A 144179-nucleotide genomic window follows, 5' to 3' on the forward strand; every position below is an offset into this window, starting at 1 on the left:
CGAAAATGATGTAAGCAGCCTAATCCCACTTCCCAGTTCTTGGTCCAGAGAGCAGTAGGTTATGACATTTCTGGTAAATTTTGAAGTTATGTTTTTAATTTGGCAAGGGTTTATGTCTCGACCATCTAGTACGCACTAAGGTCAATGCATCATCTCTCTTTAGGGGAAAAGCTTTTCCTTAATTCTCCTCTAATCCTTCTATCAATTACGTTAAAACCGTGCCCACCGCTTAAGGGAAATAGGTTAGTCTTGAAGAGATCGAACCAACATGTAAATAAGATTGTATTTTAGATGAAATTGAATCTCTCAATTAAGATAAAAATATGAAAAGTAACACAAGGTAACAGAGCTGATAGAAATCTGGCAAAATATTTTCTTCGTCCACCAATTTATTTAATTACACTGAAGTGACAACATCTACTTTAGGATGGTGTCAATTCGCTTCAGTAACATCACATTTTACAGCTATCGCCCTATCATTTTGCGTAGGCGGGTGTATAATGGGTTCAGTTTGTTCTATATTCGTTTGTCTTACCTCACGGGCAATATTGACATTTTGTTTCATCTGCTGATTGCACTCTGAGAAATACATGTCCTTTGTTTCGCTTCTACGCGTTGCAGAACTGAAAGGCGTGAGAAATACGTAATTCCTCTTGTCTAGTTCAGTTGTTGAGCGAACCTTGTAGCAGTATGTTTCAGAGAGGGACCCGGTTCCGCGAACTTCCATAAAATTTGCGGTTGGTTGAACACTGGGGGCATTAGATTGCTTCAACACATTGTTTGCAATCTCACGTCTAGAGCAACACGTGTTCGGAAAACTGTCGACACCGTGATCATTGCTATTGTGGCACATAGTTGTAACAAGAGCAATAATTATCAACAGAAGGATTAATGAGATTGCCCCAAGTGAAATAACTATATACATGGCCAAATTCGAAGAATGTTCAATATTTTGGGGCTGATTGCTAATGCCTGACATAAGTTCAGCAGTCATTTCCATCAATGACAATGTGGCTGTGGCAGTAGTAGAGAGGGAAGGATGCCCATTGTCCTTCACCAAGATTACAAGCACTTGTGTAGTTGAATCTCTCTCTTCAAAGAGCCGTATCGTTCTGATTTCTCCTGAATTGCGCGTTACAGTGAAAAGAGTTCGATCAGTAGCTTGAATCAATTGATAAATCAGTCTGGCATTCTGCCCAGAATCTGCATCAATTGCAGTCACCTTTGTAACCAGGTAGCCTGGATGCGCAGATCGAGGTATCAATATGTGCGTTCCATTATTTGTCTGAGAAGATACAATTACAGGAGAGTTGTCATTTTGGTCGAGGATAACTACATTCACAATAACATCACTGCTGAGGGCTGGGATTCCCGCATCCTGAGCTTGAACGTAGATTTGAAAGTTCTTAAATTGCTCATAATCAAAAGAACGCTGTGAAAATATTTCACCACTTTCTGAATTGATAGATACAAAAGACATGACGGACGTACCTCGAATCTTCGAATTCGCCCCAAGGGAGTAAGAAATGACAGAGTTCTGACCGAGGTCAGAATCAAAAGCAGTCACAGAGCAGATAGGTGTACCTGGTGTATTATTTTCTGATACGTAGGCTGTATATGATGACTTCGTGAAGCGTGGCGGATTGTCATTAATATCCGAGATCTCCAGGGGAATGATTTTGTTGGCAAAGAGACGAGGAGATCCAGCGTCCGAACACGTGACGTTAATTGTGTATTGGGAAACAGTTTCCCTGTCCAATAAAGCATTAGTGACCAACATGTAAGAGTTCTTGAAAGACGATTTCAACTGGAATGGGAGGTTATTGCGAATATAACAACTAGTATTACCGTTTACTCCAGATTCGGGATCCGTTACACTTATTAGGGCTACCATAGTTCCGATCGTAGCATTTTCACTTATGAGGCTGGATAATGACATCAACGTCATCTCAGGTTCGACGTCATTCATATCCACAATCCCCACTACAACTTTGCAATATACAGGTACAGAAGTGGCACCCTGGTCCCTGGCTTGCACATTAATCTCGTAGACGTTGGCTTCTTCGTAATCCAACACTCCTTTAACAATGATTTCTCCTGTATACGGTTCTATACTAAACAGTTCACGTACTCTGCCTGGGGTGTAACTGTTGAAAGAGTAGATTATATCCGCATTAGTACCTTCATCCAAATCAGTAGCATTGAGATTAATAACCAATGTGTTGACGACTACATTTTCAATCACTTTCACCCAATAAACGGGCTGATCAAATACAGGCACATTGTCATTGACATCAAGGACGGTGATTATAATTTGGGCATTACCAGTTCGCGCTGGAATCGCGCCATCTAAGGCACTGAGAAGTAAGGTATGGACGGCTTGTTCTTCTCTGTCGAAGAATTTATTAAGCAACAAATACACACTTTTAGTTCCATCACTGCTGTTGTGAACATCCAATGCGAAATGATCATTCGGACTGAGGATGTAAGTGTGAACAGAATTTGTACCGACGTCGGGATCATGCGCGCTCTGAAGTGGAAAACGAGTTCCCGGTGGAGTTGACTCAAGAATCTCCAAAGATAGCACATCCTGCGAAAAACTGGGGGAATTGTCATTTAAATCCTGTATTTCAACCTCAGCACGGTACAGTTTTAATGGATTTTCTGTTACAATCTCGATGTTTTGTAAACACGTAGGAGTTTGACCGCAGAGCTGCTCCCTGTCAATTTTGTCATTAACAAACAAAACACCATCCTTTAAATTTACTTCAAAATACCTTTTCTTTGCAACTGACATGATCCGAAACCTACGGCTGGACAGCTCTCTTACATCTAATCCAATATCGTTAGCGATATTCCCAACAAAAGCGCCGTTTTCGAGTTCTTCTGGAATCGAATAATGAATCTGGGCAGAAGCAAAACCCCAGACATAAAGCAAGGTAATAAAAAACAACGTTTGCATTATCTGTGTGAAGGCGCCCTTTCCTTCACACTGTGATGTAAATATTAATAAAATGCAGATATCACTCGGAGCTACCTGTCTGCGTGCGAAGTCCAGAGGAAAATGATTGATAAATAACATGCCCTCCTATTGCAGAGCGACCCAAAGCAAAGGAGATCAAAGATGGCTGAGATGCAACCGCAATCTGGTTCCTGCTTTCCTTTCCCTTTCTTCTTCACCGTTGTGTACAGTGCTGCGGGAGGGTTGATGGATCTCTCTTCATTTTTCAATTCCTCATTGGTAGACAGCGACACAAAGAGTTTTATGCAATAATTACACATAGCACTTCTTAAAGTCATATCGTACATCAGTGAAAAGATTAGTTAGTACATTGTGCCTGTAATAATCTTCTGTCATAATTAACTGAAATAGCGTCAACAGTTTCGGAGAACTGAAATAATCTAGTACCGAAGTTAATGAAGTTTTAGTTGTGCAGTGACGACCACACATGCCGCCTGTACCATAATTTCTTACCTATAGTTTTTTTAACCAACAATTTTGTATAATTTGTTTTCTCTTAGAAGAATCAAATCAACTTTGCCGGAAAGCAGGATATTCCGTGCATAACGGAATACTCGCAGTAATGTGGCTGCCCCAGTGAAAACCCAAAGTCATTATACGTCACCACTTTGGAAGTCCGTCCTGAAACTTTACCTGTGTTAGAAAACTAATAATACTGGCATTCCTTGTCAATTTGATACACGAACAAAATTTGAACAAGATCACAAATTGGTTCAGACGCTTAATCGTTACACTGAGAATAGAGAACTATTTTCCTTAATCTGATTTTCCTCAATGCAGCTCATACTTCCACTCTTAAAAAATCTTTAAACAAAACAGTGTTTACTTTTTGTTTTCTAATTCTGTTTGAAAATTATAAAGCGGAATGAGACGAAGACACGTTTATTACTACTATGTAAATGCTCTGTCTCATGCAACAATTGGCTGTCCCCTTCAAACTGACTCTCAAAGAAAAAGTTAAGTTGGAAGCGTCCATATAAAATATTTGATTCTTCCCCATTGTAAGTTACACATAACTTTCATTGGCATCAACTGCGTCAATTAGATTTTCACGTAAGTAGCTTTAGGAAAGAGACATGACACCAACTCATCAAAGTACAGAATAACGGGTCAGATTATGCTAGACTACACTTCTTCAACTATGTTCCTCCTTCCTCACAAATCAGCCTCAAAACCAGTGGATGCGCATCGCATATGGAAGAAGTCAAACCCCTCCGTTAAGCAACTAAGTGTTTTGAATTACGAATAATTGCCCGGAAATAAAACATACAATAGGCTAACACTATACAGGAACTCTACCCATCAACATCAACAAGAAAAAAACTTCAATTTATATTGCGCATTTCAGGCCCTTGGAACGTTTCAACGCGCGCGTTTTAGAGCTAAAGAAGAATGGTACAATACAGACACTGTTATATTGTAGGAAACTCAACAGTATTATGCGAAATCGTGTCGGTTCCGCTGGAGCTGGAAGGGAGGAATTTCTCAGTTCAACGGGCTGACACCTTCCCGCTTCCGGCGATCCAGAGACGGATCACAAATGGCAGAGGTTGCCCACCAGTATATTCCTGGATGTAGCCTACCAGCGGTTGGTTGGGAAGGTTAAGGAGTGAGTGGTGTTGACGTAAGGCTCCTAAAATCACCATCACCGCCCCCCCTCTCACCTCACCGGATCCGCAGCTATCAGCAGGCCACAGCCTCCAGAAGCCTCCCTCCGCTTGGGTGACATCAGAGCTGTGGCAATTGCCTTCATTAAAATAAAATCTAGCCCTTTCGAAGGCGATGGAGGTGTCTCGCGTTCCTACTCCGACAATGCCTGAGCCCATCTGATTGGGTCTGCAGCCTCTGCAACCGACCCGTCCTTCTTAAATGGACAACAATTGGCCGACTCCGGGAAGATTTCCAGGTAGGTGCCCAGCAGCCAGCGCGGAGTCAGGGTCGAGTAATTACCTAACCCTCGACTCTGCCTTCAAGTGCACAAGATTTCGTCTACTATGAAGAGAGCAAAGCTCCATGAAAAGCGATGAGCTAGAAATCAGCTGATCTGTTTCATTAATGTTATTTGAGGGATACATATTAATCAGGTCGACGGGTAGAATTTCCCTCTTCTCCTTTGAATAGCCCCTTGGAATGATTTGTAACGACAAAAAAGCCATGCCTCAGTTTAGCATTTTATCTGAAAGATGACAGCTCTGATAGTGTGTACTTGCTTAGTATTGCATTAAAGAATCAGCCTGTGTCCAGGTCTCTGAGAGGATCTTGAACCCATAGTGTACTGATTTAGAGACTGAATGCTATTATTAAGCCAAGCTTGGCAGATAAAAATCAAATGTAAACACTAATTAACAGAGTTTATTGAGACTGCGTCAAACATCAGCATGGAATCCAAATGCTACATCGGGCTATCTAAAAGTTGAATAATAATTTGAAACCTTCATGCGCAGATTAAAAATAGGACATGTTGCAGACTGGTAATTTGACTCTTAGACAGAAAACAAAACATGGCGTGTTGATTTTCTCTTCTCAGCATACAATTGCTTATTTGTCCGAACTAAAAACACCATTTTCCCGAACTTTCAGGTATGACACAAATATTGAAAATGATGAGCCTGTAGCTTCAAACTTTATCTGGAATCAACTCTTGACCCTCGCAGAGTTCTAATGGAGCATTGGGTGAAACAGCTAAATGGCATTGCTTATCCTTTTGTTCAAGATGGAGAAGCAATAAACTACATTTACACCTGCCACCAACACACTGCTCATGAAATGGACAGAAAATTACTTCGAAAACGTTCAGTAAAAGGTACTTGAAAACCAATTTTAACAACATTTGTAAAGGAAATATCATTTTTCCTAATGTTTTTACTAATGTTATGGGGAATACTTTAAAGCAGGCTTGTGGGGCTCTGTTGTGTGTGTGTGTGACTAATTGAGTTAAACTAAAGACAGTCAGGCTGCAAGGTATGAATCAGGTATGAAAGGGATAGTTGTAAGCAGGCATTCTGAAAAGGAAATGGGTGAGCTAACATTTGCATTTTTGGATAAGTTGAGAGGTTGTTTGAATTTCAAAGAGAATTAGAAGGTAACAAGGAAAATGGTTGCATCTTGTAGGGGTTCATGGGTAAAGAAGCAGTGGGGATATCATGTTTTATTGACCCAAAAGCAAAGGCAAGATGTTTTACAACTGGCAAGATAAATAAGGCAAGGTTATTAAGTTTATTTTTCTTGAAAGTGCTGGTCATAAGGACAACATGAAAGGTTTTTATATTCTAGAGAAAGTAATTTCCAAAGTAATGGTTGAAACAATGGGTATTACAGATCAAGATGGAGAAAATATATTTAAAGAAAGATGGAAAGCTGAAGCAAAAACAGAAAATGCTGGAAAACTCAGCAGGTCTGACAGCATCTGTGGAGAGAGAGAGCCAGCGTTGACGTTTCAAGCCTATATGACCTTTCTTCAGAATGGAAAGTTGTAAGGGAGTTGCCCCGTGAGATCTTGAGAGGTGAACTGTGTGAAATAAACCTGCAAAACAGCAACCTCTAGCCACCTGGAGGAGTGCTGCTTTGGTTCAGAGTGCAAGGTCTTATTAAAAGCCTTCGAATTTCATTGTCAAGTGAGAGGGCGAGAGAATCTGTGAAATACTTCCATTATAGCAACAATGGGTGCTTGTGGTAGTTTTGCCAGATGTTTTATAGATTAAGAATCTATTTAGACTGATGCCTGAAAAGGGATGTGCAGTTGGGAGTCTAGTTAAGTAGAAATCTTCTGGGAACTGTTATAAGACCAAGATTAGCTGTATAACTGGAATCTGGTATGTGTTTTTTTCCCCTTTTGTTAGTAAATGTTTTGATTTTATCTTTAAAATCTCCAAAGGTGGTGGTGGAATCTTTACTTCTGACTTCAGTGTACATACCTTCTCATAATAAACACAAATTGCAAAATCGTTGTGATAGCCTGGTCAAGTTTCCCTTTGGGATTTGGTCAGCCTGGAAACTATCACCTGCTATAGTATAATGCATTTACAAACACATTATTGATGAAAGAATGAAAACAAAAGGCTGATGTTAGACAAACCTGTATCACTCCTCATTCCAGAGAAATAAACTGTTCTCTGCCCTTACAGGTACCACTGATCAGAAGTACACATCCCTGATAAGTCTAATAAGACTATGTAATCATATAGATTTTCATTTCTTCATAAAGCTTTCATAAGATGTAAGTAAAATTGATATACAATTAAGGAAATATAATTGTATTTTTCTGGAGACTTCATTGATCCTAAGACATAGCAAAAAGCCAAAATAATTAGCCCCCTCGATTCTTCACCAGAAGTAAATCCAATGTTTTTGATTACTGGAGTGGGTTCGGCTGATACTTGACGTTATCTCAAAAACCTTAACAAAATTAAATTTTGCATTATATATGATATATGAGAGGGAGAGAGAGAGAGAGAACACTGTTTACGAAATTAAACTTCCCAGCCTCCCAAGACATTTCATAGAAATGTAATTAGATAAGAAATGACACAGAGTCGAAGGGGCATTAGGAAAGATCATGGAAAACTGAGCAAATGAGTTAGATTTTAAGGAGAATCTTTGACCTGATCTTATGAGTGCACTTGAGATGCATCATCGTCACCATCATCCTTGATCGTTCTACTATTTTGCACACTCTACCACACCATCCTCTGCCATGTTGTTTTGTCTGATGCTCAGTTCAGTGAGGTTGCCCTCATTCTATTTTAATGTATGCACTTGGAGTCAGTCAATCTTTCCAGGTGTAGATTTTATTTCTGCTGTCACGGCATTATCTCTGAAATTCTTCAACTATTTATCCTTTAGTCTTCATTCTTCACCATTTGCATCTACCTCTGGCATCATCAACCATAGACATCATTGAAGTCTTGCTTCAGACATGGACAAAAGTGCTAAACCCCCGATGTGAGGTGAGAGTGATTGCCATTGATATCAACGCAGAACTTGACTGAGTGTGGCATCAAGGAGCCCTAAAAAAACTGGAGTCCATGTGGGTCAGAGGGAAAGGTCTCCGCTGGTTGGAGTCATACCTAGCCCAAAGGAAGATGGTTGTGGTTGGTGGAGATCAGTCACCTCAGCTCCAGAGCATCACTACATGTGTTCCTCAGGGTAGTGTCCTCAGCCCAACCATCTTCAGCTGTTTCGTAAATGACCTGCCTTCCATCATAAAGTGAGAAGTGGGGATGTTCGCTGATGATTGCACAATGTTCAGCACCATTTGTGACTCCTCAGATACTGAAGCAGTCCATGTCCAAATGCAACAAGACCTGGACCATATCCAGGCTTGGGCTGACTAATGGCAAGTAACATTTGTGCCACACAAGTATCAGGCAATGACCATCTCCAACAAGAGAGAATCCAAGCATCGCCCCTTGGTGTTCAATGGCATTGCCATCACTGAATCCCCCACTATCAACATCCTGGGGGTTACCATGTATCAGAAACTGAACTGGAGTAGCCATAAATATATTATGGCTGCAACAGCAGGTCAGATGCTAGGGATCGTGTGACAAATAACTCAACTTCTGACTTCTCAAATTCTGTGCATTAAACATTTCATAAGCTTTCTGTACATTCTGTACATTCTGTACAAGGCACAAGTCATGAATGTGATGGAATACTCCCCACTTGCCTGGATGACTGCAACTCCCACAACACTGACGAAGCTGGACACCATCCAGGACGAAGCAGTCTGCTTGATTGGCAACACACCAACAAACATTCAATCCCTCCACCACCGATGCACAGTAGCAGCAGTGTGTACCATCCAGAAGTTGCACTGCAGGAATTCACCAAGGGTCCTTATACAGCACCTTCTAAACCCACGACCAATACCACCTAGAAGGACAATGGCATCAGATACATGGGAACACCACCACCTGGAAGTTCCCCTCTAAGTCACTCTCCATCCTGACTTAGAAATATATCACGTTCCTTCTCTGTCGCTGAGTCAAGATCCTGGAACTCCCTTCCTAACAGCACTGTGGGCGTAGCTACACCATGTGGACTGTAGAGGTTCAAGAAGGCAGTTCACCACACCTTCTCAAGAGAACCTAGGGATGGGCAATAAATGCTAGCTCAGCCAGCGAAGCCCACATCCCGTGAATGAAGAAAAAGCAAACATGAGATCAACTTAAATTATATACTGACGACAGGAACTGCTTTTCGGCCACTTTGCTCATCATATATGCTCATTGCTGTCAGACTGACTGTCCCAGATTTACTGTTGACTGAGTCACAATTCCCCCATTAAGCATTGAGAATACTAAAGGCATGGATTCTGACTCCCGCTGCAAATTATGTACGCTTGTCACATTTTAAAAATTCGTTCTTGGGATGTGAGTATCACTGGCGTGGGCAGCAATTATTGCCCACTGCAAGTGTCCTTGAGAAGGTGATGGTGAGCTGTCTTCTTTAACCACTGCAGTTCATGTGGTGTAGGTACACCCACAGTACTGTTAGGGAGGTCATTCCAGGATTTTGACCCAGCGACAGTGAAGGAACAGTGCTATAGTTCCAAGTCAGGATAGGGTATGACCATGCAAGTGATGGCGTTCCCAATCGTCTGTTGCCCTTGTCCTTCTAGGTGGTAGTGGTGGTGGGTTTGGCAGGTGCTGTCTAAGGAGCCTTGGTGAATTCTTTCAGTGCATTTTGTAGATGGTACACACTGCTGCTACTGTGTGTCGATGGCGGAGGTAATGAATGTTTAACGTGGTTGATGGGGTGCCAATAAAGTGGGATTCTTTGTCCTGGGTGGTGTAGAGCATCTTGAGTGTTATTGGAGCTGTACTAATCCAGGCAAGTGGAGAGTGTTCCATAACACTCTTGACTTGTACCTTGCAAATGATGCACAGGATTTTGGGAGTCAGGATTTCCCAGAATTTGCAGAAATCCCAGCATCTAACTTGCTGTTGCAGCCGCAGTATTTATATTGCTGATTCTGTTCACTTTTTGGTCAATGGAAACACCGAGATGTTGATAGAGGCGAATTCAACGTTGGTAATGCCATGGAATGTCAAAGGGAGATAGTTCAATTCTCTCTTGTTGGAGATGGTCATTTCCTGACAGTTGTGTGCCATTTGCGTTACTTGCTACTTATTATACCAAGCCTGAATATTGTCCAGGTCTTGTTGCATATGGACTGGGAGTGCTTCAGCACTTGATCTCTGCCTGTCCTTGGCCACTGTCTCACCTTACACAAGACAGTTTACAACCTACCGACATGCACCTTAGCTTCTAAACTCATATCCTCTCTATCACACTTAATGGCTTATTTCCGCCTCCAGTATCACTCCATTTCCCATCTCTGCTTCTACCTCAGCCCGCTTAAACCCACGTCTGTGGCTTTGTCAATTTTAAAAAATTTAAGCCACTGGCCAAAGGAAAATCAGGTCAGCAGTTAGAAAAAAAATGGAGATACCCGTGATGTTGTCCCCTAATTGATATTTAGTTTTCCCGATGTAGACAAAACAACAATTTTGTCTGATAATAGTTTGCAAGATTGAAGAAAGTGCACGTGACGCACTGACTCAACTGAAAGAGATATTTTTTCATGCACGATGAATTAAATTAAGTCCCCCCGCCGCGCGCCCCCCCCCCCCCCCCCCCACCCCCCCCCAACCACCACCACCTCCTGGCGTCAGCGAGAAGCCACAAGAGGAAAGACAACTGAATCCAATGGTAGCGCTGGAAGAAGGAAATGCTGGTGCCGGGCTCCACAAAAGTCTAGTAAGAGCAAAATGCGCCTATGTTATGTTTCCGCCGCAGCTGTTGGAAATGGAGGACGACCAAAATGAAAACAACAGCTGGCAGTGTATATTGCAGTGCCAGAGATGGAGGTGTTTCTTATTTATTGCGCCTTTTCTGAGTACAATAAAATTAAACGAGTAATCATAAATGTTTCACTTTTACTGCGTATCCTTTCTTCTAAATGCCTGCTCTAGTCCATATCAGTTCACCCTGATTTCCCTCAGGATTTGCAATCAGAAAATTGAATATCTTTAGCAACACCCCCCCCCACCCCCCCACCACCTGGCACGAACGATGAGAAATGTGGAATATTGTGGAAATTGTTTCCACGGTGACGTCTCACGGTAAGTTATTCCAACAATTTATTGCATACCTATCCTATGCGTGTTCCGTGATCACGGAAATTATGTAAAAGTACCGTATCACAATAATAAACATGCTTTCGCTGATGTTACTCCCATTATAACTTTCCAACTTATTTTTGGCATGTTGTAGTCCCAATTATATCTTTTGAATATAAGCATGGCAGGCAATTATACCTATCTCAGTGGCTTAATTTATCGCCGTGAATATACAAACCTGAGGCACAGTTAACTGAAGAAAAAAGTTCTATTTCAAAATGAAGTAATGGTATTTTCATAACTACAGTTAACAGGGTATTCTGAAATTGGCCTTAGTCCAATGTATTTCTAAAATATATCTGTCTTTTGCTACCGAGTAATGTAATTGTTGAGCAAATGCCCAAGTTATAAGATTTATTTGGCGGTTGAAATCTATGCATATGTAAAGTGCTTGATTAATTCAGAAGTCTTAATTAGATGCTACATGTTTTAGTTTTAGAGCATACTAGAAACTTGCAGTCGCCCTGGTCCATGATTAGTTGATGAATATGTGGTATTTCTACAAGTTGGTGATTGAACTTGGTGACAGCTGCAGAATACAATGTTAGACATTGAAATAAGTAACATTTTACAGTGCTAAATATCCAATTTAAAGTCCAACGTTTTACATTGCAATCACTCATTAGGAAATTAAGCAATGTCAATGGATTGCATTTGACAAATGTAACATAAATAACGTTGGTTCACGAGCAACTTAGCATTGAAGGTTTTGGTAAAATCAAACCCGAGACAATATTGGAAGTGCAAAACAGCTGGATCAGCACCCGAACTTCAGGCTATCCGTGCCTTCCAGGTGCTGGTCCATACCCTGTGCTCTTCCAAGCTTTTTTAATTTTCTTTACTGAAACGTGTGATACTCACTTCGCTCGATATACAGGGCCAGTTGTTCGTTGTGTTTGCTGTTTGATCTGATGCAAACATTCTGATACTCTTCCTAGAATTTCCAGAGGTTGTTGGGCTGACTGGAGCGAAATACATCATTTTCATCTTGGTTGCCTCTGGTGCTGATCGAATTTTGTGGCGGTACGTATCTGAAAGGGACCCGCTTCCTCGAACCTCAAGGGCTTTGGTATTTAACTTGGAGTCTGGCACAACCTGAAGGTTAACATGTGAGTGATGCATTCTAGCTTTGGAGTCTAATTCTCTGGCACAGCAACAATTGGTAAGAAAACAGTTACCAGTGCGACCAGGCTCTACGTCCGTTGGGCAAATGACAATGACAAGTGCAACTATTATAACAAGAAGTAAGAACGATATTATTCCCAAAGAAATTATTATATAAAATGCCAAGTCGGGCGATTGCTGTAAATCTTGGTGAAGATCGCCAACCTCTGGCCGAATTTGTTCATTCTGCTCAATTAGGGTGAGTGTAACCGTGGTGCTGGCGGAGAGAGGCGGGTGCCCATTGTCCTTTACCTGGATGACTAGTCTTTGTGTGGTGGCGTCGCTATCTTTAAATCGGCGAACGCTTCTTATTTCTCCCGAGCTATGTGAAACTCGAAATAGACCCGGGTCAGTGGCTTGCACGATTTGATAGGAAATTCGCGCATTCTGTCCAGAATCAGCGTCAGAAGCAACTACTTGCGTTACCAAAAATCCTGGATCGGCAGATCGAGGCACAGCTGTCTTATTGTAGCTCACTGAGCTAGGTGTTGCAATGACAGGAGGGTTGTCATTCTGATCGAGAATAATCACATTTACAGTGGCGTCTCCGGAAAGCAATGGCAAGCCCGCGTCTTGAGCTTGAACTCGGATCTTAAAACTTTTAAGCTGCTCGTAATCAAAGGACCGCTGCGAATAGATGATGCCATTTTCTGAGTTGATAGAAACATATGAAGACACTGGACCTCCCTGAACATTACTTTCCAGAATTCTGTAAGAAATCTGGGAGTTTTGTTCAGTGTCTGGGTCGAACGCTGTCACTGATCCAATGGAATTACCAGGTGAGTTGTTCTCGGCCACATAGACGGTTTGTGAAGATTGCGTAAAGCTGGGCGCGTTGTCATTTATATCTGAAATGCGCACAATAATTGTTTTGTTTGTGGAGAGTCGAGGGCTTCCCTCGTCTTTACATGTCACAGTCACTGAGAATTCCTGGGCACGTTCCCGATCCAGTATGTCATTTATAGTCAGTCTATAGGAATTCCTAAAGGAAGGTTTCAGCTCAAACGGGACATCTGGGGAGATCTGACAAGCAGTACGGCCGTTTTTATTAGAATCCCGATCTGTGACACCGATCAGTGCTACTAATGTCCCAGTAGGAGCGTCCTCGCGGACTGTACTGGAAACTGATTTTAGAATCAAATCCGGCGCATTGTCATTAACATCCTTGATGTCCACCCGAACAGTGCAGTGCGAGGATAATGATGGTGCCCCCTTATCCTTAGCTTCGACGTGAATTTCATAAAGATGTTTTTCTTCAAAATCCAACATTCCCTTTACGCTGATTTCTCCGGATTTCGAATTAATTCGAAATACTTCCGGTATTTTTTCCTCGCTGTAGCTACTAAAAGAATAAACAATGTCACCATTGGACCCGTCATCCAAATCCGTCGCGTTAAGTTTAATCACTAAAGTGCCTGGTGGAACATCTTCCATTAAACTAGCAGCGTACAAGGACTGTTGGAAAACTGGCGCATTGTCATTAGTGTCTAAGATAATGATAGTTACCTCAGCAGTTCCTGACCTCTCGGGTACTCCGCCGTCAACAGCAGTGATCAAAACACGTTGTGATGATTCCTTTTCACGGTCAAGGGCCTGCTTCAGCACCAATTTAGGAATTTTCCATTTTCCAAGAGTCTCTACATCTAAAACGAAATGTTCATTTGGGGTGAGTTGGTAATTTTGAACAGAATTGCTTCCTACATCAGGATCCTGCGCGGCCTCCAAAATAAACCGGGTTCCAGGTGTAACAGACTCCGCAATTTCCAAACGGATTTCTCTGTTCGAGAAACTGGGAGAGTTATCGTTTATATCCACAATCTCGACCTCGATATCGTACTGTTCCACAGGATCATCAATTTCCAGTTCCAAAGGCAGTAAACAGGTAAGGCTCTGCCCGCAGAGTATTTCCCTGTCTATTCTTTTATTCACAAATAAGATTCCATTCTGGAGATTTACATCGAAATGTTGCAATGGTGCTTTAGGAACGATCCTGAGTCTGCGAGTTGACAGCTCCTCTGAATTCAATCCCAAGTCTTTTGCGATTTCCCCTACCAAAGCACCGTGCTCCAATTCTTCTGGAATGGAGTAACGAATCTGCCCCGAAACCAGGTTCCAGGCACAAAGCAGAAAAATGGACGGTACAGCTGTCTTTCTCAACAAAAAGAAGCCCTCTGTGTGTGTCACTTCCTTTGCAGGGATGTGCTTTGCTGTCCTCATCATTTCTTATCTCCGGTATTATCAATTATTCCATCCTAAGTAAATCAGACAATGCAGGAGATGCGTTGAAAAGCAAGGAGACCATCAGACCTTCTCAGGAGATAGCTCGGTATATTCGCTTGAAAGATTATAATCTGCCTGCTTTCGTCCCTCGCGGTTGGGGGATGGGTGGTGGATCTCCAGCGAAATTTCTTTCCCTTATTGGTAGACAGCGACACAAAGAGTCTTTGCCTATTACTACACTGAGGTCATATTAAAGTTAGGCATTACATAAATTGTGAAGATCTCAACTTTCTGGACATCATTAAATTAATTTCGGAGAGCACCAAGTTAAAAATCATGTAAGGGCGTTGGTAGTTTATAATTTGTTTCAGTGATAGCAAGTAAATAATCTAATAATACAATGCATTATTCCTTTATGGGATGTGGGCACCTTTGACAAGGCCAATGTTTGGTGCCCGTCCCTAATTGCCGTTGAACGGAATAGCTCAGCGTCAATCACATTACTGTTGCTTTGGAGTCATACGTAGGCCAGAACTGGTATGGAGGGCAGATTTCCTTCCCTAAAGTACATTAGTGAACCAGATGGGTTTTTACGATAATTAACAATGGTTTCATGTTCACCATTACTGGGACTAGTATTCAATCTCATATATTTTTTACATTGAATTTAAATTCCACCACTGCCATGGTTGGATTTGAACCCATACCTCCAGGTTGTTGGCCTGGTCTCTGGATTACTGGTCCTGTGACACTACCACTACATCACCATCTCGCCCTTTGCACCCACCTAAATTGCCTCCTCCATGCCACTTGGTATTTTATTTTCAAGCCAAACAGTGAACTGTACTTAAATAAAAAACAAAAAATGCTGGAAATACTCAAAAGATCTGGCAGCTTCTATGGAGAGAGAAACAGAGTTAACATTTAAGCCCTGTGACCTTTATTCAGAACTTGCAGAAGTAGGCTTTGAGCAAGGGATGGGTGCGACAAGGACAAAAGGAAGATGGAAGAGATTGAAAGACAGAAGAGTTGGTTTTCCACGGCCACAGAGAATAGTGATGTGGCAAGAAAAGAAACAAAATAAAGCAGGTTTACTGCTGACTAAAAACAAGAAGAAAAATTAAGCAAGCAATGAAATGGAAACAGAATGTGCAATAAGATACATTTTAAAATTGTTGAAATCAGTGTTAGGTTCAGAAGGCTGTAAAGTGTTTAATTGAAAGATGAGGTGCTGTTCCTTACATTTACTTTGAACTTCACTGGAACACTGCTGTAGGCCAAGCACAGAGATGTTACTGTGAGAGCAAGGTGGGAAATTAAAATGACAGGCTCTTGGAAGCTCAGGGTGATGCTTGTGCACTGTATGGAGGTGTTCTACAAAGCCGTCACCCCATTTGGTTTGGTCTCCCCAGTGTCGAGGAGGCCACACTGTGACCAATGAATACAGTAGACACTAGACCTGAAAGCTTAACTCTGTTTCTCTCCCTGCACATACAGGCTAGCCTGGTGAATATTTCCAGTATTTTTATTTCATTTTCAGATTTCTAGAATTCTGTTTTTCAAATAGTTGTGCTGTACTCTTAGTCTAAATACTTTCAAGGTAAACGGTAATGACATTACATTACATTATATGAGGTAAAAGTCATTAGTACTTACAAGAAGGTCACACCACACTATAATTTCCAATGCTGGGCGTCATGACTTCAGTTTTGTTTTCCTGATGGACTTTACTATTCATATACAAATACTGTTACTGCCATTCAGCCTACTCAACTGTCTAGATTTGTAATTGCAAGTTTGGTAGCACAGTGTTTCTAGTCTCCACGATGTCAGTTTCTCCATGTTGCACTGCTCCCTCTGGCAGATGAGGACTTGCCCTTGGCCCATTTATTTGCCAAATGGCACTCCACAGCAGCAATACAAAAATGTGGTCGCTCTTCCAATCTTGCAGTACGAGTACCAAGATTTGGTGTTCCATTTCCTTTGAAATAGGCATCCATTTCCCAATGATATCCGCAGGCTTCACTCCAAACTGTGGTTGCTGGGCCTAAAATTACGGCCAACTCCTCAAATACCACTTGCTACTTGAAAACCATACGGATGCCTACTCCTCTGTAACTATTGCCACGTCCCTCCCACAATCACTCCTCACTGATTGTTACTTGCTCCTTACATTGCCTCTACCTCTCCCACGAAAATCAAGAGACCACATTTCTCCTTTCTGATCAGTGGTACTTGTTTGTGATATTTAATAGATACATTGTGAATTCTGTGTCATGTCTGAAAGATATCCTCTAAACAAAACAGTAAATTGGCATAGAAACCAGAATATCTGTAATATTGGGTGACTTCTGCAGCTCTTTGCGAATAGTTTAGACTGTCTCCCGATTAGAGATGAAGTCTACTCAGGGTAGCCAGTTTCTGCATTGGACCTGGATATGACTGAGGTGACTGATTTTGGACTCACAGATGTTTGGGCACATGGGCATTCCATGAGGTAGTGTGATCTGGAATGAGGATTTACTTCACTTCCTTTGCTTCTCTGCCACCAGTCTACCTTTTGGACTCATGATGGACACATTGTCGCCATTTTAACGTTTGGTAGTAAATCCCTCCCAGTCATGAATGTCACTGCTGCTGCGCTTCAAAGAGAGTTTCAGAATATATTTGAAATGTTTTATTTTTCCTGCCCTGGAATGCTTGCCTTTTTAGAGTTCAGAAAACAGGACTTGGCAGGGGAGATTCTCTTTGGTGATGGGTACACGGTGTCCAGGTCAGTGAAACTGATTTTGCAAGATTGCTGCCTGAATGCTTGTGGAGCTGGCTTCAAGAAAGTCATTAGTGCTTGTTCAACTGTCCTGCCATTGAATCGGGAGGATACAGTGGAGTCAATGCTGATGGATTTTTTTCCAGTGCTCACTTGTGTCGCTGATACACAGTCCAGCTCCCACTGCAGTACAAATTGTGGTGAGCACAACTGCTCTATAAACCAGGCTTTTTATTGACTTGAGGAGGTCTTTGTTGCCAAACACTCTCTGATGTAGTTTGAGAAGGCTGAACTGACGTGGCCTATCTGGTGGATCAAGGAAGCAAAGTAAATCCTCATTCCAGATCACACTACCTCATGGAATGCCCATGTGCCCAAACATCTGTGGGTCCAAAATCAGTCACTTCAGTCATATCCAAGCCCAATGCAGAAACCGGCTACCCTGAGTAGACTTCATCCTCGAATCGGGAGACAGTCTAAGCGATTCGCAAAGAGCTCCTTTGTTTTTAATTTTGACGGCAAAAGTAACCCAATATTACAGATATTCTGGTTTCTAGGCCAATTCACTCTTTTGTTTAGATGATATCTTTCAGACCTGACACATAAATCACAATGTACCTATTAAATATTACAAACAAGTAGCACTGATCAGAAAGGAGAAATGTGGTATCTTGGTTCTCGTGGCAGAGGTAGAGGCAATGAAAGGAGCAAGTAACTATCAGTGAGCAGTGATTATGGGAGGGACATGGCCATAGTTACAGAGGAGTAGGCGTCCGTATGGTTTTCAAGTAGCAAGTGGTATTTGAAGAGTTGGCCATAATTTTAGGCCCAGCAACCACAAGTTGGAGTGAAGCCTGCAGATACCATTGGGAAATGGATGCCTATTTCAAAGGAAATGGAACAACAAATCTTGGTACTCGTGCTGCAAGTTTGGAGGAGTGACCACATTTTCATATTGCTGTTGTGGAGTGCCATTTGGCAAATAAATGGGCCGAGGGCAAGTATTCATCATGCCAGAGGGAGCACTGCAATGTGAAGAAACTGATATCGTTGGATCTCCGTGACAATGGTGGCCTTTTCAGAGAGGTGGCTGCCAATGTATGGGAGGTGCTCAATGTATTCCAGAATATCTCCGTCAACATATATGGGAGGTGGAGTATTTGGCTGACGAAGGTTAGGGTGATACATGAGTTTTGTTTTGGCAACATTCAGGACAGGCTGACTCAATTGTGCACAGAATTGAAGGGTTCGAGAGTGGTTGGCAAATATGGTGCATCCAGAAGAAATGGTGGAGCCTATTTTTAAGGCACCATATCTTGCCCCCTCCCCATTGGGAGTCAGTGAAAAGTATCCTGAAAAAAACAGTGCTCAGTCATCGACACTGCTGCTGAAAGACATCTCTGCCCTGACTCAGGTGTTCAACGACCTCCATGCATCTGTCAACTGTGTGCTGATTCCTGACTAGGGACTCCGAGGTTCACAGCCCTGTTCCCGTTGCCAATTCTCCATTGCCACAGATCTCAGCAAATGGATTGTTCAGGGATCATTGGAGCAAACAAGCACCTACGCTACATCAAGGTGATCCATGAATATTTTCGAAGGCAACATACAAAAAGGAAGACTGGTGTTATTATCTGCTACTTCAATATAAAAATATACGAAATAGGCCTCAGTGAGGCATACGAGAAGGTGGAACTTGCACTGAACATTCAGAAGATCAGATTCTTCCACCAGTAAACCCCACATGCACAGCTCATTGCCCCATTGATCAGGATTCGTGATGAGTGCCTGGAAAATGTGAACATTTCCAGTACCTTGGAGGTTATCTTTCACAGAAGGTTGACATTGTTGAAGAAATCCAGCATCATCTGAAATCACTTATGCAGCCTTTGGCCACCTGAGGAAGTGAGTTTTTGAAGATGGCTACATCAAAACTGAAACCAAGCTCATACATTACCATGAGATTGTGGTCCCTTCCTTACTGTGCGGGGCTGAAACATGGTCAGCATATAGGAGGCACTTCAAAGTATTGGTGTCATGTCATCAACACTGCCTGTGGAAGATCTTTCACATTAAGAGGGAGAACAGATGCACCGATATCAGTGTCCCCTCACAAACCGACACCACAATCATCATCTGCCATCAGCTTCATTCAGTCACATGGTTTGAACGTCAGATACTAGGCTCCCAAAAGAGGTCTTCTTCTTCCAGTTCAACCAATGTAGACTCACCAAAGGATCACAGAGATGTGTTTCAAGCTTGTGCTGAAAGCCAGCATGAAGAATTGCAACATGGGCATCAACTCCTTGGAAAACATTGTCCTGGACTGAAACAGATGGGGCAAAGTCTGTGGGAAGGATCCCTTCATTTTTAGACCAGCAACAACAAAATGAAGAGGATAAGTGAAACTGGCAGAAGGAACACACCATGATCCGAACTGATAACACACGAGGAGCTATCCCACATGATAACAAATGCCCTTATGTTCTATAAATTCTGCAGATCCTGAATCGGCCTCATCAGCATTATACATACTCATAGAAGACAATTATCCTCGTGAGCGAGGAATAGCCAATAATAATAATACTAATAAGTAGAAATAGGATCAGGAGTTGGCCATTTGTCCCATCAAGCCTTCTCCACCATTCAGTAAGAACATGGCTGATGTACCTCAACTCGACCTTCTGACACCATCACCAGATCCATTACTTCCCCGAGTACCCAAAACTATATCGATATCTGTGTTGAATATAGTCAAGTGATGAGCATCCACAGTCCTCTGGGGTACAGAATTTCAAATATTCACACCCCTTTGATGGGGGAAAAAGCTCTCATTATGACCCTTTATATTGAGACTATGATCACCAAATTAAGACCCTCAGAAGCGTCCTATCAAGCCCTTTATGATTTTCAGAATTTCAATGAGATTACCTTTCATTCTTCTAAATCCTAGGGGATGGAGCCCTAGTACACTCGATCTCTCCTCAAAGAAAATTCCTGTAACCTAAGGCAAGCATTCATTTCTTAGGTAAGGAGGCAAAAACAATGCATCATTCTCCAAATATAGACTCATCAACGTCCTATATAATTGCAATAAAACATCTTACATCTCATACTTTCCAACTATTTGTAATACTGACTAATATACCATTTGCTTTCTTAATTGTTACCTGTACCTGCATGTTAACTTTTGTGTTCTGTGCAAAATGAAATCAAAGACATTCTGAACTGCTAAATTTGGCAGCCTCTAACCTTTAAAAATTATTTTGCTTTTCCATTATTTTCTAGCAAAGCCTTCACATTTTCTACATTCCTTTCCACCATACAACTTCTTGTCTATTCACTTATCCTTCTGTATTAAGTTACATCCTCCTTCCCTTTGCATCCTTTTTAGCAACTTACTTTCCAGTATACGTTTGTATCATCAGCAAAGTTAGATATATTATATTCAGTCCCACATTTAAGTCATTGATATTTATTGTAAGTAGTGTGGCACAACCTAATCTCTGTGTTACCACTATTTACAGTCGACCGAAGGAAAAATGACCTACCTATTCTGACTCTCTGTTTTATGACCGTTAACTAATCCTCAATCCATGTCAACATTTACCCCCCCACCGCCCCCAACACCACCCATCCCCCACAAGGGATTAGGTGAGCCCTAATTTTGTGCAATGTTTGTGTGAAACTTAATGGAATTCTTTTTTGAAAATTCAAAACACTACACACACTGATTACCTTTAACTATCAACCTCAAGCTCTAATAGATTTGTCAAACAAATCTTGTCAAACCTTCGATAAATCTGTATTATCACAGTTAGACTGTGATTTTAGAACGACAGTTTAGCATTTTCCCCACTACTGATGTGCAGCTAAATGGACTATAGTCCCTTTTTTCTGTCTCCCTGCTTTCATGAATAGTATCTGTTACCTGAAAATCTGTGAGAAGCATTCTAAAATTTAGGATGATGGGGGATCAAATTCAACGCATTCACTATCTTTGCAGCCAGATTGAAAATCACATACTCCAATCACAAACTAGAATCTTAATCTTAAACTAAAGCAATTAAGTAGCTACCGGGGGAAATGGCTAAAGTTCATTAGACTAAAAGGCGTGGAAGTAAATGAACAGTGAAAAAAAACATTAACAGAAACTATTCAAAATGTTCAACAAGAATGAATTATATTGAAAAACAAAGAATCAGCAGGAAAGATCCACCTCATTCAGGAAGTTAAAGATAGTATTAAATTAAACGAATAGGCTTACAATGTTGCAAAAAAAAAATTAGCAAATCTGAGGTTTGGGAGTGTTTTAGAAAAAACAAAGGGCCATCAAACACTTGATAAAAAGGGGAAAATTGGGATAGGAGAGTAAACTAGCAACAAATACAAAAGCAGTGTGTTGGAGTTTTAATAAGTGTATAAAAAGGAAGAGAGCAGCTAAAGTTAACGTTGGTCCTTTAGAAGCAAGGGGAGGAGAGATTATCACAGGAATTAGGAAATGGCAAAGGCATTGCCTATCTTCACAGTACAAGACTTAAAGTTTCATAGCAGAAATAAAAGGCAACCTAGGCACTGAAAAGAGTGAGGAAATTAAGGAAATTAATATCAGCAGAGAAAAAGCATTGGAGGAACTTCAGGGACTAAAATCTGACAAATCCCCTAGATCAGATAGCTGCAGAGATAATGGATGCACTCTCTAAGTTTTTCAAAAATTCCTTAGATTCAAGAATGGCCCCACCAAATTGGAAGTTGGCCAATGTTATACTGTATTTCAACAAAGGAGGGAGAGTGAGAACAGGAAATTACAGGCTAATTAATCCAACATCAGTTGTTGGGAAAATACTGGAATCTATTATTAAGGAAGCCTTACCAATGCACTAGATTAGAACAAGCCACCATGGCCTTACTAAAGGGAAATCCTGTTTTAAAAGTGAATTAGAGTTTTTTTGATGGAATAACTGGTAGGGTAGCTAAAGGGGAACCAGTAGTTGTGATATACCCGGATTTCCAAAAGGCATTAGATAAGGTGCCACACAAGATTAATAGGCAAAATAAGGGCTCATGGAGTATCAGTGAGAGTTTCACATTGTTTTGAAAATAGTAGTAACCTGAGGATTGGCTGGATTGTAGGATTTAACCAAGAGTGAGCAAGACATTGCGAGAGAGAATGAAAATAGAATAACAGCGTAAACTAGCAAGAACGTAAGAACAGTAGAAATAGGAGCAGCAGTGGACAGGAGGAGCAGTCGATTTGCATTGGTAGAGGATTGGATTATGGATAGAAAACAACGAGTGAGCATACATGGGCTTCTTCGAATTGGCAGGCAGTGAATAGTGGAGTGCCACAAGGATCAGTTCTGGGGCCTCAGCTATTTACAATCTATATTAATGACCAAGATGGCGAGGCCAAGAGTAATGCATCCATGTTTGCTGCTGATAGGTGGAAAGGTGAGCTTTGTGGGGGACAACGAGTGGCTGCAAGGAGATATTGGCAGGTTAATTGAGCAACAAGATAACAGATGGGAAAAGTTTCTGGCTTTAGTGATAAGAATAGAAAAACAGAATATTTTTAAAAGGTGAGAAAGATGTAAATGTTGATGTTCAAAGAGAACTGGATGTGTCGGTACAAGGAACACATAAAGTTATCGTGCACGTGCAGCAAGCAATAATAACCTAAGGGCTGTGACTGCTTCCTGGATCAAAGAATGTTGGTAATTCTCTCCCTCCCAGATTCCCTGTGATGTCTGCACTGCTGACTCCATCAAATAGACTTGGAGTTGAACTTTCTCTTACGACAGACATTTACTACAGCTGTGTTTTATTTTGTTCATGCAAGGGGTGTGGGCTTTGATGGCTGGACCAGCATTTATTACCCATGCCTAGTTGCTCTTGTGAAGGTGGTGGTGAGCTGCCTTCTTGAACAGTTGCAGCGCATATGGTGTAGGTACACCCACGGGGATGTTAGGAATGGATATTTAGGATTTTGACCCAGTGACAATGAAGGAACGGTCATATATTTCCAAGTCAGGATGGTGAGTGGCTTGGAGGGGGTCTTCCTGGTGGTGGTGTTCCCAACTATCTGCTCCCTTTGTCCTTCTAGATGGTAGTGGTCCTGGCTTGGAAGGCGCTGTCGAAGGAGCCTTGGTGAATTCCTGCAGTCAAGGTTCACCATGGTCTCCACAAACTCCCCACAGTGCAGTTGCAGAAAATGAGCAGCAGTGCCATCCCTTTCGAAAGTTAATTTATATATTTAATTAGTTAACACTTATATATTCAATCAATTTGCTTTAATTATTTGATTTTCTTTTACAAATTACTTGATCTAATTTAATTTATAGGTACATTAAACTAAATGTTTATGAGTAACTTGCTCCCGCTCTCCCTCCTTGTGCTGTGATGACACATTGCATTTTGCCCAGCTGCACACGGACTGCTTATTACCTCAACTTTCTTTTCAATCTGTTGTTGCTCAGGGTTCCGGCTTTTTTATTTTTTTTATTTAGAGGAACTAGACACCTGGTCCAATTGTTACTTTTCAACAATTAAACTATGTATCCTTAATAGGCCATCGTTTCATAATAGTAATAAAATGATACAATTGGCATTACAGTGTAATATGGACATTTTGCAAGCAATTTATCTTTTAGATGGTGATGGCTAGCTGCTTACATATTCTGCCCCTATAAGGGCATTGTTATCGTGTGCGTTGTGGTGAAAATTATTTACATAGACAATCTGGACCTAATAGATTGTTATCCATGAGAGGACACTCTCATGTGCTTGTAAATTGAAGCATTCACTTCTCTGACTAACTTTAAAAAAAGATTGCTTTGCACCTGCAACAAAATATGGCATGTAACCTCCAGGATGCACGTGTTTGGTACAAATTTACATGGTTTTACATATATGCAGCAACTCAAAATCAGGAGAAAAGCAACGGTAACCATTATAACATATCTCGTCTCACTTCTGCTCAAGAATAAAAGTTATTAAAGTGTTCTTAAAATTGGGATATTGCTTCATTGCACATCAAATGCAAATATGTCTATATTCGTATTTTCAGTGAAAATCTACACCCATTCCTCATGTAACACATACCGTTTTGGATTTTTGTGGACTCAGTTATAAGTTCTTTCTGGTAACTGAATATGTCATTATAAACTTGAGCCCTAAAATTTTGGCAACAATTTGAAAATTAAATTTCCAATATTTCACCTTACTTCAAGCATTATAAACCATCCATCACAAATGTGGTTCTGAAATATATGCCTAGACCGGTAAAGCGTTTCAGAGTTGGGATTTCATAGATGCATAAGCCAAATCTCATTGGAGAGGGAAAATAAAATTGGAACTGAACTTTTATCACGGCAGCAGAATAAGAAAACACAGGTTCTCAGCTTTTCAGTCAAATTTCAGATATATATGTAAGGCAACATTTATTTAACAGAAGCTGTAAACGCTGCTGGGCAGAGTGGCTGACATGGAAATCATAGAAGGAAACAAAATATACATTCTACAACAGAGAAGTACTAGGAATGAAATTCTCAACAGATAAGATCAAATCGGTTGAAGATACACACCCCTTCATCTCAGACAAAACTCTAGCCTTGTGCCTTTCTGTTAACTTGGTTCCTGCAAGAGTGAATTTAGAATTTCCAGGTCAGAGTAACTTAATAAGTAGGAAAAGTTGCTGAATATGGAGAAGACAAAATATTTCATTTTTTGGTCAGGCAAATATTTGAGAAGTGAGTATAGATAGCTCACATTTAACAGTCTGAAAGTTAAGTTCCTGAGAAATCTAAACAGTCGAAAGTCCTCTTTTCCCAATATTGAATAAGGTTTATTCTGTAATGGAAAAAAACCCTGCCACAGCAGGTTTACTTGAATCAACAAAATTGCCAGCTTTGAGTTACATTGACACCAAATATATCAGATCATCTTTTCAATAACGATGGTCACTTATTTGTCATTAGACAGCTAATGAGTATAGGGTTTAGCCATCGTTAGTTGAGATACAGGTACCAGAAACTCCTGCTTAGTCGTACAATGTTGCTACCATATTCCTAATCAGAGAACTGACACAATGTACGCAACATCGAACCAATTTCCAAATAGTTCAAATGAGGAGTGTCAGCATTAACTGTTTGTCCCTCTGCTGTCTAATCAGAGGAAGCAACATACTACAGCGAGATCTAAGCGACCCCACAAGCAATACTTTAGATGGAAGCTCTGCATTCCTGCCAAATGAAGTCATGCACGTTGGCAGAAAATCAAGCAACTAACAGTAGCGGGATGCTGCATGGGAATCCCCATTTTCAATGATGGAGAGTGCAGTACTTGAGTGCTGAAGCGCTTGCAAAGATCTTTAGCCATAAATGCCGAATGGGTGATCCATTACGGCCTCGTCCTGAAGTCAGCAACGTCAGCAGGAAATAGATAAAATGCTATAGACCCTGACAACCTCCGAGCTGTAGCTGGACAACTTTGCTTCGAAACTATTCTCGCCCCTTGTCAAGCAGTTTCAGTGCCACTACAACTCTGGCATCCATGCCACAAAGTGGAAAAGTACCCAGGTATGCGCTGTCCACAAAAAGGACAAATCAAATTCGGCCAAGTACTGACCCATCAGTCTGCCCACAATGACCAGAAAAATAATGGAAAGTGAGGTTGAGTGTGCTTAAGTTAAGCAGCACATATTCATTAGTAATTTGCGCAATGATGCTCAAGTTGAGATCTTCCAGAAGCACATGACTCTCATCCTCAGTGCAGCTTTGTTTCAAACATTGAAAAATGAGCTGAATTCCAGAGGGTAGGAAACGTGACTATCCTTGCCATCAAGGTAGCATTTGATCAACTATGATATCAATGAACATTTGTAAAATTGAAATCAATAGATATCAGGCAGCGGTTGTTGGCCATCAATTATCTCAGCCTCAGGGCATTGGTTCAGTAGGTCATCAGGGCAGCATATTATGTCCTCGAACTTTAGCTAATTCATCAATAGATTTTTGTCCAACAGAAGGTTAAAGAACGTGGACGATCACTGTTGAATGCACAGTGTTCAGTTGCATTCTGAAGTCCCTAGTTATTGAAACAGGGCATCTCTACTCATAGCAAAGCCTGAAAAACATCCAAATGTGGGTTGACAAGTGGCAGGTAACATGCGCGGCACACAAATGCCAGACATTGGCCATTTCCAATAAGTGGGACTCTCCCCATCGCAACTCGACATTAGAAGACTTCAACTTTGCTGAATGCCTCAGCATCAACATCTTGTGCTTCACCGTTGACCAGAAACTTAACTGGGCATACAATACTGTAGTCAGAAGTTGGATATTCATTCATGCACAATACGCCTCTTCACTTCACAAAGGTTTTTCATCGTCTACAAGGAAAAGTCAGGTGTGGGATGGAATACTCCCCAGTTGTCTGGAAGAATGCAAATGCCAGCAGCACCATCTTGGACAAAACCGCCTTCTTGATTGGCACCCCACCCACCACGTTAAACATTCACTCCCTCAACCATCAACACACTGTGACTGCAGTGCGTATCAAACGGGAGGTGCACTGCAACAGCTCGCCAAGGCTTCTTCACAGTAACTTCCAAACTCACAACATCTACCACGGCACGGGCAGTAAGCGCCATCTGCAAGACTTGCATCATCCTAACTTGGAAATACATAGGCTTTCCTTCATCGTCGCTCGCTGAAAACCCTGCAAATTTCGACCTAAAAGCATCGAGGCTGCACCGATACAACACCGACTGCAGCGGTTCAAAAAAACTGATCACCACCATCTTTTCGAGGACATTTAGCGATGGGCATAAAATGTCAGTCTTGCCAGCGACGCCCACGCCCTACGAACGAACTAAAGATCAATCGTTCTCTAAACCCTCGAGATATGTGTTTTTCTGCGTATTTAATAACACTCATATATTTAAGCAGGGGCTGTTCCACGTTTTATAAATAACTTTAACCTTAATATTTGCGTTCAGCATTGCGAAAGGGTTGCAAGATCACATCTCATAATGTGCAGGCTACAATATCGCACTAGGCACAATGTATATGTTGGATTTCCTAATCAGCACCAATATAATCCAGAACTTCATTTGGATGGCCTGTAAAAAAGCCATTCCGACTCTTAGTCTGACTCATGCATCTATCAGGCTACATTATGTTAATATGTATCTGTAAAGAATATGAAAACAACCTTGTTATGTACGAACAGTTGGATAAATTGTACAGCTAACGGTCTGGAGATGTAAAAAATGTGACGCATTTCACATTTCAATTATATAGGACTACACAGTCATACATGTTTACAGCACAAGAAGAAGGACATTCGCACAAACGTTCCCACATCCTTCTACATTTCACCTCATGAAGATATTCCATTCTCCTTAATGAATTCTTTACCGTCCCACCAAATGCATATATTGTTGTTATTTTCTTTTATTCATTCATGGGATGTGGGTGTCGCTGGCAAGGCCAGGTTTATTGCCCATCCCTAATTACCCTTGAGAAGGCGGTGAGCTGCCTTCTTGAATCCCTGCAGTCCATGTGGTGTAGGTGCACTCAAAGTTCTGTTCAGGAGGGAGTTCCAGGATTTTGAACCAACGACATTAAAGGAACGGCGATATATTTACAAATCAGGATGTTGTGCATTCCTGGTGGCGGTGTTCCCATGCATCTATTACCTTTGTCCTTCTAGATGGTAGCAATTGTGGGTTTGGATGATGCTGCCTAAGGATTCTTGGTGAGTTCCTGCAGTGCATCTTGTAAATGGTACACTGTGTTGACATTGTGCATCGGTGGTGGAGGGAGTGAATGTTTGTGGATGGGGTGCTTTGTTTTGGAAGGTGTCGAGCTTCTTGAGTGTTGTTGGAACTCCACTCATTCCAGGACACTCATGACTTGTGACTTGTGGTTGATGGACAGGCTTTGGGGAGTCAGGAGGTGAGTTACTTGTTGCAGGATTCCGAGCCTCTGACCTGCTCTTGTAGACACATATGACTAGACAAATTAAGTTTCTGGTCAATAGTAGATCTCTGGATGTGGATAGTGGGGGATTCAATTATGGTAACGCCATTGAATGTCAAGGGATGATGGTTAGATTCTCTCTTGTCAGATGTGGTCATTGCCTGGCACTTGTGTGGCGTGAATGTTACTTGTCACTTGTCAGCCCAAGTCTGGATATTGTTCAGGTCTTGCTGTATTTGGACATGAACTGCTTCAGTATCTGAGGAGAGGCAAATGATGCTGAACATTGCACAATCATCACTGAATATCCCCACTTCTGACCTTATGATGCAAGGAAATACATTGATGAGGCAGCTGAAGATGGTTCAGCCGAGGACATTACCTTGAGGAATTCCTGCAGTGATGTCCTGAAACTGAAATAATGAACTTCCAATAACCACTAACGTCCTCCTTTGTGCTATGTGTGACTCCAACTGGCAGAGAGTTTTCCCTCTGACTTCCGCTGACTCCAGTTCTGCTAGGGCTCCTTGATACCACACTCGGTCAAATGCTGCTTTGATGTCAATGGCATTCACTCTCGCCTCACCTCTGGAGTTCAGCTCTTTTGTCCATGTTTGAATCACGGCTGTAATGAGGTCAGGAGCTGAGTGATCCTGGCGGGACAAACTGAGCAGGTTATTGCTAAGCAAGTGCCGCTTGATAGCACAATTAAGTGCTATCCCGATGATCGAGAGTAAACTGATGGAGTACTAACCTACCTTTTCTGGACAGTACATACTTGTGATAGCAAATTCCATATTCCAGCCACTCTTGGGGTATAAAAAAATATTGTCTCCGGAATTATTGACTACCTTATATAATCTTAAAGCCCTCCATCAGGTCACTCCTGAGTTTTAAATTTTCTAGAGAAGTGAGGCCCAAAGTGTTCAATCTTTGCTAACAACTATAATCTCTCAGTTCTGATCGCATTCTATTCAGCGTGTTTTTTCATCTTTCACAGCGCCTTTTTTATAATATGTGGACTTGAACTGTACATAGCACTTCAAGTGTGATCTAACCAACGTTACACATGCAATATACGTAAATTCTCTGCTTTTCAATTCCATCCCTGTGAAAATTAATCTCTGTTTAAAAGCCTTATTAACCAACATCGCCTTCTTAGTTATTTGTGTGTCTGCACCCCCGGATCTCTCTGCTCCTCAGCTTCATTTAGACGGTTATGCGGACTCGAAACATTACCTCTGTTTCGCCCTCCACAGATGCTGAATTTGTCCAGCATTTTCTGTTTTTATTTCAGATTTCAAGCATCTGCTGTATTTTGATTTTATGGTACAATAAGATTGTTCATCCTTGACCTTTCCTATTGAAAATCATGCTGACAGCTTATTGTTGTATGTTTAGTTTCTCGATTCCTTTCTAGACTTCCTTTGACTAAAGATTTCATTGTCTCGCAATCACCCCCCCACCCCCAGCACCCCTCACCCCCCCACTCCCGCCCCTGCCGGCATATAGCTAATTGGTCTCTAGTTCCTCGGAATTGTATTGCTTCACTTTAATATAGCAACATCAGATAAGATGTCTCTCAGTCCACTGACAGCATTCTAGTTAATAATGACTTTTTATGTATATATTACCGTGCCTCTGCTGACCCTTCAGCAACTTTTAATTTCCGTGGATAAACTCCCTCCGGATTAGGGGTTTCAACTCTGAGTTTTATTAGTTCATCAATTTTCTCCCCTTGATACCTTAAATGGCTTCATATACTTTTCATCTCTTCCTCTAATATACATCCACCATTTTTTGACTCCTGGTAAATGCTGAGGCAACATAATGATTTATATTTCTGCTATTTTTCTGCCCTTAAGTGTACGTTTACCATGTCTACCCCTTAGTGCTCCTGTACCCACCCTGCTTTATTTCTTCTTTGGGTATTTGTGTCTGTGGAATAGTTTGCCATTTAGTTGTTTGTTAGTACAGGACTTGAATGTTGCTGTAAAAAAGAGACATGTTATCAACGCTTTTCATCTTGCATTCATCAGGACAGATCACAAGATAAACAATGGGAACAACAATTTATCCTGCATGAGAGGAGAGTGCTGATTGGTTGGCAAGTGGACTCTGATTAGTAGAATAGCGAATGAACAAGCTGTCTCCCAAGCTTTTATTTAGTTGGAAAGAGCACAATATTTGGACATGTCCCTTCTGCCTGCCAAATACAGGGCCCTGTCTGTGAATATATGTGGCTTCTAGCATGAATAAGTGAGCCACACTCTGATCCCAACCAATAACCTTAAATTACTTTTCAGTAAAGTTCTTAGCACAAACAAGATTGTTTAGGGAGTGCTGTCCAATTGCAGAATCATGTCTAGTGTTCGACATTCTGGTCTGAGATTTGCAAGCATGGGCATGGGCCCAAGGTATTTGCTCACTGTGCAAGCTTGATGCTGAAGTAGGGCACATCAAAGCCATATTTTGGGATAATGGCTACCCTGATCAGATCATCACTCGCTGTATATTGTGCAAACTCATAAATGGGTCTAAGACCATTGCTTTCAGCCCTGAAAAGTGCCCAGTGTACGTCAGTGTACCCTGGAAGTGTAACGTTTCTCAACAGTTGAGCAACAGGTGAAGCTAGTCATTGAACCCTATTACTATGCACTAATAATAGGAGTGGTATTCTTCACTAATACAATGCTGCCATGAAGCCAAAAAGATGTTCCACCTATCACATGAATAAGTAATACGATATACCATATGGGGAGGGCGAACAAGGCATGGGATTACACTATGAATGGTAGGACCCTGGCCAGTACTGAAGATCAGAGGGACCTTGGTGTGCATGTCCACAAATCCCTGAATGTAGCAGGACAGGTAGATAAGGTGGTTAGGAAGCCATATGGGGTACTTGCCTTTATTAGCCGAGGCATAGAGTACAAGAGCAGGGAGATTATGCTGGAACTTTATAAAAGGCTGGTTAGGCCACAATTGGAGTACTGCGTGCAGTTTTGGTCACCACAGTATAGAAAGGATGTGATTGCACTGGAGAGGGTGCAGAGGAGATTTACCAGGATGCTGCTTGGACTGGAGGGTCTGATCTGTAAAGACAGATTGGATAGGCTGGGGCTGTTTTCCATGGAGCAGTGAAGGTTGAGAGGGGACCTGATAGAGGTGTATGAGTTTATGAAGGGCATAGATAGGGTGGGTAGGAGGACGCTCTTTCCATTATTTGAGGTGCCAATAACCAGGGGGCATTGACTTAAGTCAAGAGGCAGAAGCCTACTACAGTAGGGGGAAAAAATATTTTCACCCAGAAGGTGGTGGGAGTCTGGAACTCACCGTCTGAAAGGGTGGTTGAGTTGCAAACTCCTGTAACATTTAAGAAGTATTTAGACATTCACTTGCATTGCCATAGCCTCCAGGGCTATGGGCCAAGCGCTGGATAATGGGATTAGTGTAGTTAGACCTTTGTTGACCAGCGTGGACACGATGGGCCGAATGGCCTCCTTATGTACTGTAAACGTCTGTGAGTCTATGAGCCTATACGAGTTTCTGTGCTGGTGTGATGCTAGGTATGTAGGCCATACAAGCCAGTGATTGGTGGGTCACATCAAACAGCACGTCCCTGCAGCTGTTCACAACAGGCAAAATACTGATTATACACAATCAGCTCATGCTTGCAAAACTGAAAACATAGTGTCCAACATTACATGTGATTCTGTGATAGGCCAACACTTGCTCAACTCTCCAGGTTGTGCTGAGAATTTTGCTGAAAACCAATTTAAGTCAGTCAGGCTTGTAGTGCGGCTCAATAATGCCTGCAAGAAGCCACATATATTCACACACAGGGCCCTGTCTTTTTTCAGACAGAAAGAACATGTCCATACATTGCACATCTTCCAAATAAGAGAACACATTGGGGTCAGCCAGCTCCAGGTTCATTCTCCATGGCAATACTTTGATCAATCAGAGTCGACCTGTGTGGTTTGAATTTGAACAAAAGCTTGGCAGTTAACTGTTCCCTGGTGCATTCCCCATGGCAACCACTCTACCAACCAGAGTCCACTTGTCAACCAATCAGCCCTCTCTTCTCATGCAGTAAAAATTGTTCTTCCCTTTACTGTTGGCTTATCTTGTGATCTGCCCTGATGAGTGCAAGATGAAGAGCTTCAAAAGAATGTCTCTTTTCTTCAGCAATACCTTGCTATTTCGTTTAATGTTTCTTGATCGTGTAACTTTGCAGGTTCTCTTTGCTCTCTTAATTTTTCTGACTTATTTTCAAATCTTTTCATATTCCCCTTTGTAATCATCCCAATTGTTGTGTGTGCATTCAGAGTTCACCTTTCTTTAGTTGCAATTTTTCCCTTATACTTTATTCATCCATGGTGTTTGCTGGCTAATTTTTCTTAGGTTTTAGTTGGGGGCATTTCTGCACTCTATCGACCACCATTTAAAACGTTTCCCAAAGCTGTTCTATTTAAAGGAGATGGGGTGATCACTTTGTGAAGCATCTCCATCCTGTCGCCAAATGCGACCCTGAAATTTTGGTTGCCTGCCATTTAATTCTTCATGTCATTCGGACTCCCCTGAACATGATCTCCTACATTTTTCTAATAAATTTGAATGGAAGTTCGAGGAACAGCACATCATCTCTTTACTAGGCACTTTACAGCCTTATGGACTTTGCACTGAGTTCAACAATTTCTGATCATAAGGACAGCTTCCTTTTTTTAGGACAGCAGTAATGTTAACATATATTTCTGTAGTTTGCACCAACTGAAATGATCACATTTAGTAAATAAATGAAGCAGACATTTGACAGAAACTATTATGCTATTTTGGGGGGATTGTTTGAAAAAAGAAGCCTCAATTTCTGTATATATGGAATAAATGCTGTAAAATGTTGTAAGGTCATAAAGATTCCCCTGTATGTGGAAGTTAAACAGTGTGTCTGTCTATCTCACCGGAGTAACTTCCTTTTCCTGCTTTTATATTCCACCGTTACGGCTGTAACTTCTGTGTGAGTTGCTCACCTCATGAAGTGCATCGGACCAGTTGTTCTTCAAATTTCCACCCTGCTGTGAAACGTACAGCGCGTTCCTTCCAATACTTCCTGGCGTTTGCGGAGTGAAATACATTTTAGCTGGTTCTGGTGCTGAACGAATTTTATAACGGTAGGTTTCTGAAAGGGATCCATTTCCACGAACCTCGAGTATATTTGGAGTTAGATTGGAATCCGGTACAATTTGAGCATTGGCATTTGAATTCTGATATTCCAATTCTCTGGTGCAGCAGCAGTTAGTGAGAGAACAAACCTGCCCATAAGCAGGGCCCCTGCCCGTCGGGCATATAGCGACAACAAGCACAATTATAACGACCAGCAGAACAAACGATGTTGCTCCCAAAGAAATTATTATATAAAAGGTTAATCTCTGCGAGTCTTGGAAATCCTTGTGGGGTGCACTAAAATCCGGTTGAATGTCTACGCTTTCCTCAACTATTGTCAAGGTAACAGTGGCTGTGGCAGAGAGAGCTGGATATCCATTGTCTTTCACTTGGATAATTAGCCTTTGCGTGCTGGGATCGGTATCTTTAAATCGCCGAACACTTCTTACTTCTCCCGAATTACGTGACATTGTAAAAAGAGTTGGATCACTGGACTGCATAATTTGATAGAAAAGTCGACCATTCTGACCAGAATCAGCATCGGAAGCAATGATTTTTGTTACCAAATATCCTGGATCTGCAGATCGAGGCACACTTGATTTGGTATATTTTTTTGATCCAGGCGATACTATAACAGGAGGATTATCGTTTTGATCAAGAACAATCACATCCACAGCAGCATTGCTGGAAAGCAATGACAATCCAGCGTCTTGAGCTTGAACGTGGATTTGAAAACTTTTAAGTTGTTCGTAATCAAATGGGCGCTGTGAATAGATGGTGCCATTTTCCGGGTTAATATAGACATAGGAAGACACCGGCACTGCCTGAAGCTGGTTCTCCACCACTGCGTAAGAAACTTGTGAATTTTGGTCAATATCAGGATCGAAAGCTGTCACTGATCCAATGGAACTGCCAGCGGCATTGTTTTCTGACACGTAGAATTTGTATGAAGTCTGTGTAAAGCGTGGTGCATTGTCATTTATATCTGAAATTTGTACAACAATTGTTTTATTGGTGGATAAAGGAGGGAACCCACGGTCCTTACACGTGACCGTGATTTTGTATTGAGGAGCGCTTTCCCGGTCCAGCACATTATTCGTGATGAGTCGATACGAATTTTTAAAAGACGATTTCAGATCAAAGGGGATATTTGGAGAGATTGAACAATCCGTGTATCCGTTTTGATTGAAATCTCTGTCTGTTACACTGATCAATGCTATCAGAGTTCCAGTCGGAGCATCCTCACTGATTGTACGCGAAATTGAATTTAGACTCAAATCAGGAGGGTTGTCATTGACATCTTTGATTTCCACTCGTACGCTACAGTGCGCAGATAAAGGTGATGCACTTTTGTCTTTAGCTTCTACGTCAATCTCATAAATATTCGCATCCTCAAAATCCAGTAAACTCTTTACGCGGATCTCCCCGGACGTTGCATTAATCCTAAATATTTTAGATATGCTTTCCTCGTTGTAACTACTAAATGAGTAAATCACTTCACCATTAGGCCCCTCGTCCATATCAGTCGCATTAAGTTTAATCACCAGAGTGCCCAATGGCACGTTTTCCATTAGCTTGACATTGTACGACGACTGCTGGAAAACCGGTGCATTATCATTCGTGTCCACGATAATAATAGTTATATGTGCGGTACCTGTCCTTTCTGGAGATCCACCGTCAAGTGCTGTCAGCAATAAACGCTGTCTTGTTTGTTTTTCTCGGTCGAGAGCGTTCTCCAGGACTAATTCGGGTAATTTCCATTTTCCACGACTCTGCACATCTAAAATAAAATGTTCATTTGGAGTGAGCTGGTATGTGCGGATGGAATTGTTTCCTCCGTCAAGATCATGCGCGTGCTCTAGGAGAAAGCGCGCTCCAGGCATCGCTGATTCAGCAATTTCCAAACGAATTTCAGTGTTCGGAAAACTCGGAGAATTATCATTAATATCCAGAATCTCAACTTCCACTCGGTACTGCTCCACAGGATTTTCAACTACTGCCTCCAAAGACAGTAAACAGCTAACAATTTGTCCACAGAGTTGCTCCCTGTCTATTCTTTTATTCACAAATAAAATTCCGTTCATGCGATTTACATCCAAATATTGCATTGACGAGGTAGATACCATTCTGAATCTACGGCGTGATAGTTCCTCCACGGTCAAACCCAAATCTTTTCCGATTTTTCCGACGAATGCACCGTGTTCCAATTCTTCAGGAATGGCGTAACGAATCTGCCCGGAAACCAGATTACAGGCACAAAGCAGAAAGATGGATGATATAAGCACCGAGCGACTGCCCGACTGTGTCATTTCTTTTGCAGCTATGACTGTTCCAAACCTTAAAAATTCTCCTGGCTGATAATATGCTGCATCATGCCCCAAGTAAATATTTCGCTGTGGTAAATTAGCTGAACCACGAAGAGGTCTTGTGAGGAGATGGCTCGTCTTGTTTGTGGAAACACCACCATCCCTTCTGCTTCCTTCACCAGGCTTGGGGGGATGGGTCATGGATGGGTGGTGGATCACCAGCTGTATTTCATCTCCTTATTGGTAGACAGCGACGCAAAGAGTCTCGGCCTATAACTGCACTGAGAAAATATTAAAGCTGAACTTCATCGAAAATATTGAAATCATAACTTTCTGGCTGTTACTCATACAAGTGAAGAATGCATTTTGGAACTGTTGCATCGCTATTTCTACTAAATTCCATTAATCTAAGTGGCAATAAATAAATAAATGACAGGCACAATTCAAAGTATTAATTTGACATCTTACATTAGCATATCCTAAAAAGTAACTCTTCGTAAAAACTCCAAACGAATAAATAACTTGTTCCTTTAAATGAATATTTAGTGAAATGTTAAGTATGTTTTAACACCAGGCAAAATGTCGATTTGAAGTTCAATATTTTCGTCACTTTTGTTCGAAATTAATATTAAAGTTGTTTTTATATTCAAGCTTGTTTCAAACAATTAATCAATTATGTTGCTGCTATATCGCGTGATAAGATAGATATCCGTGTCGGTTAACGAACAGTGTGCAAACCTGCCTTAGAAGAAGCATTAGAACATCGAAACTGTTATGTGTCATGGAGTTTCAAAGAGTAATTGGATTACATTGAATAATACACACTTTTGGACAATACAGTTCAGATACATTTGCACCTTGTGTTTAATGATGCCTTATTAATATTTTCCCTTTTCCGTTGCAATAATTATATTTCAACATTTACCGTTCTCGCTAATTGAATATTCAGGACAAAGAAAGAGATTATAACTATGGCATCATATCAGTATCGTGAAATTAATGTACGCTATTCAAACTTTGAAGAATTATAAACAAGTTCAAACATGAAACGTTAGGTTTTGAAAATATGAATCGTTATATATGTTAGTAAAATGTAATTGTTCATAGCATGTTGTGAAGTATGATGATACGTTTATTATATTGACCAATCTTTGGACAGATACACTTCCTGTCTTTTGTATTATTTCTTGCTTTGGCGTATTTAAAGCACTTTATTGTCAACTTTTTTCATTGTAATTTCCAACGTTCACATTTACAATGAGCATTGCCTATGTAAACCTGTCACATTGTAATTACACTTTGCATCCTGAGGTAGCGCTGGAGTGGTTCAGTTCTCAGCTCCTGACCCAGAACGGTAGATAAACCATTATGCTGCAAAAGTGCCTGTCTGCTTCCCAAAATTTCCCACAATTTTGATATTTAATTCAAAATAACGAAATAAAACCGATATGTAATATCGAAGTCAGAGCACGTTTTTATGACACTAAAATGATAGTGAATTATATCTGAACATCTTGGTGCTATTACTCCCGATCTATATCACAATTTTAATGAAGAATCATTTGGTCTTGAATCTCGTCCAAAGTCAAAATCGTTTACAATAAACTCGCCCAGAATGGGCGGATGCATACAAAGGGTGCAGATGCATTCAAGTTTGGATGACCAAACTTTAAGTGCGGAGAAACATATTGTAAAAGCTCAGAACGCAAAGTAAGTTACCAGTGAGCACAACAAGCTGCCAATTTGAGAAATAACAAGCTTGCTCCTGATTGTACAGCTTGATCACGATGTATGGCACTAACATCGTACGAAATGGGATAATTTCAGAGCCAATGTAGCAGATCAAACTTGCAGGTCATCAACAGCAGAACTGTATTACACGCTAATGCTGCATAAACAGACATATCCATCTTTCAACCATTACCTTCAAACTAGCAGACCAACCCTGGTTCAATGAGGAGTGTAGAAGTGCATGCCAGAAGCAGTACCATACGTAGCTAATCGTGAGAAATAAATCTGTTTAAGTTAAACAAAGGACTGCCGCATGCTAAACAGAACAAGGAATATAAGATAAGAAATGACATGACAGCTAAGAAATCCCACAACCAATGGATCAAATTAAATTTCTACTATACTTGCACATCTAGTGCATGGTGGTGCACAATTAAACAGCTAAAAGGTGGAGGAGGCATCATGAGCATTACCATTGACAATGCTGCTATGATTGAGCTTGTGTGTGTAAAGGACAAGGCTGATTCATTTGCATCCATATTTACCCAGGGTTGTCGAGCAGAGATCCAGATCAGTCTCCTCTTGAGGCCGCCAGAATCGCAGATGCCAGACTTCAGCCAATTAACTTCACTCCACCTGATACCAAGAAACAGTTGAGCGCACCAACGACTCCCAGCTGCAATGCCGAACGTTTATCCTCCAAAACCATCTGCACCTCTAAACAAGCAGTTCAAGTACAACTGCAAAACTGCTTGGCCTAAATAGCCAAGTGGTTATGGTACTGGGCTTGTTACCCCAAGATCAAGAGTTCAAATCTCACAATGGCAAACAATGTAACTTCATCTGAAGCAGATGGAAATGGGTTTGTACTCGAAAGAGTTACAACTGCAAAACCGCTTGACCTAAATAGCCAAGTGGTTATGGTACTGGGCTTGTAACCCCAAGATCAAGAGTTCAAATCTCACAATGGCAAACTATGAAACAATGTAACTTCATCTGAAACAGATGGAAATGAGTTTGTACTCGAAAGAGTTACAACTGCAAAACTACTCGAAAGAGTTACAACTACAAAACTGCCAGAAACATATAAGGTCTTGAGAGGGTGGATGTGAAGAGGAAATTTCCTCTAGTGGAAGAATGTAGCAATGAGGGCCATTGTTCAAAAATAAGGAGTCGCCCATTTAGACAGAAATTAGAAGGTTTTTTTCTCTCAGAGAGTTATAAGTCTTTGGAACTCTCTTCCTCAAAAGGCAGTGGAAGCAGAGTTTTTGAATTTTTTTAAGGCAGAGGTAGGTAATTAAGAGGGTGAAAGGCTATCTGTGGTAGGCGGAAATGTGGAGTTGAATTTACAATCAAATCAGCCATGATCTTACTGAATGACCAAGCAGGCTGGAAGTACCAAGTAGCCTACTCCTCCTAATTCATATCTTCGCACATACGTATCTAGTTGACAAAACGGAAAAATAGCCAGGCCACAAAATGCAGGTAAAATCGAATCAGGGAAATTACAAACCCTCCAACCCTTGAAACGTAACTGGACGAGCCACATAAATACGTTGGCTACAAGACCACATCAGGTGCTAAGTGTTCTGTGGGGAGTAAATCAACTCCTGATTTCAAAAAGCCTTTAAAAAGCACATATACAATGCACAGGTCAGGCGCATAATGGAATATCCTCCTGTTGCTTGAATGAGTACAGCAACGAAACTCAAGAAGCTCGAACTATCCAGAGTTAAACAATTCGCTTCATTGACACCGAATCCGGCACCTTAAACACCCACCCGATTCACTAGCGGTGTACTGTGGCTGTGCCTGCAGTATTCATCACTTACATGCTACAGACTACAGCAACTCATCGACACTTCTTCGATAACACCTTCTAAACAAGAGACATGGAGGAACATGAGAATCAAGCAATTCAGAACACCATTTCCAAGTTCCCCTCCAAGTCATGCATCCGACTGATTTGGAAGCATATCGCCGTTCTTTCATCGCTATTGGATAAAAACGATGGAACTTCCTACCTAACAGCAATGTGGGTATACATAGACAATCTCTACAAGAGCAGCTCAGAAGGTGCTCACCACCATCTCCTCAAGGGCAATTAGGGATGGCATTAAAGCTTGCGGTGCCCATACTTCATGGTCGGATTTAAAAAAAAACACCGGCGTACAAAATATACTAATTCTCAGATGTACCCATGGTTATAAGGTTTACTTTTAAATTATAATAAATAATTCAAATGGAACCTATGATATGTTAACTTTATTATATTTATGCACATCTTCTTATACTAAACAATAAGTCATGCCATTTCTTTTCAATTTTTGCATCACCCTTATTTGATTAAAAATATGCGTCTACATTTATGAAGAACATTTTTTGTGCAACGCCTTTTGCAACACGCTTCCTGACAGCATGTGGAATCAGACTCAATGGTTACTTTCAAACTGTAATCGGACATATACCCAGAAAGAAAATACTTGCAGGGTGGTGGGGAAAGAGCAGTAGAGTGCAACTTAATGGACTGTTTTTAAAACAGTCTGGACAGGCTTGATAGTCTGAATGGCTCCCTCCTGTGCTGAACCATGCTATGATTCCATAAAGTTTCAAGTGCAATAATTATATTCTCCGCCATCCACCATATCCATTAAATCTCATCTTAGGGCTGTGGCACCTCAAATTTGAGCACATCTGACTGCTTACCCATTCCATTTTGATTCTTGATGGAGTCAGCAGATGGGATCTACGAAATAGAAAAAGTTAAATAACTGCAGAAGAACATGTCCTGATTAAAGACATGGAAGGCGAGTTGCCTTTCAAGAGCAAATTTTAAGCTTTGGACTGATATGCGCTCCAAGCCATGTGAAAGTTGCCTAGGGCAACAAAAATGGAATGATAGAGGCATGCAAGTAAAGGCGCTGGACAAGTAACCCCAAGACCTAAGCCAATGGTCCTGTGGACAAGGGTTCAAATCGCACCATGCCAGCTGGCAAGAGTTTGAATTAATTAATAAAATATGCAAATGAAAACTTAGCGTTATCAACAGGAGGAGCATTAATTTAAACAGCCCTGATTTCTCCTCTCACTATACATCCATAAACAGAAAGGTGTTTTTGATTTCTCATTTCCCCCTTTATAAGTGTGGCCTGTTTCCCCCAACCCTACAGTTTGGAGTGACTCAATTCTCTATTAAAAATCCCACAGCAAACTTGAGATCAGGTAGAATAAGAGGATTTGTGTATTTTTACACACGTGCAAATTGTTGGAAGGGGTTTCACAATGCCCACTCCCGTTTGCACTCATACAATGAAAAAGGGATAAGTGAAAGAAACGGGTGCAGGGCAGTGCAAGATAAACAAAAAAGAATTATGATTTGAAGTGAGCCCAGAGTTCAGAATCAAAAGTCCAATGAGATATCCCTTCACAGGTTAACAGGATGAATTTTTTGTGGAGTGATTGGTCTTCCCAGAAGTGATGACTTGTCCGAGGAAAGAAGGCAAGCTGAGAGGAATGAGTCTTATAGGCACAGATGCAGGAGTTCTAATGTTCCCGCAGTTCACAGTGTAGATCAGGGCCAGGCAATTTACCTGGACAGAGCTCTTTCTGTTACTGCCTGTTAGATCGTAAAATGGCAGACTGCCTGGGTTCAGATCCACAAGCCAATATTGCAGGATCTAGCAGCTTGGGGGATGCCATGTGACATACCTCCTACTTCTTCTGGATGTTGCACAAAGAATGTATTTTCCCAGGTCTGGACTCTGGAGGTGTTTAATAGAGCAGTCTGGGACCATTTTGTCCTTGGAGACATACCAACTCTGTTGGCCAGAGCTCTGTGTTAGAAATATAAATGTTGTTGGTACATTTCTTCTGAATTTGATTACCTGCAGTCACAGAGGGCATTAGCATGCCTTTAAAGGTATCGAGGTCCCTGCTGGTTTCTGAAGGTTAAAAACTCTCTGGTATGAATCATGTGGCTAGTCAGGGTAAAGCCTTGGTCCATTTGAAAAATAAAATAATAATTATATAAAGTAGCCAGGTTGACAATGGTGACTATCATCGATTGCCATTAAAAAAAGCATTTGGTTCATTCATGTCTTTTACGGAAGAAAATATCTTGCTTATCGTGCCTGGTGTAAATGTGCCTCCAGAGCCCAAAGTAATCTGGCTGACTCTTAACTGACCTCTGAAATGGCCTAGCAAGCCACTTAGCTCTCTGCCAAATAAGAATGGGCAATAAATATTGACCATGCCAAAGATACACAAGTCTCACTAACGAATGAGAAAACAATATTCCATAGCAAAGAGAAGACACAATCTTTTTGGGCAGTTTTATCACTCGAGTTACCGTACATGTTCCCCCTAATATTAAAGAAAATGGCAAAATGCATGTGCACAAATGCGAGTTCAAAGCTGAGAAACAATAACAATTGGTAAAACATTCAAGCAATCTGCTCTACTAACTGCACCTATCTGGATTTAAAGCAGATTAAAATTATACTGCTCCATTCCTGGGTCATGTTGGAAATTTACACTTGTGTTTCAAGAATACTGCGGGGTCGAATAGCCTTCACTGTCCTTTAGGATATAAACAAAGTTGATGAATACAGAGTGGAATAATCAACAGGGACAGTCACTTGGTGGAAGTGAACTTGAATATTCCTGGAAAGAAAGAAATGTTGCTAAAGCTTTTTGTCTTGCAGTCATCAGGGCAAACACAAGAATTCCAAATTTGAGACAGTCACAAAAATTATGCTACAGAAGAAAAGAGTGCCGATTGGTTGGCAAGCATACTCTGATTGTCTGAGGCGTTGTCTTGGAGAAAGCAACTATAGGCTCCCCAAGCTCCTGGGCAAATTAGAAAAGGTGCAACGTTTTCACATGTTCCTTCTGAAATAATGCGTCGCTGTTATGAATGTATGTCACTTCTAGCCAGCACAAATGAGCCACGTTGCAAGCTGAACTAATTATCTTACATTGGTGGCTAGCGTAGCTATTAGTGCACTCAAGAGTTTTCAGCAAGTGCTGCCTAATCAAGAGGTAACATCTAACAGTCACCATTTTGTTTTCAAGTTTTTCCAGCGTGGGTTAGTTGAGTAAGGTCTGTAATCTACCTATTATGAACAACTGGAGGAACATGCTGTTTGATTCAATCAACCAATTTTTGGGCTGCAAAAATAGTCCCGGTAAGCCTCCGTCAATCCGAGTCCACTTGCCAACCTATGAGTAATCTTTCCTTCTGTCATATAAATTGCTGTAACTGTTTGAAGTTTGGCATTCTTGTGTATGCCCTGATCAGTGCAAAACGAAAAGCTTTGGCACCATGTCCCTTTTTTCAGCCAGTGATTAGGAAGCAAAGTAGAATGTTGGGAATAGAATATGAAAACAGAGAAGCTTTGCTATTATTTTACAGGGAGTTGGTGAGACCACATCTGGAGTATTGTGTATAATTATAGTCTCCCTAATTAAGAAGCAATAACACTGCATTAGAAAGAGTGAGAGAATATTTATAGGACTAGTTCCTTGGGTGAAGGTGTTATCTTGTGAGGAAAGGTTGGGCAGGTTGGGCCTGTATCCACTGGAGATTAGAAGAATGAAAGGTTATCTTATTGAAACTTATAAGATCCTGAGGGAACTCGACATTTTTAAGAAGAGGCTTCCTGATGTATTTTGTGCAGCGCATGAAAATATGCTTCTCTATTTTCTTTCTATATAGCCTGTTTCTAATTATAAGATTATCTTCTTCTACCTATAAACAACACAGACTACAGGTGATATATAGAACCAACACAGAAATGTGGATTGGAGACATAAGATATGGGGAAAACTGTTTAGACAGGCAAGTTAAAATATGCACTCCATTACTACAACATAACAGATAACATTAGGCTCAGAAGACATATCGACAATCCAGGGTATATGATTTACTAGACTCATATAGGCAAAATGTAATGCAACCACAGTTTTACAATGAAAAGAAGTAATCAAAAAAGTTTCTTTGGAGAATAGAAATTAAAGGTGTGCTTTCATTGATGGAAAGTTAGAAAACTGGACATCGATTTGAAAGGCTATAGGGACCTGTCTGTAACTGTTGTGTTTAGTAGAGATAGACAATCAGCTGTACAGAACAAGAAGGTGCAAGGGTGTGGCATTATTTGATCCCAAAGAAGGGAAGTCATGATGCTATAAATAGAGGTGACGTTCGTTGAAAAGAATGGAAATTGGTGAAAAAGTGCTGGTAGTGCAATTGTTTTTACTTTTACTTTTATGTGGGACTTCATTAAAAACCTTCTGAGAAACCAAATACACCATGTCCATTGGTTCTCCCTTATCTATTCTGCTAGTTACACCCTCAAAAAACTCCAACAGGTTTGTTGCACATAATTTTCCCTTTCATAAATCCATGTTGACTTTGCCTAATCCCGGTGATATTTTCTAAGTGTCCTGTTATCACATTCTTTCTAATAGACTCTAGCATTTTCCTACTACTAATGTGAGGCTAATTGGTCCATAATTCAAAATTTTCTCCCTCCCTCCTTTTAAAATAGTGGGGCTATATTTGCCACTCTCCAATCTGCTGGGACTGTTCCAGAATCTACAGAATTTTAGAAGATGGCAACCAATGCAACTATTATTTCCATGGTCATATTGTTTATTGCCCTGGGTTGTAGATTATCAGGCCTTGGCGATTTATTCACTTTCAGTCCCATTGATTTCCCCAGCACTGTTTTTAGTAATACTAATTTCCTTCAATTCCTCCTTCACACTAGACCCTTGGTCCCCTCGCATCCCTGGAAAATTATTTATGTCTTCCTCCATGAAGACAGAACTAAAGTGGTTGTTTAATTGCCCTGCCATTTCATTGCTCTCTGTTATAAATTCTTCCTTGTCAGACTGTAAGGGACCTATATTTATCTTCACTAATCTCTTTATTTTTACATACTTATGGAAGTTTTTACAGTCCACTTTTATGTTCCTTGTAAGTTTACTCTCATACTCTATTTCCCCCTCTCAAGCAATCTCCTGGTTCACCTTTGCTGAATTCTAAACAGTTACTTCTTAATGTTTCTAGCAACTTTATACAACTACTCATTGCATCTAATATTAATCCTTCATTTATTTTGTTAGCCATGGTTGGGCTGCTTTTCCTTCTGTGTTTTTGCACCAGAAAGGAATGTATAACTGTTGCAATGCACACATTCGTTCCTTAAATAGTAGCCATTGCCTACCCACTGTCATGCCTTTTAATGAATTTCGCCAATCTATTTTAGTCAACTCACACCTCATACCTTCATAGTTTCCTTTGTTTACAATTAGAACCTTGGTCTCAGGTTGGGCTACTTTACTTTCCATTCTAACGAAGGATTCTATCATGTTATGGTCATAGTTTCCAAAAGGACACCGCAAGCAAGATTTTTAATTAACCCTTTTTCATTGCAGAATACCCAATCTAGGATAACCTGTTCTCTAGTCCATTCCCTGATGTACTGGTTTTAAAAATAAACCTCGTACACCCTCCAGGAATTCTTCTTATTGCTAATTTGGTTTGCCCAGCCTATATGTAATTAAAGTCACCCATGATCACTGTAGCACTCTTGTTACATGGATCTATAATTTCCTGGTTAAAGCCATCACCTAGCTTAGCATTACTGATTGGGGACTTATAGGCAACTCCCACTAATGGTTTCCGGCTGTTTGCTCCATCCAGACTGATTCTACATATAGATTTTGTGAGCCAATATCCCCTCTCACTCCTGTGCTGATCCCATCCTTAATTAACAATGCCCCGCCACCTCATTTTCTTTTTTGCCTGTCCTTCCTAAATATCGAGTATCCTTGGATATTCAGTTCCCTATCTTGGTCACCCTGCAGCCATATTTCCATAACCACAATCATATCGTGCCTGTTTACATCGATTTGCATTCTTAATTCGTCAGCCATATTGCAAATGCTCCGTGCATTCAGATAAAGTGCCTTCAGAGCTGTCATTTCAACATTTTTGCACATTTTTTTTGGTATTATCGCCTTATTTGCTGCTGGCACTTCTTTCCTCTGCCTTGCACTTTTGCTTTCTACTTTTCTGTCTTTTATTCCTATTTTTGTTTCTCTTTCTCTGGTATCTCCCTGCTCAGGTTCCCATCCTCCTGCCAATCTAGTTTAAACACTCCCCCACAGTAGTTGCCAATACCCCTGTAAGTATATTGATTCTGGTTCTGTGGGGTGCAACCCATCCAACTTGTATAGATCCCATCTACCCCAGAATCAGTCCCAATCCCTGAGGAATCTAAATCCCTCCCTCCTACACCATCTGTCCAGCCAAGCATTCATCCAGTATAATCTTCTATTTCTGATCTCACGAGCATGTGGCACTGAAAATACGACCTTTGAAGTCCTGCTTTTAAATTTATTCCTATATTCTGCTTTCAGGACCCCATGGCTCTTTTTATCTATGCCGTTGGTACCGATATGGACCACGGCCTTTGGCTGATCAACCTCCCCCTTCAAAATGTCCTGCAACCACTCAGTAACATCCTTTATCCTGACACCAGGGAGGCAACATATGATCCTGATATCACGTCTGTGGCCTCAGAAACGTCTATCTGTTCCCCTTAGGATAGAATCCCTTATCACTATTGCTCTCCAACTCGTATTTCTCCTCTCACCACCTCCGCACCCCCCCCCCACCTTGTGCAGCCGAGACACTCATGGCGCCAAGGACTTGGCTGTTGATGCATTCCCCTGAGAAACCATCTCCCACAGTAGTTGCCAAAATGGAAAGCCTGTTAGAGAGGGAGATGGACCCACGGGTTTCCTGCACTACCTGCTGAGTGCTTGTACTCTGTGTAGTGGTCGACTATCCACTTTCTGCCTATGTACTCTTTACAGGGGTGAGATGACCTCACTGTACATACTATCCATGAGGGTCTCATCCTTATGGATGCTCCAATGAGACTCCGGCCGCAGCTCCAGCTCCAAAATGCCGATTTTGATTTGCTGCAGCTGGAGTTATTTCCTGTCACACTGAACACTGGAATTGTCCCTGACTTCCCACATCATACAGGAGGAGCATTCCATTTGGCCAAGTTGCCCTGCCATGACTTGCCCTTAAATTACACGCTTTACCTTTAATTCTTCTAGTTTAGAGCATATTAAGGACAAAAAAATTCTCACCAGATCCTACTTATCATGGCCACAGCCCTTCTTACTGAGGAAAGGTAGCAACTGAAAGGATCCCTCCTTCCCTCTTCACCAAACTCCATCCATCACCAAACTTCAAATAAGGCACTCTAATACAATCCAAAGCAAAACTCCAGTGCAGGCAAAGGCAGCATTGTGGATGGATGAATTTTATTCTGTCTGAATCTAGCCTCTGAAAACTTGTTTAAGCCAGTTAACTAATTAACTAGCTGCAGCTGCAAACAGAGCCTATATAAGCCTTGTTTTAAAGCTGTACAAAAACTCACCTTCACACAACCGAAAGAGCAACTTTTAGTTAGTTGATAAATTAAAGAAAGATTAGACTTTAGATAGAAATTAACCCTTAAAAGTCCCTCTCTCAGCAAACTCCGTGTTAATCACTCTAATTCAGCACAAAACAGCACCTCAGTGCACAAGTGACCTTTGGTTCATGGTGGACAATTGCCAGCTACTGAAAAAGTACTGATAATTCCTGCATATTTCATACCACTACATCCTATAAGGTACATTAAATGAGTTTTGTAGACAGTGCTGTGAATTAAAGTAAGCTACCTCTTGGGTTAGTTCTATTAGCTCTTTTAGTTATCCAATGATTTATTGTAAGAATAGTTTTTGCGAATTGATAAAATGCTATTTATCATTGCATATTTCTTTAAATGGTCTTAAGTGAAGTGGGTCAAATTGGTAACTAAGTCAATACTATTAAACTGGAAAATAAAACGTGAAATTTTGAGGTGGGGAGCACCTGGTCGTTAATCCCAACACCTCTATTAACTGTGCTTTGGCGCAATACCTAAATTAAGCTGCATATGCTTTGTTTCAGTGTACACCACTCACCTTATTGTTGTCATAAGGCCAGTCATTGATTACTGTTCCATCGCATTCTGATACGGCTGCTCTCCTATTCCTCCCGTTAGTTCCTGATGCTGTTGGGCAGAATGGTGTGAAAACCATGAGCTCGGTTGTAGTCCGTGGTGCTGAGTGAACTCTATATTGGTATGCATCTAAGAAGAATCCATTCCCTCGTACCTCAAGGACATTTGCAACAACTTTATGATCAGGCACAATCTGCAGGTTGGCATTCGAATTTTGGAATCTGTCTTTGGTTTCCAACTCCCTGACGCAGCAACATTTCGCAAAAAAGCAAGTCCTAGAATATGCAGGGCGTTTGTTAACTGGCCAAATTAGGATAACAAGGGCAATTACAACAACTAGAAGTATGAGTGATGTCACTCCTAAAGGAATAATTATATGAAATGCTAAATCAGAAGAGTTTTGAAAATCACTGTGAGGCTCATCAAAGTCTGAGTGCTTTCCTACGCCCTGTTCAACGACTGTAAAAGTAACAGTAGCTGTGGCAGAGAGCGGTGGATGTCCATTGTCTCTCACCTTTATGACGAGTCTTTGTGTCGTGGGGTCGCCCTCGTTTAAAGGACGCGCTGTTCGAACTTCGCCTGAATTGCGTGACACTGCAAATAGAGTGGGATCAGTGGCTCGCACAACTTGATAGGAAAGCCGTGCATTTTGGCCAGAATCAGCATCGGAAGCAATTATCTTAGCCGCCAGATATCGCGGAGCTGCAGATCGAGGTACAGCTATCTTGCTATAGTTCATTGATTCGGGTGATTTTATTACAGGAGAGTTGTCATTTTGATCAAGGATAATCACATTTACAGTGACATTATTGGAAAGCAATGGCATTCCGCCATCTTGAGCTTGGACGTGGACCTGAAAATGTTTAAGTTGCTCGTAATCAAATGTCCGTTGCGAATAGAGAACACCATTTTCAGAATTAATGGCGACATATGAAGTTGTTGGCGTCCCCTGCACTTGGCTCTCCTGAATAGAGTAAGAAAGGTGGGAATTCTGGTCCATGTCAGCGTCGAAAGCTGTCACTTTCCCAATAGAATTGCCTGGTGCATTGTTTTCCATTACATAAATCGTGTATGAAGACAGTGGAAAGCTAGGTGCATTGTCGTTAATATCCACAATATGCACAAATATAGTTGTGTTGCTAGTCAGTGGAGGATTCCCGCGGTCATTACACCTAACAGTTATTTTATATTCAGGAACACGTTCTCGGTCCAGTAGGTCATTTGATACCAACCGGTAAGAATTCTTAAAAGACGATTTGAGAACAAACGGAATGTTTGGAGAGATCTGGCAATTAACGTGTCCGTTCTCATGGGAATCCCTGTCTCTCACGTTAATAAAAGCTATCAACGTTCCTCTCGAAGCATCCTCACCTATTGCTTTAGCAACAGAAGTTAGGGTAATACTAGGAGAGTTGTCGTTCACATCCTTGATATTCACCTGAACAGTAGAGTGTGTGGATAACGGGCGTGAACCTTTATCCTTGGCTTCCACATAAATATCATAAATACTTGCTTCTTCAAAATCCAGCATTTCCTTTAACCTGATGTCACCCGAGATGGCGTCAATGCTGAACAGTTCACGAATCTTCTCTTTATTGTAACTGCTGAAAGAATAAACGATGTCATTATTGGATCCCTCATCGAAATCAGTGGCGTTAAGTTTAATCACCAAAGAGCCCGGTGGCATGTCTTCCCTTAGACTGACGATGTAAAGCGACTGCTCGAAAACCGGTGCATTATCATTAGTATCCAAGACAGTAATAGATATATGGGTGGTACCTGTCCTCCCAGGAGACCCGCCGTCAAGAGCCGTAAGCAATAGCTGATGCTGGGATTGTTTTTCTCGGTCCAGAGTCTTCTTCAGCACCAATTCGGGCAATTTAGTTTCTCCACGAACCTGCACATCTAAAAGGAAATAATCATTCGGAGTCAACTCGTACGTGCGAAGGGAATTGACTTGCACATCAGGGTCGTGTGCGTCCTGTAACAGAAAGCGCGCTCCAGGTGTTGCAGATTCAGCAATTTCCAAATGGATTTCGCCGTCTGGGAATCTGGGAGAGTTGTCATTTATATCCAGAATTTCGACCTCTGCACGATAGTATTCCACAGGATTTTCAATTATCACCTCTAAAGGCAACAAACAGGCCAGACTCTGTCCACAGAGTTGTTCTCTGTCGATTCTTTCATTTACATATAAGATTCCATTCTTGATATTTACATTGAAATGTTGCGTTGGTGAATCAGAAACGATCCTGAATCGACGGCGTGTTAGTTCCGCGACGCTCAGTCCCAAATCTTCGGCGATATTTCCGATCAAAGCACCCTGCTCCTGTTCTTCGGGAATAGAGTAACGAATTTGTCCCGAAACCAGATTCCAGAAACAAAGCAGAAAGATGGGCGGTATCGCTGGCTTGTTCAGTATCCAACGACTGTCTGATTGCGACATTTCTTTAGCAGTGTGAAATTTTCGAAGCTCAAAAATGTTACTGTTGATTACTATCATGCATTATATCTCAATTAAATCATGTAACTGAGGGCACGGTTTGGAAAACTGGAGACCCGCCGAGGAGATGTTTCGTTTGGTTCACGTAAGCGTCAGCAATGCGTCTGCATCCTCCACCCTGATGTGGGGGGATGGGTGGTGGATCGCTGGCTGGTTTTCATCACCTTATTGGTAGACAGCGACACAAAGTGTCTTAGCCTATAACTACATGAGATTACAGCAAAACCAAACTACGTTTAAGGTTTCACTCAAAGCTAGTATATGAATTTGGTTGTAGCTAGTTATCCGCTATCTGTGTATTTTCCGAAGTGACAACAAATCTTGCTTCTATTCCATAATTATATTTCTATCAGTATTTTGATTGTGGAATATAACCCTCCTATGCCCTAGCATAGTATATTCCGTAGACTCTTTGGTTTAATAATTACAACGAAACTACAGGCTTGCAAACAGAAGTTAGTATTTCTAGTTTAATTTATTGTTGTTTTATGTACATTTGATACTTCACAGCATGTGAAGAAAACAATGATTTGGATTTTAGTTTGCTTTTGATGAACGTGAGAAAACCTTTCTAAATACAGAATGCGGGCATTACGCCAAATCAAGCATTGGCCTTGTGCACGGGATTAGCAAGTGAAACGTGCATGGTTTGCATGAAATCGAAGAAAGAGTGGCGCCAATATTCGATGGTTGAAAGACTGAGAGACAGGAGATGTTAGCAGTTGAGTATAAGAAATTGTATGTAGGTATTCGATCGATTGAGGTGCACATCGAACAATACAGTAGTGCAATGTAATGGTATTCACACTGCTCTATTTGGTTATGTAAACAAGAGAATTGCAGGCCACATATTGCACCAAATGGATGACGCAATACTTAAAAAATGAACTGCCAGACAAGTGCACATTCTGATAACTTGGTAAATGGGCAAGTACCTTATGAGTGCTGTTAGCCGTAGGTCTCTCTCGCAACTGGCTAAAATACTGCAGTGGAAGTCTGTACGTGCATTCAAGTACACACGTGCGAATGTGAGGTACAACATGGAGGGAAACATGCCGACTGCTCCTTGAGGTACATGCTTGAGGTTGCGGCTAAAACGAAGGGCGGTGCGTCCCGCAAGGCGTCGAAACAGTCGCTGACTAAAGTCACCAAGAAGCCGCCGAAGGAGCGGAGAAAATTTTGCAAGCAGAGCTATTCCACTTACGTATACAGGGTGCTGATCCAGCTCCATCCTTCCACCAGGATCTCGTCCAAGGCTACGAGTGTTATGAATTCCTTCGTTGCTGACATTTTCGAGCGCATGGCCTCCGGGGCTTCGCACGTCATTCACTACAACAAACGCCATACCATCTCGGCCAGGGAGATCCAGAGTGCAGTCCGCCTCATGTTGCCAGGGGAACTGGCCAAACACGCCGTCTCCAAAGACACCAAAGGGGGTCACTAAATACACCAACTCCGAGGACGACCATTCTAAAGGTTATAAAAAAACACGACTAAACGAGCAAACGTGATCTGAAGCTACATGTCTTGTTTAAATTTCTGCCAACGAACAGATAAGCTGGTTTAATACTTTGCAATGGAGTATATATTGATGAAGGGGCTCTAGTGAACAGAGTACAGGAAAAGTCTGATTCTTTGTGATCCGACCAGATATGCGATTTGAGAAGAAACTAAATTTCAATGAGATAACTTATGCGTAATATAATTAATTATGCTTTGGAGCGGTCCAATCATGTTACGAATCAACATCCATGTCTGACCATACAAACCCTATTCGAAAAGCCTCAGTGGCGGTCACGAATTCGGTCGAAAATGTAAAGATTTTAGACAATCCAAAACATAACGGTTTGAGGATTAAGGTGCAGATAGCAGTGAAATAGTAGGAAGGATTTTTTTTTCCGAAAAATGTTCTCAGAGGTAAACTGCAGTGACAGGTTTACGTACCATTATATCTCAAAGGGAATAGCAACTTCCAGAGAGGAATAGGAAAATCTTAACGCTGTTATTTAAGGGATAGGAACAAATTGGAACCGATATTAAGAGGAGATGAAGAGCCCAATTTAGAGAGTGGAAAGATAATGACTAGAAGCGGATCGTGAGAATGGTAATCGATACTTTCTTTCAAGTTAAGTTCAACATTTCCGATTACGTAGTTAACTGAAACACAAATACATTTGGGTTTGGGAATTTCACTCTCATAAATGTATAAACAGAACAGATGCATGCCAGCCATTTACCACCCCATTAAACTACTCACCATCACCAGTAAAGTGACAGAAGGGGTGATCAACAGGGCAAGCGGCATTTGCTTAGCAATAACCTGCTTACTGACGCTCAGTTTGGGTTCCACGAGGGCCACTCAGCTCCTGACCTCATTACAGTCTTTGTTGAAACATGGACAAGGGAGCTGAATGAACTCCAGGGGTGGGGTGAGAGTGATTGCCCTTGACTTCAAGTCCTCATTTGACAGAGTGTGGCATCAAGGAGCCGAGGCAAAAACTGGAGTCAATAGGAACCAGGGGGAATCCTCTCTGCTGTTTGGAATCGTGCCTAGCACAAAGAAGGATGGTTCCAGTTGTTGGAGGTCAGCCCTCTCCGTCCCAAGACATCACTGCAGGAGTTCCTCAGGGTAGTGTCCTCAGCCCAACCCTCTTCAGCTGCTTCATCAATGACCCTCCCCCCATCATCAGAACAGAAGTGCGCTCATGACTGCACAATGTTCAGCACCATTCATGACTCATCAGATGCTGAAGACATCCATGTCCAAATGCAGCAAGACCTGGACAACATCCAGACTTGGGCTGCCAGTGGCAAGTAATATTCTTGCCACACATGTGCCAGGCAATAACCATCTCCAACAAAAGAGATTCTAACCATTGCCCTTCAATTCAATTACATTACTATCACAGAATCCCCCACTATCATTATCCGGGGGGGGGGGGGGGGGGGGGGGGGGGGTGGGCAGCATTGACCAGGAACTGAACTGGACCAGCCGTATAAATGCTATGGCTACAGGAGCATGTCAGAGGCTAGGAATCCTGTGGTGAGTAATTCACCTCATAACTCCCCAAAGCCTGTCCACAATCTACAAGGCACGAGTCAGGCATGTGATGGAATACTTTCCCCTTGCCTGCATGAGTGCAGCTTCAACAACAGTTGAGAAGCTCGACAGCATCCAGGGCAAAGGAGTCCACTTGTTTGGCACCCCTTCCACAAATATTTACTCCCTCCACCACCGAGGCACAATAGAACAGTATATACAATCTACAAGATGCACTTCAGAAACTCATCAAAGCTCCTTAGGCAACACCTCCCAAATCCACGACCACTGCCATGCGGAAAGGACAAGGGCAACAGATACATGGGAACACCACCACTTGGAATTTCCCCTCCAAACCACTCAACACCCCAACTTGGAAATATACCACCGTTCCTTCACTGTCTTTGGGTCAAAATCCGGGAACTTCCTCCCTAGTAGGGGTTGGGCGTAACTAGACCACATGGAATGCAACGGTTCAAGAAGATAGATTGCCACCACCTTCTCAAGGGCAATTAGTGATGGTCAATAAATGCTGGCCCAGCTGGAGACGCCCATATCTCGTAAATGAATTTTTTAAATTATCAGCGAAAGGCAGGGTCAATTGAGGCAATAGATGAATAGCAAGAGCTAGTGCATGACTGGTCACGGAGGTCTGAGGTAAGCAACATGCGTGTGCAGTTCACTGGAGTGAAAAAAATGAAACAAAACTATATTTAGGCAATGGAAAAAAGTTTTCTTGAACAGCATTCGATATGCTGATTGTAGTCTGTTAAACTACGACTTACTACTTGTGACCTGCTACAAAAAACATGCAACAGGCCATTGTCACGAGACCTGGTCGCTGGTGAAGGTGATAAATATAAACGCAGGCCATCAAAAGCCCAGATGTGATGGTCAGACAGGTAAAAATAGTGGTGGAATTTGATTCAACCGAATTTCCAAGCGCAATCTACCCCGCCTATCATCTAATGCAAATTTGAAAACCCAACCCACTTACTCGTACATTCGACATCACCATAGCTTCTCATTACAAATGCATGCATCTAGTTGCTTTACCGTTAATATCTCTGTTCCCACAGACAAACCTTTTTTTTAACGAACTTTCCCCACAAAAGAACACTCACACACACACACTGCCTTCTTTACAGAATACCACCATATTCGCAAAACAGTTAAAAAAATAACATCCAACTTCACACCTTCCTCAAGAGAATAAGTTAAAACATCATAGTTCAAAAATATCTCTTCATTTTCTCAACCCATTTCGTATTACTTATACTTGTTAAAAATATACTGTTACACTGTGGTGTACATGCATCAACCAGGAAAATATATCCATTTCATTTGTAAGAGTGAAGTTCACTCCAGTCCACTCTCAGTCCTCTCAACATCCAAGTCGTTTTGAACATAAGCTCTTGACAAGGCTTCTGCAATTAAATTCTCTCGTCCAGCCACATACATGATTTTTAAATTGAACAGCTGCAACAACATTCTCCACCTGAAGAGTCAGGCGTTTTTATCTCAAAACGTTTTCCAGAAACATCAAAGGATTCTGGTCGTATATACAACTGTCCCTGAAGCATTGTTTGCAACATACACTTCAAAGTGCTGCAACGTTAAAACCAAACTTAAGTCTTTTTTTTTTATAGTTGTATTTTGCTGCCATGAGAAATACCCCATAGGTTTCTCAAGACCCAGTACACCTTCCTGCAGCAACAAAGCACCAACACCCAGATCACTGGCGTCAACAGCCATATTAATCTGTCTTTGATAATCAGGTGCTGCTAGAACAGGTGTTGTGGCTAGTATAGATTTCAAGCTGTCAACTGCAGTCTGGCGCTCCTGTGTCCAGTGAAATCCCTTATTCTTTTGCAACAATCTAGTCGGTAGGACAACTAAGCTGCTGAAATTTGGCACAAATTTCCGATAAAATCCACTCGTGTCCAGAAATCTCAAAACTTCCCATTTCGTTGTGGGCATTGGGGACTCTACACTATCTTTTACTTCAGCACCTCAAGGGGCCACTTGACCATATCCAATATCGCTTTTTCAAATTTACTTTCAGCCAAACTTATCACGAAATTGGCTGCCTGTAGTTGGTCAAACAGTTCCTTTAAATGTCATAGACTTTCCTCTTAGGTTTACTAAACACCCACTAAGTCAACAGTATGGACAGCACAACTGCCCAGTCTTTTGATCACTTTGTTTGCTAGTCTCTGAAATGTTGCTGGTGCATTTTCCATACCAAACGGCATTACTTTGCATTGATATGAACCGTCCAGCATCAGAAAAGTTGATATGTCTTTTGCCCTTCCCGATAAGCATAATTGCCAGTATCGTCCCAGAAAGTCAATTTTTGTGATAAACACTCACTGCCCCATCCTGTCGATGCAATCCTCCAATCGTGGAATAGAATATGAATCTTCCTTTTTTCGTGCATTTACGTTGTGGTAATCCATACATAGACTTCCTGGTCCATTTGGTTTTGGCACTATTGCAGTGGGTGAACTCCAATCGCTGTATCTGGACTCCATTATGTCATTTTCAAGCTTAAATTCAATTTATTCCCATGCTTTAACCAATTTTACAGGATTTAATCTATATGCGTGTTGTCTTATTGAAACTTACCCCACATCAACATCACACAAAGCAAAATTTGTTTTCTCTGGTCTATTTCTGCAAATTGCATTGTGTAACTGCTACGGCTCTTGGAAATCACTTCGACATTTTTCTGGCAAGTAATTTAATATCACGTCTAGATTCTTAAGTACTTCCTCATTGTCCAACTTAATCAGAGTAAGATCGATTTCAGAATCATTAATTTCTGTTCCCCCCCTCCTTACCAACAACTATCAATATCTCCTTCTGTTTATCCGCTCTGTAAAAGTATAACTGTTCTGTTTCTGGTTCCTTTGGCTGTAACTCCACTAACTTCAATGAACTAAATACCTCAACCTCATCCTATCCAACTTTCTCCCCCTGAGTAATCTTTGCAAAGATAGATCCAGCCAAATGAGGCTCAGTACCCTTTCCCTTTCTTTTAGATTCTCCTTCTTCCTGTTTAAGTTTGTGTGTTTATGACCTCATCACAATCTGTAAACAATTCAGGACGTTGCTTCTGTAAACCCTCTGTTGATTGCATCTCGACACGTTTCCCTACAACTGTAGGTGTAGTCAATATTTGTGATACAGTTAGATTATTGCTTGGAATAAACTAAACACCTGCAATATGCAATTTCTCCACCACTCCAAGAATAATCTCTCCTCTTTTCAAACCACTTTTTAAATTTAGTTTATATCACTAAATAGGCTTGAACCCCCCAACACCCGCACCTCCCCCGCCCACCCTCTCCCCCCCCACCCCCACCACACCCCCCCCCCCTCCCCCCCACCACCCTCGCCATGAATTCCACTTACACTTGCTCCTGAAATAACCTTCTGGACAGCAGGTGGCACTATACCATAGCATTAATGGGCTCGCCCTACACCACTCAAGAGCTTAATATTTTTTCCCACTCTTCCCAGAACACATGGATATACTTTCCCTTCACATATAAAATCTTTAAACGTTTCTGTAACTTGCCCTTCAGAACTTCCTTGGTTACTTTGCCAACAGATTCCCACCTCTCTGGCTGGTAATGACTCTTCCTTTTTCGTCTGTACGGAGGCTACTGGACTGTCTTACACTTGGGCCTCAGAGCCCACAGCACTTTTACTTACAGAACTTTTCTGAGTTTCTATCACTGTAACTTGTTTCTCATCTAACCTCCAACAATTTGATGTGTACGTCCAGCCTTATCACAATGGCAACATATTACAGTTGTTTCTTCAGCTTTATTTTCTAGCTTTTCAGCTTCAGTCCTTCAACTGGCTCCTTGTTAGAAACACGTTTACTATCACTAGATTTTCCATGCATCCAATTTCCTTGCTGATACCCATCTGATCGATTTCCTACACTCAATGGTCTGTGTAAAATATCATAAGTATTGGTTAATGCAGCTGATCTTTTCACTTTGGGTTTCATTTAAATATGTCTTGATAGTTACTGGAATACTATTTCTAAATTTTTCACATCATAATCTCTCTTACATTTTTAAAAGTCTTGTGTAACTTTAATGCCCTAAACCTTTGACCCCAGAGTGTTTCTTTTTCTCTTGCAAACTCTATAAAAGTCTGATCATATCTCTTTCTTACAGTCCTAAACTTGAAGTGATGAACAACAGGGACAAGCTCATAAGCATTCTGCATTACCTTTTTTTACTACCTCGTAGTCTGCAGTCTGCTCCTCTGGTAAGATAGCATACACATTCACTGATGTACCAGGCAAACCACTCTGCAACATTATAGCCTAAGAATCTCTTGACCAATTCAATTTCATAGCTATCTTTTTAAATGAGGTGAAATATATTTCAACGTGATCCTCTGTAAATTTAGGCACTATCCGAAGATTTTCAGTTAAATCAAATTCCTCAAAGGAATCAAAAGCATAATCTGAATCGCTATCTCCACTTTCTTCCTTTATACTAAGTTTTGTTCCATAGCCAGGGTATGCTGTCTGAGCTTCTTTTGCTCCTGATACTCTGACAGGAGAAAATAGAACCAGGGGTCATTCTTTGAAAATAAGGGGTTGCTCATTTTAGACAGATGAGGAGATATTTTGTCTCTCAGCTGGTAATGAGTCTTTGGAGTTCTCTTCCTCAAAAGGCAGTGGAAGCAGAGCCTTGGAATATCTTTACAGCAGATCTAGACAGATTCATTATTAATAAAGGGGTGAAAGGTTATCAGCGGTAGGCAGGAATGTGAGGTTGAGGTACCATTCTGATCGGTATGTTCATATTGAATGACAGAGCAGGCTCGAGCGGCCAAGTGGCCTATTCCTGCTCCTAATTCGTATGTTCATATAATTAATGCAAGCTTTCACATTTCATTTCTGGCACTGCTTGTTTTTGTTTCTCTTGCTCCTCTTTTCCTGATTAACACTGTTTCATTTCTATTTCTTTCATCTGCTCCGTTCATTTCCCTTCTTTCTTTCTAACTCGAGTTTTTTTCCATTTCCCTTTTTTAAAATTTTCCTTCCAGTTCAATTGTTTTCATCCTTCTTCCTTTCTTTCTTTCTTTGCTCCAGTGCATTTCTACTTCTTTTTCCAGTTCAAAATTCTGCCTTTCCCCATCACTTTCCATATTAAGCTGCTACATCTACAACTGAAGCCTTACGACCTTCAGCTGTGACACATTAGTTTCAGGTGTTGCTTCCAACTTTAAATGCTGGGCAAGTACTTTAACCATATCAGCCTTACGGAATTCTGCCTTTATTTCCACTTTATCTGCTAACTTTCTCAGCTTAGTTTTAGTCAGAGATTTCATATACTTCAAAGTCACATCATCCACTTCCAGAAAAGTCTTAGCAACTGCCAAAGACATGTTTCAGTCCAAACACTTTAAAATACCTCAGCACAGAACTCCTGAATTCAGTATTCCATTTTACTCGTATCCTTTGGATTCACCAACACCAAACCAATCAAAGAATTTTAATACCTTTCAAAGACACGCCAAATTTGTTATAACCACAGCCAATGTTATTCGCTAAGCAAGCCAAATCTCAGAAGGGATCTTGTCTTACTGATCATAACTTTTTTTTGAGTAGCCTGAAAACGAGGGGAAAGTATTGATCCCAGAAACATAGAATACTAGTAACAGTTTTATGATTTTAAAATTAAAAGATTTATTAACTAGAAAAAAACTTAAATATGAAAGTTTAAAATGGAACAGTAAGAACAGCCTTACGAACGTTCTCCAAAAACTCATTTGGCCAGAACACACAAATAAGCTACTTGGAAAGAGCTCACTTATAGATTTGAACCATAAAATCCAGTAATATTACCCAAGGCAAAAACTACTTCCATTTTAATAAAGTATACCACACGACATCTCACTTTTTTCCACTCTGTTGTGGAAAAGAAAAACACAAGGAGTTTTGGAAACAGACTGGTCTCTGACAACCAAGATTTCTCTGGCTTGAAATTAGATGGTTGCTTCAAATTCAATACTTCTCTCAGCACAGAGCTGGCCTCAGGTCATTTCCCCTACACAGCCAGTAGAACTCAACTAAGCAGCTTTCCTTAATTATTTATTACTCCTTTTATCTTAGACTCCTATGTCCTGAGCAACTTTTGAACTCATTTTCCCAAAATATATATACCTTCCGTGTTTTTCTAATGCCTCCACTAATTTCAACCAAAATTTACCTGCGTTTACCTATGTTTGTTTACTTATGAAAGCTTTATAAGCTGTTAAAGTCCCTTGTCACTTATAAACTCCCTTTGAAATGTGACAGCTGAAAAATCATTTCCTTACATATCAATTAATGCAAATTTTAAAGCCTAACCTATTTACTCATACATTCAACTTCACCATATCCTCTCATTACAAACACATGCAGCTAGCTCATTGACCTTTAATCTCTCTGCTCCCACAGACAAGCTATCTTTACTAACAGTTTAATGATGCACGAACACATGCACACACACACACACACACACACACACACACATATATATACACACATACAGCCTTCCTTATAGAATGCCACCATATTAACAAAAATATTTTTAGAAAAAATCCATTTTCACACTTAATAAACGTTCTCAGTTTTGGTCACTCACAAGCCAGGGATGCCCATGAGTTGGTGGGGTTATTTGATTTCTTCATGGCTGCTTTATCAACATCTGTAAAGTATATCCACTGCCCTCCTGGAAGTCCCCTTCTGCAAATGGATTCTGAGTAAAACAGTTGCTTTGGGAGTCTTGTGTCAGGCATACGAATGGCATTCCCACCCAAGGAGCTGCGGTTGAAGGATTAGTGCCTCGATTTTGGGCATATTGGCTAGGAAAGGACACACTGCTGTTTGACTGCCTTTCTTGCTAATGATATGCACGTTCTTACGAAGGCACCATTATGATGCTTCTCCAGTGCTTTGACGTGCCTGTTGTAGGTTGTTCAAGTTTCCAAAGAGTTCAGGGATCATTGCTGCCCGATAAACCATGAGTGTAGCAATATGCAGCACTTTGATCAGTACTGACAGTTTTGTGTTTCAATCAATGAAGTACTAAGCTTCCCTATGGGCTTTTGAATATTATTTTATAGATTTTGAAAATTAGCTCTGAATTCTCTCCATTTTGGTCATTACTACTCTGCAATGACTGCGCCTGGCCGGTATTGAGTCTGCCATCACGAGTCACTTGTTCCTTGAAAACCTGGAAAGGATTTCATAAGTGTGCCTTCCAGTTATTTTTATCAACATAACGCATTTAGCTGTATCTATCTTCCTGATGCAAACCCCTGCCCTTTTTCACAGGGTCATAGGGTCATTGCAACCAAAGAGGGCGCTATTCGGCCCACTGAGTCCATTCCAGCTCTCCAAAGAGAAATCAAGTCCATGAATCACCCGCTCTGCCACTGAAATCCTGCAAGTTTAGTTCCCTGAAGTGCCTATCCAAATTCCATTTATACTCATTGATCAACTTTACTTCCATCACCCTTTTTGCACCAAGTTTCATGTCATTACCACTCATTTCATAAAATGGTTTTTCATCACATCTCCGTTGCACTTTCTTTTTGACAAAAACATTAAATTTGTGTCCCCTTAGCTAATGGGAACAGTTTTTCTTTGCCTACCTTGCCTGTCAAAACCTTGAATACTTCCCTGAAATCGCCCCTAAATCTCAGTTCCTCCAAGGACAGCATTTCAGCCGCTCCAAACTTGTATCACAGTTAAATGTCCAGATCCCTGGAACCATTTTGTAACTCTCCTCTGCATCAGCTCAAGGGCCATCGCATTTCCTAAAGTGTAGTGACCAGAACTGAAAGCAATAGTCTAGTTGTAGCCGAGCCAGAGCTTTATAATTATAATTGTACAGCTTAATTTCCCTGCTTTGTTCTGAATACCTCTATTTGTTAAGCCCAAGATTCCATACTCTTTGCTCAGCACTCTCTCAATATGTCTTACACATTTAAAGATCTCTGCGAATGCACCAGCCGGCATCTTTATCCCTGCAAACATTACAGAACTACGCCATGAAGCCTTTTCCTATCCCCTCTGCCAAGTTCCATAACTTCACACTATTATATATTAAATTCCATTTGTAATTTGTCTGTAAATTCTGTTAGCCTATTTATGTACAGTTTTGATAACTTTGTATGATCCTCACTGTTTGCCACAGCTCTAGATTTGGTTTCATGTGCATGTATTGCAATTTTATTCCATATTCCACAATCTATGCTGGGTCTGAGACCTGCTGGACAGATTATCAGCCTGTTTTAACTGAACACCAAAACATCGCAAGAATCAAAAATCCAAGAGAAAGAGGTTCACTTTATCAGTCCTACAACATCCCGACCAAAGACAATAATTTTAAGTGCAGTTCAGAAACAATCTGGAAAACCTTCACACATTCAAACCAATTTCAGGACTCTGGGATCAAACAAAGTGACCTGTGCTAGGCTCTTGTGTCCAGATCATTGGCTTAGAGCATTGTAGCGGTACCAAGGGTAGTTCAATGGAAACAATACTGAAACATGTGTACTCCTGGAACAAAAACGAGCAGACGTCAAGGCTGGCAGAACAACCTAAGGTCGCCAGCCAATAAAACAATATTCCAACAGCTCAGGTCTGACACTCAAATAAAGATTTGGAAGATAATGGAAAGAAATCTCAAGAGATCCAGCTGTATGCCGACTGTCATGGCTTGCAGATGTTTTTGAAACCTTCAGGGACTCCTTTATACCTAGGTCAAATGGACAAAATCCCCATCACTCACAGGATGGTGTCTCTCTTCTGAAGGCTGACAATGCCATCCGCCAATTCCAGAAAAAACATTTCCAACAACTCTTCAAAGTGAATCTACAGTGACAGCTGATTATTTTCTGGCTATGCCCCAGTGCCTTGTGTCAGAATCCATGGGTTATCCAGGTGGAAAGCTGCAACAAGCAATAAAACGGATGAAAAATTACAAAACCTAAATTGTGCTGCAGAAACTATTGAGGTATTTATCTCTTACCCATGACAGGGAAGGTTCTGACACACAGGATTCCCTTGATTTGCTTACCTACTTCGGCTAAGGAAATCCTTCCAGAAGCATTGTGTGGCATTAGAACTTCCAGAGGAAGGTCTGAATTGAGCTTTCTTGTCATACAAATCCAAGGCAATTGTCGAGAACACCAGGAATTCTTTATTGCCTTCGTAGACCTGACCAAAGCAGTATGATCAATACATCACGAGGCTGTGTGGATTGTTCTCCGGAGATTTGGGCTTTGTCACAACCATGCAACTGCTTCATGATGATATGATTGCGACTGTCTCGAGTTGGAGGTCCAAAACACTTCACTTCAAAATTCGAACTGCTATCAAGCAACGTTGTCTGATAGCCCCCATACTGTATACAATCTACCTGATGGTGGCTTTTAACCTCAACAAAGGTCAACCGCCCCCTCATATGAGTATCTAATACGATCCTGTTGTCTCCCATGCCAAGACTAAATGAACCATCCTAAACATGCATGATCTAGTTTGTTGATGACTGCTGTTGATTGCCAGTCTGCATCAGATTTGCAAGCCATTCTCGATCTCTTTATTCCTGCATATAAGGGACTAGGCGTGTCCTTGAATGTTGCCAAAATGATGTTCATATATCAACACAGAGCTGGTTAACCAAATACTCCACTTTACATACATGTGGTACATGTGGAGCACTTCACATAACTTGGTTACAACCACTCTCAAAATGTCACTATCGGCGAGGAGATCCAACACAGGATTAGCTGCGGCAGCTCAGCACTCTGCAAACTATGGCAGTGAGTGTTTGACAAAAATGGTCGTGGTAAGTCAACAAAATTCCTATTGCATGGAGAGTTGGCGTCAGCACACCCTGTACTGTGCTGATACCTGGACTGTATGTCAACAACACAACACATAAGAACGCTAGCGAAATACCACCAGCAATAATTCCACTGCATCCTCGAGATTCAACGGGAGGTCCATTGAATAGACTCTAGTGTTCTTCTTGAAGCATGATCCACAAGCATTCAGGCAAAACTCCTGCAAAAACAACTACGATAAAATGGATACTGGGTCCAGATGGCCAAAAAACATCTGCCCCACCAGGTCTTGATTTCTCAATTCTCAAATATCCAGAGTTCCAGGGACGACAAAGTAAGCACCATCTGAAGCCCTAGTTGAAACAGGTAGCACGGATATTAATGACTGGGAGGAGCTTGTTACCAATCATTCAAAGTGCCGACAACTAGCCCATTAAGCTATGTCATGCGTTGATTCCAAATGCCTTAATGATGAAGCAGAATGGTGGCAGAGAAGGAAGCAAAAGGAAGCAAAGCCTGCACTTCAGGTCCCACTACAGTTTGGAACATCATGCATCGAGATCGGCCTGTTCATCTCAGGAAGACTTTTGGCAGAATCTTACAACCCTGAATAGATATCATCCTGGAATCAAGGGGTAGCCGCCGATGAATGTGATGATACGAGCATTGAGCCGTGGCGACATCTACCGCCTACGATCCTCTGGTCTAAAAAAATCAATTTACTTCGACCCACAGTCTTCTCTTCTTAAATCAACTTTTATGCAATGTGGCGTGAAGACTAGAGGACCTCCTAACAAAAAGGTCAGGTTTTCTGAATTTGTATTATACATGCATTTTTAATGAGGGTGAAAAGTTGGGTTACAAAGGGGTCAGTATTTTATTGATTTTGGGGAAACAAAAGTAGAAAAACTCTGCTGTTGCTTAGTGACAGGGATCCAGCGGCACACCGAGAAACAAGGCAAGGCCGAAAAGAAGCTCAGAGTGTGTATGTCAGAGAGAGAAGACAAGAGATATAAGCTCTCTAGTAAGAAATCCCGCAAAGCTGCTGAGGTGGCTGAGTTTAGGGAATTCATGTATTTGCTCTGCAGTTGATGTTATACTGAATTTAGAGCATTGTTTGTTGGTGTCTTGGGGAGAGATTAAGGTTTGGGAACAAATATTTCAGGAATACTCAGAAATCTACCTGGAGAAAATCACTTGCAACTGGGTCAGGCCAAGCAAAGGCCCTTGGTGTTAAGGTAGTGATAAGTGTTCACTGGGGTTTTGTGTCTCTGAGGATATTGCTGGGTGTGATTTTGAATTATTTTCTTGTGTTAATAGTGAGATCTTTCCAACCACTTTGCCTGGTGTAATATAATTCATTTTTCAGTGTTTAATAAACGTTTTATACATTATGTTAAAAGTTGATCAGTAAACTTCTGAGTTTGCTCAATAACTTTGCTCCATGGTTTCTAGAAGAAAAAAAAAACAAAGTTAGGATCTATCAAGCTAGGATTCACTCTGGGATCGGACTTGTCCAGTATTAACATCAGCTGGGATCGTAACAAACTAAGGGCTGATCCTGGATGAGCAATACTTGAATTTAAGTGGGATCTTTGAACTCTTAACAAAACGAATACATGTAGGCACTGGGCATAGAAGCAGGGTTTGCTGCGAAGTATTTTACACGGGTTAGCCCTAAGAAAATGGTGCTGAATGTTGCTAAGACTTTTTTTGGGTAGAAGATGTAACAATAGATTATTTGAAAACTTTGACTAAGGCTAAGAGTTGACAGTAAAGCTAGAAATAAAAGCAGGATCTCGTAACAATGATATGATTAAAGTAATTACCGAACATTTAGACTGCAAAGGAGAGAAACCTGAATTTGGGATCTCACAACTAGAGTTATCTAAATTTCAGTTGCAAATTAAACAACTTGTATTAGAAAGGGACACGGAAAAGCAAAAAAAAAAATACTTAAATTGGTGGAAAAGGAAAGGGCAAAAGAAATGGAAATGGAAAAGCCTGAACTGGCAAAGGAGGAGAAAGACAAATTGAAATGCAAAAGTTTGAATTCCAGAGAGAGAAGTTAGCAAGGGAGGAAAAGAATCAGGAAAAATAAACAGAGCTTCAAAGAGAGAAATAATTCAAATAGCATGAATTGGCTAAAGAAAAGTTTTGATTACAGGAAGGAAGGAGGGATAGATGTTCACGGGATGATTCCGTTTCCATTGAGGGTTTTGATTTAACTAAGAGCCTTCATTTAGTGTATAAATTTATAGAGGATGAAGTTGAAAGATATTTCACCCATTTTAAAAGATAACTGCGAAGTTGATGTGGCCAAAAGAGGTTTGGACCTTAATGTTACAAAGCATCCTGATAGGTACAGCAATGAATGCGTACACTAGTCTGTTGGAAGAGCAATCTGCAGTCTATAAAGTATTTAAGAAACAATACACAATGCTTATGGACTTATCCCTGAAGCTTATCAATTAAACAACAGATCCATAAGGAAAAAGCCTAATCAGATGTTTGTAAAATTTGCTGGAGAAAGCGAAATGCTGTGGGGTCAGTGGTTTAGATAATTGAATTCAGAGAAAATATTTTATAATGTGACAGAAGTCATGATTATGTAAGAATTTTGAAGTAGCATCCAAAACTATTAAGGCTTTTCCACATGAATAAAAGTGGCAAAAATCTGAGAAATGGCAGTTTAGCTGATGCACAGATAAATACGCGTGAGGAGATGGTCATATGGCAATCAAGAAGAAAATTAAAGGAATAGGAAATCTGGTGATGAAAAGGTACTAGTTCCAGGAAACGGACTGAAGGACATCAAAATGGGCAAGAAGCTAGAAGTGATGTAAAGAATGCAGTATGCTTACTTTGAAATAAAACAGGGCACAGTAAAGCTAATTGATGGAAATTAATTGGGAGACCTAATGTGGTAATAGGGACGCCTAAGGAATCTTTAGGAAAACATAGGAAAAGAGAAAAGTGACAACCATGTGCACAGTAAAGGCTTAGAATCTACCAGAGATTTAGGGACAATTTGTCAGATTCGTCAAGTAAACGTGGAAAAACAAATTACAGAAAGGTTTAAAGATTTTGCTTATAGAGGAGTGATATTCTCTTATTACTCTAATCAAGGAGGCAAACCAATAAAGATATTGAGTGACACTGGAGCAAGTCAGTCACTGATGCTGGTTGATGATACAATTTGTCTTTCAGAGGAGCTAATGAAGGGAAAGCATTTAACTGAAGGCATCAACAGAAGGTATAAACCGCTCTCAATGTATAGAGGTGGACGAAAGAGTGATTTATTAAGTGGAGAGGGTACAGTGGAGTAGGGCATCAAATTCCTATAGCAGGAATGGAGTTTATCTTGGGGAACGATCCAGCTGGCTCAGAAATATTAGCCTCACTGAGGATGTTGGGGCAACCAATTGAAGGGAAAGAAACCGAGATGATAGAGGAGGAACATCATGGATTTGTTCCCGACTGTGCCGTGACTAGATCTCAGGGCCATATAATTATATGGGAAGAGGAAGAATATATACACAAGGGAGATGATGTAGAAATTCAGTTATCTGACACTGTTTTCGGAAACTTAAGCAAAAATGGAGAAGAGTAGGAGATTGAGGTTGATGTTTTTAGCCCATCGTCTTTAAGCAAAATGCAATAGGCCGATTGTGAGTCGACAGGGTTGTATCAAACAGCCTACTCAAAGGCTGAATCAGAACCAATAACTGCGTATTATTATTTTTAAAAATTATGTCTTATGAGGAAACGCAGGCCACGTCAAATGCCAAATGCCAGTAGATGGGGAGTGGGCACTCAGGTGGTAGGTCCATCTAAATAAAATGAAACGTTTTTCTTGGCCAGGCTTGCATAAAGATGTAGTTAAATTCTGCCCAACATGTCATACGTATCAGGTAGTGGGGAAACTCCAATCATCAATTAAACCTGCACCTTTAATTCTGATGCTGCTTTTGAACAACCGGTTAGCAGGGTCTTAATAGATAATAATTGTGTAGGACCCTTACCTAAAACCAGGAGTGAGAACCAGTGTCCTTTAACAGTTATGGATGTTTCAACAAGATTTCCTGAGGCGGTACTTTGGGGGAAACTACAGCTGGAAAAACGAGTTCAAGTTTTTCAAGAACTGGATAACCTAAAGATATACAATCAGATTGGGTCTCAAATTTTGTCAAAAATATTCAAAGAAATGATGAATAGTTCGGGAATGAAACAATTTAATTCTTCTGCTTATCTTTCACAGTCACAAGGAGCATTAGAAAGATGGCATGAAACTTTAAAGACCATGATTAATACTATTATCAGAATGTCCAAATGATTGGGATAAAGGAGTTCAATGTTTACTGTTTGCCATTAAGGATGCTTCTAATGAGTCAACAGGATTCAATGTTTTTGACCCTGATATATGGACTTGATTAAGAGGGCCCCTTAAATGAATAAAAGAAAAAAAATATAAACTAAAGCTCAGAGACTATACTTCTGACTTATATGTTAATTTTCCAGGAAAGATTAACCAAAGCATGTGAGTTGGCCAAAGAGGATTTGAAAATCGCTCATCAAACAATGAAAGCAGAACAGATAAAATTGCAAAAGTTCTAAATTTTGTCGCTGGGGACAAGCTATCAAAATTGTTACATCTCTCTGGTGAACCACTAAAAGTGAGTTTCACTGAATCTTTTCAAATAAAAAATAAACTCAATTATGTAAATTACATAGTTATTTCTCCAGACAGAAGGAAAGGTCGGCGAGTGTGTCACGTTAATATGTTAAAGCAATATTGTGACAGGGAAGATGGTCAGGATACGGATGTATTCACAGTGGTAAAAGCTTTAGGGAGTGAAATAAAAACGCCAGAACACTCTGATAATGAATCAGAAGTCGAAAATCCTGAAGTCGATTCTCTGGTAAACAGGCTGAATAATACAGATGTATGCAAAAATTTAGATGTAACATTAAGCTATATTCCATAAAACTATCGAGGTGACTTACACAAGCCATTATAAATCGAATTGTGTGAAAAGACCAGAGGAAACGTCTTTGGCCATACATGATGTTCATGTAGGGAGTGTGTTACCCATAAAGCAACATCCTTACAGACTCAATCCAGAGAAGTTAACCCAACTGTGATCAAGTTCATGATTGAAAATAACATTATTGAAATGAGTAACAGTAGTTGGAGCTCACCGATTGTACTGGTACCTAAACTGAATGGGTCATAAAAAATCCATGAAAAGACAATTGCAAAGGTGATGAGGTAACAAAGGTCATATCCCGTTCGAAGACTAGAAAACTGTATTGAGAAGATTGGATAGACAATACTCGTTACAAAAATTGATTTATTGAATGGATTTTGGCAATTTCCATTAGCCAATACAGCCAAAGAGCTATCAGCTTTCAAAACCTTGGATGGAATTTATCAGTGTAAAATCATGCGTTTCTGAATGAAAGTGCACCAACAACCTTTCAACGATCAGCCAACAAGGTCATTGAAGGGATTACACTGTGCGGTATATATTTGGTGATTTGGTTGTGTTCAACACTTGAACGGGCTTGTTTGATTGGTCGCAAAGAGCAAATTTAGTCACAAACTTAGCAAAAAGTGCAAGCTTAGCAAAGATAACACGTTAGTTTTCTTTCTTCACACCCGAACATAAGAAATAGGAGCAGGCCTTTTCCGCCTGGGGCATACTCTGTCATCCAATCAGAATATGGCTCATCTGATTGTGGTTTCAACCACTTTATTGCATGATGTCCATAACCCTTGAGTCCCATGTAGATCAAAAATATGTCTAGCCCAGCCTTGAATACTTTCCAAGATCCCAGCCTCCATTGCTTTTCTGTGTATTAATTCTAAACATTAGCGACCCTCTGAGAGAAGAAATTCCTCCTCATCTCTGACCTAAATGGGAGCCTTGTATTTTTAAAACTATTCCCCTGGTTCTAGATTCCCGCACGAGGGAATGCATCCTTTCAGCATTTAGCCTGTCAAGCCCCCTCGGCAGCATATACATTTCAGCCAGATCACCTTCATACTTAAAAACTGCATTGAGTATGGAACCAACCTACTTTATACTTGATCCTCCTTGCAATAAAGGCCTCCTTAATTATTTGCTGTACCTCTTTGCTAACTTTTTGTGATTCATATGTGAGGGCACCGAGATCCCTGTGTACCACAGAATTCTGCAGTCTCTCTCCAATGAAATAAAACGTTCCTTTCTCAGCACAGAAAGTTTCCAGTGAAATGACCACTTTGAGATTGTTTTGCTCTGATTCCTAGAGTCCAGTTGTAATATTACCCAATACTTCAGTCCTGAATTCTTAAAATTCTTGTGTGATGTGTTACTTCTAATCATTCAGTGGGAAGTGTACTTTGGGAATACATCACTTCATGGTTCACAATTTCAGTAGTCATTTGGAATTATTTTAATTGTCATCCAGTGCTCTTAGCATTTGTGCTTATACAAATTAATAGATTATATTTATAATTCGAACATTTACGTTTTGTTTGATTTGCTAGTAATACTACCATTAATTTCGTTTGATTTTGTTCTGATTCATTCACCCTTCTACGACATTTCTTGTCCTTTTTTGCTGGACTTTTTGATTATCATCGCAAACACAATGATAGCAGTTTGTCGTAGCTGATTGTTACACTTTTTTAACGGCTGCCCTGAAATCTTCTTTTGCCTTTATTCCTTTACTTGGCCTGGGTGTCCATCCCTAAGTGCCCTTGACAAAATACTAGAGAGCCATCTTCTAGAATACAACTTTTTATTGCCTTCTTAGGCCATTTCAGCAGGCGAGCCATATTATTTTAGGTCTGCAGTATCATCTAGATGAGACCACCCAAGGACGGCAGCTTTCCTTCCCTAGAGGACACCAGCGAACATCTTGTTGTTTTTAACAGAAACCCAGTATTTTCATGGTCACTATTACTAACATTATCTTTTTTATTCCGAATTTACGTAATTGAATTAAACTCCCCAACTGCCATGGAAGGAATATATGGCCCGGTTGCCAGGCCATTCTTTCAAGCCGCTGGAGTACGAGTCCAGCAACATGACCAGTATGCTACGGAACAAAATTTATTTCAGCGAGCAAAACGTAGCAACCCAAATCTTCCTAAAAAAAAAACTGGTTGGAAATTAAGATTGGGTCATTTCATAGGATTGAGTGGAACCACAGTAAACGGAAGTTAGGCCCCATTACAGGACGCACATAGGAAGATGAGGCCGCGAGTCAATATCTAGCAATTCTCGTGCCTTCCTGCGTGCGCTGCTCCCCAGAAATCTGATGACCATTATTCTATGCCAGCTGCAGAAGGAACGAATTTAACGTGACAACAAAACCAATTATCCGAATTTCAATTATGCATGAATTAAAGGCGTAATACTGTGAGTTAAATCCTGCCAAAGTCTTCTGGTAGAGCAGGATACGTTGCTTTGGCGTTCTCTCAATAAGCAGAAAACATATTTACGACCATTTCAACATTATGAAGGTTACAGTTAAAACCTATGGGTTCATTTATATTTTTATTCGAAGATTTTTGTTTGTAGGACCATCTTCCAGCCCCTATAACAGCCTCAAGAGAGTGGCCGGCAGGAGGAGTAATTCAACATCGCGCATCCTGGAATGAGGCCAAACTTTTGTTTTCAGTGGTTACCCTCACTCCGACAAGATGACCCAACACAATTTCCAGTCGGTTTTTCTTTTAGAAATATTGGGGGCGCTACGTTTTGCTCGCTGAAATAAATTAGCAATGATTCTTTAGATTTAGCTCCCCCAACTCCAATGGGGCCTTTGGTGATTACTGTCGGGCTGTGGTGCTCTGTTACTTTCCTTATTACACTTCAAAGCCTTTGCTGATTGCATTTAATGATCAGATATCGTAAATGCGCTTCCATTGTTTGTTAATAAACTCTAAAATATTTGTAAAATCAAACTTTTAAACAGCATAGCTATTTCAAGGTACACTACCGAATTATCACGTTGTTATCGTTTCCGCACAGTTAAATTAGCGCTTCGAAAATTGAGCAATGTTTACTGTAGTATTGTATGTCGTGTGCAGTTTTGGCTCTTAACCGAAGGAAATCTATACTTGCAATAGAGGGGGTGCAACGAAGGTTCACCAAACTAATTCCTGGGATGGACGGGTTGTCCTACGAGGAAAGATTAAATAGACTGGGCGTTTATTCTCTGGAGTTTGGAAGATTGGGAGGTAATCTGACTGAAGCATGCAAAATTCTTATAGGGCTGGACAGGGCAAATGCAGGAAGGGTGTTTTCCATGGTTGTGAGTGCCTGGAACGAGGGAATAAGGAGCAGGGCACTTAGCGCTGAGGTGAGGAGGGTTTTTTCACTCAGAAGATGGTGAATCTTTAGATTCTCTGCTTCATGGGGCTGTGGAAGCTCCGTCACCGAGCATATTCAGAAGTGAGATCGATAAATTTCTACATATTAAAAATATCAAGGGATAAAAGCATAGTGCAGAAAGATGGTATTGAAGTAGAAGATAATCCATGATCTCGTTGAACGGTGGAGCGGGCTCAAAGGGCTGAATAGCCTACTGCTGCCATCATTTCTTATGTTGTTATGTTCTACTGCATGTTGCTCTATTTGAAGAAGTTGAAGTACTTAAGATTTGTAAGCTAACACTGTATCTCTCGAAAATGCAAAACACAACATATTGTCTGTTTGAGGTATACATTTTAGACTGATAGAAATATGAAACGAAGGCAGAAAATGCTGAATGCGCACTGGATGCGCAGCTGAAAGGCAACCTTATTGTTTAGAGGTTAACGGTTTATTTTTTGTGTGTTCTGTTTAATGTAGGAGTCCGTTGTGACTCACCTCACTAGGACCACCAGTCCAGATGTTCGTTGACTTTGCACTCTGTCCTGACTTAGATGTTCTCGTCAATTTCCTTATGGCTCCTGGCGTTGCTGGATTGGATGATGTCATATACATGAAATCCATTGTACTTGGTTCCAGAGCTGATCGCACTTTATAACGGTATGTGTCAGAAAGGGATCCGTTGCCTCGAACTTCAAGCACATTTGTAACTAAGTTAGAATCCGGCACAACCTGAAGATTGATATCCGAATGATGTAAATGTTCGGTAGCGTTCAACGACCTCTTGCAGCAACAATTGGTGAGAAAACAACTCTGAGAATAAGTCGAACTTCTGTCCGTTGGACAAATGGTGATAACAAGGGCAATTATAACAATCAAGAGTATGAACGATGTTAACCCCAACGTAATTATTATATAAAAAGCTACATTTGAAGAATATTGTAAACCCCTATGGGGTTCCACAGAAACGTGTTTCATTTCTGCGCTCTGTTCACTTATTGTGACTGTGACAGTGGCAGTGGCCGAAAGGGCTGGATGGCCATTATCTTTTACCCGGATAACCAGCCGGTGTGAGATTGCGTGGTTGTCTTTAAGTAGGCGAGTAGTTCGGACTTCTCCAGAACCAGGGGAAACCGTAAAGGGACTTAGACCAGTGGTCTGGACAAGCTGATAGAAAAGCCGCGCATTCTGACCAGAGTCAGCATCCGATGCAATTACTTTGGAAACTAAGTAGCCCGGATCAGCAGATCGAGGAACCGTTATTTTGGCCGACCCGACTGATATTATTACAGGAGCGTTGTCATTCTGATCGAGGATAATCACATTTACAGTCACATTACTCGACAGTGACGGAAATCCAGAATCTCGAACTTGAATTTGGAACTCAAAACTTTTAAGTTGTTCGTAGTCAAATGAACGTTGTGAAAAGATAATACCAGTTTCCGAATTCATAGACACATATGAGGTCACAGGCAGCCCCTGAATCTGGCTGTCTAGAATAATGTAAGAAAGCTGCGAATTTTGGTCCATGTCAGGATCCAAAGCTGCCACTGACCCAATAGTAGCGCCAGGCGGATTATTTTCCATCGCATAGACGGTATATGAAGATTTCAGAAACCTTGGCGCATTGTCATTTATATCCTTGAGATGTACAACGATAGTTCTGTTAGTGAACAATGGTGGGGTGCCATGGTCCTTGCACGTTACAGATATCCCATATTCTGCAGTGCTTTCCCGATCCAAAAGCTCTTTTACGACTAACCTGTATGAATTCTTAATTGAAGAATTCAGATCAAATGGGAGGGTTGGAGAAATCTGACAATCTGTTTGTCCATTCTTATGGCTATCCCGATCAGTTACGCTGATCAACGCTATCAAAGTCCCAATCTGAACGTCCTCAGAGATTTTGCTAGAAAATGAATTGAAGGTCAATGCCGGTGCATTATCATTCACATCCATAACATTCACCCGAACGGTGCAGTGTGCTATTAATGGAGGGGAGCCGCTGTCCTTAGCTTCAACATTAATCTCATAAGCGTCAGTTTCTTCGAAATCCAATATCCCCTTTACTCTGATTTCTCCAGATTTAGGATTAATGCTAAAACGTTCACGGACCCATTTCTTATTATAGCTGCTAAAGGAGTAAGTTATGTCACTGTTTGACCCGTAATCCAAATCGGTTGCATTAAGCTTAATGATCACAGTTTCTGGCGGGGCATCTTCCATTAGAATAGCCGTGTACAGAGACTGTTGAAAAACGGGTGCATTGTCATTGCTGTCTACTACAGTGATTGTTATTTGCGTAGTACCTGATAGCTCCGGTGTCCCGCCGTCAATAGCTCTTAATAGCAACTGGTGCGTCGAACCTTTTTCCCTGTCGAGTGAATTCTTCAGTACCAAATGGACTAATTGCCATTCTCCATGGGTCTGCACATCTAACGAGAACTCCTTACTTGGAATGAGATGGTACTCACGGACAGAATTAGTTCCGACGTCAGAATCATGCGCGTTCTCTAACAAGAAGCGCGTTCCAGGTATCGCCGATTCGGCAATTTCCAAACAGGTTTCGCCATGTGGGAATCTCGGGGAGTTATCATTTATATCCAGAATATCAACATCAATTCGATACTGTTGTACTGGATTTTCAATCACCACTTCTAATGCCAGGGCGCAAGTAACGGTCTGAGCACACAATTGCTCCCTGTCTATTCTTTCATTTACAAATAAGATACCGTCCCTGATGTTTGCGTTCACATACTGTTTTGAAGAGTCTGAAACAATCCTAAATTTGCGACTTGATAGTTCCTCCAGCGTTAATCCCAAATCCTTAACAATGTTTCCTATGAAAGCACCATGTTCCAGTTCTTCGGGAATGGAGTACCGAATGTGCCCTGAAGCCAAAGACAAGGAACAAAGCAGAAAAATGGACGGCATCGCTTCCTTTCTCGGCAGAAATATTCTTGCTGAATGCGCCATTCAATTTGCAGGGTTTAACCCGTCGCCTCTCATAAATCCTTTTATTGTCTTGTATCTTGGTTATATCCAAATTAAATAGTATAATTTGGCAGTGTACGTGAAAAGCATGGAGACCTTCTGACGGGCTAGCTCTGTACATGAATAAAAGGACCAGCAATTGCTCTGCTCCCTCTTCCTCGTGTTTGGGGGAGGGGTGGTAGATCACCAGCGATACTGCATCTCCTTATTGGTAGACAGCGACACAACGTGTCCCAGCCTATAACTGCACTGAGGTGATTAAATTTGTACCTCAAATGAATTTTCTGCCACATTCTTCTAGAAGATAGGTGAATGCTCAACATACAGCTAAAGTAACTATATCTTGTAACTGAATTCGCAAATTACCTTTCGCCAAAATGGCAATAAATCTCTGTGTTACATATGAACGTGTGTGGTTTACACAAATTATTTTGTATATTATACACAAGGAACTGGTTCCAAAGTGCCACACGCAATACTATGTAGTAGAAATATCGCTTGAAACGTTTAGTCATCTCTTCTTCAATGAAATGTTTACAGTGGGAGAACGTGTTACTCAATGGGAAGCAAATGTGCTGCATTGAAGCAAAAACTACTCATCAATATCCTTTTCAAGGACATCCAATAAAACTATTGCCAAAACCTTTTGCCTTTACTCAGACATGAACACGGGAGTTGAATTCGAAATTATACGAGAATAACTAGCTCGGAATTAAGATAGTGTTTTATCAAATAGGGCAGCGAGGGCACCAGTGAATCTGAGGTCAGTGGGTAAAACCTGCAGTGGATGGAATCATTCCTGACGCACAAGGAGAAGGCCGTAGTTGTTAGAGGTCCATGATTGTAGTCCAGTGCACTAGGGTTGCTCAGGACAAGGTCCTCAGCGTTAACTTTGGGGCAGCGTCTTCATCAATAACCTTCATGCCATCATACGGCTGAGGTGACGTTGTTTGCTGATAATTCCATTGTTCCGATCCATTAATTACTCACCTAATAACGAAGCAGGTTCTGGGGCTGCAGTTCGCTTGTGCTGACAAGCGGCAATTAACATTCAGTTACTAGGAAATGAACATCTTAGAGTCAACAAAGTCTAAACACATACCCCTTGTTTTCGGCATTATTAGGACCCGGATAAACACTTCACAGGGATGGACACGAAACTGAACGTGAACAGAACCCGCCATATATAGAATGTGATAGCGGATGGGTGGTTTGAGACGAGTGATTCACTATTTGCTCCATTGGAAAGCTCAAGTGAGGTGAGGGGAAATGACAATCAATCACCTAGATCAACTGCAGCTGCAACAACATGCGGAAACGTTCACAACTTCAAGCAGAGTGCAGCCTGCTTGATTAGTATCACTGTAACTGGGCCAACGGAATTCAACTGTAATATGAGTTACTATATAGTGCATACAGCATATAGTGCAGCAAATCTTATAACTTAATTTTACAGTAGCTCCCAGTTTCGTGATCACTACTACTGAAAGGGAAAAGCCTAGCAATATCATGGTTAAACCATTGCATCCAGATTTACCTCCATGTTAAAAACGATAATTATTGCAGCATATAATCCGTCATCGCCGCTGCAACCAAATCCTGGATATTCTAACGATAGTATTGTGGTAACATCGGCTTAAGAGCTGCAGTGGTTCGTGGAAGATTTAAGATACCTATAGTTGACAAAGAGAGAAGAAAAGAAACAACGATGGATCTGACTGAAAGCTGATGCATGATTTTGGCATTTGCTGAAGTCAGCACTACCTTTTAGGTGAACAGACATTTCACCTCAAAGTTGCTTCCTCAAAGACCGCAGCAAACATCAAATCTTAATTACATTGTTTCATCTTGTTTCTAAGACTGGACCGATTATCTTTCTTTACCTCTTTAATGGCCGCCAGAGATAATTGTCCTAACTTGAAAAGCCTGCCTTAACAATTAGCTATGAATCTTCCTAATTTATAAGTGGGATCGATTGTTGAGAATACTGCATGGTCCACTCTAGTTAATGGAAAGTTTTGCGTGAAAGCTGATGATTTACATGTATTATTTTCCTGAACAATTTTCCGTTTAGCACACAGGACATAACGTAATAAATAAACGCAAGAGTAAGCATTAACCGCTTGATCCTATTTGGCCATTCAATCAGATCATGTCTGATCTGATCATGGCCTCAAGTTCACATACCTCCCTTCCCACAAACACACTCACCCGCCCGCATAACCTTTGACTCCATTGGACACCATAGGTCTGTCCCACTCAGCCTTGAATATATTCAGTGACACAACCCTTACTGCATTCTGGGATAGATAATTCGAAAGATTAACGACTGAGTGAAGTAGTTCCCCCTCATTTCCGTCTTATCCTGAAACTGTGCGTCCTCATTCTGGGTTCCTCCACGAGGGGAAACATCCTCTCAGTACAAATCTTGTTAAGTCCCCTCAAAACCGTATTATGTTTCAACACGTTTAGCTCTCGTTCTTCTAACTTTCAGTGAGTATAAGCCCAAACTGCTCAACCTATTCTCTGAGACAACCCCCTCATCACCAGTGAACCTTCTCTGAACAGCCTCCTAAGCAAGTATATCATTCGGTAAATAAGATCAAAAAACTGCTCTAGGTATAGTCTCACCGATGCGCTGTGCAGTTGTCACAAGATCTCCCTACTTTTGTACTCCATACCCCTTGCAAATAGGCCAAAATTCAACTTGCCTTCCTAATTGCTGTACCCGTATGTTTAATTTTTGGTGATGCATGTAGGAGGAAATCCAAATGCACTGCAGCATCCTGTAGCCTCTCTCCATTTAAATTATATTCTGCTTTTCTATTCTTCCTACCAACGTGAGAACATCGTATTTCCACAGCTTATAACCTTTTTGCCATTTTCCCCACTCACTTAAGCTGTCTATATATCTTTGCATATTTATGTCCTGCTTACATTTTGCTTTCCCAAATATCTTTGCATCGTCAGGAAATTTGGCTCCAATATACTATATCCCTTCATCCAAGTCATTAATACATATTGTAAATTCTTGAGCTCCGAGCACTAATCTCTTTCGCACCCAAGTACTTACAGTTTGCTAACCTTGAAAATGACCCATTTACCCCAACTCTCTTTTTCCTGCTGGTAACCCTCTACCCATGATAATGTATTACTCCAGCATCATGACCTTTATCAAGTATAGTAAACTTTTATGTGGCAACTTATCTAATGCCTTTTGGAAATATAGGCACACAGTGTCCACTGGTTCGCCTTTATTCACCCTATTCGCTACACTAGAATAAATTTGCTAAACACGATTTGCCTTTCATAAAAGCATGTTGACACTTCTTGACTGCATTTTGATTTTCTAAACGTCCTGCTATTATTTTCTTAATAAGGATTCTAGCATTTCTCGAATGGCAGATGTTAGGTTAACTGGCCTGCAGTTTCCTGCTTTCTGTCCCCCACTTTCTCCTTGAATAGGGGTGTTACACCCAAAGCATTTCCAATACGCTGGGACCGTTCTAGAATCTGGAGAATTTTGGAAGATTACGCTATCTCTGCAGTCGCTCTCTTTAACATCTAAAATGCAGGCCACCAGGTTTGTGGAATCTGTCAGCTTTCAATCCCATAACTTGGCAAGTGATAGTGATTGTTTTAAGTTTGCACCTCCATTTTGCCCCTTGATTTTCTAGTATAATTGGGGTGCTTATTGTTTCTTTTACCATGACGCCAGACACAAAATACTTGTTCAATACGTTCTGTTAAAATTAGTAATTGTATCGATTCACAAAATGCTAATTATGTTGGACTTTGATCAAGTAATCAAAGGCATGTTGACGTTGAGAACATAATAGGAGCAATGCAGAGAGAAATATGTTACATTGAACAAAACACTACTGGGAAGATGACCATTACCAAAAATAAAATCTGGAAACAAGAAATATTTCTGGCCAAATTGTAATTCATTAATCAACGTTAATGACTGAGTGTCAAAGGAACAATAGTTATGAATCTTAGAATAAAATCGCTTTTTAAACACGCAATAAGATTGGAAACTATCTTCGAATAAAATCGCTTTTTAAACACACAATAAGATTGGAAACTATCTTGGAAAATAAAGCTTATGGGAGGGATTTGTTCTGTTAGTCACTCTAGTTATAGCTATATTCCTTCAACAATAACAGAAGCTGCTCCCACATACAACACAGAAGGAGGCCTTTCAGTCGGCATGCCCATGCCGCTCTCTTCAAGATCAACCCAGCAATTTCCGCTCTCACTCTGCACTTTGTTTGTACGAAAGTAACAGTGAAAAAGTGGAATGCAATTTGAGGAGAAATTAAATGAATTTTTAAAAGAATATAAAGTTTATTAACTGGGCCTTTGTTGGTTCTGCAGAAAAAAAAGGTGTTTGGAGGCATTGCAATACAATGGGGCATCTCAATGGACGGAGTATTTGAGCGGCGGAGGGAGCGGTTATACTAAACATTCATTGGTTTACAATTAGATTTTGGTAAGAAAAGGTTTTTTGATTCAAAGTAAGAGCGCTATATCGGAAGCACTCTAACGGATGTGCAAAATATTAACTGATATTAAGGCCTTTTTAATTTTTTAAAAATTTTTTATCTTATTCCCTACAGGACTGATTGTGTAAATGGGCCCTGAAAGGTAACCGGGCCTCGTTCGATGCTAGGACAAAACGGTGTAGACTTCGACGGAAAGGAAGGAGCTTCAGTCAGTTTGAAAGTCCCCGATTTCCCGTCGTGACCTACAGCCTATGCTAGGAGCTTTGGCCTTGTATATCATGCTATATTTGAGAAAGAAAATTGATGGTTAACTGACAACTGCTTCTTTTTTTCTTAAAAAAAGTTCAATTTTCAATTTCAATCATAACCCCATGGAGTAATGCACCTAATCTTCCAAGAAAGCGAAACACATGAAACTATTAAAGAATTATGATCATACTCCAAATCATGATTTTTTTTGTAAAATCGACATATTACTCACGTCATTAGATTATACTGGCCATGCAATTCTTTCTATTTTCACTATATTCTGTTAAGTATCTTGACATACTTTCGTTTATGATGTGCGGTGTTCACGAAACAGACACCGTAAACAAAGTGCATTTTTGTCTGTTCAGAGGGTGTTTGCACTTTAAAACACTTGGAATGGCAGCCAGAACCGCAAATCCCAACAACATATCTGTTTAGTTCCGTGTCTAGGAGGCTGAAATGTGAATTTTGGAGGCTACTGTTTGAGTTCGTTTCAGTTCAGCCTGTGGGAACCGAACGGTTGTATCGAGCAGGGTTTTTTATGCCACATGTTATCAAGTAGACTATTATTATCCTTAGAAATATGCATGATATTGAAACCAAAGACATTATAAAAGGTAAATTGGAACATCCTTGATACTTTCTGGGTGTTACACTGAAATCAAAATAACATCTGCAACGCTTTTGACGTCTGCATGGCGGTTGCGGTTGAGAATGGCTAATGAGCATTACTTTTCACCACAATGCCAGCTTATGTATGAGCGCATCGGTGCTATGACTTTGATAGATGTTTCTAATTTCATTGAAGCTGCGTTACATAGTATAAACACATGGGTCAGTACCTTGGATTGGCTCATATGAATGAGGTAAATTCTGCCCAGAATGAAGAGTTGGTGGCAGCAATTTTGACTGCTAAATAACCTGGGTCTGCAGATCGAAGGATCGGCATCTGAGAGCTCTCAATGTGCCAGGGAATAATAAAATAGGAGCATTATCATTCTAACCAAGAATAATCACTGTCACTGTAACTTGGCTGGTAAGCAGTCCAGATCCACTATCTTGAGCTTAGACACAAATCTAGAAATTTTTAAAGCTTTTCATCATCAAAAAGCTGTTGCGAAAAAAAAAACTTAGCGTTATCTGAGTTGATGGATATACATGAGAATATTGTTATGTAATAAGTAATCGGCTGTCCAGTTTGGAGTGCGATATGTGGGAACATCGCCCATAGCCGACACTGCGTATATTTGTGTACCAGGCAGAATCCATTATGTTGGCTGCGTAGTGAGCTTCCGTTTACATCTGAATCGTGCACAACAATGGTTTTGTTTTTTGCACGATGGAGAGGACGCTAAGTATTTGCATATACAAGTTATTGTATTTTCAGAAACAGTTTCTCAGCTTAATGCACCACTTGAGACAAGTTTTTGTGAATTTCCAAACAATGATGTAAGGTATAGCGGGAGATGTTGCGCAACCTTACATTCAGAATGGTTGTTAATTTTGGAAGCCCAGTCACTTATACTGAACAAGGATATGATGAAACCACACTGAACGTTCTCAAGCATTGTGTTCGATACTCAAATTAGAAGTCGTCATAATTAGGTTCCTGATATTCACGATAATTGTCTCGTCAATCATGGCTTTTCGTTTCCATTAGTTTCATGCGCACTTGGTTGTTCAAAATTCTGTATTGCCTTCGCCCTCATTTCTTCGGGTTGACGATCATAGCCGAAATTATCACACCACTAGATCTTTCACCTCAATCTACTGAGTTGAGGTTCATCATAAAAATGTCTGCCGTGACATTTTTATTAAACTGATGTTGTAGGTCAACTGGGAAAGGGCTGGAGCTTTTTCGTTAGTGCCTGAAAAGTAATAGTAATGTGGCGGTATCTTTCTGGGGAGCTGCCATCAATCTCCATTTGTAATAACTTGTATTAGACTGTTCGCCGTTTAAGGTCCGCTCATTACCATTTTTTACTGATTCTAACTTTCGCCGGGACTGCACTTCAAAAGAACGTTTGGACCGAGCTGGTAGGGTACGGATAAAATTGATACGTTTGTTTGGGTCGTGCGCATTTTTCAAAAGTAGATGCGCTCCCCGATGTTGCAGGCTCCATGATGTCTATACATAATTTCTTGCTTGAGAAATTGGCCGAATTGTCATTTATTTCCTGAATTGCAACCACCACTGTTCCATGGGTTGTCAATCACTCCTTTCGAACTTTGCAGAGGTACGATTCGTCTCACAAAGCCGTTCCTTGTCCATTATTTTGCTTGCAAATATACCACAATTTTACGATTCATATTTAACACTGTGCGTCTAGATTGTATGCAAGCGTTAAACTGCATCTGATCAATTATTCTACACGTAATGCCAAACCTTTAATGGCATCACCTACAAATTTTCGTTCCTCTAGATCCTCTTGAATTAATAACGGCGTGTCATATAACCAGACTACAAACACAACGCCGTAAAATGGAAGGTATCTTTTGCCATTCTATATATTTCTTAGCTATAGGATTACATGGAATGATATGCCATTCTATAAATTCATCCAAATAAAATATATTGCAATGCGTTCAAATAAAATCATGCAGTTGGATACCTTATTTGAACAAAAGAATGATGCCAATAAGCAATGCCCCAAAATGTGCATTATCAGATACAATACCGCTGTTCCCTTTCTACTGCTGTGAGGGAAAGGTTGTGTATGTACAAACGGGTTCAATCACCTTATTGTTACACAGGAACCCATCATTTCAGCGTGCAACTGTGTTAATTGTGCTGCAGGTGGGACTTTGTGAAAACGAAGAAAGTCAATTGTTAAGCTTGCCACATTATTGACATTGCAAAGAGCCTATATTTAAATGGAGTACGAAATAAATAGGCAATGCCTAATGTATCGCGGGTATAATTTTGAGTTAGCGATACTTCGGTTCTTATGTTGGCATGAACGTATCCTTGATCAATATCAGATAAATATTGTGCATCTACGTCCAGTTAAAATATGGGTTTATTTTATTTACAACTTGATTTTTTATAGCGCCGTTAACGTACTAAAAAGTCCCAAAGACCTTCACTGAAGTGTCTTTAAGAACATATTGACATTGCATCACTAAATGAGGTAAGCCTCTAAAAGCTTGTTCAAACAGGTCACCTTTAAGAAACATCCTAAAAGAAAGGAGGGGGTGGGGGAGAGAAAGAAAGAGACAGGCAGACAGGCCGACAGACAGAGGCTATTAGGAATGGGCTTCCAGAACTTGAGGCCTAGACAGCGAAAGCATGGTCAGCATTAGTGGATCAAATAAACTAGAAGATGCGTAAGAGGACAGGATTCGAGGAACACAGAGATCCTCGAGAGCTATACGGCAGGGTTGTCGAATTTGGAGATGCAAATGTGTGTTTCATCATCAGGTGAGCTAAGGGTGAGATGAAATAGGCAGTCTTGGTAATGGCGGGGATATGGAATCAGATCAGTTCACACCCCTCCCATTACCCCTATTTTCAGCACTCAACCATTTGCTGGTTGCCTTCCCGTCTAAGCTCTTATCTGTGGAACTTCTTCGCCAAACCTCTTAATCCTTTCCGTCTCCCTATCTCCCTCCCTCTCCTTCGTAAAGCGCTTCTTAAAAACCTACCTGTTTAGGTCACCTATCCTAATAGCTCCTTCGTGACGGGATTATGTTACTACCGTTAAGACAGTATTATTGCAAGATGTCATTGGTAGAGGCTCAACTTAATTTACAATTTGCTACAGACTCTGTGGGCGCTGAAGCATGAAGTCGGTGCCATTGATCCTTTGCAAAGTACACAAATGACGATCTGGGATTCAGAACCGAGCTATTTCAAGTTTTTTTCTGGCTATTACTGGATAGGTGAGATCGAAACCAGAGAGGGTCGTACAGTCAAACTAAATGATGGCCGAGAGTCATTGAGGAGGAGATATGGACAAGGGTGGCAGGTACTTCGAGCAGAGGAGGGAGGGAGCGTTTGCTTTAGTCACCGGCACATGGGACGTAATTTTTAGCTACAGTAAGGACAGCTTCGTTGTTACTATGTGACGGAAACCTAACGGGAGCAATTTAGATAGGCATCTGTTGAATGGATGGCCACGGACTTGGGAGGAGAAAACATGATTAAGGCGTTTGGAGTGGAAATGGTGATTAGGAACTGCTTAGTACCTTTCAAGGAGAAACGAGAAAGGATGATTTTTGGAGCGGGTGATGATGTCATATGTGAATGGGATAATGCCCGAGAAGAGGAAACCATTAAGAAAATCAGCTAACATGGGGAACAGGAACGAAAGTTAGTTGGTCTGCAGATTTGTATGAATATCATCAAGCGAAAAACGGAGAATAGCAGCTTGAAGATGGCATGAAGAGGCAGGGAAGAAGCGAGAGAAAAATGCGATTATGGGCGGATAAGGAAATAATAAGTTTTGCTTTCTGGACTAGGCAAATAAAGTGAAGTAGCAAGTGTAGCTGGTGAGATGTCTAATTAAGTGCTGAATATATTCAATGCTCTCTGGAGTAGTGAGTTCAAAGGATTGCCGACCCTCTATGCAAAGCAATTCCTCATCATCTCCATTTTAAATAGGAAATCCATTAATTTGAGAAGTTAACCCCCTAGGTCTGGATTATCTCACAAGGGAGGGGAAACATCATCTCACCATCTACCAGGTCAAGCCCTCAGAACTTTATGTTCCAGTAAGATATCCTCTCATTCTTCTAAACTCCAATAAATCAAAGATCAACCTGCTCCATATTTCCTCAGGACATAAAACAACCCCCTAATCCCAGGAATCAACCTACTGAACATTCTCCGAACTACTTCCTTTACAAGTATATCCCCCCTTAATTATGGGACTAAAACTGTACACAGTATCCTAGGTGTGGTCTCAGATCAGCCCTGTACAGATGTAGCAAGTATTCCCGACTTTATCCTCCATCCACTGTCTAATAGAATCCAATATTCAATTTTCCTTCCCAATTACTTGTTTGTCCTGCATGCTAACATTTAGTCATTCGTGTCCGAATATACCAAAATCCTTCTTTGCCACAGCATTCTGTAGTCTCAATCCATTTAAATAATATTCTGATTTTCTATTCTGCTGACCAAAGTTGACAGTCTGAAGTCTTTTCATGTTCCGCCCCATCTCCCAAATTTTAACTTAATCTATCTATATTCTTTTGCAGATTACTTATGTCCTCCTCAAAACTTGCTTTCCTACCTATCTTTGTATCGTCAATAAGCTTCACAAAATTCTGCCTATGCAATTTTTTTAATGGATGGGCATTCAGCTAAGTGGGGAATTTAATTATTCCAGGACATCGCTACAGGAGTTCCTCAAGTAACTCATAAACCCAACCACCTTCAGTTGCTTCATCAATGCTCTTCCCTCCATGATAAGGTCAGAGGTGGGGATGTTCGCTGATGATTGCACAATGTGCAGCATTCTTGATTATTCAGATACTCAGAATAAGTGTGTGTCTAAAAGCATCAAGACCTGAACAACATTCAGACTTGAATTGCTCAGTGGAATTTACATTCATGTCAGACAAGTGCCCGGCAATGACCATCTCCAATAAGAGAGAATACAACTATCACCCCATGACATTCAATGGCATTACCATCACTGAATCCCGCTCTACCAACACCCTGGGGGGTTACCATTGACCAGAAACTGAACTGGGCATTAAGCTGTGCCTACAAGAGCAGGTCACAGGTTGGCAATTCCGGGTCGAGTAACTCACCTCCTGACTCCCCAAACCCTGTTCACCACCTACAAGACGGAGGTTAGAAATGTAATGGAATACTCTCCACTTACGTGGATGAGTGTAGCTCCAACAGTTCTCAAGAAGCTCGATACAACCCAGGACAAAGTAGTCCCCTTGATTGGCACCCAAACAACCATCTTCAGCAGTCACTACGCCCACCATCGACATGCAGTGTGCACCATTTACAATATGCACTGCAGAAAATCACTATGGCTGCTTCTTAGATAGTACCTTCCAAACCCATGGCCACTATCATCTAGAAGGACAATGGCAGCAGACACATGAGAACACCACCACCTGGTAGCTCCCCAACCCACTCACCATTCTGGCCTGGAAATATATCGCCGTTCCTTCACTGTCACTGGGTCAAATCCTGGATCTCCTTACTTAGCAGTACAGTGGATGTACATGGACTGCAGAAGGCAGCTCACTACCACTTTCTCAAGGTCAGCTAGAGATGGACAATAAATGCTGGCCTAGTCAGCGACGCCCACATCCTATGAATGAATAAAACAAAGTCCCATTGCGGCAGAATTAAAATATCCGATTTTCAGTTATACATGTTGGAAAGTTAACCGATGTGTCTGTGGTGAAGAAGAGCCATAGGACTCCAAAGAGTAAAACTCTTACCCTCACTAAAAAGTGAATTCTGGTAAGTTTTGCGAAGTACTGGAGGACGAATTGTGCTAGTGGCATCAACACTCGGATTACAAACATACGAACGTACGAATTAGGAGCAGGAGTAGGCCCCTCGGCCCCTCGAGTCTGGCTGCCATTCAATAAGATCATGGCTGATTTCATTGTAACCTCTTATCTATCTTCGATAACCTTTCACCCCCTTATTTATCAATAATCTGTCTCCCCCTGCCTCAGAACAATTTAAAGGCTAGGAATAAGCATATTAGAGCTGTTTTGAGCAATAGAAAACATCTATTTTGCAAGGGTGTGAATTTCCTCTCTTCAAAACGAGTTACTAAAAGCCACTTTAGCCGCATTTCACAACAGGTATAACTTATACGGATATGCATTTTAATACGTTATGAAGCGGCCATCATTCCCTCAGTTAAAATTGTTACTGCAGCAACGAGGTAATAATTGAGCACATACAGTCGTGACCATTTAACACCATAAGATAAGCAAATATAATTGTTGACCATGAATTGTTGCAATTAATATCTTACCCCATCAGTGTTATTGGTCAAATTATTTGCCCTGGTCTCAATCCATTCCGAAAAAGCAATGTCGACATTTTTAACATAACTTTTATATTCTGGGGGCCCACATGGTCGATATGCCAAAGCATTGGATGTCGCTTCCTCTGAAGATAACTTGTAGCTATGCGTTTGGCAAAGGGATCCTGTTCCACGAACTTCAATGCAATTAGAAATGACTTTAGAATCGGTTGCCACTTGAGAGTTAATATGGGGATTTCTGAACTCCTTATTCTTGTTGTTTCGCCCTAAGTGGCAACAATTTGCGAGATGCCTGGCACGGTCCGTTTGGCACATCATGGCAATAAGGACTATCACACCAATCATAAGAAGGAATGTGATTCCACCTAAAGAAATTATTATATAAAAGGCTAGATCTGACGAATGTTCCTCAGACTGCGGCACGCTCCTAAGGTCAGAATGTACTTCTGTATTTGCATCCGTTATGGAGAGTTCTATAGTTGTAGAGGTTGATAGAGCTGGGTAACCATTATCTTGCACAATGATAACAAGGGTCTGCACTGTAAAATCATGACTTCCAAATCGGCGAATTGTTCTGACTTCCCCAGAACTCAGTCCAGCAATGAACATTCCCGGGTTCGCATCTTGAACCACTCGATATGAAAGACGCGCATTCTGTCCCGAATCAGCATCCGTTGCAATTACCTTTGTAACCAAATAGCCTGGATCAGCAGATCGTGGGACAGTTATCTGAGGGCTGTTGTGTGACAGAGGGGACACGATTACGGGTGCATTGTCATTCTGATCCAGGATAATCATGTTTACTGTAACGTCGGCGCTCAGCGTTACTAATCCACCATCCCGTGCCAGCACTTGGAACTGAATGTTTTTCATGTGTTCGTAATCAAATGAATGCTGTGCATAAATGGTACCGTTTTCTGAACTAATAGAAATGTATGTTAAAACAGGAACGCCCTGAATCCGAGTATCCTGTATACAGTAGGAAATGTGTGAATTTTTGCCTAAGTCTGAATCCACTGCAGTTACTGAAAAAATAGAAGTCCCAGGAGTGTTGTTTTCCATAACATAGCCTCTATAGGAAGGTTGCGAAAACTGCGGCGGGTTGTCATTAATGTCTGTTACTTGAACGAGTATGGTTTTGTTTGTGGAGAGAGGAGGTGACCCAGCGTCTTTACATAAAACATCTATATTGTATTTGGATACAATTTCTCTGTCTAGCATATCACTGGTTACCAAAGTGAAGGAACCTTTAAAAGAGGATTTCAGCTGGAATGGAAAATGACTGGGAGTATGACAATTGGTTTGTCCATTATCGCCTGAATCTAAATCAACTACATTAATCACGGCTATCATAGTCCCAGGCTGAGAATCCTCTCGGACCGTGCTGGATATTGACATTAAATTCACTTCTGGGGCGTTGTCATTTACATCGTCAATATTCACCAAAACAGTACAATGCACTGGAACTGCATATGAACCCTTGTCCTTAGCCACGATGTTAATCTTAAAGCTTTTGTCTTCTTCGAAATCGATCAGTCCTTTCACTCTAAGATTTCCGCCTTTGCGCTCCAAGCTAAAGAGATCTCGCACTTTATCAGGATTGTAGTTACTAAAGTAATACTCTATATCACTGTTTGACCCCTCATCCGTATCCGTTGCGTTAAGTTTGATGGCCAATGTACCCACCGGTGCATTTTCGGGTAAGCTGACCGTGTATAACGACTGCTGAAATATAGGTGAGTTGTCATTTGCGTCCAAAACTGCAACGGTAATGCGAGCAGTGCCAGATCTCTCTGGTGAACCACCGTCAATGGCAGTAAGCAGTATATGATGCAGGGCTTCTTTTTCTCGATCCAATGCATTCTTTAGGACGAGTTCAGCTAATTTGCGTTCACCGCGGGTCTGTACCTCCAAAACGAAGTGTTTATTCGAACTGAGTTGGTAGGTCCGTATTGAATTCACACCCACATCAGGATCGTGCGCGCCTTCCAAAGGGAAGCGCATACCCGGTGAAGTTGATTCAAAAATGTCCAAGTAAATCTCACCATTAGGGAAACTGGGGGAATTGTCATTTATGTCCCGAATTTCGACCTCAGCACGATACAGAATCACCGGGTTGTCAGTAACCATCTCCAGTGGAATAACGCAAGTAGGGCTATCTCTGCAGAGTTCTTCCCTATCTATTCTTTTATTTACAACTAGAATTCCGTTGTTCAGATTCACTTCGAAATACTGTAGATGTCGACCAGAGATGATTCGTAATCTACGATCGGACAGTTCTTTAAATTCCAAACCGAAATCGCTAGCGATATTCCCAACAAATGTACCCTGCTCCAGCTCCTCGGGAATGGCATATCGGACCAGCCCAGAAACCAGATGAGAGATACAAAACAGGAAAATGGACGACAAAGCTGTTCTTTTCATTGTTTGCCGTCGGTCTGAATTTACTATTACTGCATATCAGATACCCTCGAAAATACTCAGATATTTGCATCCACAACGTGAAAATACCTTTTAATATTTTGTTCCTGTAGTTTAGAGCTGTAATGATGTGTTGACTCCGCGATGCGAATGCTAGAATAAAATGTCCTCGTCATCTTTCATCTATGGGGGGATGGGGGGTAGATCTCCGGCAGCGTTTCAATCCCTTATTGGTAGACAGCGACACAAAGTGTCTCGGTCCATAATTACACTGAAATCTTCTTAAAGCAACATGGTATCAAAACGAATATGAGCTCAGATGTCATTATTTATATTTATATATTGTTACCCAATAATAAACCATTACTACAGTAAATATTGAAGGTTACAAACATTATAAAATTGCAAATTATTATTTCATGTTTCTTGCATTTCAGGAGTTGCTGACTTGCTACAATTCAAATTCAACAATTTGCATACGTCAAGAAGATGACGCCCTCTGCCAACGTACGTTTATGTTAATTTTAAAAATGTTTCTTTTGGAAGATAAGCTTCTGAAATGTTGTGATTTTTCCTGAAAGCTTGAAGAAGTGTCTAAAATGAAAATATGTTTTTGATTTGTTGATTACATATATGCAATTTGTTTAACTAACAATTTCTTTGAATTTATTCAGTCAGTACAGGGATTCAATCTTGTTTAGTTGCACCATTCAAGATTCCCTCATCGTAAACTTACGGCCTCCGTCCACTTGCTGATATTAATTTAGCTTTAGAAGTTAGAGATTTAAAAATGCCAACTTTTTGTTGCATATTAATTTTAGTACAGCCTACAATTAAACGATGAGTCAGCGAATTAATGTTAGTATTGCACATTAAGTAATATTTATGATTGTTCTAAGTCACAACTGTGAATGCCTACGCAACATGCAAGAAGAAATGCAACATAAAAATCGCAACTGGCACATAGCTTTAGATACTTTCAATTTCATATTTGTAATCGTGATCATAATTATCACATTGGGAAGAATTTCATATAATATTACATAATAAATTTTAATAATCATAAGGAATGAACTACGCATGGAAAATAGCTAGGTAACTGGTACAACTAAAACAGTTAGGATGTACAGGTGTGCAGGGCTGAAACATGCAAAACAAATGTCTTCTAAATGTTATGATACCAAACGCATACTGACAAATTTAGTTAGTGGTGGGAAATATAAATCTTTCATTTAAGCTAAAAGACATGGGCGCCACATAGTAGTTAAATAACAAATTATCTATCTTCCTCTGAATGACTAATTTATCAGTTCCAAATTAGATATCGGGCAGTCCCTTGGGATGAAATGGACATGGAGGGTCACAGAGGCTACCAAATATTTGCCGCAAACAGCCTTGGTGTCAATTTCTATCAAACATTTGAAACGCCAAACATTGACACCCACCTTGGACAAATATGAGTCCGTAAAGCAAAGACTAGAACTATCATTACTGTGACTGATCTATTGAACAACTTGATCAAGGCTGATGACGATTGTGCTCCTGGTTATGTATCTTTTACCCCACTTTCCAAAACAAACGGAGAATTTTCTTGTTATACATGAACTCATGCTCCTGCTCAATGTGTTCTTGCATCGAATCTAGAATTAGGAAATAAACATTTTAAAATGTTTGGCAGAAAAGTACAAAGAAATAAATTGAAATGATAATTTGAAACGTTGAAACATGAAACGTTCTTGAGAAGCATTGTGCCTTGCTTTATCTGTACAATGTCCATAGCAAGTCTCGAGGACTTTATTTTATGGAGAGAATCAGTGTGATTTTTTTTTAAATTTATGAAGTGCCAGACACTAGAACTTATAATAAAACAAAAACAGAATTACCTGGAAAAACTCAGCAGGTCTGGCAGCATCGGCGGAGAAGAAAAGAGTTGACGTTTCGAGTCCTCATGACCCTTCGACAGAACTTGAGTGAGTCCAAGAAAGGGGTGAAATATAAATTGGTTTAAGGTGTGTGTGTGTGTGTGTGGGGGGGGGGGGGGGGGGGGGGGGGGGGGGGGGGGCGGGGGTGGTGGGGGGGTGTGTGGGGGGGGCGGGGGGGGGAGCGGGGTGGGGGGAGAGAGAGAGAAGAGGAGGAGGTTGGTGTGGTTGTAGGGACAAACAAGCAGTGACAGAAGCAGATCATCAAAAGATGTCACATACAACAGAATAAAAGAACACATAGGTGTTAAAGTTGGTGATATTATCTAAGCGAATGTGCTAATTAAGAATGGATGGTAGGGCACTCAAGGTATAGCTCTAGTGGGGGTGGGGGGAGCATAAAAGATTTAAAAATATATAAAAATAATGGAAATAGGTGGGAAAAGAAAAATCTATACAATTTATTGGAAAAAAACAAAAGGAACGGGGAAATAGAAAGGGGGTGGGGATAGACTAGAATTTATAATCGTTCGCAAATTTAAGTCCATTGTATTATAGGGACAGTGGCTGCATATTTAAAAAAATGTGAGGTTTTGAAAGCAGAGGGTACTAGCGATTGTTTCCGGGCTGGGGGAATGTTTCAATGGCATTCCCCAGAGATGGCTGTTCGGATGTCATAAAACATTCGGGGGAGCAATGTGATCATTCTTCGTCTCCACAATTTAGAAAGGATGCCAATATCTTAGAGAGGGAGATTTACTCGAATGGTATCAGGGACGCAAAACTGCATTTAGGTCGATGGACTGGAGGACAGGGTTAATGGATATTGTTATAAAGGTGTTAGGATCTTAATACTAAATGAAGGAGGAGCAGAAGTAGGCCATTCGGCCCATCGCGTCTGCTCCGCCATTCAATGAGATCATGGCTGATATGATAATCTTCAACTCCACTTTCCTGCTTTTTCCCCATAATCCTTGATTCCTTTACTGATTAAAAATCTGCCTATCTCAGCCTTGAATATACTTAACAGCCCAGCCTCTACAGCCCTCTGTGGTGAAGAATTTCACAGATTGACTACATTCTGAGAGAATAAATTCCTCTTAATCTCTGTTTTAAATGGGCGACCCCAGACTCTGATCCTATACTCTACCACAAGGGGATAAAACCTCTCAGCATCTACCCTGTCAAGCGCCCCAAGAACCTTATATGTTTAAATAAGGTCGCCTCTCATTTTTCTAAACTCCAGTGAGTACAGGCTCAATCTACTCAACCTGTCCTCATAAAAAAATCCCCCCAACCCCGGGATCACCCTAGTGGACCTTCTCTGGGCCAGTACATTTTTCCTTAGATAAGGGGACCAAAACTTTTTACAATATTCTAAATGTGGTCTAACTATTAAGAATATAACATAACTAAGAATATAAAAACGTAACATGTAGTAGCAGAAGTAAGTCATACAACCCTTCGAGCATGATCTACCATTGAGTAAAACTTGTCTGAGAACCCTGGAACCAAGCATGTTGACCATCCATTCCACCCCTTCTTTGAGTCATGTTTCAATAACAGCTATGATGGATTATTTCCATGTACCTATCTGTGCCTGCAGTTCATCTGCCTGATTCACTTGGCTCCTTTCACTAAAGGATATACCACAATAACTCAACAATTGCTTTATTGTCTACGTTATAGCCTATACTTTTTCTGACTTCCATACTCACTTGCTAAATTTCTCCCGTACATTTCCAACTTTGCTTTTCTTCTTCTGAATCTATGCTCTTCACATGTCCAAGAACACAATAAACCTCTCCACGACGGGATTGACCCTAGCTCTTTTGAGGTACAAATGATGTAGCATATTTTGGCTCCCTTTCCATCAGAACTGGTCCTAAGCCCTCAAGAATCAAATCCCTCCCTCCTGCAGCATCTCTCCAGCCACGTATTTGCCTGGGTATACACTTGTTTCTTGTTCACTTGTGCGTAGTACTGACAATAATACAAGTTACTATCACTGAGATCTTATCGTTTAACTGCTTTCCTATCTCCCTAAAATCTGCAGGAACTCACCCCTCTTCCTGCCAAACCATAGGCATTGATATGGCCACAACATTTGGTCACTCACTCTCCCCCTTAGAATGCTTTTCAGGTACACAGTTCGAGCTTTGACCTTGTCGGACGGAGACCATCCTGGAATCACATCTGCAGTTAGAAATGTGCCTGTTCGTTCCTCTAAATATTTAAACCCTTATGACCAACGCTTTCCTGACCTCAATCATCCTTTTTAAAATTAATTTACGGGTTGTCAGCGTCTCTGGCTAGGCCAGCATATATTGCCCATCTCAAATTGCCATGAGAAGCTGGTGGTACGTTGCCTTCTTGAACCATTACAGTCCACGTAGTGCAGGCACATTCACAATATTACTAGAGAAGGAGTTCCAGGATTTTGACCAAGTGACAATGGAGGAACAGCAATATACTTCCAAGTCAGGATAGTGAATGGCGTGGAGGGGAATTTCCAGTGATGGTGTTCCCATGTATTTGTTGCCCCTGCCCTTCCAGATGGCAATGGTCGTGGGTTTGGAAGGTACTGTTGAAGGAGGAGCCTTCATGAGCTTCTGCAGTGCAGTTTGTCCGTGCTGGGGGAAGTGAATGTTTGAGGATGTGGTGTCAAGCAAGCGGGCTGCTTTTTTATGGATTGAGTCAAGCTTCTTAAGTATTATTGGAGCTGCACTCATTGAGGCTAGTGGAGAGCATTCCATCACACTCCTGACATGTGCCTTGTAGATAGTGGACAGGCTTTGGGGAGTCAGGAGGTGAGTTGCACACCTCAGGATTCCTATCCTCAGACCTGGTCTTGTACCAATCGTGTTTCTGTGGCTCCTCCAGTTCAGTTTTTGGTCAATGCGAACTCCAAGGATATTGATAGTGGATGATTCAGCAATGGTAATGCCATTGAATGTCAAGAGTCGATGGTTACACTTTGTCTTGTTGGAGATGCCTGGAACTTGCGTGGCGTGAATGTTACTTGTCATTTGTCAGCCCAAGCCTGCATGTTGTCCAAGTATTGCTGCAGTTGGACACGGGCTGCTTCAGTATCTGACAAGTTGTGGATAGTGCTGAACGTTGTGCAATCATTGGCGAACATCCCCACTTCTGACCTTATGAGAGAAGGAAAGTCATTGATGAAGCAGCTGGAGAAGGTTGGGCCTAGGACAGTACACTAAGGAACTCCTACACCGACGCCTTGGAATTGAAATGGTTGACCTCCAACAGCCACAACCATCTTCCTTTCTGCTTGGTTAAACACTAGCCAGTGGAGAGTTTGCCCCTGATTCCAACTGACTCCAGTTTTGCTAGCAATCCTTGATGCTAAGCTCAGTCAAATGCTGCCTTGATGTCAAGGCAGTCACTCTCACCACAGCTCTGGAGTTCAGTTCTTTTCCCCATGTTTGAACCAAGGCTGTAATGAGCTCAGAAGCTGAGTGACCCTGGCAAAGCCCAAGCTGAGCGTCAGTGAACAGTTGATTGCTGAGCAAGTGCCTCTTGAGAGCACTGTTGATGACCCTTTCCATTACTTTTTTGATGATGGAGAAGGCTGATGGTCGGTAATTGGCCAGGTTGGACTTGCCTGCGTTTTGTGTACAGGACATAGCTTGGCAATTTTCCATATTTCCGGGTAGTTGCCAGTGTTGTACTTGTACTAGAACAGCTTGGCTAGGGGACTTGAAAGTTTTTTAAATAAGCCTTCAGTACTATTGCTGGAGTGTGGTTAGGGCATATAGGCGTTGCACTATCCAGTACTTTCAGCCGTTTCTTGATATCACTTGGAGTCAATAGAATTGGCTGAAGACTGGCATCTGTGACGCTGGGGACCTCTGGAGGAGGCAGGAGTTTGTTTCAATGCTTCAGCCTTATCTTTTGCACTGATATTCAAGGCTCCCCCAACATTGAGGATGTGGTTCTTTGTGGAGCCTTAAGTGTCCACAAACGTTCACGACTGGATGTGGCAGGATATCAGAGCTTAGATCTAATCCATTGATTGTGGCATCGCTTAGTTCTCTATCACTTGCTGTTTATGTGGTTTGGTGTGCAAGTTGTCCTGCATTGTAGCTTCATCAGGTTCACACCTCATTTGTAGGTATGGCTCTTGCTGCTCCTGGCATGCCCTCCTGCACTTCTCGTTGAGCAAGTGTTGACCCCCTAGCTTGTTGATAATGGTATAGTGGGGATATGCCAGCCATGAGGTTAGAGATTGGATTTGAATACAATTTTGTTGCTACTGTTGACCCATAGTGTCTCATGGATGTCCAGACTTGAGACGCTAGACCTGTTCAAAATCTATCCCATTTAACACGACGGTAGTGCCACACAGCACAATGGAGGGCATCCTTAATGTGAAGACAGAATTTCCTCACCACAAGGACTGTTTGGCAATCGCTGCTACCGATGCCGTCATGAACAGCTGCAGGCAGGTTGGTGAGGCAGAGGTTATGTATGTTTTTCCCTCTTGTTGGTTCCCTCATCACCTGCCGCAGACCCAGTCTAGCAGCTATGTACTTTGGGATTCGGCAAGCTCGGTCAGTAGTGGTGCTACTGAACCGGGGGACTTCAATGTCCAACTTCCCAGAGTACATGTTGCGCCCTTGCCACACTCAGTGCTTTCTCAAAGTGATGTTCAACATAGAGGAGTGCTGATTCATCACCTGGGTGGCCGGGGGTGGTGGGGGGGAGTGGGGGGCGGCGGCGGTGCTGTGCTGGTGTGTGTGGGGAGGGTGGGGGGTGTGGGTGGGGGCAGATGTGCGGGCGGGTGTTGTGTGGTGCAGTGGGGGGGGGGGGGGGTGGTGGGAGGTGGGGAAAGGGATGGTGTGCAGTAACCAGCAAGAGGTTTCCTTTCCCATGTTTGTTCTGATGCTAGAGTCTTCATTTGGGCCATACAGCTGAGATACGATCATACTGTGGACGTGACTCTGGATTTACACGCCAGCCCTTAACTGTATGTAGATCTGAATGCTAGTTGAGAATGAAATGCCTTCACGGGACTCCTGCACGACGTGCCTTTTTGGCCTTGTCTGCATGGAAGTCACCTGCTCCTTCTCTAACTGCACGCTCTTAAACTTTTGCGTGGCCTCCTTGTTAAACATGCTATCGACAGGAATTTTGTTTTTATTTATTGGCCGAAGGGACGTGGGCATCGCTGACTAGACTAGCAGTTATTTTCCATCTCTAATTGCCCTTGAGAAGGTGGTGCTGAGCTCACTTCTCAGACTTACAAATGCACCGCAGTGACACTAACCGCTCGGCAAGTTCTGCTTGAACTTGAAGCAAACAGCACCTCCTGCACATGTCGTTGTTTAGAACATGAGCAGAATCATGGTGTTCTCTGAACACGGACGATGTGCATTCGACTCGGCCCAGGGTTCCCTGCCAAACCTCTATTTAGTGTAAGTGTAGTGGAACTTACTAAAATAAAAATAAAGCTTAATATTATCACCTAGCTTAAGTTACAAGTAAGTTAACTTGAATGTTCACCTTTAACTTACTAGCTTCGCTCCTACTTGTGATGAGAGGTTCTCGTCCTCCACATTTACTCTACACACATTTTATGAGATTCCTTCGGTGTCTGTTTCGCTGCAACATTGATTATGCTGTTGCCGTTAAATCTCAGGTTTATTGGTTGGTGCTCTGCGGTCTGCCAGTTCTGCTGCCCTGATCTGCTTAATATATTGATAATCATGTTTTATTTTAAGCAGGTACCATTGCTTATGCAACATCATATTTTCAAATCTATTGTCCAACTTACCTCAGCCAACTCGCAGCTGATAGATCCATAATGCTCTTTGTTTAAATTTAAGCCCGTTGTGTTAGGCTTCGCCATCAAGCTTTCAAACGCAATATGTCATATTATTATCATTCTTCCCAAAGGACCCATTACTAGAAAATCACTGATTATACATGTCTCATCACACAATGCTAGACCCATAAATAGCCTCCTGCCTAGTTGATTGTTTGACATATTGTTCTAAATTATGAAGGGTTTTGATAACAGTAAGTAAACAGAAACCCATTCTTCTATGGTAGCAGTTTGCGGAAACCAAAGAACGCAGATTGTACTTGACTGGTCGAATAAGTAAAGGCGGCAGTGGGAAATTGATGATAACTGGAAAGCACTGTCTAAAGAACTGCTCGAGAACTACTATTCAATAATAACTATCAAAACGGAATTGGATAAGGCCTTGAAGGGGAATTTTGCAGAGCGAAGGAAAAGAGTAATTTCTTCCTATGACCCTGAACAGAAATAATGGACAAAATATCTCCCTTTGTCTTCTGTCTTTCTATAATATAATGTTTTGTTATTTTAAAAAGTCTTTTATATACAGGTTTGGAATTGGGCATCGGATGGATAATATTTCAATCTATTGAATATATACAAAATTATAGAATATCACATTTTAAGCAAACGTGTAGGATATTGCATTAATGGAAATACATTACTGAGTTGCGGAGTTATGCAGCGAATTAAGCTAATGGCAAGAAATTTGAAACAGAGCTTCCAGAAAAACTGGATGCATACCGAGAGAGACCGGCCAAGTAAACGTAATAATTTGCTGCATTGCATTACTTAGGTGATACATACAGCTGTAGTGTACTGTTCTGGCGGAGGGATGGGAATTGATTCCAATGGTGGAGGAAGACTGCAAGCAAAAGCACCCAGGAGGGTGACGGGTTCCTTTTGTGGTTGCAGCTGCACACTTGTAAGTGAAGGCTGAGGATGCCATCACAATCCTGCACAAATTTATAAAGGGTGTTGGAACTTTGAAGAACCAACTGTTTATTATTAATCTCAAATACCCAATATCAGCTTTGCCATTGCAATCACCACGTTGCTATTATGTGTGGTCAATAGGGCTATCCCAGGAAATTAAAGGAATTAAATTTGAAATGGTCATACCATTGAGATTCAGCCGGAATAGCAATGACGAAATTATGAAAAACTTATTTAAGCAGCGGGTTGTGAGGATCTTGAATGCAGTACCTGACAGTATGGTGAAGGCAGATTTAATCGTGGCTTTCAAAAGAGAATTGGACAATTCCTTGGAGATAAAAAAAAATGCAAGTATAAAAGAAGGAGAAGGGCTGGTGAGTTTCACTTGCAGACAGCCTGCAAGGACATGAAACGCCAAGTGGTCTACTTTTACGTTATATATAATTCAACGATTGTATGATTTCCCAACAACACGAGAGTGAATTACATGACTAGAAGTAAAGGCAGAAAATTCTGGAAAAACTTAGCAGGCCTGGCAGCATCTGTCGAGAGAGAAACAGAGTTAATATTTCGAATATGTACGACCCTTCCTCAGAGCACATGACTGAAGCTGGTATCATGAATTGTGGGGTGACTGCGAGCAGTGGTCGAAAAGGAGGTAACTTTTAATTATCCATAGAGCCAAAATCAAATTACTTGTGCCTTTCTGTAACTTGTGCGTCATCACTATTTTCTCCCTAAGTTGCATATCTGTCCGCCACCACTGCAGCACAAAATTGAAAGCCGATAGAGATTTGCTTTGCTCCTTTGTTAGCAGAATTGCATAGTTATGTATATAACGTGCTTATTTTGATTTTCAGCATGTCGGTCGCACTCCACTGGAAATTGAGGATGTTAATCTTTCGTGATGTGATATACTGGGCGTGTTACTGGTACGACCTTCGAAATCCAGCAAGGATTCATGTTGGGCCATAACATTGCAGATTTAGGTCGTATACAGTTCACGTACTTATGATGGCCCATAGTGCCTTATGAATGCCTTCCTCAATTGTGTTGAACAGGAAAGCGTAATGATCGATCAGTTGAAGGGAGGAGAAAAGTGATAGCCAGAGGTGATTTACTTAGGCTTACTTAACGTGAGAATCTGGCGTCAAGGTTAAAGTTCACATGTTACAAACAGCCGAATTATGTCATCTCTGCTAGATCTATTTTAGCAATCGGATAAGGTGTAGCTACCTGTAGTAATAAATATGTCTCTAATGGCGGCAGTTAGGCATAAGATTGTGAATGCTACTATGGTCAGGTTGTTGCTTCACTTGTCTTTGGGCAGGTCCCCCAAATGTTAGGATAAAGATGCGTCCACTTTTTCAAACCAGCTAACAGAGACTATCTATCTAACAGATACCTGAGACACCTAACTTTTCCACTCTGTGCACGCGCAAAGTTTGTTTCTGTCATATCAGAGCACAATCAGAGCTAGGTCAAAATTCTGGAACATCCTCCGTAACAGCACTGTGGGCGTATCTACTCAACGTGGGCTGCAGAGGTTCAAGAAAGCAACTCATCGCCACCTTCTCAAGGGCACGTCATCAAGGAGTAACCAGCCACTGCTGCGATATCTTACAGAAGGACCTCTTAGTACGTTCTAAGACCCTGCACTTTCATGAAAGTAACAATGCAGGTGACAGCAGCACAGGTCTTTTCTTCATGTTGGACATTCAAATATATGAACATACAAATTAGGAGCAGCAGTAGCCCATTCAGCCCATCGAACCTCCTCCGTCATTCAATAAGACCATGGCTGATCTGATTGTGGCCTCAGCTCCACATTATGGCTACACCCAATAACCTATGACTCCATTGTTAGTCAAGGGTCTATCGACCTCTGCCTTAAAAAAATATTCATTGGTCCTTGACCCACCGCTCTCTGGGCATGAGAGTTCCAAAAATTTACAACCCCCTGAGGGGGAAAAATCCTCTCTTAAATGGGGATCCATTATTTTTAAACGGTGTCCCTAGCTCTAGTCTCTCCCACACTGGGAAACACCTTTTCAGCATCCATCCTGCCAAAACCTCTCAGGATCTTACATGTTTCAATAAGATCACCTCTCAATCTTCTAAGCGCCAACAGATACAGGCCCAGCCTGTCCCACCTTTCCTCATAAGATAGCACCCACCACCCTGCGTCCCATCCCACCACCCCCCCCAAGCGGTCCGCACCCCTCCCCCCACCCCACCACCCAGGATCCCAGGCATCAGGTGAGTAAACCTTCTCAGCTGCTTCTAAAGCATGTCTACCCTTAAATAAGGAGACCAAATCTGTACAAAATACTCGAGATGTGGTCTCCCCAACTCCCTGTAAAACTGTAGCAAAACATCCTTGTTTTTATATTCCGTTCCCCTCGCAATAAACAACTTCCCATTTGGCATTCTAATCACTTGCTGCATCTGCATATTAACTTTCGCTGATTCATGTACCAGCATACCCAGATACCCCCGTACCTTAAAGTTCTGCAACATCTCTCCTGTTAAATAATATTCTGCTGCTTTATTCTTCCTGCCGAAGTGGACAAGTTCACATTTCCTCACATTATACCCCATCTGCAAAAAGTTTCCCCACTCACTCTAAGTTCAGCACATCCACAGGCTGGTCTCTATCGAAATTGCTTATTGCTCCCTCAAAGAACTCTAATACATTAGTCAAACAGGATTTCCGTTTCACAAAAGCATGTTAACTCTGCCTGATTGCGTTCAGATTTTTTAAGTGCCCTGCTTTAACTTGTTAATAATAGATTCCAGCAATTCCCCGATGAAAAATGTAAAGCTAACTGGCATGTAGTTTCCCGCTCTCTGTCCCCTTCCTTTCTTGAATAGAGGGGTCTCATTCACTATTTTAGAATCTGAAGGGACCTTTTCTGAATCTATTAAATGCTGTACAATTAAAAGCAATGCATCTACTCGTCATTTCAGTCAGGTATATGCGACATGTGCAACATCACACAAAGTAGTGCAAGGGCCTGCATTCGCGAGTTTACGGATGCCAAATTCTACACGGCTTCTGATTTCATTGACTTTGACAACTCCCCACTACAGATGGGGATATGTCTGTTGCAATTTACAGGATCGCTAGCTTCACTGAAGTGTTTGGCGCTGATTGACAAAATTTTGCATTAAGTAACGTGGTGTTCCATTCATTGAATATCACGACCGTCTGTGTTACTAAACTATGGATTCTGAGCGTGATTACACATCAGCATGGGAGTGCTCTTGAATATTTCGTCCCCCAGAATGCAGGCTTAAATCACTCCATGAGTATATTACCTCAAAGATCTGGATGAAAATTAGCCGCCAAGCTTTACAAGGCTAAAAATGTGGTTTATGACACCTTTCTGCATTACCAATAATGAAGCAATAGAAAAATACAAGCATTCACAAGCGTGCTTACGTCAAGTGGTGAAAAGTACAATCAGTGTGCTGAAGCTTGGGAACTAAGTATCCAAGGACACTTGCCTTTTAGATCAGATAGCCTAAATGGGGATGGAGGGGTCGCTCAGATAGGAAAAGATACATTGAAGCCTTTAGAGGTAAAGTATCTTAGGTCAGAAAATGGGAAAGTAGAATCAGTTTGGATGGTATGAAGAAACATAAAACGGTAAAAAATAAATCATTGCTGGAAGATATTTATACGCCCCCTAATAGTAGATAAAGTGTAGGGCAGAATATAAATATGGAAACTATAGGTGCATGCATGAAAAGTAATACAGTAAAAATGGGGAACTTTAATCTTCGTATAGACTAGGAAAGCTAATTTGCCCTAAAATGCGAAGGAGTTCATGGCATGTTTGGAACATAGCTTTTGAGATCAGTATATCGGGAAAACAACTATGGAACAGACTATTTTCCTCCTAGTATTGTGCAATGAGAAGATTTTAATGAATTACCTTGTAGCAAAATTGCTTCTAAATAAAAATATCGGTATTATGATAAAATTTTATATTCAGTTTGAAAGAGCTCTGGAATCAGCAGCGCCTGTAACCAAGTTGTCCCAGTTTAGCTACAACACTGGCATCTACCTGACAACGTGGAAAATTGACCACGTATATTTTGCCATAAAAAAGGATGACAAATCGAATCTGGCCAAATCCCACCCATCAACCTACTTTCAATCATCAGCAACGTGATGGAAGACGTCATTGGCAGTGCTGCCCCTGAAGCACAGCTTAGGTTTCACCAATATTCTTAACTATACATATTGCCGAAATGAAGTGGGAATACAGAATGAATAACATTATTGATAGCTATGGGCCCTGACAATATTCTGGCAATGGTGCTGAAGATATATGCTCCAGAAATTGTCGTGCCACTAGCCAAGTGCTCAGTACAGCTACAACTTTGCATGTACTGGCAATGTGCAAAATTGCCCAGGTATGTCCTGTACACATAAAACAGGAAAAATCCAACCCAGCCAATTATCACTCCATCAGTCTACTCTCGATCATTAGTAAAGTGATGAAAGGTGTCATCGACAGTGCTTTCAAGTGGCACTTGGTAAGCAATAACCTGTTCACTGATGCTCAGTTTGAGGTACACCAGGATTACACAGCTCCTGGCCTCAGGTTAAAATATGGACAAAAGAGCTGAACTCGGTGGGTGAGTTGAGAGTGATATCAAGGCATGGTTTAACTAAGTATGGTATCATGGAGCCTGGCAAAACTGGAGCCAATGTTGAAAAGTAGCGCGAGAGGAGTCGGGAGTAGAAAAGGAGTGCAAGAGGAGCCGGGAGTTCAAAAGGAGAGTGAAAGAAATCCAGAGTTGAAGAGGAGTGCGAGAGAAGTTGGGAGTTGACGAAAAGCATGAGAAGGGTAAGTATTTACTATTTTTATCGATTATAGTTTTTAATATCTTATTTTGTGGTTCATCATTTGTATGGGTTATATTTTGTAAAAACGAGGAGCAGGGACGAAGGGCCCTAGAGTAATTTATATTATTTGATATTAAGCATCTTCCAAAAGATTTAATTTAATTTGAAGGAGAAGTCATGGCAGAAGAGCTCAAACCCGTGATGTGCTCCTCATGCTCCATGTGGGAAGCCAGCAACATTTCCAATGCCCAGGGCCAGCATATGTGTGTGTCTCCAGCTGCAGCTCCTGGAAGCCCAGGTTTCAGAGCTGGACCAGCGGCTGGGGACAATGTGGAGCATCTGCAAGGTAGAGAGTATTGTGGCTAGCATGTATAGAGAGGTGGTCACACCTTAGGCTAAGAGCCCAAAGTCAGGAAGGGAATGGGTGACCACCAGGCAGCGCAAAAAGGCTAGGCAGGCAATGCAGGAATCTCCTGTGGCTATCCCTCTGTAAAACTGATATACCACTTTGATACTGTTGAGGAGAATGGCCTCTCAGCGGAAAGCAGCAACAGGCAAATTCACTGCACCATGGTTGGCTCTGCTGCCTGGTGGAGGAGTAGAAGTTTGGAAATGCAACAGTTATAGGGGATTCAATTGGAAGGGGAATTGATAGGCGTTTCTGTGGCCGCAAATGAGTCTCCAGGATGATATGTTGCCTGCCTAGGGCTAGGGACAAGGATTTCTCAGAGCGGTGACAGGACATTCTGAAGGGGGTGGATGAACAGCCAATGGTCATGGTACACAATGGTGTAAACGACATAGGTAAAAAAAAGGGATGAGGTCCTAAAAGCAGAATGTCGGAAGTTAGGGAAAAGTTGAAAAGTAGGACCTCAAAGGTAATGACCTCAGGGTTACTACCAGTGTCACATGGTAGCCAGTGTTGAAACAGCAGGATATTGGATGAATACGTGGCTGAAGGGATGATGTGAGACGGAGTGCTTGAGATTCCTGGGACAATGGGACCAGTTCTGGGGGAGGTGGGACAAGGAGAAACTGGGCGGGCTACACCTGGGCAGGAATGGGACTGTTGTCCTCGGAGGAATATTTATGAGAGTGGTTGGGGAGGGTTTAAACTAAAATCACAGGGGGACGGGAACCTATACAAAGAGTTAGAGGAAGGGGAATCAAGGAAAAGAACAAAATGCAGAAAGAAGAATAAGGAAAGTGAAAGACAGGAAAATCAAGAGCAAGGGCCCCGTTGAAAAATAATGAGAATGGGACAAGTAATGTTATAAAGACAAGCCTTAAGACTTTGTGCCTTAATGCGAGGAGCATTCGCAATAACGTGGATGAATTAACCGTGGAGATACATGTAAACAAGTAAGATATAGTCAGGATTATGGAGACATGGCTGCAGGGTGACCAGGGATAGAAACTGAACATCCAGGGGTATTCCATATTTAGGAAGGTGAGACAAAAAGGAAAAGGCGGTGGAGTTGCATTGCTGATTAAATAGGAAATTAACTCAATAGTGAGGATAGATATTAGCTCTGACAATGTGGAAGCTGTATGGGTAGAGCTGAGAAATACTAAGGGGCAAAAAAGTTAGTGGAGGTTGGATATAGACTCCCGAGCTGTAATGATGATGTTGGAAATGGCATTAAACAGGAAATTAGAGACGCATGCAATAAAGGTACAACTGTAATTATGGGTGACTATAATCTGTATACAGGTTTGGCAAATGAAATTAGTAACAATACCGTAGAGGAAGAATTCGTTGAGTGTTATGGGATGGTTTTCTGGACCAATATGTTGAGGAACTAACTAGAGAACAGGCTATCCTAGATTGGGTATTGTGTAATGAGAAAGGAATAATTGGCAATCTAGCTGTGTGAAGCCCCTTTGGGGCGAGCGACCATAATATGAAAGAATTCTTCATCAAGATGGAGAGTGACTTAGCTGATCCTGAGACTAGGGTCATGAATCTTAATAAAGGAAACAATGATGGTATGAAGCGCGAGTTGGCTATGATGGAATGGGAAATGTTACTTATAGGGATGATGGTGGATAGGCAATGGCAAACGTTCAAAGAGTGCATGGATGAACTGCAACAATTGTTTATTCCTGTCTGGCGCAAAAGTAAAACAGGGAAGTTCGCCAAACCATGCCTTACAAGGGAAATTAGAGACAGTATTAGATTCTAGGAAGAGGCCTACAAATTGGTCAGAAAAAAAACCAACAGAGCTGAGGGTTGGGAGCAGTTTAGAATTCAGCAAAGGAGGGCCAAGGGATTCATTAAAAAGGGGAAAATAGATTGCAAGAGTAAGCTTGCGAGGGAAACAAAACTGACTGGAAGAGAAGTTCTGCTAAGAGTCATTCGGACTCGAACCATTAACTGTCTTCCTCTCTGCAGATGCTGTCAGACCTGCTGAGTTTTTCCAGCTATTTTTGTTTTTGTTTGTGATAAAAACTGACTGTCCCACTCCCACTATTTTTCAATGAGGCCCTGTTTGATTCTTGCCCTTGATTTCTCTGCCTCTCACTTTTCTTATTCCATTTTCTGTTTTTTGTTCTTATCCTTGATTCCCCCTCCTCTATAGGTATGTGAAGCCAAAAAGATTGGTGAAGACAAATGTTGGTCCCTAACAGTAAGAAACAGGGGAATTTATAATGGGGAACAAACAACTGGCTGTCCAACTAAATACATACTTTGATTCTGTCTTCATAAAGGAGGACACACATAACATACCAGCGATGTTGGGGAACAAAGGGTTTAGTGAGAGGGAAAGAAATCATTTTTAGTAGGGAAATAGTGTTGGGGAAATTGACGGGATTGAAGGCCGATAAATCCCCAGGGCCTTATAGTATGCATCCCAGAGTACTTAGGGAAGTGGCCCTAGAAATGGTGGATACATTCTTGGTCATCTTCCTAGGTTCTACAGACTCTGGAACAGTTCCTACAGACTGGAGGATGGCTAACGTAACCCCACGATTGAAAGAGGGAGGTAGAGAGAAAACAGGGAATTATACACCAGTCAGCCTGACGTCGGTAGTGGGGAAAATTCTAGAGTCCATCATAAAAGTTTTAATAGCTGAGTACTTGGAAAATAGTGGCAGAATCGGACAGAGTCAGCATGAATTTACAAACGGGAAACCATGCTTGACAAATCTATTGGAATTTTTCGAGGATGTAACTAGTAGAATTGATGAGGGGGATGGGGGCAGTGGATGTGGTTTATTTGGACTTTGAGAAGAGTTTCGATAAAGTCCCACATAGGAGATTAGTGTGGAAAATTAAAGCGCATGGGATTGGGGAAGTATCTTGAGTTGGATAGAAAACTGGTTGGCAGATAGGGAAAAAAGTGGACGAATAAGTGGGTCTTTTTCCGAATGGCAGGCAGTGACTAGTTGGGTACTGCAGGGATTGGTGCTGGGACCTCAGTTATTCACAATATATATTAGTGATTTAGATAAGGGAACTAAATGTAATAACTCCAAATTTGCAGATGACACAAACCTGGGTGGGAGGGTAAGCTGTGAGGAGGACGAAGAGATGCTTCAATGTGATCTTGACAAGCTGGGTTAGTGGGCAAATGCAGTATAAGGTGGATAAATGTGAGGTTATACACTTTGGTAGCAAAAACTGGAAGGCAGGTTATTATCTGAATGGCTATAACTTGAGTGAGGGGAATGTGCAACGAGACCTGGATGTCCTGCAGGTGCAGCAGGTGGGAAAGAAGGCAGATGGTATGTCTGCAGTCATAACGAGAGGATTCGAGTACAGGAGCAGGGGTGTCTTGCTGCAATTGTACAGGGCCTTGGTGAGACTGCAACTTGAATATTGTGTGTAGTTTTGGCCTCCTTATCTGAGGAAGGATGTTCTTGCTATAGAGGGAGTGCAGCGAAGGTTTACCCGACTGATTCCTGGGATGGTGGGACTGACATGTGAGGAGAGATTGAGTCGGTTAGGATTATATTCGCTGGAGCTCAGAAGAATGAGTGGGACTTCATAGAAACCTATAAAATTCTAACAGGACTAGACAGGGTAGATGCAGGAAGGGTGTTTTCGATGGTGGGGGAACCCAGAATCAGGGGTCACAGTCTGAGGATACGGGGTAGGCCAATTAGGACTGAGATGAGGAGAAGTTTCTTCACCCAGAGAGTGGTGAGCCTATGGAATTCGTTGCCACAGAAAGTAGTTGAGGACAAAACATTGTATGTTTTCAAGAAGGAGTCAGATATAGCTCTTGGGACAAAAGGGATCAAAGGATATGGTGAGAAAGTAGGAGCAGGCTATTGAGTTGGCTAATCAGCCATGACATTAATGAATGGAGGAGCAAGCTCGAAGGGCTGAATAGCCTACTCATGTTCCTATTTTTTATGTATGTTTCTATGTAAACCAGAAAAAAATGAAAATTATAGTACCTTCATGACACAAGCGCCAAAGAAGTAATAGGCAGCGACCATCTCTAACAAGAGAAAATTTAACCGTTGCCCCATGACACCCACTGGAGTTACAATTACTGACTCCCGCACTATTAACATCATTGGGGCGGGGGCGGGGGCAGCATTGGCCAGAAATGAACTGGATCAGCCATATAAACGCTGTGGGTACAAGACCAGATTAGAGGCTAGGAATCCTGAAGCAAATAGCTCATGTCCTGACTCCCAAAAGCCTGTCCACCACCTACATGGCACAGGTCAGCAGTGTGATGGAATGCTCTCCACTTGCCTGGATGAGTGCAGCTCCAAAAACACTCAAGAACCTTGATACCAACCAGAACAAAGCAGCCCGCTTGCTTGTTACCCCAGCTGCATTCACTCCCTCCACCACCAATAAACAGTGGTAGCAGTGTGTGCCATCTACGCAATGCATTGCAGGAACTCACATAGGCTACTTATACAGCAGCTTCCAAACCCACGACATCCACTAGCTGGAAGGACAAGGGCAGAACCTTAGGTATTCCCCTCCACCCTGACTTGGAAATATACGGCTGTTGCTGGGTCAAAATCCTGGAACATCCCCCCTAACAGCGCTTTGGGTGTACCTACACCATATAGACTGCAGCATTACAAGACGGCAACTCCAAACTACGTTATTGCTGCTTCTGATGTTTGGCACACAAGTGGTCCTGTGTTGCAGCTTCACCACCTTTTAAGGCAGGAAAGGATAGCTTCATGGTCACCATTGCTGAGATAAGCATTATATTTCTGATTTATTAACCGAATTCATATTCTGGCAGGTGCACTAGTGGGATTTAAACCCATGTGCACAAGAGCATTAGCTTGGGTTGGCTTCAGCGACAATACCACTAGCCACCATCTCCCCACGGCTGTATGCCTATATGTAACACAGAAAATAAATTTCCATTATTCTACTCAACAGTTAAAAATCAGTAAAGATTATATTTTCATGCTAGTGCAGTCTTTCTACATCTCCGTATTCACATTGTAATTTATGCGCCATTTCTTGATTGTCGGATTGGACTAAATCACACGAATGAACTTGATGGACTAAAACACACCCCGAAAAAAGTTCACGCAGCTGATCTTTGAGATGGATTAACCCAGTACAAGTTAAAGAAGGAACATAGTAAAGGTTCATAGAGGATTATTTAGGAGGATTTTTAAAAATGCACGGTATTTATCATGTGCATTACTAAACTCAGCTGGTATAATAATTTTCGGTCCGGCATAGTACAAAATGTTTTCAAAATTAATAACTTACAGAACTAATATTCAGCTCGAAAGTTTAATTAAATTCACTGTTGACAATGCTGCGAGCGATTGTTATATTTACTCTCAACGGAGTTTGAATTATTACCGCCGGGCGATAGATTTCTCGCTGGTTTAAATAAAAGCAACACATCGGTGCTATCTCATTTCATAGCTTTCATGCAGATAACAACGTTTTTCTCAACTGGAAGTCAAGTAATCAGCTTCTTTTCAGACTTTAAGTAGATTTGTAAAACTAGATTGATTCTTCCGCATAAATTAGGCATTACTTAAATGTATTTAAAACAACGGTTTTGCTAAATGCAACCATCTTTGCCAAATCCCCTACATGAATATATTGCATCTGAAGATGGACATTTCAGGGTCAGGGACATTTACTTTTCTTGCATTTTCATTATCATACTGTATCTATCTTTTTCATGTTTGCTCCTGTAAAACAGCGATGAAACATTTGAGTGTCAGACTGTTTTACCGATACATTTGCGCTAACGTGGACACTAAGACAATGACTACGAATAACAACAAGAATGTCTTCTGATTGATGCGTTACAGATGCCATAGATATGAGGAAAATGTAAAGATTTCACTCGAAGATAAATAGACATGAAACTGTTTCTGGATACCACATTCACAGAAACAAATCCAATTTACTTATTTTAACCTCAAAATTGCTCAGCTGTACAAAAAGCGTACGATCCATGAACCAACAAAAGTTTACTTTCGGGTTGCATTTTGTGATATTTGCATTCCGGATATAATTTTTGCGCATGCTTACATAATTACAAAAGCCGTATCCTAATAACCATAGACAAGGTAGCCGAGTGGCTAGGTTACTTGATCAACATTCCAACTCCAACAGGAAAACTAATAATTTAGTTCAAGACGTGTTGTAACTCTGGGCCATCAACTCAAACGCCGAAATTGTTTACTGAATATAAATTAGGAGCACAAGCAGGTCACTCGGCCCTTCTTATCTGCTCCGCCATTCAACAAGATCATGGCTATTTTGAATGTACCCTCAACTCCACATTCCCACCTATCCGCGAAAGCCTTGAACACCCTGCTTGTCAAGAATCTATCTACCTCTGCCTTAAAAATGTTCAGAAAATCGGCTGCCATCGCCTTCTGAGAAAGAGAGCTCCAAAGACTCACTACCTTCTGAGAAAAAAAAAAGCTCCTCATCTCTGTCTTAAACGGGCAAGTCCTTATTTTTGAACAGTGACCTCAGTTCTAAATTCTCCCACAAGAGGAAGTATCCTTTCCATGTCTACTCTCCTCAGGATCGTTTTTGTTTCAAATAAGTCGTCTCCTGTTCTTCAAAACTCCAATGGATATAAACCGAGCCTGTCTAACCTTTCCTCCAAAGGCAAATTTCCCATTCCAACTATTAGTCCAGTAAACCTTCTCTGTGCTGCTTCCAACGCACTTATACCGAACTTTAAAAAAGGAGACCAATACTGCAAACGATACTTCAGATGTGGCCTCAGTACTGATCCAAGTGGCACACCAACCAGAAAACGACCCATTTATGGTTACTGTCTGTTTACTGCCAATACGTTACCAACTGCACCATGAACTTTTATTTTCTGCAATGATCATTAATCTGGCAGCTCAGCAAATGCCTTCTGGAGACCTAAGCACAGTACATCCATCCGCTCCCCGTTATCCACAGCACATGCAATTTCTTCAAGGCAGAGACATATATTGAGTGAGGAGTCGGGAATTTAGCTCAAGTGGGAATGCGGGGAAGCGGTGCTCCTTTTTCTACTTTTTACAGCCTCCACTGGTTGGTGAGTTCCCTTCTTTGTCTTCATACTAGATGAGTGCAGCTTTATATTACTTTATCTGTATAAGTTAGTGAATAATTGACAAATTAAATAAATAAGGTTGGAGAGAAATGGCAGGGCTGGTTGTGTGCCATGACTGTATCATGTGGGAAACTGTGTACTTACTGCAATCATGGACAGATGTATTTGCAGGAAGTGTCTGCAGCTTGGACAACATCGGGTCCGAGTTGCTGAGCAGGAGTCTGAGTTGCAGACAATGCATGGCATAAGGGTGGGGAAGAGTAAACTGGACACTTTGCTCCAGAGCGCAATCACTCTCCTTAAGTTAGGGGTTAACTTTAGAGTTGGCCAATTTTCAGGCACAGGGGACTGTGAGTCACGCAGATAAAATGAACTAGCATGCGGTGATGGAGTAGGTTCAGCGGCTGACTTTGTCCAGCAGGTACGAGGTGCTCGCCTGTATGAGGAGGACTGCAGAGTGGATGAATGGACTGACCATGGGCACCATGGGAATGGATATAATTCAAGTGGGGGATGTTAAAGGAATGTGGTAGTAATACCAGACATCATAGCGGGGTGGGGGGGGGGGGGGGGGGGGGGGGGGTGGGGAGTGAAGGGGGCACTGTTCTTTGCAATGGAAAAGCAAAAGATCTCCTAGGAAACAGTGACCATAACATGGTGAAATTTATAATTCGATCTGAGGGTGAGAAAGTTATTTCAAAAACTGTTATGCTAAACTTAAATAAGGGTAATTACTAAGGAATGAGGGCTGAGTTGTCTGGAGTGGGTCAGGAAAGGAGACTAGCAGAAAAGATGGTTGATGACCAATGGCAGATGTTTAAGAAAATAATTCATGACTCACAACAAAAATATATCCCAGCGAGGAAGAAGGATTGCAGGAAAGAGGTAAACCAACCATGGTTAACGAAGCAAGTTAAGGGTAGTATCAAAGTGATATAAAAAACATACAATGTGGCAAACATTAGTGGTAAGCCAGAGGATTGGGAAAGTTTTAAAAACCATCAGAATATGGCCCAAAAAAATCATAACGAGGGAGAAAATAAACTTTGATGGTAAACTAGCAAGTAATATAAAAACAGTAAGAGCTTATTTAAATATATAAAATTGAAGAGAAGGGCCAAAAGTTAATATAGGCCCCTTAGAGAATGAGGCTGGGAAAATATTAATGGGGAACCAGGAAACGGCAGAGGAGTTGAATAAATACTTTGCATCAGTCTTCACGGTAGAAGACCCCGCCAAAAATACAATATAATCATGGGGCAAAAGTGGGGTAGGAGGGAATAAACACAATGGGTGGAATCTTCTGAGCCTGTTGATGGTGGGCGGGATAGGTGGCATTCACAGAAAATATGGCGGGACCCACTTTATAATGGCCTGAATGCAGGCCACAGTGTTCCGCTCAGCCCGCCAACTGTGGCCCACATTTCCCTCCATCGGATTGCGAGGAGCTAATTGTAATGCATCAGGATATAATTTAAAAGGTCATACCACCAGGCTCTTGGAACCCTGCCATATCGTCCATCCACGTTGGTGGGAAAGCACACCGACATGTTTCACAACAGCAAGCAGGCATCATGTACTTGGCGCTTTTCACTTTGGGGGAACTGCGGTGAGTGAGCAGCAACGTTCTCCACAACTTGCTCGTTGTTTATAGGTCTCAGCGGCGCTAGGGGTGGGGAAACTGACGCCTGGCCCCGCAGGCAACTGCTGAGAGGTGGGGGGTGTATGGGGACAAATTCTGGCTAACGTCAGAGGCAACTGCTGAGGGGGTGCTGCCTGGGGGAAAGTGCTGGCCAGCCTCAGAGGCAACTACTGAGGGGCGTCAAGTGCTGCCCTGGTGCTGTGTCCCGTGTACAGCAATCGAGGCGGGAGGCAGGTAAGCGAGCAGAGTGCCCACACATTAGGTACACGTGTATGAAATGACCATGTTTCTGCAATTAAGACAGATCAGGCGGAGCCCCAGCACTATGATTAGGGTCCGGCTCCTAGCGTACCACCCGTGCAAGCATCATTAAGGCACCAAAGGGTCACCAAGCATTCCATGCCTTACCACCCCACTCCAAACCCCCAGCATGGACTTCGAGTGCACCACCACTTTATTGGACAGCAGAGCAGTTGGACTGCACACGTTGTAAAATCTCCTCTCCAATGCTGACCATGTTGCAGTTACTCGTGGAGGTGCCCACAGCCCCTTGCAATCTCAGCACCCTGGTTTGGACCAGTGTCCCCCATGTCGCAGGTTGACAAGGGTGCCATGCAGCACACCCATCTCTGGCCATCCAAGGGGTGACCAGCACTCCCTGGGAAGCATTAAGGGGCGGTCACACAGGGCCATGAAAAGTCCTAATACACCCATGATAACCACGCCGGTCTCTTTCATGCTCCTGGAGGGCCACGTTAGGGTCATGGATCCTGGTGACCTAGCTGTATGCCTGATATGCTGCAGAGACAGTAGAAGACGGAGGAGAGAGCCAAGGAGGCACCTAGCCACACAAAGGCAGAACCAACAACATCGTGAAGAAGGGGCAGCAGGAGCCCCCTGCCAGGATGCAAGGGCCATTGAATTCGCCCAAGTCTTGGGGTTCCCACAGGTGCAGGTCGGATTGACTGCACTCATGAGGTGCTCAGGTCTCCATTGCAACACTTGGTGGGTTTCATCAACCGCAAGGGCTTCCACTCACTGAACGTGCTGCTGATAAGCAACAACTAGAAACGCACCCTGCAGGTATGCATAGGGTTTCCAGGCAATGTAATTTGCACAACTCTTACATCCTGATTCACTCATAGATCCCTGCAGCCTCTCAGGGTCCACAGAGGCCGCAGCAATGGCTCTTTGGAGACAAGGGTTACCCGCAAAGGCCGTGGCTGATGACACCCACCCAGTGGCCTCAGACCACAGCTGAGCAGATCATGCAGCAGCTCGCAATATGGAGGAGCAGATCATCAGCATGCTGAAGATACGGTTCCAGTGTTTGGACCAGTCTGGTGGTGCCCTGCAACACAGTCCACTGAGCGTGTCAAGCATCATTGTCGTCTGCTGTCCCCTTTAAACCTGGTGCTGCAACGGGGAGAGGAGCTGGCTAAGGAGGAGATGGAGGAGCTGCACGTCTCCTCTGATGTGGAGGATGCAGAAGGTGATGAGGATGAGGGGGACCTCGATGGTGATGACAAAGGGGATGAGGCTCTCGCACTGACTAAGCAAGGCATAGGCACTCGGGGGGCCCACATCTCTGCCAGAATTGTGGACGATGATGACTACATGCAGGAGAGTGCCCCCGTTGATCCTCACATCGCAGTTATGAACACTTGACTGTGAGAATGCCCCTGTTACGGAGATGCAGTGGAGGCCATAATAGCCGCTGGTTCACAGGAGGATGATGACACCATACAGTGCGGACACGCCATAGATCTTCACATAGCCTCTGACAATGTCTGATTCCTGTCTGGCCGAGGGCTACTCGTTTGAGCTCTCTTGAGTTCAGAGCCATCTCAGAGACGCAGCCCTGAAACTGTAGACACATCTGATTCTGTGTCCAGCCTTCAGTACCCAAGTCTTTCAGGAGCTGGTGCATAGCATCACTGGTCGCAGATGCTGATGTGATGCGGGCCAGCACCAACATAAAGATTCTGTGAGCACACAAAGATTATGAGAGAACTCTGCAGCGCCTGCAAACTACATTCTGGCAGAAATGACCAGCACTGCCGAGGTGCAGGCATCAGTAATATTTCCAGGGAATGTGAGGCTGGACCATCACTGTGCTCTGAAGGCCGCACAGGGCACAGGAAAGAGGCCCTGGACTGAGGCACCTGTCTTTTATCTTCTGCAGAAAGGTTTCACACCTGAGTGTCAAGGACACTGCTCGTCATAACAAGCAGCCACAGGCAAGGTGTTATCTTCAGTAGTTTTATGGCAATAGTGAACAGTATGTATAATGCTCAACACCCGGGGCCAGGCTGTGCACCCACTTTTACCTCACGTTCGTAGCCCTGCTGCTACGTTTTGTAGCTAGCTCAGCATCTAAAGCAGAGGTCTGGGCAGCCTGCTGACTGTGACGCCGTGTCAGTGATGACTTTGGGGAGTGTTCATTGGAGGGCTGAGACATGGAGGGCCCCGGTCTGCATTTGGGGTCCTGCTGTATGTCAGTGGCATTCTCCTCGGCCTGTGAAGCTGGATCTACGGAGGTCACAGGAAGAGTGTGCACCTGCTGATCCTCCTCCCTATGGGTGCCCGAGGGCCCTGGCTGATTCCATGAGTGGAAGGGGAAGCTGGAGTGACATCGAGCTGCCCAGCAGCCCTCTCATGTATACACTGTTGGAGGCCAACAATGGCATCAGCGATGGAGTTAAGCCCATGCAGCAGTGCAGGAACGAATCCCTGGATCAGGGTTTCAATGGAGGCCACCATCCTGCCAATGTTGACCTCAGTGTGTTGCAATGCCGGCGCTATTCCCTCAGCCTGAAGAATGATGTACTCTTCCATAGTGCCTTTCATACTGAGGAATATAGTGGGCATCCCTTCCTGTTGTCCCCTAACTCGCTTTTGTAGCTCCAGCAACTGTGAGGTGACAGAGTCTAGAGGTTCGCCACCTGACTCAGATTCAGCAACGGTCTGGCCTCCAGCAATGTTCTTACTGCTGGGGACGTGGGAAGTCCCTGCCGTTGGCTCCTGTGGATCAGAAAGTGTGAAGTTCTCACCCTATTGCCGTCCCGTAGTGTGTATCCCTGTGCTAGTGGAGGGCGTGTGTGAGCACTGTGATGGGACTTAAGGGAGGCTGCTTCCTGATTGCTCTTCAGAGGTTTCTCCGTGGCTTGCTTGGAGGCCCAGCCTCATGGACTCTGTCGGCTGTTTAGCAGACGTGCCTGCAAAAGCAAGAGCAGATAAATAGTGCATGGCAATGGCCTGTGAAAGAGGACACATCACTCACAGCTTGGTTGAATGATGAATGTTGCACTGCTGGACCCTTACTTGGTAAAGCAGTGCCGACGTCATCATCAGCACAGGACCGGTCCCAGTCATTGCCAGGCAGCTCGATGGCTCTGTTTTCAAATTCTGTCAGAACTTTTAGTTCTGGCATCCCGGCACCTGTCTGCAAATATTCCCTCTTGGCATAAGCCAGTTTGTCCTGCATGGATAGAGATGGGAAGACTGTATAAGCAAGCTTGCCGGGCCAGATGATAAATATGACTGGCCTGTGTGGGTGGTGAATGATCCCATGGACAAGATGAGGACAATGACGGTGCATGTGAAAATTGAATGGTGATGACCCTTGCACTGGCCTGTAGATTTGTGATGGGTTTGTAAATATGTGAGCTGGGAGTGATGAAAATAGTTACTTACTCTGGAGGAACGGAGGAGAGCATTCATCCTTTTGTGGCACCTGCTGTCCCTCATCTGCAGGGCGTTCGCATTGTCTCTGCCACCGCCTCCCAAGTTGGGTTGGTGACATCCTGCGGCCAGAGCGGGGTTGGAACACATCTCGGCGGACCTCCATGTCATCCAGCAGTTCCTTGTGGGACCTTTCACGGAAGTCGGGGGGGGGGGTGGGTGGGGGCGGTTTGGTTGGGGGGGCGGGGGAGGGGTGGTGCTGCAGCCTTTTGGCCTTTACTGGTCATATCTCCCATGCAGCGGTGGTCAGCTGGTGGCGATGAGCGCTTTGCTCGCGGCTGCCTTTTCAAGATGGCGGCTGGCGTGATGCAACAATGGGATGATAGCGAGCGAGGGAATGAAAGCCCGTCCACCATGGAAATTGTATATTTTGTGCGAGTGAATAAGTAATGAGGCGGGCTCGGGAAGTTACCGCATAAAAAGCCGTCATTTTCATCAGCAGATAAGCCGGTATTTTCCCCGCCCCCTACCACACCGTGCAATTTTGAGATAAATCTGCCCAATAACTATCACTAGAGAAAAAATATCAGGGATACAAATTGGAGCTCAAAGCTGGACCTGGATCGGTTGAATCCTAGGATATTATAGGAACTTGCTGCAGAGCTAGTGGATACATTCGTAGTAACGTTCCAAGAATTCTTAGATTCTGGAAAGTGCCAGGGAATGGAAAGTTGCCAATGTGACATCCTTATTCAAAAAGGGAGGGAGACAAAAAACAGGTAACTATAGTCTAGTTAGCTTAACATCTGTCATTAGGAAAATGTTGGAGTCCATTATAAAGGATTTAGAAATGCATCGTATAATCGAGCAGCCTCAGCTTCCTGAAGGGGAAATCATGACTAACAACTTTATTAGAATTCTTTGACGAAGTAACCAGTAGGATAGATAAAGGGGAACCAGATTAAAGGCGTTCAATAAGGTATCACACATAAGGCTTGTAAATAAGATAAAAAACTCATGCTGTTGGGAGTAGTATATTAGCATGGATAGAGGACTGGCTAACTAATAGAAGACAGGGAGTTGGGATTCGGGGACGGGGGGTGGGGGCATTTTCAGGTTGTTAGCCTGTAACTAGTGTAGTGTCACAGGGATCAATGCTGGGGCCACAATTATTCATAATCTCCATTAATGACTTGGATGAGGGAAATGAATGCACTATCGCCAAAAAATGACACAAAAAATGATGGGAAGGCAAATGGTGCAGATGACACAAAGAGTCTACAGAGGGATATAAAACATTAAGCGAGTGGGCAAAAACTTGGCAGATGGAAAATAATGTGGGAAAGTGTGAGGTTATGCACTTTGGCAGGAAGGATAGAGGAGCTGAATATTACTTAAGTGGAGAAAGACTGAAGAAAGCTGCAGCACAGAGCGATTTGGGGCTCCCCATGCATGGATCCCAAAAAGCTAACATACAATTTCAGCAGGTAATCGGGAAGGCAATTGGAATGTTCACCTTTAAGTCAAAGGGGATGGAGTATAAAAATAGGGAAGCCTTACTAAAACTACACAAGGCACTAGTTAGACCACACCGAGAATATTGTGAACAGTTTTGTTCCCCTTATTTAAGGAAAGATATACTGGGATTGAAGGCAGTGCATAGAAGGTTCACTAGGTTGATCCTGGGGAATGGACGTATTTTCGTTTGAGGAGAGGTTGAGTCGGTTGGTTGCCCTCATTGGAATTTAGAAGAATAAGAGGCGACCTTATTGAAACATATAAGATGCTTAAGGGGCTTGACAGGGTAGATGGTAAGCGGTTGTTTCTCCTTGTGGGAGAATCTAGGACCAGAGTGCATAATCTCAGAGTTTGGAGGTGCCAATTTAAAGCAAAGATGAGGAGCAATTTCTTCTGTCAGACGTTAGTGAGTCTGTGGAATTCTTCACCCAGGAGGGCTGGAGAGGCTGGGACATTAAGTCTATTTAAGGCTGAGAAAGACATATTTTTAAACAGTAAGGGAATCAAGGGTTATGGTGTAGGCAGGAAAGTGGAGTTGAAGATTATCAGATCAGCCATGATCTCTTTAAATGACGTAGCAGACTCAATGGGCCGAATAGCCTTCTTCTGTTCTTATGCCTTATGGTCTGACAGTCTTACAAGGAAACCAAAACTGGATCATGAACAGTCAAGGATATGTAACATCCAGGAAGGACAGGAAGCTGTGATAAGACGGCAGAGTCGCTCTGTTAATGAAAGAAGGCATTAGTATTCTAGCGAGAGATGACCTTAATTCTAAAGATGAAGATGCATAATCAGTTTCTGTGAAACTAAGAAACAGCTATGCGCAGAAAACTTTGGACGAAGATCTTTATAGGTCATCAAACAGCAGTGGTAATGTAAATCACAGTATAAATCAGGAAATTACAACTGCATGTAAGAAGTGTAATGCAGTAATCATGTGGGATTGCAATCTACAGAAAAACTAATTAGCACCAATGTTGTGGAGGAAGAATTTTTGGAATTTGTGCAAGATGGTTTTCTACAACAATACGTTGTGGAACCAATTAGGGAATGGGCAATTGTAGACGAACAGAAAAGAACTATTTAATAATCTTGTTGTAAAAGAACATTTAGGAAAGACTGACCATATATGATTGGATTCAACATTAAGTTTGTGTTATGGTCACAGCTGTGTTGTTTGCTGTGGAAAGCAAATCACAAAGGCAAACTTGGCTTACAGGCCAAACCGTTGTTTTCTGAACTTGAGAAGACAACATGGTGATATCAGCAGTAAGAGGTCTGTGGAACACTTTTGGGGTTTTAAAACTTAAAAATAAAAGTTTTATTAGCAAGGATAAAGTAAAACTTAAGCACACAAGATTACCGTTGCACAATTAATGTTAGTCTTACAACATTGCCCCTACAAAAGCCCCTCCACTTTGGTCAGGACCTCTCCACTTTCAGGCATCACCCCCTTATAGATGTTTACGTGTAATGGATCTAGTAATATTACCCAGTTCAAACTGCTGTAGGTTTATTGGATGCATATCACATGACCTCTCAAGTTTCTCCCACTTGGTTGTGGAATCCAACTTCAGAATAAAAGTGCTTGTTGCAGTCCAATGGCTTTCTGGCTTGACTGGATGAATGAAAAATACCGCATCCTCTCCCCGCTCCAGCAGCTCCAGCTCAAACAGCAGTAGCCATAGCCACGTTAACATCTCCTCAAGAACTCTAAAATCCTTTGTTCCCCTTTCATCCCAGGTTCCATTATTTTCACATCTCTTTGAAACTCAAATACTTCCAAATGTAAAATCTTTCATGTCTCTACCTTGTCTTTGTTTTTAGGTCCATATTATATAACATCCCTCATTTTGTGGAACTCCTGAAAAATTCAAAAATGTTTCTTTCACCTCTGACTCCCCTTTTATATTCAAAGAAACTCACAGCATATCTAAAAATGCAACTGTTAGATCTAACCTATTTATTTGTAGTTCAAAAGTAACACATTTATCCTTTTCAAGTTTCAACCTCCCCAGACTGCCTGCTCCCTATTAACCTCTGCCCAGCCTAATTAAATCAAACACACACACACACACGCACACACACACACACACACAAACACATAAGCACACACACAGCTTTTTCCACAGAATAACACAATATTCCCCCAAAATATATTTTAAAAAGCTATTTGTCACAGTTTGAAAGTGATGTAGTTGACTCACAGACTAGGACCTTGAATCCAAATAAAGGAAACTGAAGGTATAAAGGGCAAATTGGCTATGATAGATTGGAAAGCAATGTTAAATGGCATGACAGGCAATGGCTAGTAATTAAGGAATTAATATATAGCTTGCAATAAAAATGCATTTCTTTAATACACAAACGCACAGCAAGGTAAATGTTCCAAAAGTGGCTAATGAAATAAATTTTAATGGCATCAGATCAAAGGAAGAAGCTTTAAGTTGCTAAAAGATGGCAAACCTGACAACTGGAAGCATTTTAGAGTACTGCAAAAGAGGACCAAGAAAATGGTGAAGAAAGGGAAAGTAGGATGTGAGTGTAAGTAAGCAAGAAACATAAAAAAAAAACATGGACTGTAAAAGCTTCTATACCTCGGGAAAAAGGAAAAGATTAGAGAAAAGTGTGGGAACATTACAATTGGAGTCAAGAGAATTAATAATGAGGAATAAGTAAGTGGAAGAGAAACTAAACACATGCTTTTGTGTCTGTCCTCATGGGAGAAAATACTAAGAACCTCCAATAAATAATGGGAGATCACAGGACTAGTGCAAACGAGAAACTGCAAGATCTTACTATTAGTTAAAAAAATGCTCGAGAAATTAATGGGATTTAAAGCTGATAAATCCCTTGGACCTCAAGATCTACATCACAGAGTATTGGAAGAGGTGCTTATAGAGCTAGTGGATGCATTGGTGGCCATCTTTCAAACTGATATATACTCTGGAATGGTTCCTGCAGATTGGAATGTGACACATACAACCTTACTCTGTAAGAAAAGAGAGGGAGTGAAAAAGAAAAGCTGCAGAGCTGTTAATCTAACACCAGTAGTAAGGAAAGTGCTAGAATTTATTATAAAGGGTGTGATAACAGGAACTAAGGAAATAATGGTACAATTGTCAGAGTCAACATAGAGTTATGAAAGCGAAATTATGTTTGGCAAACGGCTCGTGTTTTTTTAGGATGCAACTAGCAGAAGAGATAAGGGGGAACTGGTCGATATGGTGTATCTAGATTTTCGGAAAACTTTTCATAAAGTCCCGCCCAAGAGACAAAATCGGAGCATGTGGGATTCTGGGTAATGCACTGACATGGATTTAAAACTGCTTCATGAACATGAAATAGAGAGTGGGTATACAGAGGTTATTTTCAGGTTGGCAGACTGCAACTGTTGGGTACAGCAAGGATCAATGCTTGGGCTCCGGCTATTCAGAAACTATATCAATCATTTGGATGTGGGCATGAAATAAAATATTTCCAAGTTTGTAGATAACACAAAACTAGGAGGAGGATGCATAGACACTTCAAGCGGATTTGCAGAGGCTAAATAAATGGGCAAACAAATGGCAGATGGAACGCAACGTGGAGATATGTGAAGTTATCTACTATTCTAGGAAAAACAGAAATGCGGAGTATTTCTTAAATGTTGCGAGGCTGGGAAGTGTTGAACTTCAAAGGGACCTGAGTGTCCTTGCTCATGAGTCACTAAAAACTAATATGCAAATACAGCAAGCAATTAAGAAGGCAAGTATTATGTTGGCCTCTGTTACAAGAAGATTTGAGCATGCAAGCAAAAATATCTGACTGCAATTATATGGAACCTTGGTGAAACTGGAGTATTTTGTGCAGATTTAGTCACCTTACCTTAGGAAATATATATTTATCACAGAGGCAGGGCAACGAAATTTCACTAAATTAATTCCTGGGATAAAGGAATTATCCTATCAGGAAAGAATAAACAGACTGGGCTTTTATTCTGTGAAGTTTAATAGAATGTGAGTTGATCTCATTCAAACATACAAAATTCTTACAGGTCTTGGCAGGCTAGATACAGGAAGGATACTTCCCTTAGCTGAGGGCTCTAGGACCAGAAGGCACTTCATCAGAATAAGGGGCTGGGCATTTAGAACTGAGATGAGGAGGAATGTTTTCACTCAGAGGGTGGTGAATCTTTGGAATTTTCTGCCCCAGAGAGCTGTGGAGGCTCAGTCATTCAGTATGTTTGAGACTAATATCGAGAGGTATCTACACATTAAAAGCATTGAGGGATGTGGGAATTTTGCTGGAAATTGGGGTTGAATTAGAAGATCAGCAAAGATCTCACGGAAGAGAGGAGTGCTCAAGGGGCTGGATGGCCTATTCATGCTCCTACTCCTCATGTTCTTATGTTCTTGTGTTCAAAGAGCTCCAATAAATTGGTTAAACACGATTTCCCCTTCACAAAACCACATTGACTCTGCCTGATTACCTTGAATTTATCTAAGTTCCCTGCTATAACGCCTTTAAGCATAGCTTCAAGCATTTTCCCTTTGACAGATGCTAAGCTAACTGGGTATAGTGTGTGCTCCCTGGCTTCCTCCTTTCTTGAATAAAGGAGTTACAACAACTATTTTCGAATTCAATGAATCCTTTCCATTGCAAAATTCAAACCAAGGCACACCTAACTCCCTTTGCACGTCTCTTAAGACCCTAGGATGAAGTCCACCAGGGCCTGGGGAACTGTCAGCCCATCACTCAGGGAATTCACTCAGTATCATTTCCTTGGTGATTGTAATTCTCTCACTTCCGCTCGCCCTGCCAGTTCCTGGTTTACAACTATTTCTGGGATGTAACTTATGCTTTCTATAGTGAAGATCGATGCAAAATATCAATTCAATTCATCTGCCATCTCCTTATTTTCCCTTATTAATTCGCCAGAATCACTTTCTATTGGACCAACGCTCACTTTAATTATTTACATTTTTAAATAGTTATAGAAAGCCTCACTATCTGTTTTGATATTTCCAGCTATTTTTTCTCTTGTACTCTAATCTTTAATTCCTAATTCACCTCTTGGCCTTTCTTTACTTTTTTATATGTATTCTGTCCAGCCCTGTGACCCGCCACCCACACTTGTGGCAATTATATGCTTTCTCTTTAAGTTCAATGTTATCTTTTTTTATTTAACCACTGATGGTGGGTACTCTCCTTGGATTTTCCCTGTCTCATTGGAATGTATCTATTCTGCGTATTCTGAAATATCCCTTCAAATGCCTGCTATTGCAATACCAGTGACCTGTCCCTCAACAGAATTTGCCAGATCACTTTAGCTAGTTCTGCTTTTGTACACTCATATAAATTTAAAATACTAGACTTGGGCCCACTCTTCTCGCCCTCAAAGTGAATGTGAAATGTGATCGTATTATGATCGCTGCTAGCCAAGGGCTCCTTCACTCTGAGGTCATTAATTAATTGTATGCCGTTGGACAGTATCAGATCTAATATAGTCTGCCCTCTGGCTGGCTCAAAACGTGCTTTTTAAAAAAACTATCCCAAAACCATTTAATAAATTCACAACCGAGGCTACCTTTGTCCGTCTGATTTTTTCGGTTCAAGTATAAATTAAAATTCCCCATGATTATCATCGTACCTTTCTGAGAAGCATCCATTATTTCTTCCTTTACACTCCGTCCTACAGTGCAGATACTGTTACAGGGCCTGTACACCAGTCCCACAAGCGATTGCTTGCCTTTATCATTTCTCATCTCTACCCAAACCGATTCCAGATTCTGGTTTCCTGAACTTAGGCCATCCCTCTTTATTGTGCTAATACCACCAATAATTAACAAAGCCAACCCTCTACATTTTCCTATTTTCCTCTCCTTGCTAAGTGTCATGCATCCTTCAATATTCAGGTCCTAAGCTATGCCATCCTGCAGCCATGTCCCTGCAATGTCTATCAGATCATGCTATTTCTTTCCATTTTATCGACCAGTTCCTTTATTTTATTTCGAATGTGATTCATATACAAAGCTTTTAATTTTGTCCTTTTATTGTTTGTGTAAGTTTCTAGCCTTATCTGCTGATTTACCCTTAGATTTCTACTCGCTGTCTCTTCCTGCCACGGTCTGTTTATCATTTCACATATTAGTATCTTTCTGTCTGGCCTTAACCCTACTCTTTGATTTAACACATCTTCCTAAATTTGACCCCTTTATCCCTCCATTTAACTTAAAAGTATCCCTATTTTACTTGTTATGTAGCTAGCTAGAACACTGGTCCCAGCATGATTCAGGGTTAGATCATTCCAACGATTCATTGCCCACTTATCCCAATACTTTTCCTGTGCCCCAGGAGCTGGAGTCCACTTCTACCACATCAGTCTTTGAGCCACATGCCGATTTTTAAAATCCTATTTACCCTATGTCACTTTGCAGTGGCTCATGTAAGAGATTGCCTTTGAGGTTCTGCTTGTTAATTTGGTGGCTCACCCCTCGAAATGGCTATGCAGTACCTCTATCCTATTCTTACCTGTGCTGTTGGTACCGACATGGATAACAACGACTGGATCCCCACCCCCCACTCCAAGTTTCTCTTCAGCCCTGAGCAGATCTTCTTACCTCTGGTACCGGGCAAGCAACTCAGTCTTCTGGACACTCGATCTTTGCTGCAGAGGACTGTGTCCATCCCCCTCGCTAAATCGTCCACTATTACCAATGCATTCATTTTTGATCCCACTCAAATTATTTCCTGTACCACAGTGCCATGGCTAGACAGCTCATAAATCCTGCAGCCCCTACTTTCATCTAAACAAGCTGAAAGAACCAAAAGCCTGCCAGACAATCGCAAAGACTGAGACTCTGGCATTCCTGCCCTCTTGGTCCCCTTAACTGCCTCACTTACACTCTAATTTTCCTGACCACTGACTAAATCCTAAGGGGTGTGAACGCCTCCTGGTACAAAGTGTCTAAGTAACTTTCAACCTCCATGATTCATCTCAGTGCCTGCAGCTCAGCCTCCAGCTCAATGACTCTGAGCTGAAGTTCCTCGAACCACAAACACTTACTGCAGAGTAAGGTTGCCTTCTGTTGTCAAGGGCCTAAGCTTTGAAATTCAATTCTCTGTATTTCTACCCGTCTTTCCTCCATTAGATGCTTCATGAAACATAGCTTTTTGAACAAGCATTTCATCATCTGCCCTAATATTTCCTTATGTGGCTCAGCATCAAATTTTGCTGTGAACCGCACCATATAAATACCAGTTGTTGTTACTCGTTATTATATATTTCATTTGGTTTACACATTAAGCTTCTGTTGCATTACATGTCTATTTAAAATTAGGGGGATTACTTGAACCAAAAGAAATCTTCACTGAAAAACATTAAATACTTAATTTCCAGTGCTGACCAGATCCAAAGGATAGGGGAGGGAAAAGTTAAGAATTATATTACCCATTATATAGCAGGGAAACTCTCTTCTGTTATATTTAAATGGCCAATAATTCACTAACATAGAAAAAAAAGAAATATGCCTTTCCTCCAAAAAAACCTTCTTGTAGGCTAACATCTCAAAGTGTATTTAAAGATCTGCATTTTCTTAATCAGGGAAGTCATGTTTTCTATACATTTCCACAAAAATCGAAGATTATGTTAAATATGAATCATGAAACGGGGTGACCTAAAGCTTTTAACATTTAAACATGCATTCACTATTAAATAATGCAGTTAGCAAAATAAGTCTGTTATCAGGTTTGGTAAATTGGAATCTAATAACTAAACACATCAGAGCATTTTTTGACTAGAATCTTTCTTCACCAGTCTTAACCAAGTTGTTAAATAAAACAATATTATTTAGATCGCTTACAGCTTCATTAATACGTGTTACATTTTTACATGCATTTCACATACAGAGAAACAAACTACGTTTGTGTACGTGCAGATTGTGTTTTAAGCCTGTTAATTGCTAACCATTTTTTTTACAGAATACAAAAACCTACGTTTCTTCAAATAGACCCGACAATAACAAAATTGCAGCCTTGCAGAACAAGATCAGTGACGCGTTAGGAGATCTCGGTGATCTAAGCAGTCCAAATATAAATGTAAATGCAGCAATTTTTATTTTGTCTGACAGAAACTTCGTACATTATAATTTATGAGTGCATTACCAGATTGCGAAAGGCGTTAATATCATTAGAAGCATGCTGGATAATGGAGTCAGTAATCAGAAATTCCTCAAGGACACAAACAGCGAAGTTTTTATTTGGACGTTGATTGAACGTTATTGACGATATTCTTTTGGTCATTTGCGAATGTTCTGTCAAAGCTGCCTTCGTCCAAAATTTTCTTTTGCTTTCTATGCTGTGCATAAGATACAAAATATCCTCGCATTAACATAAAGAATACACGTGCGATCTTAATTTTAAATATATAAAAAGCATACGCATTTTCTAGAATATTGAAAGGAAACGGACGTTAAAGCTTTCCAATGATGCAATAGAAAATGAAACTACTGCCATTAAATCACATGAATATATTCGACATCTTTGCAAATAACGCTAAAACAACTATTTAGCAATTTTTGTTTCCAAGCTTTTATGACTTTTGGAAGGGAAAAAAGTAAGACTTTACAACAGGCAGCCCAAGGAGCATCTTTTATTTCGGTTGCTTAGAGCATGAGGGTGTTGACGGCTCGGTATATCAACCAACATATAAGTGCATCAGTGTATTATTTAAATTCATAGAATGTTTAGTGGTTTTACTTAATCGAATATCAGCGAATATGAAATGTGCTGATATTTGTGCTACCCTGATCTGCGTGGGGTGGGGTATATTTCTACCCTTTTATTTCGAAAGACCTATAAAGGGAATAATAAAAGAGCATCAATTGCCTTCATTTCATTAGACTGCTGATGTCCCCCCTTCTGAATAACGCCAACTTGCTTCAACATCTGTACATTTGCTGGTGAACATGGGGCGCTGTTCAAACAGTGCACGATCTTAGATTTGCACTGAACATTGCAAGCAAAGATTAATAAATTTCCACTTTTCCGTGCAATTACTTTTCGATTTTTCATTGAGAAAGAAGGAATCGACGACGAAAAAAAATTGCGAGCTAAATTTTCAACCTACCTTTGGAAGTAAAACTATTGTTGACGATAGGTTGTCTGTTATGCCAGTCAGCGTTTGAGGGCTTATTGAGGCTACCTTCTCATTACAATGTTCTGAATCGCCCTTTAAATTATAAACCAGACTCTCTGACGAACGGAGAAACTAACTGCATTTTAGAATACTACTCGGTGGAGTGTGCGTAGTGCATGCAGAGAAATACTCCCTCTGGTATTTCAATTCAAGATGAGCCAGAAAATACGTTTAATTTATTGTTGGGGACCCTGGTGAATCACGACTTATCTCCAGATTCCCTAGCGAAACGTTGGCTGATGTCACACTGCACTTATCCCACACACACACAAAAAAATACTGCCTTTACGTTTTCCTGTCAGTGGCTTTTGGAGTCCAGAGATTAGGAGCTACATCGGTGCACTCCAAACTTTCGACAGCTTTCCTATATAATATTGCACCCTCAATATTGCCTTCTTGTGGACGCCTTGAACACTGCCCGGGGCTCTGGAAGAATGCAGCATATCCCGTTTACATTCTTAGCCGTGAAAATAAAAAAAAATGGCGTTGACATAACAGTGTGACGATTTACAACATCAGTTATTTGCCCCGATCATAAAGAAAGCATGTCCCGATATCTTTAGAGCGAAGGGAGAAATTGCAGAACGCAAACTTTGTCATTCGGCAAGTATCATGTTTGACTCGTACCAGTGGACAATGTTCAAGTACGATCGGGGAGACGCTAATTTAGTTACGTTGTTTTCTTTTAGATAAAATAGATTTCTCTCTAATAAATCAAATTAAAGCAACCGGCAAGGAAAGCACATGAACAAATATTTCCAATGTTGTGGAAATGGCTTTCGTTCGAAACTACCATTAGGTTAACTAAAAATATTGTGAGCTATTTCGTACTTCTGAAACATTTTACTGAAATAGTTGTTAGAAACGGGACAACATATTGAGAACTGAACTCACATTTCAAACAATCGTGGCAATTTATATCAAATTGCTCTCCTACGCGATACCTACGATTCAACGTACTTGTTTATTCGGCAAGCTATTTCGATGTGTCGGCGGTAGTACCTTTAAAGTCACTGCAGGGCAAAGTTGCATCGTGCGGTTTTATGAATAAAAAATCAGTTGTCGGCGAATTCGGGGGTAAATACATCATGTAATGCTGGCGGTCATGAACGGGAATAGTCTGGCCATCTCCGAGATAGTTCATACATTCTTTTGGAGCATGCCTCTGATTGTAGCTATCCAGCGAATTTGCACCCCCACAACAAGTGCCAGAATTGTAACCATGAACACTTCTACCTTGCTGGAATTTAACGACAAACAGAATGATAATTGTCACGAGAAATATAAAAGAAATTGTTCCCAAAATAATGATTAGATACAAATTAAAATCTGAAAAATATTCCGTTTTCATGCCCAGGTGACTGGGTTCAGTAAACGTTTGATTAACATTGCTCATTATTGAAAAGAACATGGATACAGTAGTCGAAAGGCTTGGTTCTCCATTATCCTTCACCAGGATATTCAAGTTTTGTGTAGTGAGATCTTGATCACTAAGTGTCCGAGCTAATTTGATTTCCCCTGAGTGTAGTCCTACGTTGACTAGACTAGTGTCAGTTGCTCCAAGTAATTTGAAGAAAAGCCGAGCATTCTGGCCAGAATCTGCATCAGACGCGATTATCTTGGTGACCAAATAGCCTGGATTTGCTGTCTGAGGTACCATTCTCAATGTAGTTGATCCATTCCACGTTAAAGGTGAAATGATAACGGGGATATTGTCGTTTTGATCTAGAATAATTACAGTAACTGTAGTGCTACTACTCAGTTTAGGAATTCCATTATCCTTTGCTTGAATGTGGACTTGGAAGCTTTTTAAGTCCTCATAGTCAAAGGAACGTAGCGCATACATGATACCATCGTTCGAATTAATATTGATATAAATAGGAACAGAAGGATCTTGGTTTTGGTTACCCAGAATAGAATATGATACCTGAGAATTCTGTCCAAAATCAGGGTCCAAAGCCGTAACTGTAAAAAATGATGCGCCCGGAGCATTGTTCTCCTTCACATATACGGTATATACCGATTGCGTAAACCTTGGCGCATTATCATTTATATCTGTCACCGACACCACAATAGTTTTATTTGTGTAGAGATGTGGAGATCCAGCGTCCCAGGCTACTATGGATATGTTATATAAAGGAATCAGTTCACGATCCAGTATGCCATTGGTAGTTAATTTATACTGGTTCTTCAGATATGGCTGGAGTTTAAAAGCTATGTCCACAAACACTTGACAACTAACTCGCCCATTTTCTCCAGAATCGATGTCAGTTACACTAACTAAAGCTATGGCGGTACCTGGTGCCGCATCTTCGGGGATCGTGTTGGATACTGAGGTCACTTTCACCTCGGGAGCGTTGTCATTCACATCAATTAATGAGACCAGAACTTTAGATTGCCCTGCTAGTGCTAAGATGCCTTTATCCGTAGCTTGTACTTCAATTTCGTAAACATGCGATTCTTCAAAGTCTAGAACTCCTCGAACTTTAATTTCTCCAGTTTCTGCGTTCAAAGTGAACAGCTGACGTACTCTTTCAGAAGTATGTGTATTGAAAGAATACTGCACCTCGCCATTTGTCCCTTCGTCTGCATCATTCGCGTTGAGCTTGATAACCAAATGGCCTTCTGAGACATTCTCGAACAAGCTGACTTCATATTTTTCGTGATCGAACACAGGTGCGTTGTCATTGGCATCCAGAACTGTAATTATAATTTGGGCTGTACCAGATAGCGCCGGAATCCCACCGTCAATCGCCGTCAGCACCAGATGAAATGTCGATTCATTTTCTCGGTCCAAGGACTTCTCCAATAACAACTCGGCAATTATACTGCCATCGCTTCGGGTCTGCATGTTTAGGCCGAAGTACTCATTCGAACTGATCCGGTAGGTGGCGACTGAGTTTGTGCCTCCGTCCAAATCGTGTGCGCTCTCCAAAGGAAATCGCGCGCCTGGCGCAAACGACTCCGCGATTTTCACGAACATCTGGCGCTTTACGAACGTGGGTGAATTATCATTTATATCCATTATCTCGATGTCAACACTATATATTTCCAAAGGATTTTCGATCACGACTTCAAAAGAAATTATGCAGTCAGAACTGTGTCCACAAATTTGTTCTCTATCAATTCTTTCATCAACAAACAGAATCCCGCTCTCTAAATTTATGTCTAAGAAGTTATTCTTGACATCAGTGACAATACGAAATTTGCGATCTATCAGCGTCCTAATATTTAGCTTTATATCTTCAGCCACATTTCCCACGAAGGCGCCGAGCTCCAGTTCCTCGGGAATCGAGTATCGAATTTGCCCAACAACCACGTCCGCGACAATAAATAAGCTCATGAAATAAAACCGTTTACGCGGAGCACTGATACACTGTGCATGTGCCATCTTATTGTATTTCTGAGATCGATGCGGATGCGAAACTGCAGTTAACTTTCTAACGTTTGCAGTCAGTAACGTTTTATAACAAGCCACAATACCTCCAAATGCCGTTGTTGAAATCGACAATGGTGAAAACTCAGCCTTTGGCTTGCAGAATATCGCTGCAAAACCTAACTGCAGGAGTTCTTTGTCTTTCTGCTCCTGTCTGGTCAGAGATGGAGGGGGTAGATCTCTCGGAGCGACCGCGCTTTCTGTTGGTAGACAGCGTCACTCAGAGTCCAGCCCATTACCAACACTCTGTTTCCTTAAAGCGAGGCTGTTTCAGAGCATCTATGTATCATAATAAATCTTGCACAACCAAAAATGTATCTACTTACGCTAAATGAATCGCATGGCCCCGTTATATTCATTTATTAAAGAATCAGCGTTCACTCTTTTTAAAGTGTATGGCTATTATGACTCCTCCCCCCACCCCCCTCATATTTGTCTTTCATCTCAGAAAAGTTTACGATTGTAAAATCTTAACATCAGCGAATATTTCTTTTTAACGACGTCTGCATATAAGATTGATATATATTGTTCAGTGGACAGGGAATGCGTCATTTAAATGCCCTCGACTGCAATTCCCCAAACGCCATTAATTGCATAGTTCCGATATCCTTGAATACTTGATACCTTGAATACTTCCAGTAGGCTTCCCCTTAGGCTTTTCAGCTCTGAGGAGAACAATCCCAGCTTCTGCAATCTCTCCCTTACACTGGATTCCTAAATCGTTGGTATCAATCCTTAAACGTCCCCTGTAAGGACTACAGTACATTCCAATACTTCCTAAATTATGGTGTCCAAATTTGTACAGGATCATCTAGCAGAGATTTAACAAGCAATCTGTAGAGTTGACAATGGAGCGCCAAAAGACTCAACTAAAGGCATTGGTGTGCTTCCGGACACTGAAGGTTCCAGCGCCATGCTTGCGTGGCACTTAGGCAGTAAGTTTAAACTTCCGCTTGCCGATTTTTCATTGCTGGACTGCTGCCACCACCACCCCACCCCCTCCCACTACACCCCCCTTCCACATTGTTCATCCCCCTCCTGACAATGATCATCCCCCTCCCACCACCACGGCCGATGATTATCAAGCTCCCATCCCCACGATTCATTTTGCAGAATTCCTGCCACAATTTGGCCGATGTCGGAAGCGTCAGCCATGTTGTTAGTGGTGGCGGGGTGGGGGGGGGTGGGGGAATTGGGGTGAGTGGAAGTGGGGATTGAACATTGTTCTGGGTGACGGGGAGAGGGTGAACAGGGAGGGGGTGAAAGTGGGTGAATATCGTCGTAGGGGTTTGGGAGGAGTTGATCATTGTTGGGGATGGGAGAATGAGGGATAAACAGAGTCGTGGGTAAGGACGGGCTGAGAAAATCAGAGGGGTGCGGGGGCTAGAGGAAAATTGCCCTGGTGGTGAGGCGGTGAACAATTTCAGGAGTGAGACATGCTTAGCATTGTCTTGGGATGTGGAGGGAGGGAGCTTTATCCAGGCAGCAAGACGGGTAATTATTGCTCAGGGTGTGAGCGGGACATTGTTGGGGGTTGAGGGGGTGTCAGAGGTGATAGGCGAGGACGGGTGCGTACCTTAGGGTGTTAGGGGGGAGTTGGAAAAGCGCCGGGTTAGGGGAACGGTGAGCGTCATTGGGGTGGTGGAGGGTGAGGATTGTTGGAAGTGATGGCACAGCTGAGCAATGTTAGGGTGTGGGTGTCAGGGGTGGAGAGTGTTTTCCAAAGTTAAGGGGCAGGGTGGGGGCTGGGGCACGAGCATTGTCTGGGGGAGGTGGTGAACAATGTCAGGTGGTGGATGGACTGCGAATAATGTTGAGGGGTGGAGAGGGTGAAAATTGTCGCGGGTGGATAATATCATGGTTGTGGGCGTGAACAATGTTGAAGATTGAGTCCTTGAAGTTTTGGAGATCAACTAGACCATTTAAAAAGATTGAAAGATAATGGGCAAAAGCTACGTCTTCAGGGACGGGTCGTCAGTTCATGTCGAAAAAGGGGGCGTGACTTCGTTGGAATTATGTTTTCCATTTGACCTCCCTACTCTGCTGGAAGGTTTGTGGGCGGAATCTCATGCTGATCGGGAGATCTGCGTCAATGATTTTTTTTTTTGTTTCTGTATTCAATTACCATATCAACCAAGTCGCATAACACGCATGTTTTCCGAACTGCCTTACCTGTTTGTCGTTCCAGATTTAGTATTTTAAAAACCGCTCCCAGAGCCTTCCGCTTTTGCACCAAAATCACCATAATGCCATTAAGATATTTAGATATTTGCATCGCCACGTTGTTTCCCTCTCCCATGCCACTGCTCCTTTCACTAGCGCGCCTAAGTGCTGCTGAAATGTGCTAGTGTCCTGTTTACTTTCTACTACGTTGCCAGGTTTTGTATCATCTGGAAACTCGGAAATTGTGCAGCTTATACCAAAGTCCAGGTAATTTATGTATAGAACAAGAAACTCAATGATCTTGATACCGACCCCTGCAGGTCCCCACTGCATACTTCCCTCCAGTAAAAAAAAAGATTTAGCAAATATATTCTGTGTCCTATCCTTTAGCCAGTTAGGTACCCAAGTTAACGAACTGCATCGAATGGCGTATGCTTCCATTATACAAATATTGTAATATTATGTTGTATATTGTTAGATGTATTTTTCAAATTCCATTTAGGCATCTACCGCACTTCTCCCATTAATTCACTATTACGTCATCAAAAACAAGGTACTCGGATACCGTTTGCCTCAATAAATAGAGAAATACGATGTTGGAAATCCTCAGCAGATCTGGTATCATATGTGAAAAGAGAATCAATGTTCATGTTTCTTTCGGCGACTGTTCGCCAGAACTATTTCTGACAAAGGGTCATCGATTTGAAATGTTAAGTCAGTCGGCTCTGCGCAGATGCTGCCGTACCTGCTGAATATTTCCAGCATTTCTGTTCTTATTCCAGATTCCCAAAATTGTTCTTTTGTTCTTTCCTTTAATACATCCTTGTTAATTGCCCCTTAATGAGTGATGCTTCTCCAATTGAGCATTAGCTTTATCCTTGGGGCTGTGTTCCGATAGATTTCCAAGCACTAACATTAGACATATTAGCCAGGTATAACTGCCTGACTTTTTTGAATAAGGATGCAAATGACACCAATTTTATAATCAAACAGGACAAGAAGAGTGTGGTCCGACTTTCTGGTACTCCATAGTAGCATTTTCCTGAGCAACCACAGACGCAACCCACCTGGGCCAGATAACATTGAGATATGCCAAACTATTTCACTTGTCTTTTCAGGGCATTTTTCTCCTAACCAATTGCACAACCTCCTCCTGCTGCTTTCCTCTTCTTTCCTCTTCTTTTTCATTCAATAATTCAGGCATTTAAGCTTCTTCCAGAATACGATTTGCTTTTGACGCTGAAATTAACAATTTTTAAGTAACTTTTTATATTTATGCTGAAAAATATGCTTGGTGTTCCTTTAATGCGGCTAGCTAATCACTCTGAACCTGTTTCTTCCACTCCCCCCCACCCCCCGCATCATATTATTTATTGTCAACGTTGCCTGCGCTCTTTGAAATCCAAGAGGACCTGAGGACTTGTTAGCTTTTAGCTGCAATAACTTTCTCAGTATCCTTTCCCCAGTGATTGCAATTGTTTTAATTTCCACCTTCTCCGCCCCTCACCCCCTCCTCCCACGACCTCCTCCACGCCCCCTCCCCCGCCCCACAACCCCATCCCACCCTTCTACCTCGTGATCAGAATTATTTCCGAGATGTTATTTGTTTCCTCTACAAAAACAGATGCAAAATACCTGTTCAGTTCATCCGCCATTCGTTATGTTCCATTATTAATTCCCCATTCTCACTTTCCAGAGTACCAATGCCCACTTTACTTACTCTTTTCCTTTTTAAATGCCTGTAGGGACTCTTAGTGTCTGTGTTTCTATTTCTAGCTAGCTTTCTCTGGTACTCTAATTTCTCCCTCCTTATTAATCTTGCAGTCATTCTTTGCTGATCTGTATATTCTGTTTGATCATTCCGAATGCCTATCATTTTTTGCAGAATTATACGCTTTTCCTTTCAATTCGATACTATCTTTAACTGCGTTAGATAGCAACGGATCTTAGAGTCTTACTCACTGGAAAGTATTTTTTCTGAGTATGCTGAAATATTTTCGTAAATGTCTATAAGGCGCACGTCTGAAATTTGATGGACTGGTTCTCACTTGGCTGGATGATTGCAACAACCCTCAGGAAGCTTGCAAATACGCAGGATGAGGAAATCCGTTTTAATGGCGGCATTAATCATTCTCTCCCTCCATCACCGATGCACCATGGTAGCCATGTGTTCCTTACAGAAGTTGTACACCAACAACTTACCAAAGATCCCTTGACATGTTCCATAATGTCCAGCAACTTTTCAGTGGTCTTATAAGTGTCTTTCAAACTTCTTAATTGTTTTTAAACATTGTTTAAGCTTTGAATTAAACAATTTAAATCGTTTTTATGAATTTTTGTAACACTTAATTTATCATAATTAAACCACGACTGGTTTTGATTTTAATTAAAATGTGTGAAAGAAAAGTTAAAGTGCAACTTAATCTTGTAAATGTATCCGAGTAAAAAGGAATCAATTAGTTAGGGATGATGACAGAAGAGAAATGTTATCAGGAGAAAATGTGTTATCATTTCACAGGCGAATGCCTTAACATTCTGCTCAGTGAGGTGTAAGCAAAACATCACCGTATAACGAGTAACGGGAAGACCAAATGTCAAGGAAATTTATCATCTTAACTTTCAGGAAGTTACAGAAGGACTGACCGGAAATAGCAGCGTGCCGTGCATGGCAGCACTGTGCTGGAATGATTTGTGCCGTTCTGCCAGGGTATGTATATGAAGTTATGTTTTTTTTTTAAATCGTAGTTTTAAAGTTGATGGTTCATAGTGTAATGACATGTTCTTGTTCCCTCATGTGATGAGGTTTCGTAAAATGCAGTTGGCTTGGAAATACTGCTGACTTTGTCTTTCATTGTTACTCTAATCTTCACTACCCTACAAATTGAACCTAGTCAGTTGTTTTTGTATAATTACAGCTGCCTCCAGTTGTCATAAAATGTGCCAGAAGATACCACAGCAAGTATCATTAAACATAAATAATTTGATTGATTAGGGAAAACAGGTCCATAATTTTCGTGAAATTTATTTGACTGGGGGTGTTGTGGCGTTGTTGAAAGAGTTGACTGGACAAAAATCTTTGGCTATGCAGCTTTTCGGGATTTTCAGCCCAACAATCTGATACGGGAATTAAGAAAGGTGATGTCACTGGCTGAATGCTTAAACCATGCTATCAGCAGGAGAGTTGATTTATATGACAACTATAATTATGAGTATTTTCCTCCAATATGTCTACAGTTCTACATGAAGTGGATGGCAGCAGCAGTGGGTCTTAAAAGAAGTGCAGCGAAAGCAACGGAGCGTGTGTGTTTCAGGCGAAGGTCATATGTCAACTATGCCGTAGGAGGAAGTAGAGTGTCACGCAATGCAGCGGAAAAGTGAACAACCTTCCTGTAATGGGCAGCAGCAGCTGTGCTTGAAGTCCTGTCTTCAATCTACACCTTCAGATTGTTGAAGAAGGGGATGCCTGTGAGGCCATGGCTGCTGCAGAAGGAAGTCGGCCTGAAATGTCGAGAGGTGAGGACGTTTGAACCAGATATTCTGCGGTCTCCAACAGCACATGACAAAGTCAGGGAGATGTTCATATTATATATAATATAGATGAATTTGAGGAGCTTTGACAGGCATTCGGTGATTAGTTACAACCTTACATGCGTACATATAATGACAGGAATCTAGCCAGTGCCGAATTGCTGCAAGAGGCCTTGAATAATTTGGGACAATACGTGAGGAATTTACAGGCGCATACTTGCTGGCAGTTGCATTGAAATCCTCACGGAAATCAGGCAGGTTCTGGTTGAACTTGTGGCAGCTGAAGTTTCTCTCCAGCAGCAATCCAGTTCTTAGTTATCCGCTAATAGATGTACCTCTGTCGCAGGAGAGGTCATGTTATGTGTATGGAGTGCACAAAGATTGAATTAGAGTTCCCTCTTCTAACTCTCTCTCCCCTACCCCCACCACACGCGATACCCCCTCCCCCCGCCCCCCACACCCACTGTTTTTTCATAAGGGTGATTTTTTTTGTTGTGTCTTTTTTATTGACTGTTATAGTTAATATTATATTTGAATGCACACTCTACTATTTGTTGTTTTCTTTTTGCTGTTATTTTTCATTGTCATATTTATAACAACATTTAAGCACAGACCATTCCAGTTCATTTCAGGTTACTTGTCTATTTGTTTGTGTGTTACTTATTATTAGTTCAATTTCTAATCATATTTAACTGTTCTTTGCTTTTGTCACAGTTCAAGCGTAGTCATTGTAAATGCGATATTATTGAATATATTTACAACGGTGGTAGAGAGGTCTTTGGTCATCCAGACAATCAATTGATAAAGGGGCCGGCAGAAAAGTAGAGTTGAGGCAGAAGTTCAGCAGTCCATCACATTGAATGGCAGGGCAGGTTCAATAGGCCTTATGTCCTATTCCTTCTCCTCTTTATAATCTTGGCTTGGTAATTGTCTTGTTATGATATGGCAAGTGATATGTGCCAAGGCTGACCAAACCCCAGAGGGAAACCTCACCATAAACCATTGGTTTTTCTTCCTTCTGGACCTCAGAACCCACAGTACTCATATTTCCAGAACTTGTCTCTGTTTCAGTTACTGCAAAAGATCTTCCCTGCAACTTCCAACTCATTGACTTTGTATGGCCAAAATTACTACAAAGGAAGATTTAAGCCTTCGAGTGTCACTTCTACCCTTCCTTTCTTGTCTAAGAAGAAATTTCCCGAGAATATCCAACTGCCTCTTCTCTTCCTTGACTACCTGCCATTCTTTCATCTTCCAACTTTCTATCCTTCTCGGATTTAAAAGAGTGATGGCAAAAATGGACTAGCTCGTAATCATCAGCTATCTCTGCTGCTTGCCTAGCCCTAATAGCCATCTGTTCTTCCACGAGGTCTAAGTTCCGCAGGAAGTGAGTCTTTAAATTCTTCAAAAATAATTACTTCTCCAAGAGATGCATATGTTGTTTCCATCTTTAATGCCCATATCCACCAGTCAAAATTATTTCGTTTTACTCTTTCAAACTCAATCTAAGTCTGACCAGGCTGTTTTCTTACATTCCAAAATTTCTGCCTTTACGCCGCACGAACCAACTCATATGCTGTCAAAACAGCCTTTTTTAATGCATCATAATCCACAGTAAAAACAATGCCCAGATTCTTTGTGGCCATTTCATTTGCTTAACTATCTTCCCAAGCTAAATAAAGAACGCCCCTACATCCCTTTCTTCAAACTTTGAAGAACCTGCATTAATTTAAATATCTCCCCACTGGGTTTTGAGCTGAAAGTCGTTCGTTCGCCACCAGAACCTCAGCAACTGAAATCTCTTTTTCAACTTCCAGCCTTTTAAGCCTGTATTCTCCTTCCCTTTCCTGTTCTCTTTCCTCCCGTTGCTAACTTCTCATTCTGGAGGTCGAGTTTCCGAATTTCCATTTCTCTTTGAAATGTACTCCCTTTTTCAATTTTTTCTCTCTTTGCCTCCAGTTAAAGTTTTTTTTTTCCATTTGCAACTGAAGTCTCATTACCTTCAGCTGTGACTCACCAGTTTCAGGTATCCCTTCCAATTTCATTTTCTGCCCCTGCCGTTAGTCCTCACTGCAACTTATCAGCCAACTCTGTTAAATGAGCCTTGGTTACTTTTTGTAAACCAATTAATGTCACATTTCCCACTCCGAGAAATATGTTAGCAATTGTTAAAGCCTTATTTGCAGTTTAACCACTTTGAAATCCCTCAAACCACTTTGAAATCCCACAGTGCCAACTCGTGAGTTCAATGTTCTTCTTGTGCTCTAGCCAGACTAGCTCAATGGCATGTTTACAGCACTGAACCTAATTGGACTGTTGGATCTATCTCACAAAAGGGAACAGACTGCTGTAATTCGAGTTGCGGGTTTACTTTACAAGGGCCATTGTGGAGTAGATCATTGCCCTTCTGAAAATGCGTTTCCCATGCCTTGACAGGTCAAGAGGTGCTTTACAGTGCTCGCCCTCATGGAATGCTTCAGGATTTGCTCATTGTAATTGCGAGGTGGCAGAGACCTTTCTTCTCGCCATGTTGCCGAGGTGCTAGCCTCTTCAGGAGACTCATGTGCAGATGCATTTGAGTCTTCAGCCGCCACAGCGCTGGTCGAGGTCTGTGTTAATGGCTGCTGGACGGAGGAGATGCTGCCTCCTCACATGTTCGATGAGAGGAACTCACAGATGGAGGTTGTAGTGCTCATGCCCCGCCACTAGGACTGTTTGGTCCTCCTTGCCAGCCAGTGAGGTTTCAGGGACTGGGTGGGCGACCAAGCTCGCAGTTCCCCTGTCACCGTGGGCCTGAGCCCCTGAGCTCAGAGCCAGGGCAATGGTGTGCTGGTCAGAGTGCATCCCGACAATTGCATGTGCAATGTGCTCGGTTTGCTTCTCCAGGTCAGCCACCAGTCTTTCTATGGTGGAGGCTTGGGACTCTGGAGAGCGGGTGATTGCAGTGCACATGGTCTGGATGGACACACCCACAGTCCATGCCAGAGCATGCAACCACTCTGCTCTACAAGCTATATCTTTACCGACTTCACGCTGCACATCCTGCATCTGCCACCTTACAGATGACTCCAGAGGCTCATCATCCAACTTATAATCAGTCTCTAGCTCACCCCAGGCACTCCTCTGACTGCCCGAGGACTGCTCCTCCACAGTCTCTGGGAGCCACGCTTGTGACTGTGAAGTGTTCTCATCAGTGCATACATTATATGTGCCTGATACGCTAAGGCCTGCTGAAGTGACAATATCCGCGATGATGCTGGAAGCTGAGAGGCAATGCGATGATGCACCCTACGAGGGTTAATCCTCAGATGAGGGCGGAGTTTCTTCAATATTATCTGATGCAAGGTTGCGCTGAAGATGCACTCATGTAAGGGACAGAATTAATTTGGGGATTGGGTGGGGGGGGGGTGGTGGGGGTGGTCAGCGGTTATCACATTACTAAAAGCATCATATCTATATCTCAACTCAGGTGCACTTTCACCCGACCAAACGTGCATTAATGAATTCCGTGAAAACTATGATCCCATGGACGAAGACTTGTACCCTCTGACGACACTTCCCAATGGTCATTGGTGCACAACCCCAGCAACAAGCAGAGTGCATTTCGCCAATACACGTTCAAATCACAGGGGTGATTTCAATTTATCATACTGTGTGATGCCTCAGCCATCTCATCAAAACCAGGTCGCCCTCCAATCTCGCCAATATCTACAAGCCTTGACCGCTGCGTGTCAATGAGGGACAGCATTTTTACCTGAAATTGCTCTGAATCTCGAGCCTCATGACTCCACTACTGTTGTTGGAGCGATCTATAGCATTCTTAGCTCTCTTCTCCTGAAAGCATTAAACATAGAGTTGGCATTTATACTTTCAAGTACGCAAATATCTCAGCAACACCATCTGATGAGAGCATGGCCGACTGAAGGCTGTTCTGAGTTGAGTAAATGCCATTGCACCAACCACCAGCCAAAATTGAATTGTCATCAGGTATGGTACCATCTGTAGAGAGAGAGGCCGAGTGAAACCTTCCAGTGAGCATAACTCCTCTTCAGAGTTCAGAGCGATTTATCATCACTGCCAATGGCTCCCTAAGTTTCCCTCTTCACACATGATACCAAACCTGTTGACTTCCAGCAGCATTCTCTGCTTTTTGTTCTGGCTTTGCAGCTTTCGCAGTTTTTGAGCTGCCTGATTCGTAATTGGTTGGAATGGTCCATGGCCTCATTAAAGAAAGCTGTGCGCCTGAGCAAAAATGCAATGGTTGATGGGCTGGTACCTGCTACAGCCACTAGATTTGCTTTTCACGCATGCCCCACGTGGGAAACCTCTTGCTCATACTGCTGTCATGCTCACTTCTGACCAAGTCACAAGATCATTGAATCTCTCCTGACACTGACTCCAGCTCCGCCTGACCAGGTCCACACTCGCGTCTTGCTCGACCACCTCCGCCCACAAAGCTCGTGGCTGCTCCTCTCGACCCCTCTGGTGATGAGGTGCTCAGCTCGAGCCTCCAAGGAGGAGTGCACAGAGCACCCAATCTGCAAACTTGGGACAGCTTCAGTCCTTGAGGAGCTGCTCTCCCCTTGCTCCAATGGGGCAGACATCTGTGAATGGAAAGATAACATAACTGTACAAATCCTCAATGTCTGCAGCTGGTAAACTTTCTGAAATATTCAGTTATAGCACCGTGAAGCTGCAGATGGACATAAGAAATCGTTAACATGAACTTACCTTCATGAAGTGTAAAGGAATATGATGGTCTCTGAAACAAACTTCCTTTACCTTCAGATTTCATTTTGGGTTCACCTGACATGGCCTGCTGACATAGGTCGCTTTGAAGGTCTGACCTGACCTTCCGGGTTGTGGCAGGCAGTTTCAGGACCTAATTCCCGCCGTCCAGACTGCATTCTGCGGGACGACTGTCTGACGGCAATTAGCTTATTATAGCCCGCTCGCACGGCGAACCCGGAAGTCGGAATCATAAAATCCTGCCCAATGTTTCATTTTTAATTGTTTCGAAAGGAACCTATGGTATCCAATCTGACAATTTCAGAAGCGGTGTTGGAAATAATAATGTTAAAAATCGGAGCTGAACTTACAGTAGGTATGTTTCCCTGAATTTGGAATATTTTCCTGCTCCTTTTGCACACAGTTATAAATGATGATGTCTCAATATTATGTGTATTGCAGGTGTCAGGAGGCGACCATTGTCGCATGAGCGGCATGCGGCCAGTCGACTGCAATCAATCAATCAAGGGTCTGGAGGCTTTGGGATCGTCCAAATGGTGAGCGAAGGCAGGCAACGGATGGCAAAGCACATAACTGCGACGGTGCGTGCTGACGTACCGTCTTCATATGGATCGCCTCAGCAACAATGATGAAGATCACTCTGGCTGCACATTTGACTCTTCCACCCCTTCAGCACGCAGGACTGCTCCATGCCTTGGCTGACAACTGGGCTACTCCATCCTTTTGGATGCACTCTTGATTTTTCCAACCCCGGGGCTGCTCTCTGGACTCCTCCATCTCTTTGGCTACACTGAAGATCACTGAACCAGACAGGGCCAACTAAGGGCCGAAGGAGTGGTTCGGGAGGCTGCTGAAAACATGCCAGAGGGAAGACATTGTGTGGACCCCAGTTCAATGATACCTTCCTACAGAATTTGCTCCAGGTTGCCATGGCAAAGCAGGAGCCTTTCTTCTCAAGAGACCTAAAAAGAAGACCCTGCCCGCCTTACTAAGCAAGCCTTAATGGAGGTTGCAAAGGAAATCAGTAGCCATGCCATCAATCCCGTATCTGAGACCAGTTCCGCAATTGATCACTGGATACCCCTGCTCCACCAGTGTGGGCCCTCCATACCATTCTCCTCAGTGGTGCTTGAATGTGACAACGCTGGATAGTATGCTAGATGTGGTGAGGGGTGGGGGGCATAGTGGGTGATGGTGGATAGTGACTGGTAGGAGTGCTGCAGCAGCATATCAGACGCATGATGACACCTTGGCGACAGCCAGCCATATGTGTTTGCTGAGCCTCACCATGTCCCTTGACATATGTTGGAGGTATGCAAGAGCCACCATAATGGGCTGAAAGGCTGCATACGTATTTTTCCAATCTTAGTGACAAAACTAACAGTTTTAATATTTCTGCTTGAAGGAGGCCATAATGACAAGGAATGAGCCAAGAGTGCTATGCCATGCATTCATAACGTTGCCGGGAGAGGGAAAGGCCTGGAATTTTCTAGCTCACCGGGCGGATGCACAATTGCAGATGGCGAGACAGGAATGTCAACCAAGTGAATGAGGAAGCATCGTACTTATGAGTGCACAACTGGGCATGTGGCACATCATATCAGTCATGGTTTGAATGAGAAAATATGGAGCACTTCATCCCTAAATGTCTGTACTCACACTCTTGGCATTCTCAAAGGTTGATTAGCTTCAGAAACGGGTGTCAGAAATCCATTTCTAACGAAGAGGTAGATTTCTCAGAATCTGCACCATCATATTATTTTGTTGAACCCTACATAAGTACAGGTCATGTCAAATCGGTGGGTCACAAGGGGGTGGACACATCATCCGAGCAGCTATCAGAGGCTGTGACAGCCAAGGCAACTGACAGCCAGAGGACAATGGGAGATCAGTTCCATTGTGATCGCCAGATTTATGATGTGCAAACTAGCACCCGCTGGAGCTGAGGCGAGAGGTAAGTGAACATCTGGTGGGGCTTCCAGAGACTTTGCTGCGCCATGTGCAGACAATGGAGGAGTTCATTGATACCATGAGTGCTGCCATGCCTCAGGCATTTTGTATATGGCTCCCTCCACTGAAAGCAGCTGCCGTTCCTATGAAGGAGTTCCTCAGCATACCATAGCTCAACAGATCTCAGGCAGCCAGACGACGACCATTGAGGTCAACTTGAGCCATTGCACATCACGATTATCAGCTTTCCTTCAACTCTGCTGTAAGTGCTGATATCAGACCTGGTCGCCGCACACGAAAGCTCATTATGGAAATGAGTTAGAGACCCTTGAGTGCACGGATGTGTAGCATTTGCACATGCAAAGCATTGCTACGGTACTTGAGTGCCACTCAATTAATATTACGTTTACCGTTGTAAACGTAGTGTCCCTGCACTTCCCGCTGCCTGGTCAGATGTCAAAAACACGCTTGCTCCTTCGATGGCCTGCCAGCAGTGAAACAGATCGCATTTGGTCAGCTCTTCATCTCGTCACTGCACATAATAAACCTGGGCACTAGGTGATGGAGTGTGAGATGAATGAAGAGACAGCTGGTCTGTGTTAAATTCAGTTTTAACAGCATTGACACTAAAAATGAAATCTGGGTTACATGAAACAGCTATGTAGGAGATTGTGCCGAGCTTGCAGTACAGAGGATTCATCGTCCCATGCAGCATACTCAACAGTCTCCCCTGCACCTCATAATCAGGTGAGGAGTTGCGAACAATGCTTTTCTCATAATGCAAGCCCTTCCGCTCTGCACTGGTAGATTGTGTGCAGCGCAGCTAACCACATGCCTATAATAGAAACTTGCTGTGGCATACTGACGGGCTCACCCAGATTAGTCTAGGCACGTGATCCCATGTTCAGCAGACCAATCATTTGTTCGAACGTGACTCCATGGTAGATATTGCATCTCCACTCTGCTGCATTCGAGGGCCCCTCACGGGTGTGAGTCTTAGATGGTTACCCCTTATACCGAGAAAACAGCCTTGAAGAAACACAAAGAGTTGGAAAATGTGTGGTACCTGGGACTGCTAATGTACGTAACTATCGTGGCTACTAGCATGGTACTGGGCACACATCTGAAGGATATGCTATCAGTGGCTGTAGACCAGTTGAACATTGATGGAATGGAAGCCCTCCCTGTTGATGAATGCCACTGTTTTTTTCCTTCGTAGCCTTGATGGATTTCTGTGTGCAGATGATGACAGCTAATGGGCGCCAAGAGCTCTCTGTATGTACATGGCTAATGACGACTGTTAGGGGAATACTAAAAATCCTAAAAGACAACACCTTAAGAATTTACGGAAGAACACTTAAAATATCCAGGCAGGCATGGCTGCTAAGCATATTATGAGTTGACGATTGCCAGATGAACGTTGCACAGCCTTGAGAGTCAGGCTGAAGACACAAGCAGGACATAAAATAAATTGAGTGCACTCCCCTCTCACATAGGGAAGGGACAGATGGTTTTAGCTTAGATATGGGAAGACATACAATGGACAAAGAGGGGGCTTTGATGAAACAAAAACAGTCTTGAGCTGTGAGAACCAAGGTCTTTGAATGTGTGTTCTAATTTTGATTGGATGATATAATTATGTATAGAACCTTTACAATAATTGGTTAACAAAATCAGATGTTTATGTACCCAATAGGATAGAGTTAGCATGAGACCGATATGTCGGTTACTGATTGGATGTATTCTAATGTACTCAAATGTATTATGATAAGAAAAAGTACAAAGGTAATGAAATATAATCAATTTGGGCGCTGGGTCTTCATTCTTAGGAATGATTGTGGATCCATTGCATATGCTTGAATAAAACCTGTTAAAAGAAGTCTGAGTCCCTGTGGTCGCTGTGTGATTGGGGATTGTAACTTCTCCCCTTCAACTGGCCTATGTGGTAGTTGCTGGATTGGAGGGGGTACCCTCTTCAGTGGTGTAGTTGGCAGGATTTACCCGGACCTCTGTGAAGGTGGAACAATGATCTGGTGAGTATTCTCATTTTGAAAGATACTTTCCAATTGTTCACTAGAACGGAGGCCTAATAGAGTGAATCTGAATGTTTCGGCCAGGGAGACTCAGGTGAACAAGTGGGGGAAATGTGCATTCCTGTTTTATTGTGGGGCGGTGGAGTCCTGTTTTATTGTGGGGCGGTGGTGTCCTGTTTTATTGTGAGGCAGTGGAGGCCTGTTTTATTGTGGGGCTGTTGAGTCCCAGGAGCTGGGGAGAACTGTGGGTCCCTGTTTCAGTGTGCATGTGTATGTGTGTGTGTATGTGTGTGAGACCATTTAGTGTGGGTGTGTGTGTGTGGATATGGCACAGAAGACCGAACTCGAGTTCGATGCAGAATGAGGAGGTAAAGGAACCATGTCCCTTCACCTCGCCAGTAGGCATAGATAGCTGATCAGTACAATGGAGCAACAAGGTTTGCAACCGAGTGACCCACCGTTACGACCCAAGGATTTGGGGTGACCTCAGACTAATGATAAATCTAACAAAGCTACAGTACTCATTTTGAGTCTGTATCTGCAACAAACTAAACTAATCTAGAAATATCACGGTTGAGTTGCGCCGGTCGTAGCGGCAGGTCGATTTCTCCCAGGGGCCACCAACAGATATTGGGAATATGTGTGGATCATTGGGACCTGAAAGTTCCCCTACTGAATTTT

General features: G+C 41.9%; 3 protein-coding genes across 6 annotated transcripts; all 3 read right to left on the reverse strand.

Annotated features, from left to right (window-relative positions):
- Positions 1–433: 433 nt before the first annotated feature.
- On the reverse strand, positions 434–50117 carry LOC121281391. Its single transcript, XM_041194334.1, has 4 exons — positions 47577–50117; positions 33372–35735; positions 12070–14466; positions 434–2992 (listed from the first exon to the last, which is right to left on the reverse strand). Exons 1-4 carry the CDS (start codon positions 50115–50117, stop codon positions 434–436), a joined length of 9861 nt encoding a protein of 3286 aa, XP_041050268.1.
- A 21753-nt stretch (positions 50118–71870) lies between these two features.
- On the reverse strand, positions 71871–96339 carry LOC121281392 (protocadherin Fat 3-like). Its single transcript, XM_041194336.1, has 4 exons — positions 96265–96339; positions 90110–90188; positions 86116–88580; positions 71871–74375 (listed from the first exon to the last, which is right to left on the reverse strand). Exons 1-4 carry the CDS (start codon positions 96337–96339, stop codon positions 71871–71873), a joined length of 5124 nt encoding a protein of 1707 aa, XP_041050270.1.
- A 27934-nt stretch (positions 96340–124273) lies between these two features.
- Positions 124274–129227, reverse strand: LOC121280758 (protocadherin alpha-C2-like). 4 transcript variants are annotated; one of them, XM_041192923.1, is made up of 2 exons: positions 126642–129227; positions 124274–124799 (listed from the first exon to the last, which is right to left on the reverse strand). In XM_041192923.1, exons 1-2 carry the CDS (start codon positions 129028–129030, stop codon positions 124795–124797), a joined length of 2394 nt encoding a protein of 797 aa, XP_041048857.1. In that variant the 5' UTR covers positions 129031–129227; the 3' UTR covers positions 124274–124794. The 4 variants fall into 4 exon arrangements, with proteins under 4 accessions (XP_041048857.1, XP_041048854.1, XP_041048856.1 ...); XM_041192920.1 differs by having other exon boundaries at positions 126600–129227; XM_041192922.1 differs by having other exon boundaries at positions 124274–124794; positions 126588–129227.
- Between the last annotated feature and the right edge of the window lie 14952 nt (positions 129228–144179).

The sequence above is a fragment of the Carcharodon carcharias genome, chromosome 8 (genome assembly GCF_017639515.1).
Source record: "Carcharodon carcharias isolate sCarCar2 chromosome 8, sCarCar2.pri, whole genome shotgun sequence".
NCBI lineage: Eukaryota > Metazoa > Chordata > Chondrichthyes > Lamniformes > Lamnidae > Carcharodon > Carcharodon carcharias.

What these genes read in the sequence shown, in the direction of transcription:
- LOC121280758 (XM_041192920.1), bottom strand. Translation starts at nt 129,030, where the DNA reads ATGGCACATGCACAGTGTATCAGTGCTCCGCGTAAACGGTTTTATTTC.
- LOC121281391 (XM_041194334.1), bottom strand. Translation starts at nt 50,117, where the DNA reads ATGATAGTAATCAACAGTAACATTTTTGAGCTTCGAAAATTTCACACT. An exon ending in GGTCCGATGCACTTCATGAG is followed by an intron (nt 14,467 to 33,371) that starts GTGAGCAACTCA and finishes GTTTCGGGGCAG; the next exon opens with ATTCGTTACTCCATTCCAGA. An exon ending in GGCCCTGTATATCGAGCGAA is followed by an intron (nt 2,993 to 12,069) that starts GTGAGTATCACA and finishes TTTACATCACAG; the next exon opens with TGTGAAGGAAAGGGCGCCTT.
- LOC121281392 (XM_041194336.1), bottom strand. Translation starts at nt 96,339, where the DNA reads ATGGCGAAGCCTAACACAACGGGCTTAAATTTAAACAAAGAGCATTAT. An exon ending in TCAGCTGCGAGTTGGCTGAG is followed by an intron (nt 90,189 to 96,264) that starts GTAAGTTGGACA and finishes TCCTAATTCTAG; the next exon opens with ATTCGATGCAAGAACACATT. An exon ending in CGTTTGTTTTGGAAAGTGGG is followed by an intron (nt 88,581 to 90,109) that starts GTAAAAGATACA and finishes TCTGATATGCAG; the next exon opens with TAATAGTAAATTCAGACCGA.